This window comes from Leopardus geoffroyi, chromosome A3 (assembly GCF_018350155.1).
Source record: "Leopardus geoffroyi isolate Oge1 chromosome A3, O.geoffroyi_Oge1_pat1.0, whole genome shotgun sequence".
NCBI lineage: Eukaryota > Metazoa > Chordata > Mammalia > Carnivora > Felidae > Leopardus > Leopardus geoffroyi.
Genome location: NC_059336.1, coordinates 68,616,912 through 68,761,090, shown reverse-complemented (window position 1 = coordinate 68,761,090; position 144,179 = coordinate 68,616,912). Strand labels below are relative to the sequence as shown.

The 144,179-nt window shown below is 36.5% G+C and overlaps 2 long non-coding RNA genes across 3 annotated transcripts; both read right to left on the bottom strand.

Moving 5' to 3' along the window:
• Window positions 1-60,225: 60,225 nt before the first annotated feature.
• LOC123580770 lies at window positions 60,226-76,223 on the bottom strand. Its single transcript, XR_006703448.1, has 4 exons — window positions 75,888-76,223; window positions 75,297-75,461; window positions 74,511-74,709; window positions 60,226-61,665 (listed from the first exon to the last, which is right to left on the bottom strand). It is a non-coding gene; the product is annotated as an uncharacterized LOC123580770 (long non-coding RNA).
• Window positions 76,224-87,760: 11,537 nt separating this feature from the next.
• On the bottom strand, window positions 87,761-116,343 carry LOC123579693. 2 transcript variants are annotated; one of them, XR_006702899.1, is made up of 4 exons: window positions 116,290-116,343; window positions 91,161-91,259; window positions 88,216-88,314; window positions 87,761-87,830 (listed from the first exon to the last, which is right to left on the bottom strand). It is a non-coding gene; the product is annotated as an uncharacterized LOC123579693 (long non-coding RNA). The 2 variants fall into 2 exon arrangements; XR_006702898.1 differs by lacking the exon at window positions 116,290-116,343 and adding an exon at window positions 93,190-93,336.
• Window positions 116,344-144,179: the final 27,836 nt, after the last annotated feature.

Below are 144,179 nucleotides of genomic sequence, written 5' to 3'. Positions count from 1 at the left end.
TATGCATATAATCATTGATTGAAGTAATAATTAAACTTTTTATCCTCACAAAAATATTAAAATTATTGTCTCCTCTTAAAACCAATGTTGTGTGTTTCATTCTTTGTTAAATACTGTTACAATTAATGAACAGATATTAAAGCTTTAGCCAGAGTATTTTAGCAAGATGGATGTATATAAGATGATTAGAGGTAGGAAAATAGAAGATTAAGGTAAATATAGAGTCATGATTTAAAATAGACCTATATTAGAGTATTCGTTGAGGGAATAAAGAGAAGGAAATAATATATGAGATGTAATAGGAAGCTGATAGGTATTACTTATAATTTAAATTGGTTGGCAAATTTAAAGTGTTAAAGTAAGGTTAAATTTTGAGTCTTGGTGTCTGGAAAAAATGGTAGTACAATCAATACAAATGGAACTATCTGGAGGAAGCACTGGTTTGTGAGAATAGATATTATTTTAGTTTGGGAGTTATTAAACTAAGGATCTGGTAGATAGGAGTAGAGCTCCTGGTTAATGTTGATATGGGTGTTGGTTGTTAAGTGATGATAGATACTAATCATAGCAGTAGGTGACATCCCTGAGGGGGAGAGTATGTTGAAAAGAAATAGCAGATGACTGAAGAGAGAACCTTGACTGGAGGTCTCTATCTATTGTGTGGAAGGAAGAACAAAAGGCAGTAATAGCAACAGAGAAGCAATGATCAGTCATGCAAGGGAAGAATCAATATAGTGTGCTATTATGCACACTGAGGAAGAATATCATCTAAAAATGGAGTAGTGGCTAAAAATTAAACACCTTATGTTTTGTGAGCATTTGAGAATGTACAGAATGCTTTTGAACAAAGTGGGCATCAGGATGGGAAGGAAAGGTATCTGGTCGTAATGTAAAGACTTGATCAAACACTGAATGTAGGACAGTTGGTAACAGGTAAAGATACTGATAAAGATATCTGAGAGCAAATGGCCTGATAAAAGGGCTATGTTTTAGCCATAGAAGAATGGATATGGGATAGGATGCAGCTGGGGAGGACATCCAGTAATGGGGATGTAATCAGGGTGGGATGCTATCTTGGTGTAGGAATAGCATTATAGATTCAGTAACCAATTTTAGTGTACAAGATTGAGCTTTGGTCAAAGGAACAAGGCTGAATTACAGTTCTTAAAATTAAAAAATAAGGGCAAGATTATCAGCAAGTTTGACTTAATACTTACCCTTGGGATCCTGAACCAGGACTTTCTTTCCTCCCACTAAAGAGATTTCCCCAGAAGTTGGAACAGGATTTAAAAGATAGGTAAGAATCACATGACTTTACATAGGGAATAAGATTCTGCATAAGCTGGAGGCACAATCTTAAGATTCATTATTTTGTTTTATTCTCATAACAGCTTCAAGGTATATAGTTAGTGTCAGAACCAGAAATAAAAACTACATTTTAAAATTCTTTTTGCAGTGCTCACATGAGCAGAGTGAGGTCAAGGAAAATGAAAGAGACAATTCATTAATGGTGGTAATTCCTGTTGATGGTTTCAGGGGGAAAAGATTCATGGGAGTCCAACAGGAAACACCACAGAAGTTCAGAGAGGTGAGGGTGTGAGGGTACCCTAGTAGGGGTGAGTAAATATGCCAATACATTAATTAATAGGAATTTCCAAAATTGTCTTGAAACTTATATAAAATGATGTTTTTGTTTTTGGTAATTCTAGTACTTTTGATTTAAAGCTTCAAATAGCACGGATAGAATAACTTCTGGAAGAAACACTAACTGAAATAGGTCCTCCCTTTCTAGACACTAGATGAACTTGGTTGGCCAATCCAAGGTATTTTTCTGTGAGGTAGAAAGTAATTTGCTGTTACAATGTTTTGTTACTACTGTTAGTACATGTTTAATTAATGAAGTGTCCACAAGATAATCTGTCAAAAGCTAACCTATGTTTCTCCAGACTTTGTTGTTTAGTGAGAGTTCTTTTCTATCCAGGAGGTGTTGACCTCCCAACCAGATCTGTGCCCTAGTGTTTTGTCTTTTGTTTGCCTTGATTTAGTGACAGAAAAGGAAGGAAATAGGCTGCCACTGAATCTTGTGTCAGGAGGTATAATATATTAGCACATGTTACATGTTTGGACTGTTCTCTGAAGAAAAGACCATGTAATGAAAAGGTCCTAATGTCCTCCAAGATCCACTTTGTCCTTGGTGAGCTCAGATCCATCTGTAGAATCCAGGTTAAATCCCCTGTTCCTACAGCACCAGCATTCCTAACCTGATCCTTTGACAAGAAGTGTGATCTCAAATTACTTGTGCTAACTGGTTAGTTTTCTCACCTATTCTAGTTTCCACCTGTCTCCACCTGTGTCATGGGACTGCTAAAAACGTTAGTGGCAAAAGAAGCTGATATAAAAATTAGAATTCCCCATTTTGACTATGAGAACAAACTGCTTTTGAGTTCTCCCTTCACTAGGATATTAGTTGTGCCTGGGTACAAGGAGTCAGTCAAAGACACAGGGAGACAAGAAGATTTTATAGAGTGCCAAAGCCATGCTGAATTTATTTCTTTTAATTGTGTTCCATATTCCCCTTTTATGAGTATACCCTTATAAAATGGTACATAATATTTAATGAATATAGGCCTATAAGATCTTCTGGATTTAAATTCTAAGTATGCCTATGAATGGAGTTCAATAAAATTATTTTATTGGTTCAAAGGAATGCACCCACAGATGCTTTCCCACTTCTTTACAGTTTAATTTAAAAAAAAAATAATCTGCTATGGGAACAGAGTAATTAATGTTGTCTGTCTCACAAGCCAAGTCTATTCACCAAATTTACAGCTAAAAACGCAACTCCAATCAATTCTTACTGTGTCTTAACATCATGTTTTTCATCCCTATCTCATTCTTTTGTTAATTAAATAAGATTTGTTATTTTCTGGCTCACAATTCAAAGAGCTCACAGAACTTGCCTAGTTCAGAATTCAAGGGCTCAGTACTATTTTTATATTGAGAAAGAATCAATTTAGTTTAGAAGAGATTAGGTGCAGAATAACAGTCTAATCAGAGACCTGAGGGCTGTGAAATATTGTTACATTCCTGTTTCAAGTTATTCCTCTTGTCTTTTTTTTTCCCACTGCATTAAACTGTGATCAGAGTAGAGAATGCCTTTTATAAATGGTTTAAATGTCAGGAGATGATCACTAAGAAATGCAAAGGTTGATAAACAGCATTTGTGCAGACGGGTTAAGTACCAGGTAAAAGTCCATTAATGCTTTTTAATAATACATACTCAATTATAACTCACCTGGGCCAGACCATCCAGTCATCAAATGACAACTGCAACTTGTGTACTTGCTCCTTTAATAGACAGCACATATGCCCTCTGCAACTGCTTTGTTCAAACAATGCCCTGTGGTCATGTGTCAAAGCTTGCTTTTTTTTTTTTTTTTTTTTTAATTTTTTTTTTTCAACGTTTATTTATTTTTGGGACAGAGAGAGACAGAGCATGAACGGGGGAGGGGCAGAGAGAGAGGGAGACACAGAATCTGAAACAGGCTCCAGGCTCTGAGCCATCAGCCCAGAGCCTGACGCGGGGCTCGAACTCACGGACCGCGAGATCGTGACCTGGCTGAAGTCGGACGCCTAACCAACTGCGCCACCCAGGCGCCCCCTTTTTTTTTTTTTTTTTTTTTTTTGATTTTATTTATTTATTTATTTATTTATTTATTTATTTATTTTTAATTTTTTTTTTCAAAGCTTGTTTTTAAGTACCCTTACTCCTTTTCATTCATTTAGGGGTCCACACTGTCTGACATTGTCTGACCTCCAGGTTCTTCTTCCAGAAGCTCTTGCCTGAATTAAAATTGACAATTCACGTACTGAAGCCCATGTTCAGTGCTGTGAATCAAGATTCCATTTTTCAAAAGAGTATCTACTAAGGAAAGAGAAGTAAAATAGAAATAAATGCCTTGAAACCAGAAGATGCAGTCCTTTGGATATTTTATGGGGAAAAAAATTTCCTGTATCATGCACATTTAGCTAAAAGCATTTTGCCTAAATGCCTGAAAGTATCTTGGGTGAAATAAGTATAAAAATCTTCTTAGAAACACTAGTAATACAAAACTATCAATAAAATGAATTCTACTCTAGCTGGTTGGTTCGTTGGATCAGTTGAGCACATACCTCAGTGTGGTACATAGAGGTAGAGCCATCTTGCTTCATCTGAGCAGAGGTATTTTTAGCAAAGAGAACTGGTACATGAGCCTAGAGGTGGAGTCAACCTTGCATAGCCTGGTGAGTGGAGTCAGATTTTCACACCAACTCTTGTGTAATGATGAGTTGCATTATAGGCACCTCTAAGTGAGATTAACGAAGAGGAGAAATTTGACAGTTGGTAAATTTCTTCATCCATTTCTTTGAATCACTGCAGGCTTACTACATGGTCTAATATTCTCCTTTGTCCTGCTTTTGATGAAGGAACCATAAAAAGTACTCCTTTCTGTAGCCAAATAATAGTAGGGAATGGAAACATAGTATCTTCTTCCATCTCAGACCTTGCAAAGAAGACTCTGTCCCATCCCTGTTGTTATTACTGAAAATGAACCTAGGTATTTCTTCCTGTCTCATCTGTTCCTCTATTCCTCGTTAGTTCGTTCATTCCTGCATTTACTTAGTGCCTGATATATTTGCTCTTTTCCTCTGTGTTATTCCTTTTCCTTGAACCCAAAGATAGATTTATACTGAATGAAGATTGTATTCACCTTTTGCTTCAAGTGATTCAACTCTCTTGCTCCAAGACCTAACCCCTCTTTAAAACTGTTTAGCTGGAAACTACAGCCAAGATACTCCAGCCTTCTTTTAGTGTAGAGGTTGGCAGACTATAGCCTTTGGGCTAAAAGCTGGGCCATAGTCTGTTATTGTTTTTTTTTTTTTTTAATTTTTTTATGTTTATTTATTTTTTGACAGAGACAGAGTGCAAGCATGAGCTGGGGAGGGGCAGAGAGAGAGGGAGACACAGAATCCGAAGCGGGCTCCAGGCTCCAAGCTGTCAGCACAGAGCCTGACACGGGGCTCGAACTCACGAACTGTGAGATCATGACCTGGGCCAAAGTCAGACGCTTAACCGACTGAGCCACCTAGGAGCCCCCATAGTCTGTTATTGTAATAAAAATTCGTTGGAACACAGTCATGCCTGTCCATTTATATATTGTCAGTGGCTAAGTTTTTATCTGTTTTGGCAGAGTTGAGAAGTTGTAACCGAGACCATGTGGCCTGGAAAACTTCTTTACAAAAAAGGGATGCCAATCCTTACTCTACAGGGTTTGGACAAGAAGATGGAGGGATGATGTTTTCATTGCCTCCATCCAGAAAATTGTGTCATGACTCCTCTTGTATAGAGGAAGCCATTCCCAGGCCAGAAATGAGTTCCATTTTTCCTTAAAATAATTATTAGATAATGCAGATAGTTCTAGGTCATGATTGCATTCCCTTTGTGTTATACTTACATATTTTGTTATTCTAACTAAATTATTTTTGCTTAATCACTGAAGAGGTATTCATCATGGTAATAAGAGGAACCAGAAAAATTTTTGTACTCAACTGGCTTATGGCAAATGAAACACAAAGGCAATTGTTTTGTCAGGAAATTTCACAGAAAAATGCATATTTCTGCTTCCTATTAAAAGTTTGAGTAGAAGACAGCCTGGGCCTGCATTCCCACTCAACAACAGTGGATTGGGGATGGATAGATATTGCCCCCATGAGCTGGGCCCGCACCCTGTAGCATGCCCTGGTCATCCTCATTCCACATATGCATAGGCACTTATCTGATCCATGTAATTGCTCCTGTGGACACCTAAGTGTGGGGCCCGATCTCTTCTGGTTTTCAGCACTTGTTGAACATGTACAAAGCCACACTTGCCAGGGCTATTGTTCTAAATGGATAGCTTAGAGCACTGCTCGACCTTATATCTCTTCGACTTTATGAAAACCACATTTGGATTATAAGCTTGGTGAGTTGCTTCTCATCAAACCAAGGCACTTGAGAAGAAGATGTTTAATAAAGCCAGAACTCTGAAATACTAGACTTGGCTATAAAAGTCCTTTGTTCTAATGAGTCAAAGAAGAAATAGGAGCCATTAAAGCCTGACTAGCAAAGATGTGTTGTTGTTTTTATGTTTATTTATTTATTTTGAGAGGGAGAGGAGAGAGGAGGGTCAGAGAGAAGAGAGAGAGAATCCCAACTGGTCTCTGCACTGCCAGCATGGAGCCTGAATTGGGGCTCCATCCCATGAACTGTGAGATCATGAGCTGGGCCAAAATCAAGAATTGGACACTCAATCAGCTGGACCACCCAGGTGCCCCAACATGTGTTTTATTTGCAGGACAGGGTAGTAAATGGGAAACTATGCACGTGAGTATAAGTTTTAGAAGCCTAGAAAGAGTAAGAAAGCAGATGTTCTGCCTGAGGCACCCTAAAATAAAGTACTTTCAGTGTTCCTCTGAGTAACAGAGAGATTATCCAGGGAACTGATGGAGTTTTGCAATCCCTGTTCCATAGGGAATAGCTCTGTGGTCTCCAAAGGGAGCCCTGACCCATTTTGCTTGGTGGCATTTTATTGCTTTTTCCAATCTCATCAGCTCATCCATGTGGTTCTTATTTCCCATCCATTGGCTTGTCTTAGGCAGAAGAATATGTATGGGGTGGGGGTAAGGGTATGAGTGAACTCTTGTACCTGCTTGAGGGAGATAGAGCTTGCATACTGTCAAACGAAGTCAAGAAGATCAGAGTCAAGAAGAACTATGGGAGCATCAGGAGAAAGGAAAACAAGAGGGAATGTTGCCTAACTCATTCTCAATGATGATGTTATTTCACTTATGGGCAATATGGCCAAATCTAGCTCTCACCCTTCCCCCCGTTTCTTTGTCTGTCTGTCTCTCTCTCTCTCTCTCTCTCTCTCTCTCTCTCTCACACACACACACACACACACACACACACACTTAGAGCAGAACAGAACTAAATGTCAGCTAGACAAGAAAAAAGAAGACTCAGCCCTCAGTGATAAGCAGACATTTAATATTCTCTGCTTGAAATCAGAAGAGAGGAAAAAGAATGTTCAGGGTGCATATTTTTATCAACATTTTTTCAGTTTTTTTTCAGGTTAAAGATTTCCTTTGTTCATTATAAGATGCTAATACATCTTACTGTGTCAGGATGTAGATTCCTCATCTAATATGGAGGAAACCATTCCACAATTTTCAAAGGGTAGGAATTTGTCTTTTTTAAAAATAATACTTATTTGTCTGCCAGTACTTAACATGTACATTCCTAGTATCTGTATACAAAACTGAGTTTTTCAAGACCTCTTGTGTGATTTTATAATTACAGTGTGCAACCATACATATTTCATGCTGCACAAGTATTTAAGAATAAATGAAATGCTATGTGTAATGAAATCTGTGTTATGAAATGTTATGAATAAAATAATTAGATCTAGATGAGACCTACATGAAAAGTTGTTCATATTCATTTCATTTCTGAATCTCTCTTCAAAAATATCTCACAAGACCTAAAGCACAGAGAAGCAAAATGAGGGAAGTGTAATGGTTCTGGGGTCATGCCCTTGATTATTCCATTATTTAAAATAGACATACAGAGGGAAACCTAGCAGGTGACACTTCTGTAAGGAAGAGAACCAAGGGATTGTGGTATTATGGAAGACAAGAAGAGTTAAGTTTCCTTTGGTGCTGTGATAATAGGTAAGAAGATAGATTTGGCAGGATGGAGATTGCTGTTGGCCTTGGTAAGAACAGTGTCAGAGAACTAGTGGGGAAATGCATACTATTGAGTATTTAGGTATACTGTTAAGTATATCGGAGGCATTTTTTTGTGACATTTTGTTGGGAAGGAGAACAAGAACATAGGACACAGGTAAAGGAAAATATAGGATTAATAACTTTCCTTTTAATATGAGAAATATAAAACTACTTTTGTATACTAAAAGGAATAAACCACTAGAGATAAATAAGTAAAATAGACTGAGGGTGATAATTGAATAAATTCTTGTGAAGGCAGGTGGGGGTGAAATCCAAGAGAAATGAGAAAATGTTGGCCTTTAATGAAGGACATGAAAACTGTTGTAATTGGAGGGAAGTCAGAAAGAATGGTTATCAATACAAGGAAGTTGATAGATTTGATGGTGATCTGATCACTTGTATTTTTTTTTTCAGTGATTTAAGAAGCAAGAGATCTTTCTTGGGAGTTTGACACAGATGTAAAACAATTGTTTCAGAGTAGGAGCCCTCTAGGATTGTTGCATCAATTTGAAATTAATGATCATGAATATAAAGTTAGACCCATTAGCAATTTTACCTTGAATGTGGGCTGTAGGCATCAACTAGGTTGATAATCAATTTGATCAGACTTAGGAATTTATTTTTTAAGACTATATTCTTCAATTAATCTTTTCATATAAAGTTGTTTGTTGCCCGAAAATCCAGTTTCATGAAGAGTCAAAACCATAATGCTCACAGGGAAGTGAAAAACAAGAATAAGCCCAGATGCAAGTTGGTGTGATTAGGTTCACAGAGGGCCTTGCTTTTGAACATTTAAGAAGGCTCTATCACTTAGGAGGAGTTGGGTTTTTATCACAGACTTCTGTGTATTCCATCACCATGTGTATCTACTCTAGTCCTACAGGGAAGAGACTCTTAGCAGGAAGACTTACTTTTAGAGTTATATTATTCTGCTCTGGCTGCCAAAACAAAATGCCATAGACTGGAATAGAAATGTATTTTCTAACAGTACCGGAGACTACGATGACCAAGATCAGGGTCTGCCAAGGTTATGTTTCTGTTGAAAACTTTCTCTCTGGCTGCAGAAGGCTGCTTTCCCACAGGGTAGTCCCATGGCCTTTCCTGTGAGTGTACACAGGATCAGGGTGCCACCCTCGTGACCTCATTTAATTTTAATTACTTATCTCCAGATAGTCATTGTAGGTGAGAGATTCAACACCTGCATTTTGCTGGCACACAATTCAGTCCATAGCAAGGTTTTTGCAGTGTCTTAGAATAGCAGAGTGGATGAATGCTTTGGTGACCATGGTCCATTCATCGCTGGGTCCTTCATAGAACTGAGCCTGCAATAGAAGCTCATCATACTGGCGTTATTGAGTGAGAAGGAATAGTTTAGTGTACACAAGGTCTACGTGCCCTGTAGGTAGTTTGCTTGCTTTTCCACCTCATGGAGTGTATATCACTGTGCGTGTGTTTCGTTAGATTTGATTCACTGTGGTTTTGTTTTGAGTTTTGCATCTATGCCCATGAGGGCTATTGATCTTCATTTTGTTTGGTTTTGGTAATAAGGTAGTCTGTCTCATAAAATAAATTGGGCAGTGTTCCCTCCTCTTCAGTTCTGGAAGAGTTTGTGTAGTGTCAGTATTATTTTTTTCCTTAAATGTTTGTTAGAAGCCATCCATGAAGGCATATCATCTTGGAATTATCTTGAGGGAAAGCTTAAACCATAAATTCAGTTTAGATCATTGGCAGATCTTGGGCTGTTCACCTTCTCTATTTTTTCTTGAATGAGCTTTGGGAGTGCATCTTGAAAGGAATTTGTTCATTTCATCTAAATTATTGGACTTGGACTAATTGTCATAAAACTGTGCATAGAGTTTCCTTATCTTAATAATGTTTAATAGTTTATATATTTAATATTTATATTAAATTTTATTATATTTAATTTATATTCTATTTTTATTTTCAGTATTTAATTTAATAATATTTAATATGCTCATATTTTATTAGAATCAATAGTTATTTCCCTTTCTCAGTCCTAATAATGGGAATTCGTGTTTTTTCTTTCTTTTTTTTTTTTTCCTGGTCAGTATGGGATTGCCAATTAAATGCTCTTCCTAAAGAATGAAGATTTGGTTCTGTTCATTGTCTCTCCTATTTTTCTGTTTTCTGTTTTATTTATTTCTCCTCTAATATTACTTATTTTCTTATTTTTCTAACTTTGGATACATTTTATACTTTTGTCTTTTTCTTCAGGTAGAAACAAAAAGCATCTTAATTGCCATTACGTTTTTCCAATTTCTCAGGCCAAAAGTTTAAGTCCTCTTTGGCACTCCTTTTGTTGTCACACCTTTTATCCAACACACCTTGGAATTCTGTTGTCTACATTTGTAACCTAATCCAGTACTTCTCACCCATCTCTAGTGCAATACTCCTGTTCTACTTTATTGTTATGACTTGTCTGAATTATTACTGTAGTGTCTAATTATCTCCCTGCTTTTATCCTTGCCCCTCTATATTCTCAATGCATAGCCAGAGTGATCCTTTAAAAACTATTCAGATCAGGTCACACTTCTGTTCAGAATCGTCCAATACCTTCTCATCTTCCTCAAGCCAAAGTTCTTTTTATGACCTATAAAGCTGTAGATGATGTGGCTCTCTATTAACTCTCTGGCCTGATGACTTACAGTACTCCTGTCTCTTAATCTGACAGGCTAACCTTCTCACTATTCTTCAAGCACAGCAGGCATGTTCCCTCTGCATATGTCCTTTGCACTAACAATTTCCTCTGACTAAAAAAATCTTTCCTCAGATAAGCATGTGGCAATACTAATTCATCTCTTCCAAATCTTGGCTCAATTGATCATTTTCAGTTACATTTTAAGTTTTAAACATATATTTCCCTCCCTTGGAATTCTTGTCCATGGAACTCAGGCCTAACCATGCCTGGTTCTGTTTTGTAACATGTAACTTACTGTCTTCTCCATGCTACATTTCCTTTATACATTGTTTTTTTTTTGTTTGTTTGTTTTTTTCTTACTTCCCCTCTAGAATGTCAGCCCCATGTGGGTAGATGGTCTTTTCTGTTTTGTCTGATGTATTTCTAGTGCCTGAAATAAGTTAAAATCAAGAAAATACTTGTGAAATAAATTAATGACAAGTTTTAAATGTCTGCTGTGAATAAAGCCATTCATCTTTTATTTGGATTTTCAGGTCACTATAATCATCAAATGTATAAGTAAGTATGTGTATTTCTGGTTATTGCCTTGATCTATATTGTAGGCACTCTCACTCAGATCAGCCTCTGATCTCTTTGTCATGTTATGTGTGCCCCTCTCCTAGCTTCAGTGGGCTTCGCTTACCCTACTCCTACCTGGGACTCTTCTCTGAACAGTCCTTGAGCTCCTGAAGCTGCTTTGCCCATGTGGAGCCAACAGCTGGAAGTGCCCTTAGCTAATGCAGGTATAGTGCTATGACATCCTAGCTCACTGCCTCTGGTGAGAACAAATTTTGAGGTATAATTTGTACTACAAAGTTTCCCTGTGTCATCAGGCTGATATGACCATAGCGGGACTTTGTCTGTGTTTGTACTCTTGCTTGGATTCTTTTTCTTTCCTATTCTTCTTCCTGCATTTACATCCTAGTTTCTCCTGGGGCACTTTTTTTTCTTTTCTTTTCTTTTTTAATGTTTATTTATTTTTCAAAGAGAAAGAGACAGAGTGTGGGGTAGGGGAGGGGCAAAGAGAGAGGGAGACACAGAATCTGAAGCAGGCTCTAGGCTCTGAGCTGTCAGCACAGAGCCCAACGTGGGGCTTGAACTCACAAATAGCGAGATCATGACCTGATCAACCAAAGTTGGACACTCAATCGACTGAGCCACCCAGACACTCTATCTCCTGAGGCACTTTCATAAAAAGTCACTTATACGTAAATTCTTATTTCAGAGGCTGCTTCTGGAGCTTGACTTAAGATAGTTTATCTAGGAGCCTCACCCTAGATAGTCTATCTATCTAGGTTATATTTCTAGAAGATTAATTGGTGGGAAAGGTGGAATTTTATTTCAAAAGTTCTTGACCCAACACTAACTTCTAATGAAGCCTCAGCCTCAAGGAAAGGAAGTAAAAGGGATTATATGATGTCTTTTTTAGTTGGTTGACAAAAGCATAATGAATGTGATCCCCAGCAGTTTCACGTATCTCAGAATTGTAACATTTTCTGACTTCTGAATCCAAAGAGTTTTTCTGTAAATGTTTCTCTGTTTTCTCATTCAACAAATACTGTTTTAACAATCACACACATGCACACACACACACACACACACACACACACACACATTTTCTGGTTTCTTTTTATGGGGATCTTTATAGTTTCGCCATGGAAATTAAATGTATACGTATGAGTACACTTAGGCAAATGATAATGGGTGTATCCTTACTATAGTCTAGCCCTATTAGAGGAGGAAAATCCATATTATTTGGAACATGGTTCTTGTCCCCTCAGGTACCTGGAGGGGAGCCTAGACAAAGGATGAATAGAGTAGAAATATTTATTATTGGGCTAAGTGGCTGACCAGGAAGAGAAGTATAAAATATATTTTTAAAAAATCATGACTTCCCCTTTTTGGATCCTGGAGGGGAAACGGGTATTATTATTGCTTTTCTCTGAATATTCCCTGAATGTTCGGTATTTAATTCTTTGAGCAACTATGTAGTTGCAATTATCCCTATGCAGGTAAGTGAGATCATGGGGTGGAAGAAGAGCTCTTGTGCTACCTTTCTCTTAAAAAAGGGGCTTACAACATTTTTTTATAGCTGACTTCTTCACATACACCATGTGAGAATACAGCTGTATCTGTTAAATGGAGCAAAAAAGAACACCTTAGCTGCATTAATGAGAATGTTTCCTTTAAAAAAAAGGTTGCAGAATTACTCTTCTACTTACTTTCTAAAACCAAATCTATTTAATGTTCACTAAATATTAAGGGTAATTATTTGTCTACAATTAAAGTAAGAAGCTTTCTCTTTTTTTATATTTTAGATATCTCTGTTTGTTCTTCAATGAGAACCACAGCCTTGAAAGCTCAGAATACATGGAATATCTCTGTGTAATCTTCTTTGATTAGAACTGTTCAATCAATATAATAAGGCAATTGAGAAATACTTAAAACCACCAAAGTATTCAGCCATATATTTAAAATTCTAACTATTAATTCAACTTATTAATTCCCATTAAAAGATAGTCCTTTAAATTTACTCAAGGCCGTAATATATTAAGCAACAGTCTAATGGGGTTCTTCTGTAATGATTCAACAATGCATGTTTGGTTCTCTTCCTTTCTCTCTCTCCCTCTCCCACTTGCCCCATTCATTAATTATGTTCTTGGGAGGGTAAATTAATCTCAGTGCCTCAGTTTCCTCATCTCTACAATGGGGAAAATAATAGTATGATTGCTGTGAGGATTTTCTCTAATCCAGAATTTACACCGATCAAACTCTCCAACTGCAAACTCCAAATTGCTTATGAGTCGGATTATCTCTACAAAAACCTTAAAAGCTAATGGTCTAGAGAGGCCAAGAGAGACTAAGAAAGGAAAAAAGAGAGTAGCACTTCACATATCCCCCAGAAACTCTTAAAGAAACCTCTAACATTTTTGTGAACTCTTATAATGTCTCCCTCATGTTCCAAAGTCTTCAGTGGCTCCCCATTTCCCACGGAGTAGAAACTTGTGGCTTGATACTTAAGTATTTTATTAATATAGGCTCCATTCATTTTTCAGCCCTGTTTACCATCACATCCTTGTGCTTCATTCCAATGGATTACTTACTGTATTCTGAAATTTCCTAATGTTACATGCATTTCCTGTTTTAGTTTTAACCTGTTAAAATCATTTGTATTTGAAAACTCATCCCATATTCTCTCTTCACAGAGGCACAAAGACTTTTTTCAAGCATTTACACACACCCACACTCATTCCCCATCTTATTCTTCTCAGCAAACACAGATGAATTTGTTATGCCCTCTTCATCACTGTACTTCATATCAATCTTGTGCCTGTATCATTGTGACTATTTGTGCCTATATCTTTGTGCTAAATTGTGACTATATCTTTGCAATACAGTCATTTATATTCTTCTCTCCCCTTTATTAAGTGTAAAATTGTTTGAAACAGAGATGATGCTCACTCATCTCTGTTTCTTTGGAAATGCCTACTGCAGTGCCTTGTAATAAGTAAGACCATGATACGTATTAGGCAATTAGAATTAAATCGAGCCATTCTTCTCCTCACTGAGCAATTCAGAATCCAACATTGCTCACACCCACCATTCCTCAATAATCTACCAATTGTGCAAAGTGAAAACTTGGTCTATAGCCTCCCCCTCCTTATTAGCTCATGTACTCAGCATCAGGAGCCTATCTGTAGTATAAATTGCCAGAAGGGGAAAAAGGCTTTGATTACAGTTGTTGCTTTTTCTCTTTGTTGGCTTCCACAGGGTTTGTCTCGTTACTGAGGCATTCTCCCAGTAGTCACATACCCAGCTAATGTTTACACTTATAATTATTCATGTCATTAGCAAATTTATTTCACCTCTCATTAGAATACACTAAAACTAAAACGTTCATACTAAAATAGAACAACAAAACCAATAAGGCATCACATACAATCTACTCAGATAATCTGATAAGAGCAGAGGGGATTTAACTTCAAAGGGAGAAAGACAAGTGAAGTTAAGACAATTCTGCCAGGTTATCATGTTGCCTTTAGTAATTTGTTTGAAGAGAATGAGTGCTGGTTCTAAAGTTGACGCTATAGAAAATGAAGTGAGGATTAATCATAGGAGGGTGTCATGGTGCTAGAGAAAGTAGAAACCAAGAGGTAATTGACATTTTTCTCAAAAGGGCCTCAGATTAACTATGCCCACAGGGAGTTTGGGGAATTGTAACCAGGACCTAATAGTAATAGTGACATTACTTTGAAAAGAAGATTTCATCATCCTTGCTATTTGGAACTCAGGAGTTGAATGCTTCCAGACCCTGTAGAAACTATGGCCCTTCAAGGGAGAAATAACTCAATTATTTTTTGAGATGCTTATGAAATCTTTCAGCAATACAGAGGGACTTTAGTCATTCATCCATTCTAAAAATATCTAATGAGAATCTACTATATGGCCTACGTGTCTTCTAGGGACTGAGGGACAAAACATTAAACAAAATAGATAAGACTCCTTGCTTGTAAGGACTTCTTTCTAATGGTAGGAGACAGATATGAAAATAATATAAGTAAAATATACAATACGTTAGATAAGGATGGACACTGTGCAGAAAAAAAAAAGATTTCACACACATATTCAAACAGAATATGGTAGCTAAGCAGATATCCGAAGAAGGTAAGGGGAAACAGCATTTGCATCACTAGGATAAAAGAATTGCATGCAGAAAAAGTATAAAGGAACTCAGCAGTGAGCATGATTGGTTTGAACAAGGAAAAGCAAGGAAGCCATTCTGACTGGAACAGAATGAGTGAGAGAAGAGTAGTAGGAATTGAGGCCAAAAGTTAAGGGAGACCCAGATCTTAGAAGGTCTTATAGGTTACTGTTGGGACATTGACCTTGGTCTGATTGGTAGAAAAATAAAGTTTTGAGCAGAGGAGTGACATGTATTTATATTTTAACACATATCACTGTGTGCTTTGTTGAAAATAGCAGGAGAGCCAAAACATAAGAGACTGTTGAAAACTGAGAACAAACTGAGGGTTGATGGGGGGTGGGAGGGAGGGGAGGGTGGGTGATGGGTATTGAGGAGGGCACCTTTTGGGATGAGCACTGGGTGTTGTATGGAAAGCAATTTGACAATAAATTTCATATATTAAAAAAAAAAGAAAATAGTAGGAGGGCAAGGTTAGGTTATTACAACAATCTAGGCAAGAGAGGTCATTGCTTGCACCAGCTTTGTACTAATGGAAGCGGTGAGAGTTTTTGGAATCTGGATTTGTGAATGGATCCAACAGGTTAATGTGAAAAAGGATTCAACAATGGTTAGAAATTCTTACTTTGAACAATTAGCGTGTTGGTAAATGGAATTTTCATAAATGAGATGAGGAACAGATGGACAGATGACAGTAAAACAGGTTTGAGGGGAAAGAATTGCATAAGGTAGGAGTGCTTCGGGTTTGTGCAGGGAACTACAAATAGTTTAACTGACATAAAGCATGGTGAGCATGAGTGGAAACCATAGGACATACAGTTGGACAGGTAGCATGGGATTACATTCCATAGGCAGTGGGGCCACATTGGCGCTGGGCAAAGTCCTTAGGAGTCCTTTACAGTTTGCTAAAAGCAGGTCTTATTTTCTTCAGTATAAAACCTTGACATGTGAGTTGTCCATTCACATCTCCAAGGTCGCACTTCAAGTTCAAACAGAATCTTCCTGTCCACTTTAAAGGACACATTCTGTTAAAAGACCCCAGGGACTCAGCCAGCTTTGCCTTAGTGCCCTTTGGATGACTCTTCCCTGAAGCCTGGAAAGGAGGAAAGGAAGGGGGCTTCCCAGCTCTCCTGCTAATTCTTTTTGTTGCTATCAGAGGAAAGAAGAGGTATCCCACATTTCAGTGTTGATCACTATAGAGAAACAGCTAAGAGGCAAAACCAAAATAACGTAAAACTCATAAAGTCAAGCTAAAGAAATCTTAGAAAAGTCTTCTAGGACTGGTGTCTACTCTTTAGAATTGATTGCCTTCTTAGATAACCAGAAGTGAATTACTGAGATAATGTACTTTATTTGATATTCCCCAGTTTCACATTGACTTGTGATGCTCAGCTATAACTATATGATATGGTACCATTTTTATTATCAGTGAAAATAATGACTCAATGTAATAGGGTGTTTTCTGAAATAACAGGGATGTGTGACAAGACCCAGAAGCCAGTGCCACATACCACCTGGTTAATTGGAGAAGAAGGGTTTCAGTGTCAGAAGCCCCTAGAGGATGGAGACAGGTTGCTCAGGTAATGTGGATGGGGTACAGATTCACTCCCTTCATTATTTTAGGCCATTGAACACTGGCCAGACTCAAAGCATTCCTTAATAACTACTCTGACAGCTAGTTGAAGTTTAACCACAAGTGAGTAGAAATTTGTAATTTTGAAAAACTCATTCAAGTAGGTAGAATAAAGTGTGCTGCTTTCAAAAGCAATTCAGTGTACTAAAACTTAAAGTCAAGGCAATGAAACATAATAGTCTCAGAACTGAAGTACCACTATTGTTGGGGGGGAAAAACTGTTTACTTTTACTTTTCATTCTGTGTCTGTCTCTGCTATTGATTTAATGTATGACCTTAGTCCAGGCAATTCACCTCCCTCTGTCTCATTATCTTTTGAACTAGAATAATAGCATCAATTTTCCTTTTAAGGCATGATAGGAGGAATAGGTGCTTATTATAAAGAAGACTCAGTTACTGAAGCACTGCTTACATGAATATTTTCATGAATAATTTTAAGAAACATTCTGAGTTACAAGCATTTGGATATGGCCTTGAAGGAACGTCTTGTCTATAGTTGAATAGGTAAATCTGGCTAAACCACATCATGTAGGATTTTTTGTTGATTCCCTTTTGCTGTTGTCACTGTGGCGAATAATCATGTGGTGAATAGTCACTCTCACTGAGTGAAAGAGTACAGGGCCAAATCTCAAGAAGGGATCTACGTTTCACCCAGAAAATCATTCCTTTTTAAAACCCTTAGTTATGAAGAGATACAATATGATCTGCAAATTTTTCTCAAAGTACTGTCTGCATTTGTGCCCATTACCATGTGATGCCTTTCAGGAAATAACAGCTAAATGAAAAAGCAGAAACAAAAGTTTAATGAGTATTTACCATGAGCCAGTGTTTTACTTGTATTAAATCCTCACAGAAATTGTACTATTTTTTTTCCCATTGTATAGTTGAGGGAACAAGCACCGATAGATTAAGTGATCTACCCAAGGTCACAGAGCAGGTAAATGACAGCGAGGAGCTAAAATGAGAGAGATTGGTAACGATGAGGTGGGGAGAGAGAGACAGGAGAGGGAGAGAGGGACAAGAAAAGAGTATAAAGCTGCTTAGCACATAGATGTTTAATAATGCTTGTCCGTTTCCCTCCTACCACCCGCATTCCTTTCTACATGCATATTAATTTATTTGGTAATTATTACTTATTTCATCTATTTATTTGTGGTCACATGTTCTGAGTTTGACCATGTGACCAGAATTGTGCTGATCACTTTACAGACTTTGTTTCATTGGCTCTTCACCATAGTTGTCTAAAGAGGATCTTACATTTGCCTCTACTTTCTGGATGGAGAAATAGGCTGAGCATGCGAAGTAAATTGTTCAAGGTTATAACGCTAGAAAGTTGTGTTAGTATTTCATATTTACCGAGCACCATTGGTATGTTTATTTCTTTCGTAGAGGACTGTTAAATTTGTTGTGTTGGACTAAGAACACAAAGATTGCATTGGGGCGCCTGGTAGCTCAGCTGGTTAGGCATCCGACTTTGGCTCAGGTAATGATCTCATGGTTTGTGAATTCGAGCCCTGCGTTGGGCTATGTGCTGACAGCTCAGAGCCTGGAGCCTGCTTCGGATTCTGTGTCTCTGTCTCTCTCTGCCCCTCCCCCACTCATGCTCTGTCTCTGTCTCAGAAATAAATAAACATTAAAAAAATTTAAAGAACACAAAGATTGCAAATTCCTTGTGAGACAGAATCATGTCATGTATACCCACAGCATTCCCTGTGTGCCTAGGTTAGCTGCATAAAAAATTCTTGCTGACTGAGCTTAGAGTGAACATTTTCCCTATTACATAACTGAGGACAACAATTTAAAAAATTTTTTTAAATAATTTCCTTAACATCTAGAAGATTAATATCCTGGATTATTCAAACCACGATCCATCTGAAAGTGAAAAGTTGTTCTATTTACATAGGGACACTAGGCTGAGCTAGGGCTGCTGTGGGCTAATCCAGATGTATCATTACTCAATGGATACCACACAACCAATACGTAGAGGAGTTTTCAGAACCTAAACATTTTACACAGGAAGAAATTGTGGGAAAATGTTATTTCAACACCTTATCATTCCTTTCTCGATAGCTCAAAGTCTTTCACTTTTTCTCTTGGCAGATACAGAAATTGGAAGTATTAAGCTCTTCCTAGGAACTTCTCAAATCTTTATAACTTAACATTTAGTAACAACTGATATACTAGCCAAATAATTTCTACAGGTTTAAAGAGTGGATGAAAATCTGCAGCCTGTCCAAGGTTTCTAAAACATCAAGCATTTGGTAAATGTATATTGCCTTTATGTAAGCCATTTTTAAATTTTTTTTTTTTTTCAACCTTTATTTATTTTTGGGACAGAGAGAGACAGAGCATGAACGGGGGAGGGGCAGAGAGAGAGGGAGACACAGAATCGGAAACAGGCTCCAGGCTCTGAGCCATCAGCCCAGAGCCTGACGCGGGGCTCGAACTCACGGACCGTGAGATCGTGACCTGGCTGAAGTCGGACGCTTAACCGACCGCGCCACCCAGGCGCCCCATATGTAAGCCATTTTAATTAATTAGCCTTCATTTTTATATTCTGGACACACACAGCCAATTAGCTATATATCTATATCTAGATATCTATATCCCTTTATCTGTATCTATATCTATCCAGATATGTATCCATATATCTATATGTATCTATATATATCTATGTTTATATGTGTGTGTGCATGTGTGTGTGTGTGTGTAGTACAAATGGAATGACTACAAATCAAAGCTGAAATCATTTGTAAACTGTAATACTAAGGTCGTCTTTATACTGAATAATAGGCAAAACAAAGGTCACCAGCATACACAAGATCAGTGTTCACTTGGAAAAAATAAAAAAGCAAGAGATTGTGCAAAATTTCCCTGAGCATCAGTTATGCCAAAATGATTTTATAGCATGTAGAAAACTGATCTAATTGTAGCTTAACAGCAACTAATGACTGGTAAGGGCTCCGTTTGATAACAAATGTTCCTGGCATTCTTGCTTTAGAAACTACTGTAGGCATAGCTTATTAAGGAATTAGTCCCTGACTAGGTGAGGACTAAAAGCTCAGGCATTGCATAATGAAACAGTTATTTTCATGTAGCTGCAGGAAAATCCAGTAAATCTAAAAATTTGGGAGGTGATGTGTGGAGGCAGGCAAATGGAACATCTAGTACGGTTAAGCTACATAATTTGAGATGAATGGTGTCCACTGGGAACCTAAAAAGACTACAAAGCTCAGAACTGGGTGTATAATTGGCATGAGCAAGAGTAATCCTCTGTTTGTACTTTGTGTTTGATAGCTGAGTTGCATTTAGGGAAAGATTTATAAAGTCCTCCTGTGACTGTTCAACTAGAATCTGTGGACTGAATGTCTCTTACAGATGTCATACCACTGGCCATACAAGTGCGTATACACACACACACACACCTTGTGAGCCTTAGTAATGCCTCTCTGTCAATAATAGATCCTAGCAATAATTCCGGAGGTAGAAAGGCAAATATTTCAATGTGGGTACTTTATTTATGGCCAATTTTAATGTTACCCATGTCTTCCTGGCTTGATAGACTACATGGGTTAATATAGAGAGGCTTAGGAGGCTTAATGGCCATGTAATAGAAAAATAGTTTTCCATCTTTTAAATTCTGCTTCTACAAAATAGTGGCATTTTCTTCATGAAAAGTTGTAAGGAAATGAACTAAAAATAAGATACCCCTTCTGAAGAACTGGCCAGTGAATGTGACTCTTCAAGAGAGTTCTCCAAAAGCATTTGATATCACACAACTGCTCCATAGGACATGTCCTGATTCAAATGTTTTAACACCTGAGGTGAAACGTGCCTTCTGCATTCACAGTCAGGTCCAGGTGCTTTCATTCTGAGCCTACAGAAAAATTCTTTCCAAAAATACCATTTGAAAAGAATATTGCTACCTATACCATGAAAACACAAAAGTTTCTTTATTAAATAGCTACATGGGAGACTTAACTCATCCATGATCTTTTTTTTTTCTTGAGCTCTGACTGAACTAGATATAGCCACTGGGCCATAGGATGAGAAAATGAGCTTAGGTGGTTCATGGTTGGTATTTTGAAAAGTTCCATCCCTTAATCTCCAACCCCATACCCTCCTCAACAAAAATAACAACAGCAACAAGAGCTCTACGTGTTATGTAAATTGCTTCCTTGATTTCACCAGAAGATGGTCAAATCCATGGGTTTTATTATTCACTGAATATGTAGCACATGCAGTACTAGATCAGACTAAGTACTAGATAGGCAGACTAAGACAGTGATGAAGGGATGAACAGTTCAGAGGTACCAAAAAAATAACAAAAACATTTTTTTTCCAAAATACTGATATTTTGGATTTTGAAAGAAATGATCACAGGAAAATTCAAACTTTTGTTTGATTTTCTTATATTTATTTTACAACTGCACGTTTTTTTAAGTATCAGATTTTGTCCCATAATCCTGTCAGGGTTTAGGGACTCTTAATTTCTTCATATGATCCTATTACACACCACAGTAGACTTTGTAGGTCCTTCTTTGCATTTAGATGTGAATATCAAATCTAAGCTCAACATTCTATGCTTCAATCTATTGCCTCACAAGTCCCTGTCTCCCCGTTCTGTTATCTCCCCCTCCTTGATTGGCTCCATAGATCATATCATGCTTCCTTTATGGGCTTTATCACACTACATCTGCTTAAGTGAATGTGATTTTTCTCTGTAAGATATCCTTTTAATATCCTATTTAAAAATTCCAAAAAGTCATTCCCTATGAAAAAACTCTAACTGGATTGATCAGATAAAGCACAACTTTGCTGTATCCAGCTTGGCCATGAGAAGGTCAGAGCTATATTTGGTTGATGAACAACCAAATAAAGTATAACAGTATCAGTAGCAAGTATAGTATGTGCATCAACAGTTTGCTACGGGAGCCCAGAGAAAGGAGCATTTATCAGCAAGGACATTGTATGAACAGAAACTGACTCTGGCTTTGCTGTAGGGGGAAACACGTCAGAAGAGAGTGAGACAAGGTAAAGGCTGGAGAACAAAGCTTGAAAACTGGGCCGGACACAGACATGCAAAGACCATGCCACAGAAGAAAATCTGGTCTGTTGGGAATTGCTACCCTGATAGTCAATCTGGTCTGCATCCCTCAGTCAAAATCCAAAGTGCTGGGAACCTAGGGAACTGGGAGCTTAAACAGTCTTTAATCATATACTAGTCCTTGGTCTACGGGGGTGGGGACAAGGAGAACTTGGCCTGCTAACTTCAAGTTTTAAGAGTGAGAGGTGACAGAAGCAGGCCTTTGGGATCCCTCTCCCCAAAATACTATGCATGATGGTGAATTATCCTAAAAGGAGAACAATATGCTAGTAGAAAGGTTAGGATTTTGGATGTTGATCAAAAAATTAACTGACGTCTATCTTCTCAGTTAGAGAATAATAGAAGTAGAGAATACAAGAAGTATTATTTAAACTGCCAAGTCAGGGTTTGCAAATGGAAGGAAATGAAGAACATTTTAAGTGGAAAATGTAATATATGCAGAGACATAGAAAGCCCAGTGCTTTCAGTAACAGGAATATATTTGCTATGGTGAGATTGTAGTCTGCATGTGAAAGAGATGAAGGAGGTGAAGCTGGAGAAATAAGAAAAAGATCACAGAAATAAAAATTTAAATGTATTGTTTTGTGATGTGGGGTCTACAAAGCATTTTAAACAAGGGCTTGTCAAGGTCAGATTGATGTTCTAGAAAGACCATTTGGGCCTCAGTGAAGAGAGTGAGCTTCTGTGATTGTCTCAGATTTAATCTTGTTTCTTTAGACTGTGGTTACAGATGTTAAAAGTGGCAACTTATGTCTGTTTTACAGTTTATATTCTCTGAATTCTTTGTTTCATTTAGATACTCACCTTTCTGATGTGCTAACTCTTGATATTAACATTCAAAAGAACTTACTTAGCGTCAGATAGCTTATTTTGAGTATTTGTTTTCTATTGCTGCTGTATACATTACCACACACTTCCTAGTTTAAAACCACGCAGATTTATTACCTCCTAGTTCTATAGGTTACAGATCTGAACCAGGACGGATCTTACTGGGCTAAAATCAAAGTGTAGGCTGAGCTGTGTTCCTTCTAGATGCTCTGGGAGAAAATCATTTTCTTGCCTTTACTAGTGTTTCGGGGCTCCTCACATTGAATCCTTCATGTTCCCCCTTGTCCATCTTCAAATCCAACTATAGCTGGTTGAGTACTCCCACTCTGCTTCTGTCATTGCATTTCTTCCACACTTTCCCACGTCCAAGGATTCTTTTGATTCCATTGGGTCTACTGGATAATCTAGGATAACCATCCTATTTTAATATGCCCTGATGTGCAACCTTAATTCCCTCCTTTGCTATGCAAAATAACATATTCACAGGCTCTGGGGACTAGGATGTGGATAGCCTCGCAGGGCCAAAAGGATATTTTGCTGAATATCCTCACGAGCAGAATCCTAGGATTTCCATGATGCAATCACGGGACCAAATCTGCCTCCCTCATTTTTGAGCATTCAGGCTGTGTTAGGTCCATGATGCTGGATATAAGTTCTTTAGCTCCCAGGTCTGTTTCTCTCCTTCTGCATCACAATCAATCATAATTCTGCTGGTCTAGGTCTCTTGAGGAGGTGCAGGATACTGCCATAAAGTCTTTTCATAATTACAAATGATATACCAATTATTCTAATTAAAAGGAAGGCCCTTCCTGTAAGTATTCTTATTTTATTCTTACACCAAAGCTCTGAATGGCTTTTATTTTTGCTATGTTGCCGTTTCTCAGGTGAGAAAACTAATGTTCACAGAAGCTAAGGATAGAATTAAGAGTTGGGGCCAAAACTGAATCTGCCTTGCAGGTGCTGGATCTGCCTCGCTTCCCCCCATAGCAGCATCTCTTGGGCATGTGGCTGCTGGGCTCATGTATTAACATGGTTCCTCCATAGAATCCCTGCCATTCATAAAAGATCCTTGTGATTTCCTACCCACATGTTCCAACACCATGTGAATTTCTCCTGCCATTAGTAATTCTCTCTCTACTGCCAGAGCCCCCAGTAGCCTGTCTCACCAGTATTGTCAGTGTCTGCCTTTGCAGGTAAGTGGATTTGTTCTGGCTCCAGCCATGGTCTTTTCCTCTTCAGATGGGAGGAAGGGAGGAAAGGGAGAATGGAGGGGAAGCAGGTCCTCTTAGAGATATGGAAAGCTTTAGTGCTCTCCTCTCAATGATACCTGCTGTTCTGCTTTCGTTAGAAATCACCACCAGCCTGGCAATATCAACCTGCAATCTACAGTCACAATCAGATCACACTCTTATTTCCTGGGATTCTGAGAGGGACTGAGGCTTCAGAAAGTTATAAATATCACACTTTACAAACTGAACTCGATGCCCATGGAGAAACCCCCTGCAATTAGCAACAGGACCTTCTGCTGATTAGATACAAGGCTTTCAAAGAGTTCAGAACATGTGTTGTCAGGGGTGTATCACATATCCCCTAAGCTTCCTTAAATTGTTCCAGCAGCACAAAAGACATTAGATACAAGTTGGGTCCTTCTTAATGACCCCACTTTAACATTATATTTGTAAAGTATTTAAAAAGTTTCACACTCCTTTGACTGACATGATTTTGTTCCATTCTCACAGCATTCTGAGCAGTAGCCAGGCAATTGAAGGTGTCCTTTTACATAGATGAAGATGTTGAGGCCCCCCCTTACATAAGCTGGTGAGTGGCAGAGCCAATAATAGAATCCAAGGTCCAGGTTTTAATTCAAATCTTACTTTCCTGTACCATATTGTTCCCAACATTAGCTCCTCTCCCCACCCCCCACCTTTGTCTCCCTCTCTCTCTCTCTCCCTCTCCCTTTTGATGGCCTTCCCAACTCACTGGAAGGGGCTTAAAGGAACTGAACTGTCAGTCAACTCCGCATCACAGAGCTGTCTTTTAAAAATAAAGCTTTCAGTGACAACATAGTTATCCAAAGTATATTTGCATTAGCCTGGTCCATTATTCTCAATAAAAATTCTTCCTTTTCCAATTACTGGCATAATCAATAAATATGTATTGTCTGCCAACTTTGTAATGGCACTGTGCTAAGTGCTAAAAGGGATTGCTAAAGGGAAAAGGTAAGGTTACTGTTGTCACAAGGCTTCTTTTGAGTGGGGAGAAAAATTGGAATGTTAGAGAACTATTAAATGTTTGAATAAACACTTGCTGATTATAAGTGCAATGGAGGCTCAAAGAATGGAATGAATAGAAATGGGGCTTTAACTGAGCTTAAAGAGTTTAAAGAAAAAGGAGGAAAACTGGCTTTGTTTTAGTTTGTTTCATTTTTGTTTTAAGATAGGTAACACCTTTAAGATCTGAAAGAGATCAAGTCAGTACAGCCATCATGAGGCTCTGGAAGTTTTCTGATTTTTAAAATCTTAACCTTACATCCACCTTCTCACCTTCAGATGGATGACAAAGCTTCAACTTACCCCCTCGCAAAACTTTGCCGCTGGAGTCTTGCCAGTAGTGAGTCCGCCAACTGCTCAGTTTTCAATGTGAGTCTAAATGATCATGCTGCCCCTGTACCAATGCTTCTGGGTCCTCATATAGACACATTCTAGTAGGGAATAAGACAGGTTTTATATAAGACAATGGTCTACTACTTTCCAAAAGAAAATAAACATGTATATTAAGTAAAAGCTTTGTTATACACAACCTATCTAAAAAGTCTTGGTGCAATAATATTATGGGAGGCTCCTAAAATGTTTGTAATCTATGTTTTTTCTTCCAGACCCCTGGGAAGATTGTCACTCATTGTTGCCTTCTTAAAATGAATAGGGTTGTTCTGGCCAATGGGTTTTAGGAAGAAGTGACATGAGTGTCATGTGTCACTTATAGATCAGAGCATTTCATTCTGACACAGACCCTCAGATACTCCTCTTCACCATGCCCTGACAACTTGCAAAATCCATCTTAATTTCGGGAATGGGGGATACATGGAGCCAAGCTTCTTTTCTAGGTGTGGTTAATGGATAGTGTGACTCAGAAATTCACCTTTGCTGCTTATACCCCTAAAATGTTGGAGTTAATTTGTTTGTGGCATAACATAGCCAATTCTGAATACCTGACTTTAACATTTTTTTGGAAGAAGAGGTGAGATAAATTCAGTCTACTTCAAGTTGGTGTCTGATTCTTACCTGCCCGTCTTTATTTTCCTTAAGAGTCCTTGACTTGTATGTTCGTTCTAGTGTTAACTTCAAGAGTAAAATAGCCAGTTATTTTATTAGCAAAGATGAGTTTATTCCAGAATAGCAATTCAGGACAAGCAAACTAGGGAAGAACTGTAGGCAAGTTCACAAGACAGATGGAAGGTAAGCTTTTAGTAGGTTCTAGGGGAAGATTGCGGAGGGTAGTTTGGAACCAAAGTTCACTGAAGAAGAACAAGATTTTAAGGTTGTGGCTCTTCCTTACTGACTGCAAAAGGTGGTTAGTGCATTGTTGCTGGGCAGGGAGGGATCTTTGTTCTCCCTGCTGCTTTCGCAGGCTGCCGAGAGTGGTACACTTTGGAGAGCGCCCCCTTCAGGGCTCCCGGGCTCCATTTTAAATGAGGTTTCTTTTACTCCTTTTCAAAGGAGGCATAATGGGTACAGGAGTGTTTCTCAGCCCCTATTCAGTTGGCAGTGGCGAAGAGAATTATCATATCAAAGAATTTGGACCTAGCCATAGGAAGCTGGACTGTGAAGCATAGGGTCAAGATACACCTTTGTGGACCACCTGAACAATTGTATATTGTTCCATGTTTCTGCATCAAATGGGCTCATCTCTCCTTCTGCCTGCTTATAGGAAGTACTGGATACCAAATACCCTAAGGAGGAAGTTGGCCAAAACAGAAATCCACCTTTTCTAAATGGGCTAATATGTGTAGTCTGAAGAATGGAAAACTTTAAAGTTCTTATGTTCTTTTTCCTTCCTACTTCCTCACAGTGCACTTGCTTTCACTCTCCCTTAAAGTTCTCGCTGCTCCTGCTTGTTAGATACCATCTTCATTATTAGAGTACACTTTGTTGCCATAGCAATGCGTTCCGACTCTCACATTTTATTGCACTTAGAGTTGCTACAGGCAAAAGATAGTGGGGAGGGGAGAGCATGATTTTATTTTCTTTCAAGTAGCCAGGCTTTCTCCTGATCTGAGAAACTGTTAACTCCCCCTAAGAGGGAACAGTCTTTTAGCCAGGAATAGCACGGGTGGGGCATTGCACAGAAAGACAGATGGTTGCTCTCTAGGCTGAGACTTGCCCAGGTCACAATGCTGGGCCCAGGTAGGATTACATCATTCTCAAATTAACTCCTTCCTTTGAGGCTTAGGCATTTATACTGAGAGAAGAAAAAAAAAAAAAAAAAAGCAAGTAGGCCCTCCATCAGTGATAAAGATCAAAGAAGCAGCAGAAGTTGCTAGGTTGTACAAAAGTGCCTTTATAAGTCACAAAGTACAGGATTTCAGGATGAACATGAACTCCAAAGTTGTAGTAATGATAACAATACTATCTTACATGTGCACAGTGCCTTTGACTTTTTAACATATTTTTACATGCATTGCCTAATTTTTCTGTTATTAAATGGCACCCCCTTAATGAAGACTTCTCCATGTTTTCAATAATAAAATTTATTGTCAAATTGGCTAACATACAGTGTGTACAGTGTGCTCTTGGTTTTGGGGGTAGATTCCCATGGTTCATCGCTTACATACAACACCCAGTGCTCATCCCAATAAGTGTCCTCCATTTTTCATACTTACGTCTTGATTCATCCATTTTGTCAGTTTTCAACAAATACTGCTATACCTCTTACTGAATTATCATTTGTATTGTACAGACAGCATCTTAAACTATCTACTTGTGCTATTTTATCTTAAACTATCTGATTCTGCTACTGTTTTACTTTATATACACCGGTCGTAGCCCACCAGACTGGTCTGGCTATTAGAGAATATATTCTTAGACAGCTCTTGTGTCCCATAGGGGGCCACTCTAATGTGAGGCATTCTGTGAACTTTGCAAACTGTTCAAGATTCAGTTCTTCATCCAATATTGTAACTACAGATTAGACACTTAAAACTTTGAAATCATCTATGTGTCACCAGCCAACGACTTTGGTTATTTGTATATTAAAAAGTACAATTAAATTTTCCTCTCTTAGCATATTAAACATAATCAAACTTTATAAATACTTCTTAAATATTTTTGCAGGATAAAAATCTGCCACTTTCAACTGTAATTTTTAAATGCTCAATATGTATAGACAAGCTGCTGTATTTTATATAAATGAATGTATTCATAGAACAAACTTTAAATTTCAGAAAACAACACAGATTGTAGGAGTTTAAATTCCTGTTCATATTCCAGTAGAAATGAGTAATGTGTCCATTTTGGGAATCGTGGCAAATGATTGAGGAGGAGTGCATTTCTACACTTGCTTGAAATTGCTATTTTGTGGAGAAGCATTTGTGGTCTGGTGACTCAAGACTGAGAGATAGGTAGCTACCCATTCTCTATTCCGAATTCAGCTTCCATTGCTCCCTCTGTCCTGTATGCATGCTGAGATCTTGTCTAGGTAACACTGCCCTCTACTGGGTGGAACCAGAACTCCTCCTCAGTCCTTTAATCCAGTCCCAAGGTGTTGTGGAATTTTGACTCTGAAATTTGAGGGATTATTTTACAGATGAGGAAGCTGAAAGCCAGAAAGTATAATGGTCAGGGCTGTGACTCTTGACAATTTATATCAGAGACCAGTAAAAAACAAAACTCTGCTTTCCAGACTCTTACATGGCTAATAGTACTCCAAAAGTACAGAGTAGAACTGAGACTCTGAACACAGCACACAACTAAAACTATAAATGTATTACTTGTCCCTATAGGAATATTTGTTAAGTAACCAAATGTCTATTGCTGCATGAATTACCTGTGCTATTTAAATCTAGGTCAGGTGAATTATTCAGGATTTATCATAGACCTTTGCATTATTCTTAAAACTGTTAGAGAACACTGCTGCTTTTTTTTTTTTTTCTGTCTTTTTAAAATATTTCCCCATTTGCTGTTTCTACATGAGTGTATCTTCAAATGGAAATTTGTCCTAGGGGGCTATGGAGCTTTTATTAATGGGCACATTTTAAGAGCAGAATTTTTCCACCCAGAAGATCTTAATTGGTGACCTTCTTCTTTCTCACCCATTTTCATGAGGTATTAAGTGTTTAGCTCTACTTGTGTAGAGTTGGCCAATGAAGAGTTGGAGGAGGCAGCCATCACATAAGAAGAGGGGATTTGAGGGACCAAAGTACCACATGACCCAAGTTACAGTAACTCTTACCTTTTGTTAATTCAAGTCTATCAACTTCCCCTTTCTAGCATACAGTTAAGAATCTAGAAGTACAGGGGCGCCTGGGTGGCGCAGTCGGTTAAGCGTCCGACTTCAGCCAGGTCACGATCTCGCGGTCCGTGAGTTCGAGCCCCGCGTCAGGCTCTGGGCTGATGGCTCAGAGCCTGGAGCTTGTTTCCGATTCTGTGTCTCCCTCTCTCTCTGCCCCTCCCCTGTTCATGCTCTGTCTCTCTCTGTCCCAAAATAAACAAACGTTGAAAAAAAAAAAAAAAAAGAATCTAGAAGTACATAACCAAGGAAGAAAAACTTTGTTACCTAGAGCTCAATTTCATCAGTGGCACTCATGCCGTTACTTAATGTCTATATTCTCCTATTTCACACAAATCGCTTAAAATTGGTCCAATGGTATGAAGACAGCAAATGAAGGAGTAGGGGCAGGTGTGTGGCGGGATGAGCTGTTAGAGACATGCACACACATGTAGTCCCGAGTAATAGCTCGTGGCATGACAGAAAAGAGACAAAGGAATAGACATAACTAAATGTATTATAATATCCAGATCACTAGCAACCCTTGGCAAGAGAACAAAATTCACACTCACACCCCTCAGGAGAATCTAAATAGCTAATTTTATAATAATGACATAGGCTGGTTAAATAGTGTTTCATTTAATCCAACTTATAGGGAAGAACAGCTCCATATTCTCTGTTTATTTAGATTTCTATTCAAGAATAGTTACACTTAATAGGAATTGCATGAATTCATCCTCAGCCATTCAGGAAATTCAAATGTCCAGAAGAGCCATGAAATTAAGAGAACTTGATGATTTTTTTTCTCCTGGCTCTTTGGAATTCCCACATTAAAAAATGAAATTGTTTTGTTCAGGTCATTCAACAAAAACATAGAGAGTGCTTAAGCTATGTACCAAGGAGTATTCTAGTCACTAAACATGCTATAGGTATCAAACAGACATAACTTTTGGTGCTCAGGACCAATTGAGGAAGGAAATACAATAAGATAAGTAAATAAATATATACAGAGTCTGAAATGGTAAAAAAAAAAAAAATTAAGGAAATATAAGAAAAGGTAAGCACCAGTGAGTCTGGAGAGAAATTGAAATTTTAAATAAGCCAATGAGGAAAGTTTTCCCTGAGAAGTGCTTTAGGGAAGAAAACTTAAAGGAGTTTAAGGAACAAGCCATGCAGATGTCTGGGGGCAGACTCTCATTATACCATATATCCTGATATAGTGCAGTCCCTCCATTATCACATTTAAACTCTATACTCTGACCATTATCTCTTTTATTTTCAGTTCTCTTCTCCTTCTCCCTGACTCCAATAGTCCTTGGACCTGATGTTGATCTTAGCTCCTTCTCACTCTCTCATTCTCCTCAGGGCCTCACTTTCCTAGTCAAATATTATTACCATTCCCTAACACTTATCCTAAATTCTCTTGCCCCTTCTTGCTTCTCTGTACTCATTTAGCAAAACCTTAGCCATGTAGATTTCCAAATTATCTTCTACTTTGTGCCTATAGCCTATCTCTAAATTATAACCTCTAACCTCATCTGAGCTCTCAAAACTACCCAGAAATCATACCACAGCATTCTAGTCCATTTCTTCCTCCAAAATCCTAAATAAATATTCTACGCTTTTTCCTTTCTTATTTGAACTCCAACTCATTCTCAGTGCTATGACCATACTTCCTATTTCACTAAGAAAAAGGATTCATTTAGAAGAAAAGTTCGGTAAGCCCCACCACCATACCTATCCAGCTGCTAGCATCACTGCTATATTCTGTCCCATTATGGTGGATGAAATGTCTGTGCAGCCAATGCCAACTATTTTGGGTTCCCCATGTTACCCTATTTGCCTATCCAAAGGCATTCCAGAGTCTCATCCTGTATTATCATTTTTTTCTTCTCTACTGAGTCCTTCTCTTCAGTCTATGAACAAACCTGCTTGTCAGGTGTCTTCTTAGCTACCAACTCATTTATTTGCTCCTTTACATGAAAACTCTTCAAAATAGTTGCCTATACTTTGTGTGTCTAATTTCTCTGCCTCTCATTCTTCTCTTGAAATGACTCCAGTCAGGCTTTGCTCTCAGTAGCCTCTTATACCACTTTCTCAAACTCACCAACAACCTCTGCTTTGCTAAATCCAGTGACTAGTTTTCAGTCTTCTTCTAGATTGACTCATCTGTACTATCTGATTTTCAGTATCTATTTGCCTTTTCATCATCTGTCAATGCTTCTGTTTATTACCTATCACCTGGTAGGTCCTAAAGGGATTTAGGTGGAAATGCACTGGAGACTGGAACCCTAAATCTATGGGGCACTATAATAAAAATCACATTGGTATAGCTCTTTACATTTTCAAAATATTCTATATACTATCTACTTTAATATTTACAGTAATCCCCAAAGACTTTTTTTTCCAGATGAGAAATATTAAGAAGGAAGAAGTGACAATGATAGGATTACATAGGTTTATGTAGCTTCTCAGAGGCAGAAGCAATCCTGTGTTGAGCATTGGATAGTAGGGGTTGAGTGAAAATGAGTGGTGAGGAGTGCTGAAGACAGAATCTTGCCACAGAAAGGGGAGGATTAAAAAAAAAAAAAAGAATGGAAGAGACTAAGTTTATCCTATTTGTCATTTTATGCCAGACTATTTTAAAATATAAGACATGGAATTAGAAAAGTTTAAAGTAATGCAGAAGAAATCTTAAGCCTGATTTTAAGGATAAAATTAAAAGTCATTGGGCTCTGCCTTCACTGCTAATGATAAATCACCAACAATGCTCTGAATTACAATTTTTGCTCTCCTCTTGCAAATACCCATTGATTTAAAAAAAAAAAAAAAAGTTCAAAGACTGTGATGGGCTGAATGTTTGTGTCCCCTCCAAATTCACAAATAAAAGAGATTCCAAGGAGCTCTGGGTACCATCTCCACTATGTGAGGATTCAAAGAGAAAATAGCCATCTTCTCAGGGGAGGGCCTTCACCAGCACCTGCTCATGCTGGCACCCTGATCTCAGACTTACAGCCTTCAGACAGCTAAGGAATAAACTTCTGTTGTGTATAAGCCATTTAGTCTGTGGTACTTTGTTATAGGGGCCTGACTGGCTGAAACAAGGACATTTCAATTTAGTGTTTATCTTAGTCCATTTAGGCTTCAATAAGAAAAATACCAAAGAGGGGCGCCTGGGTGGCTCAGTTGGTTAAGTGCCCCACTTCGGCTCAGGTCGTGATCTTGCGGTCCGTGGGTTCAAGCCCCATGTCAGGCTCTGTGCTGACAGCTCGGAGCCTGGAGCTTGCTTGGGATTCTGTGTCTCCCACTCTCTCACCCTTCCCAGCTCATGCTCTGTCTGTCTCTCAAAAAAAAAAAATAATAATAAAAATAAAATAAAATAATAATAATAATAAATCTTTAAAATTTTAAAAAAGAAAAAGAAAAATACCAAAGACTGAGTTGAGTGGCCTAAACAATGGAAATTTATTTCTTGTAATTCAGGAAGATGGGAAATCCATGATCAAGACATTAGCATATTCATTCTCTGGTGAGAACTTGCTTCCTGGTTCATAGATGGCAGTCTTCTGGGTCCTCACAGGGCCCAAGAGGAAGGGATTGCTCTGAGGTCTCTTTTACAAAGGCACTAATGCCATTCACAAGGGCTCCACCCTCATGACCCAATCACCTCACAAAATCTCCACCTCCAAATACACTAGGGATTAAGTTTCAACACACGAATTTGGGAGGAACACAAATAAGCTGTCCATAGTATTGCCCAATATTTTTCAATCTGAGTCTCTTATATTGCAAAAGGATCTGAAACTCTCTAGAGTTCTGAAAGAATGACCTGAGAAGGTTGCTGCCACCAGTATGTGTCTTCAGACACAAACAAGTCTAGGCATACTTAAGAGACTAAAAAATGTTGCTTGTTAACCACCCCCAGGCCTACCCTCCCCTATCTCTCCCCTCTGTCTGTCTGTCTGTCTGTCTCTCATGCCCAAGTAACCAGTGTCTTTTGTATGGAAACAGTTGCTTGGCTTCAGCTGGTAACACATTCCACTGAGCATCCTCCACGCAGATTAAACCTTTGTCTGTCTTTGATCTAAAGCTGATAGAGGAGAACACTTAGATGAACTAAATAATAAAGAGATCCCATTACTGTCATTTACTTCCACACATAGAAGGATAAAAAGGCCATCCTCGCATGAAATTGTAATGCTGATTACCTTTCTCTGCTCACTTTAAATCCAATCACTTAGCACAATCCATCAGCATTCAAATACACGGAAGATTGCAGTTTCCTAAATTGAGACAACACAATTCAGTGCCTTGATACTGCTTTGCTATCCATTATGGTAGCCATAATCTCCAGTATTAGAGGAGGGATGGTATATTAACCTAAATACTGCTCAAGGGACTGGGCTGCTTTTCACAAAGTTTTTTTTTTTTTTTTTTTTTTTTTTTTTTATAATTTATTTTCCTTTATTTTATACATTCTGTAAGTGTAGAAAGAGAATCATTGATGTGGGTGCTGTACCCACTCTGACTTTTGCCTCTTGCTCACCATTTAAAATTTTACTTTTTCAGTTCCTTCCAAGATGTTTGATTTTGATACATCCTCAGTGTTTTAAGTAATTTACTTTTCTGAATCTGATAAGTCTCATTATATATAAAAGGATGATAATAACACCCACCTCAGTGGAGTATTATGAGAACTAAGTAAGATAATATGAGTCACTTTAACTTATCTAACTTGTCTTCTTTTTCATTCACCTGGGGTTACCCCAGAAGTGTCCATGTATGAATCAAGGATAGGTTTCAGGTACAAATGCATATTTCCTTATGTTTTCCCCACACACATCCATTTTCCCCCCACAGAGATCATTATAATGGAAAAAAAAATACTAAAAGAAGACATATCACCTACAGTCCCACCACTCATAATAAATATTTATTCATTCATTCAACAAGTATTTATTAAACATTTCTTATTTGCCTAGTGTTGATCTACGTTTGTGTGCACTGAATAAAACATACAAAAATACTTGCCCTCAAAGAACTTCCATATACCTTTCAATTTTTTTTGTTTTGTTTTCACTCCTTTCCATTTCTCCTTTCTATGTAGACATATAATATATAGTTGCATGAACACTAATCAGAATTCTAATTATTTTATTTAATATTAAATTTTAAAAGTTTCCATGTTGCTAAACTGTATAATTATAATACCAACATCATACTTCTTGGAGTTGATATACAATAATTGAATTGCCCAGTCCCCAACAGTCCCAGCACCCACCTCCAGCTATGATGAATATCCATGTATATTTTCCTTCTTCTACTGATTTCCTTTATATAACTACATCAGGGTGGAATCAATGGGTTAAAGTATAAGAACATTATTATATCACTCAGGTAAAGGTAAGAAAATAGTCCACTCATCACTCTCTGGTGGATTCTTGCTGCATAGTTCAATGGTAGTATGTAATTTAGTACTCAAATGTGTAAAACATACATAGCATGCAATAGAACTTCCAACTACATTAAGAGAGGAAGGAGTATAGAAACAAATTCTATCTATATTAAAAAAAAAAAAAAAAAAGACAATGAAGGTGAGCTTTCCAAAGTAGAGAATGTGTGGCCCAGTGTGGAAATAGATAATCAGAATAGGTAGAGTGGGTTGAGGTTACGCAAAGGCCACAGATGTGGAGTGGATAAATTTGAACATAAGTTAATAAATAATAGAAAGTCCTTGTCATTCCTGCAACAGAAGAATGGCACAAAGAAAGCAGTGTTATATAACGTGTAAAAGCTATTATCGTGCTCTAGGGAAGCTGAGGAACCTGGATACTGCACTGCATTTTACTGAGCTTTTACATTTGTTATTAAACCCAAAATCTTACTCTCACTGTTCCTCAGGGCATGAGGGAAACACACACACACACACACACACACACACACACACACACACACACACACAAAACAAAAACCTAAAACACAATGGGATCAAGCCCAATGTGCTGATGGAAAATATCCTAAATGGGACATGCTCAGTCAGCACAGCTTTCTACTAGACCCTCAGATGATGAAGAAGCAGAATTAATAATCCCCAGTAAGGGATGGCAGCTCTTTATGATGGAAAAGTTCTTCCAGCTCCTGGACTATCCAAATGCACCTCTCCATTCCAGGTAATTAGGCTAATAGTTATTAAATGAGGCAGCGTTAATAATCCTCTGTTATTTCAGCCCAAGGGCCAGAAAGTATAGTTAAGAGTATGTTGCTTTTTGTGTACTTTTTCCTTCTCTTTAAATCAAAGGTTATTAAAATGGACAAACTGAGCAGTAGGCTGAAGAGTACACACAGCTTCTTTTGGAGGATTTAGGTGTGGTAGTGATTAGACAGCATTCAGCATATTTGTCTCCAGTTGGTAGAGTGGAGAGACACATTCAAATTAGATGAACATGTTTTGAGGCCAGGACTTATTCACTTGATACTTGTTTATCCCCAGCTAACTGTGGTACAGTGCCTGGATTGGTACCTGACACACAGTATGTGCCCAACCAAACTTTGGCTAGTAAATGAAGGATCCATACCTAATAGTTGTTCATTAAATATTTGATAATTGCCTCTTTGTTTGGTTTACACGTATTTGGTCTCTGAATCTTTGTGACTGGAAGTTGGTAGGGAAAAAAAAATTTTTTCCCTACAGTGAGGGAAGCTTTGGAGAGGAGGAGAAGAAATAAGTATGAATTTCACCATAGGGAAATGTGCCCTAGGGGCCATCATTATCTTAGTCTATTGGAAAGCCTCCTATCAGTTGTAAGAATAGTTTTCAAAGCCCTAATCTGAAATAAAGAGATAAATTAAGATGCTATTGTTTTGTACAATGTTCCCTTTTCAAAGCCAAGCATAGTCACTAGTAGATAAGATACTTCCAAGCATATTTGATAAATGAATGATTGAATAAATGGAATATGGGCCCTTCCTTCAGGGATTTCACAGTGAGGATATGAAATAGAATTCCACTAGAGAGTTGTACAAACTTAGAAATATTTTATAGTCTATTACTCCATTAGCAGTCAACTCTTATAAATATTCCATCAAGTGATGAATCCACCTACTGAGCCATTTTCCAGAACAGACACTTCAGTGTCCATAAAGATATCTTGAAGGGGCGCCTGGGTGGCGCAGTCGGTTAAGCGTCCGACTTCAGCCAGGTCACCATCTCACGGTCCGTGAGTTCGAGCCCCGCATCGGGCTCTGGGCTGATGGCTCAGAGCCTGGAGCCTGTTTCCGATTCTGTGTCTCCCTCTCTCTCTGCCCCTCCCCCATTCATGCTCTGTCTCTCTCTGTCCCAAAAATAAATAAACGTTGAAAAAAAAAAAAAAGATATCTTGAAAAACTCTGTGATTAATTCCTAACTGTATCTAACACTATGTAGGTATTGACAGAGTGGGAGAGAAATTTTAAAAGACACACACACACACACACACACACACACACACACACAAGGTCAAATAGGAACTTTTCATTCTCAGATGGTCTCCCTGAAATACATGACCACAGCTTAAGAGTTAGCATCACATGTGTGAAAGATAGGTCTAGTTACAGCTTTAAAAGCTCTTGTTATGCAAAATTATCTGCAAGTATAGCTCACTACTAAGATATCCTGGTACCTAAACCAGATGGTGTAAGATTTGCTATCTCAAATATGCAGCACACATGTCTACTGACTTTTGTTAAGTGAATAACTGGGAATGTTAGGTAACAGTGCAAACAACATAAACACTCTTGAAGTCATAGAAAATTCTATGAAAATAAATAGCCTTCTAAAGATTTAAAATGTTTAAAACCCCTTAAGAAATGGAACACATGCAAAAATAAATATAAGAAATGTTAAACTGGCCTTGGATTAGCATGCTATAATGCAGTGGTAGCTGTAGTAAATGAATCCCTTGGTATCTGAATAATTAAGAGCCAGGGTAGGATTTATAATCTAGGACAACTAATACACAGAGCTGTAAATGCTGGTCTCACAATAGGGATTCAGCACAACTATATTGATGTCTTCCTATAGAGGCTTATATTCTTTTCTGCTTTATTTTAGGACAGGAGAGTACATAGATAGGTGAATCAGAGATCTGTCTATATTTATAGTTCTATTTGATACCAGAGCTTACATTAGAACAGTATCAAACATAGAAAAAGTTAATTTGCATTTTGCATTCTTCATTTTCAGTGCTTTAAAAACATTTCTACAAGGTATCATTCCATGTTAATTTCATCTTTCCTCACCAATTAGTTCCTGAATTAACTCATTAAAAAAACAAAACAAAACAACAACAACAAAAAAAACATTTACTGAGTTCCCACTAAGTGCAAAATGCCCCGGCAGGCTTTGAACATGTAAAATGACTGTGATGTAACCCCTGCCCTGTTGGAGTTCAGAGTCTTTTGGAAAATCATTTAGTTATTTGTAGTGACGCAGGAAATAGTAGTATGTTTAGGTAAGGGCAAATCCTTTGGTGTGATTGCTGTGGACACAAAGTATGAAGGAAATGTAGGAAATTAAGCTGGAAGAGTTATTAGACAATTTCCTGTTAATGGAAGATCAGTGGAGAGAATAATTTGAGTTTTGAATTGGAGTGCAAGAAATAAGAAATGATCAGGTTATATTTTAAAATAATGACCTTGAAAGCCATGGAGAGGATGGATTAGAAGAGGGAAAGACTGAAGACAGACAATTGGGGAAATTTTTGCAACTTTCCAAGGATACTGAGTTGTGAACTGTGGCGGCAGAAATGGGAATAGAGGAAATATTTGAGAAGCATTTCTGAGACAGAATTGACAACAATCTTACCAAAGAAGTATGGAATTAGTCAATCAGATGCATATGGATTATGACTAAAGATAGAAGAGTTGATGAGATTCTAAACAGAAACATAAAGTGAGAAGAAGAAAAAAAGGCTAAGGCTGAACTTACATAAAGCCCAGTATTTAAGAGACCAAGAAGAAGAAAAAGAAGCCACTGAAGAATCTAGAAAGGAGCCATAAGTGTTACTATGCTTTATTATAGGTAAACACAGAGTACAATAAATTAAGAATTATTACTTAAAACTGGAAGAGATCTTCCAAAGCATGTAGGCTAATCTTGTTACTTTAATGGTGAGAAAAACAACATGCCCATTTATACTTGCCTTATTGCACAGTTGAGACTTGAATCCAGTGTTTTGGCTCCACAGCCAATTTTGTTATATATCTTTCTTAATACTTAAAGATTAACATTGACTTGCAATCAGATCTTTTATCTCTTGAGTCTTATTTATATTTTCTGGAAATCAAATTCTAATTAAATATTGGGTTTTCTTGATATACACAATCCAGCCTTGATGTGGCATTTAGGAAATCTGAGTTCAAGGCAAGTGACACCAGACATGTTTTTGAGTATCTCTGCAACCTAGTTCCCTAGCTGTAAAATGAATGATCGATCTACATGACTTTTTTTTGTAACATTTAGTTATTTTGAGAGCCAGAGAGAGCGAGTGAGTGCTCGCAAATGGGGGAGGGGCAGAGAGAGGGAGACACAGAATCTGGGCTCCAGGCTCTGAGCTGTCAGCACAGAGCCTGATATGGGTCTCGAACTCATGGACCTCGAGATCATGACCTGAGCCAAAATTGGATGCTTAACTGACTGAGCCACCCAGGTGCCCTAAACATGAGTTTTACCATTCATTTTTATCTCTGGGATCTTAGCTATCCAGTAGTATATTGATTAGCAACCATCACTGTATGTGTCCCAATATGTGTGGGGACAGTAGTTCTCTGGCAAATGAAAAGCCACTCCAAGACTCTTAAAACTCTGGAGAACCATGATGTGGATGTTCAATTAGATTTTTACACTATAGCTGGGGAGTGGTCTGTGGCTTTTGCTGGTGGCAGTCCTTTCTTCTTATATGAGGCTGACAGTAGACATAGGTTATTTTGCTACGTCTGCTATTTTCCTATTTTTATGTCTTTTGGGAAAATAGCTGACCAAATTAAGCTTTCAGCATATTTAAAAAAATTGGTGATAAAGCTCAGAGCTGCAACACTGCCCCAATTTCTTATTCATGACTTGTTATTTTAAAAAAGCTTGCATCTTGCAGTGATATTACACAATGCTTATCCTCCTTGAAAGAGAGAGAATTTGATTCACCTCTGTCTGACAGACTGATATGTCAAAGAAGACAGAAAATTTCCTTTGTCCACATTCTCAATCCATCTAGGCCATCTCTAAAAGTCCCTTCCTGCCCATGACACACTAGAGAAAGCAGGTTAAAAAAATTGAGACGGGTGTTATGGTGAAAAGGGCTTTTAATGATGTTTTGACATTTTCTGGGATTAATGTTTTGGTAGAACAAACTGAGAGAATACTCAGGAAAGGATACAGGAAGCTTTAGAGATTTGTATATGAACTGCCAGTAACGGTTTTCTATTAATAAAATTATGTATAATAGGAAATAATGCATTTAAAAATATAACACATTTTTACAGGATTGTAATCTCCAGTTTTTAAAGTCCTAAATTTAACATATAAACCTGGACCTAGGGAGTATCTGTTCCATTAAAAATGGTTGAAATAGACTAAATAAATGTACACTGATATTTAAAAAAATATATTAGAATTGGATTATCAAATGCAAACGTAGAGTTTCTTTCCCTGAGGTATTTAAAAAACAGAATGAGGACTCATCTTTCCAGAATTATTTGGATACCCTCTTGCTTAAAGGACAGCAGAACTGTTTGACCTCCAGCAATTTATCCTAATATTTGAAGTTTATGATTGCATATTACTGTATTGTTATCTCATTTAAAAGATGGCCTAAATGTCCCTTAAAAACACATGCCTTGTATATAAAGGTTTTTGTTTGAGGCCTTGGAGCAAAGGCTGAAATACAGAGTCTTCAGAAATATGAAAGAGGGCGGTGTTGCTGAAGCGTGAGGGCACAGTGGTATCATTAGGGAGAGCTAATGCCCTAGCAGTTTGCTCTCCTTATGCCCAATTTGATAAATGGTAATGAGCATCTGCTAATCTCCAGTGTAATGGGAACCATTTGTAGTGATTACAACCTGAAAGAACTTAGGGTGTGTGTGTTTGTGTGGGAGGGGGCTTTCTACCATGCATCATGCACATGCATACAGACATGCACAAATATATACCCTGAATCTCAAATAATACATTCATCTATTGCAAGGTCAAATTAATTACAGCTAAATTTACTAGAGAATTCTAATGATGCAGTGACTTCCTGTCTGAGAAGGCCTTATTATTTTTTTCCTCCTACATTAGCACTTTTCTAGCCAATTCTAGATGTAGCCCTTGGCAGGTGGTGCCCTTTGCAAGCTGACGTTGTCTGGCTCAGGACCGGACTGTCCAGGTGTTGTAGTTCCATGCTTGGCTGCTAGCAAGCAGTACTAGTGGGTGTAGCCTAAACTACATGCATTATTGACCAAAGTGGTTCCCTGGTATCCCAACCTTCCCTTCTCTTGTTACATTATCTGAAGGAAGACCATGACTTAATATCTCCAAATAGTTTCAGTAATGGTGGACGGCACTTTACATGGGCCAGCTGCCTTGAGAGAGAGGTGATTATTTTGGCTAGAATTAAGTAGCTACAGGTGTCAACACCTGCTGCATAGTTAAAGGCTGCCTACATGACTACTGTTTACTCTCATCTTGAAACAAGTCATTTGGTGCTGAGTCAATGGAAATGAGGTCTTTGTCCTTAATTTGCCTACCGTAATAGGCAAGCAAAATACAAGCCCAGCAGAATGAACACCCAACTACTTTGGCTTGTCCATTCCAAGAAGAAGTGTGCATAAAATTTTGAGGTTAAAATCTCCAAAAATTCATATTTTAAAAAACAAAATACAATTTAAAATTTCAAAGGTGAAACAATACTAGCATTTTAAAATTTGGTGTTCTGAAATAGAGCCATGGCCTTTCATTTTCCATTGCTTCTACAGCTGTTTTATTTTTACTTGGGATCAAATTGATATGAGAGCTTCAAACAGCAATTATTTTGCTATGGGATGCCTTGCACCTCACTGAGTATTTGTTGAATGAATGAAATCTATTTTTCACTCACCAGTTTACTGAACCTTATTGCAAAACCCACGTCTTTCTGGTTCTCATTTTCCAGAGCCCAGTTCATGTATCCCATCTTAGAATTCTTCCCCAGTAACATTGCTTGCTGTACATTCCCACAGCACCTTCCTGTTTCCTCAATTTCCTCTATTACTCCTCAACCTGAGGCTCACAGACTGTTAGCATCAATATCAGCAGGGATGATTAGAAATGCAAAGTCTTGGTACCATTCCTAACGTGTTGGATCAGAATCTCTATTTTTTAACTCCTCAGAATTTTATATTTGCATTAAATTTTGAGAAATTCTGATATAACACATCTTGGTTCCACAATGAAATTGAGTGTATGTATGTATGTATGTATGTATGTATGTATGGCTTCCCAAGGGAATAAAAACACCTTGAGATCAAGTTGTTTTTTTTTGAGAGAGAGAGAGAGTGCACATGCATGAGCATGAGTGGGGGAGGGGCAGGTTGGGGAGAGAGAGAGAGAGAGAGCAAGCAGGGGAGAGAATCCCAAGCAGGCTCCATGCTGCCAGTGTAGAGCCCCATGCAGGACTCTGTCCTAAAAATCATGAGATCATGACCTGAGCTGAAATCAAGAGTCAGACACCTAACCAACTGATCCACCCAGGTGCCCGAGGTCTTCTTTTATTTGGAGCTACTAGTCTACCTTCTCCTCACACCTCCACTCTTATAACACCTTCCTGCAGGGTCTTTCCTGCCCCACTCTATGGACCAGATCTTGCTCATATTCATCAAGTTTTCCTTTTCCACCTTTGTCCCTCACAGTTTAAAAGCACTGGTGTTTGTTTTGTTTCTGAAATCAAGTCTCCACTTCCTTCCACAGTTTCGTCACTGGTTATTTACATTTTACCCTGGGCCTGATTCTCTCCTGAAAACATGCCTAGTTCTCCACTTCTCCTGAAAAGCAGGCACTGCTTTATGCTTTGATTACAAACTGCCAGAGGGCAGGAGCCAGTCTCTTCACGATGTGAATATAGCACATAATCATGTACTCAAAGACCCTTGATCAATGATTTTTCGCCAGCTATGCCTTCAATTAGATGCAGCTGCTTTCGAAGCTGTGTTAACTCTTTTAGGCCTCTAGCATTTAGTAAATAATTGTTCCAATGCATGAAATTTGTCCTACCAACTTGAAAGAATGAATACCTCTCCCATGGAAATCTAATTTATCCAGGTAATGTGTAACTCACCCAACAGATTTAGCTCCTTGTGTTGCTGTTGAATTTAGACTCATTTTGGCAGAAGTAGAAATCCCCAGCTCTGTACAAACTGGTGTTTGAATCTCTTTGGTGGCATGCTTTTTCATTATTTTGGAAAAGACTTTCTTTGCAACCCTCCTGGCCCTCTCTTTACCTCATTTACAAATGGAAATTGTAAAATGACTAGGAATAGAAGAAGCAGTGTAAGCAGGAACATATTATACTTTTATTGATTTCTGTCTGCCTATTTCAGAGAACCTGCGGGCAATCCATACTGGATTAAGTGGCCTTGTGTAAATATTGAGAACATGGTCCTCTCTGTTTCAGTAAAAAAGACCTGATTGTGCCTCTAGTGTTCACTGTTGGTGGAACAGGGGTGGAGGAGAGACTTGATTAATATGTATACTTTACAGAAAGAGAGTGAGAGGGAGGGAGAGAACACACATGATAACGAGAAATACAAGCAGTTCCATGAGAAATGCACAGGCTTTTGTGATTACCTAGGTGTGAATCCTGGGTCTGTTACCTACTAGCTGTGGGAATGAGGCATTTTCAAAAATCCCCTGCATTAAAAAAAATGATACCTATGAGAACCTCAAATCTCTCATCCATGAAATGGAAACCATATTCCTAACTCTGTTCATAGCCACCGTACACTTGTGCAGGCTTCATATTGCATGAGATACCTGCTGAGGGGTGGGTGTGGACTAAAATCTATCCCTACCACTCAACAAGACATGCACCCAGGCAGAGGACTATCTCTGTCTGGAGGAACAGTTTTTTTTTTTTTTTCTAATGGTCACAAAGGTACTTTATTATAGGTTAGCTCATAAGATGACCCTGTTCCTACCATTTCTTAGGAGAGTTCAAAATGATGGTAGGTAGGGGTGCCTGGGTGGCTCAGTTGGTTAAGCATCTGATTCTTGATTTCGGCTAAGTTCATGATCTCACAGTTTGTAAGTCTGAGCCCCACATCGTGCTCTGTGCTGACAGTGTGGAGCCTGATTGGGATTCTCTCTCTCCTTCTCTCTCTCTGTCCCTCCCCCACTTGCAGGCTTGCAGGCGCTCTTTCTCTCTCTCTCTCAATAAGTAAATAAACATTATTTATTTATTTTTAAATGTTTTTATTTATTTTTGAGACAGAGAGAGACAGAGTATGAGCAGGGGAGGGGCAGCGACAGAGGGAGACACAGAATCTGAAGCAGGCTCCAGGCTCTGAGCTGTCAGCACAGAGCCCGACACGGGGCCCGAACTCACAGACTGTGAGATCATGACCTGAGCTAAAGTCAGATGCTTAACTAACTGAGCCACCCAGGCGCCCCAAATAAACATTTAAAAAAAAAACAGATGGTATGTAGAACTACGAAAGAGTTCTTGGCATTCATGAAATGTTTCGCCAATTTTCCAGTCCTTATTTTGCCTCTCTCAGAATACAGATTTCATTTTCCTTATCCGACTTTCTCCCTTAGGCTAGAAGCCAGGCTCCCCTACTCTTCCTGGACCCATGTCTTCCCAGCTGTACCCCTAGGGAGGTGATCTCTCCCCTCACTTGCAAGGTAAAAAAAAATTTCTGCAAAGACATCTGGTAGAACTGTCCAGAGTACAGGTCCATAATGGCAAAGCATTTTCCTCATCAGTCCTCATCATAACCAGGTGAGGAGCAGGGAGATATACAGAGCTCAAAGAGGGGCAATTGTCTTTTTTCCCCCAGAAGATAAGTAGTATGAGCTGGAGATAAAAGAAATATTTCTGCCACAATTCTTACAAATATTGAGCACTTCCTATATGCTTAGACTCCTGGTAATCCCAATGATATATACACAGCAGAGGTAAAATTTGTTTGAAAAGATGAAACACACAACGAATGGAAAACCATTACATCCAGATGACTCAGCAAATGCAGAATAAAAATTACAGGAGTAGTTAGCATTGTCTTTGATGGAGATCATTTCTTTCTGGGTCACATTTTCCTTATTTGAAACATGAGGGGTCTGCATCAAGCCATTGTTAGGTTTCTTTGGATTCTAATGTGTATGACTCATCCACCATTCATTCCAGTTATCCATCCATCCCTCCATCACTGGGTTAGATGCTTGAGACACTTGGATCCTAAGTCAGCAAGTGTTTTTGAGAGCCTACAAATACAAGGCATTATTTTAGCCATAGTAGTATATGTAAAAAAAGGAAAAAACAGTTCTTTTCCTCAAATTGTTTCCAGTCTAGTTGGAGTATGTTGTATATATACAGAAAGAATTGTGTAACAGACATAATTACATAATAGAGGACATTGCAATAGAGGCAAGAATAGTTCATGAACGGCTAGGATGTCTGGTGAGGATTTGGACTTCAGAGTGAACATGATGATGCATCAGAAATGGCTGGAGATGGCTCCATTGAAGAGAAGAGGTTTTACCTCCTCTGGAGACTGAGAGGGAACAGCACCAACTGGGCAGAGAGGACAAGTATACATCCTCTAAGCTGGAGAAAAGGCCTAAGTTCTCAGCCTCTCTAATACTAACTTTGGATTGTTTTGGTTTATAGTTTTTTTTCCCCTCTGTTTTACTGTTTTGTTGAATGTATATCGTGTAAAATGAAAAATGCTGACATATACTGTAAGTATATGTCAGAAACAGAAGTTACCTGAAAACATTTGAGGTAACTACTAATTGCGTTCATCTGCTAATTAGCACTTTCTTTGTCACTGATGATAACACCAGACTGGATTTCCCACAGGGAAATGGAAATAAAACAAAACAAAAAAATCAAGAAAGCAGAATACCAGTTGCTAGGGGGATATTAGAAACAAAGATACATGGAACATCTGGGTATCATGCTAACATTTGAAGAGGCTGGCCAATGAGCAATTCAGTACACCTATGTCCAAAATAGTAAGAGCCACTACCTTTAAAGCAGTGCTGATTCTAATTGACTACAGATCCATATGGATCTAATAGCTCGTTAGAGATAATTGGCATCTGAATGAAGGTGGTACAGTGAGTAGAGGAATGGGCTGTGTAAGGAATGTGATTACTTTGGAGGATCTAGTCATGAGCATGGAGGAAAGCCAAGTTTACTTTTTTTAAGCATTTATTTAAATTCTAGTTAGTTAACATATAGTGTAATATTGGTTTCAGGAGTAGATTTTAGTGATTCATCACTTTCATGTAACACCCAGTGCTCATCATAACAAGTGCTCCCCTTAATATCCATAAACCATTAGCCCATCCCTCCCCCAACTCACTCCCCTCCAGCAACCCTCAGTTTGTTCTATTTAAGAGTCTCTTGTGGTTTGCCTCCCTCTTTCTTTTTTCCTTTTCTCCTATGTTCATCTGGTAGGAGGAAAGCCAAGTTTTTAAACCAACACTCTAAACAGGACTGTGTTAAAATGGAAAACACCTGTTTAAAAGTTATCAGACACAGTAAGGTGTTCGTTACTCAAAGACCTACATGATTCGCTTTGGAACTGAATGTCACAAACTGACATAGTTCCATAAAATGCACTAAAATGATCACACCAAGGAGAGGTTGGTAAATTCAGATGGGGCTAAATTTGCTCTTTATCCTTCCAATGTCACCTAATCAACAAGAAGGGATCCTTCCAATGTCACATAATCAATAATCAACATGCAAACAAAATGTCTGGCTTTTTGCTTTTGTAGGAAGGGTGGTCATGTACAACAGATGTTTAGGGATCTTGCTTTGTTATTTATCACCATGTGTTTTTTTCTTGTTCCTTGTTTAGTATTTCAGTCATCTGATTTCTTTCATTGCATTTATTCTATTATTTTCTCTACAGCAAAAGGCACATAGTTTATTTTTTGTCATGATTATCAAGTAGACCATTAAGCAGTTGTATGCATTTGTGTTACAGAGACAGAAAAAAGTTGTTCCATGCCCTCATGGTCTCACATTCCAGTAGGTCAGAAAATCATTGTAGGCCTGTGCAGTCTTTCCTGTAAGAAGATATTACAGAGTAGTTATTGGAAAAGGAAGAGAGAGAAAGGGAAGAAGGAAGAAAGGAACCAATCAGCCAAACTGGATAAATCTTAGCATCAGGATTAAAGAATAAGAACTTAATAATGAGAATTAAGGACATGAGGGCAGAGCCCCCATAGAATCTACGAGGAACACACCAATTCAGAGTACACATATAGGTGATGATAGGGCATTATGCGCAACCTATAAATTGCAGATCTTGAGTGCCACTCTGAGGACCTAAATAAGTGTTAGCAGCAAACGCTGTTCCTTCATAACTAAAACGTCTCTGATTCTGGGACGCCTGCATAGCCTAGTAGGTTAAGCATCCAGCTTTGGCTCAGGTCAGGATCTTGTGGTTCATGAATACAAGCGCCACGTCAGGCTCTGTGCTGACAGCTTAGAGTCTGGAGCCTGGTTCAGATTCTTTATCTCCCACTCTTTGTGCCCCTCCCCTGCTCACGCTCTGTCTCTCTCACTCAGGAATAAATAAACATTAAAAATTTTAAAAAAGGGGCGCCTGGGTGGCTCAGTCAGTTAAGCGTCTGACTTCGGCTCAGGTAATGATCTCACGGTTCGTGGGTTTGAGCCCCGCATCAGGCTCTGTGCTGGCAGCTTAGAGTCCGGAGCCTGTTTCAGATTCTGTGTCTCCCTCTCTCTCTGCCCCTCCCCCGCTCATGCTCTGTCTCCCTCTGTCTCAAAAATAAAATAAAAACATTAAAAAATTTTTTTTAATTTTAAAAAGTAAAATATCTCTGCTTCTAAGTGTAGCTGGTGTCATACATCCAATCTAATCATTTATTTCAATAACTTGTCAGAGCAGCTTCCAAACCATAGGATTGCTTGAGATTCCTTTCTCAGACTCTAGAATTAGTCTGCTTTTATTCAAGAACTGGCTTAGTACCTGAAGCTTATTTTTGGCAAGGCTGTTCTTGACATTGCCAGATTGACATCCTGTAGTCTTAGCTCTGTCACGAGAAGCACACAGTATCATGTATGATCCCTGCGCTGGCCTTGCCATATATCACCACCTGCCCACATGGTGCCTTGAGAAATAGTCCTCCTCATCTCACCAAGGGAAGAATGCATGTAATGCTGAGCAGTTGAAAATATTTATTTTTATTGAATCATTATATAGTATTAAAAGGTAAACAAAACCAATAAATAAATATAGACTGGAAATTACATTTTTAAGCTTTACATCCAAGCTGATTTCTTTTTCTCTCTCCAGCCATATTCACCTACTTCCTTGTACAAACCTTTAACTTCAGCCAAATTGTCATAGCTGTTTTTATAGTTCCCTGTCTCATACTGTGTTCGTGCCTCATTATTCACCTGGTGTTATTTCCCCACTTCCTCTACCCCCAGTGTACATTCCGACAGCCCTTCTTGACCTGGCAAGTCTCACCTTTGCTAAAAGCCTGCACTTTACCCTTCTTTGTGGCCTAGAGAACATCTTGTATGCATAGTTTGTCAGTTTAGACATGCATTGCTGTCCTCTGTACTTGCCATTGTTATTTGAAACTATTGCTTCATTTTTTTTTTTTTTTGCTGTAACACACATTTTTGGATTTTATATTGCTTCCCTGATATGCTTAAAACATTTTTTGAAGGCATATATCTTATTGTAGATTTCTATATCCTCCAGGATGACCCCAAGCTTGGGTCATCGGTCAAAACATCAATAAATGATGTTTATGGTATGTTTGTTTTTTTATTATTTAAAATTTTATCTCATGGTATACTTGGCTAAAGAAGTTCTGGTAAGGTGAAACTTTGAAAATTATAGAATGATGATGACCAATAATTGCCATGGTTTCTACAATGTTGGAAGAAGATATATTATTTTCAGGATTCTAGGAAAGACCACTTTTTTCTAAGTAATTCCTGCACATCACATGCATTACATATTTTCTAAATCATATTTACATGTTATATGTACTATGCAATTTCAATTCCAGACAGGTAGAGTCAATGTTTTTTCTCCTATTGAATTCGACTATAAAACCTGAGTAGAATTCATGGCTCAGCTATTTGAAAACTCTGAATAGTAAAGAGCAAGAGGTGAATCAGAGAAGGATAGCATAATTTGATGCACCCTTGAACCAGGAGTGAGTTTACCATTTTTTTCCTTGCAGATTGCCCCCAATCTGAAATCAATGCATTTTGAAAGGTGGAAGTGAGCATCATAGTACAGATATGAGAGATGCAGGAAAAGCTTGGATGCAGGAGCGTGAAAGGGAATCCTAACACTCAGAGTGGAGGAAATCCCTTGACTTTCTCCCCTTCTGTTCACTCACATTCCAGTCACCAGAAAATTCCATGGTGCAGATATCAGTGGCAGTGACAGTAGTCAGCAATGGAAGGCTACAAGAACCAGAGCTCTAACAGTAGGAAACATTATTTACTTTTAGTGGAGCTGTGGCACCTAGAGGTTGGGGTCAAACCAACCTCTCTCTTGGACTCTCTTGGACTGCCTACTAATTTGCCCCGGATGTTGTATAATCCTAAAAGAAGGTGGTTTCTTTTATGCTATTTTGAAAATTGAACAGCAAGCTATAGGATAAATCATCATTTGCTGGGAGATAAAGTTTAGGAGTAAAATCACAGTATTATTTAATGGTTTGTCCATAAAAAGCACTATAAGCATAATGGCTCTTGTGCACATGAAATCTCTAATATTCATGTAAATTATCTAAAATAGAGTTTTAAAAACTCCATCAGCATTTTGAATATTATCAAACATTTTCCCCAGCGCAGTATAATTTTTTTAAAAAATGTGTGGCATCTAAGTCCACAAAATAGAAATCATTATACTTTCTTTTGCCAGAAAAAATAATTAAGATTTATATTCTTGATTGAATAACGCAACTATATATGAACGCTTCTCTGATTACAAGTGAATACTATAGTTAATGGACCCTCTGCATTTGAGTGTGCATATAGGAGTATGTGAGTGGATTTGAGTGTGTATGTAAATAAATATAGGTACACATATGGCTGTAGATCAAATAAATAATATTTTCAGCAGAGGCAAAACAATTAGGTGACTCACAAATGCTGGTCCTGTTTACACTCGTGTCTTGAAGGATTAGGATTTGTTAGCTCATAAAAACCTCTGAGTTTATTACAAGTATCAATTAAATGCTGCCTAGGGCTGAATCCATGATGTGAAATATAATGCAATGTGAAATTGAATCATACCTATGAAATGTGAAAAATAAAATTTGTTTGATTACTAATACACTTATAAAAGTAGGCATGCTGAATTATAATAAGGTTTGAGTTTGGTAAAAATAGGAACAGACCAAATTTAACAGGCATTAATTGTATGTGAGTGTGTACAGATATATATTATATATGCATATAACATGTTCATTTATAATAGCATATCTAAGTAATGTATTCTGTAATAAATGTAAAATAAAATTGTCTGACAATCACCTCTATTTTTGAGGAATTCAAGTACTTCACAAGGGTAGAATTGAGAAGATAGACTTTGATATGGACATATCTGCAATACATGCTCATAACTTGCTTGATTTTATTTCACAAGCTTTTTTCACAAAGAATATTACAAAGCTCTGATACACCTTCAAAAATGTATGAAATCCATCACAGAAATTCTTCAATTTATAGTACTATAATGTGGGAAAAAATGGTTGTGACAGCTTTGGTTCACTCTTGATATATATAAATCTCCCAGACAAATATTGAAGTGTCGTAGCTGAAAATCTAAAAGTGGTGACATCCTTAAATAATAAATTTATTTACTGAGTCTTGAATAGTCCCTGGTAGAAATAATTTGGTAACTGGGCACTCATCAAGCCTTCAATATATGTAACTATTTTTTTTTTCTTTTGGTCAGTAACAGAACCCCTAAGAATTAATCATAGGCACTAAGTAGAGTTGTAATGTGCATTTGCAAGCAGAAGTTGAGAATGAAGTTGAACCAAGCAAGAGATTTTACAGACCTAAATAGAAGTCCTTTTGTTATACCCTTGAAAAACCGATTTCTTTGACATTCTGAAATGAGTGACAATTTTAAATAGTATCCTGAGATGATCCAGGTGTACATCTCCTGGGGAACAGTTTGATCAAGTGGCTCCATCCGTACACGAGACCACTTCTCAGGAAGATCATCTCCCACACTTGTGGGAGATGCAGGAGAAGCTTGGATGGAGGACACAAATCTGTGTCTGGAAAAAGCAGCCAAACTAGATGGTAGATGTAAAGAACAAAAGGGAGACTTCCCTGCAAACAAAAACATTTCTCTAGACCTATCAAAGTTTTTAGAATTATATATCAAAAGTAGAATATTTCAAGTATCCCCAAGTCCCACCATAATATACATAAAAATAGCCTAAGAAATGTTCGTACCACAAACCACCATCAGTGGAAATTTTAGAGGAATTTCTGCATCACTAGGGGTACTCTTGCCATTTTTTGGACAGCCTTATTGTGATATACCTTAAATACGATAAACTTCATGTTTTAAACTATGAGATTTGATATGTTTTGAAAAACCATAGCTACAATCAAAATAGCAGATCCCTTGCTTCCCAAAGTTTCTAATGCCTCTGCAATACCTCTGTCCTATTTGTCCTTATCACCTCTTTCCCAGACAACAATTCTGCTTTCTGTTACTACAGATCAGTTTGCATTGTGTAAAGTTTTATATGATTAGAGTAATAAATTAGGTGATCTTTTGTGTCTGGCTTCTTATGCTCATATAATTATTTTGACAGATTCATCTGTGTTTGTCTATCAGTATTTTGTGCCTTTTTATTGCTTGACATTATTCCACTGTATAGATATACCAGTTTGGCCATACACAAGTTATTGGTCATTTGGTTTGTTTCCAGGTTTGGCTATTACAAATAATCAGAAATTAACATTGTTTTCAAGGCTTTATGTGGTTATATGATTTCTTTCAGGTAAATAGAAGGAGTAGAGGGGCACCTGGGTGGCTCAGTAGATTAAGCATCTAACTTCAGTTTAAGTCATAATCTCATGGTTTATGAGTTTGAGGCCCACATCGGGCTCTGCGCTAACAGCTCAGAAACTTGAGCCTGCTTTGGATTCTTTGTGTCTCTCTCTCTATCTGCCCCTCTCTCGCTCACTCTCTCTCTCTCAAAAATAAATAAATGTTTAAAAAAATAGAAAAGTATATTCATTAAAAATAGCAAGGATTAGAATAGCTTTTTAATACATTAAGTGCACACTTTACTTTTTAAGAAACTGCCAAACTGTTTTCCAAAATAGTTGTACCATTTCGGTTTTTCCATACTCTCACCAACACTTGGTATGATCAGTCTATTTAGCTTTTAACCATTCAGCAGGCATGTAATGGTATAGCATTGTGGCTTTAATTTATATTTCTCTATGACATACGATGTTGAGAATCTTTTTCTGTGCTTGCTAGCCATCTGTGCATCTTCTTTGGTGAGCAATCTGTTCAAATAGTTTGCCCATTTTTTAATTGGGTTGTTTGTTTTTTTATTATTGGTTTTGGTATTTTTTTTATATTCTGCATTCAAGTCCTTTATCAGCTATGTTTTTCAAATGTTATTTAATCCGTGCATGTGAAATCTATTTGGCTGATGGTCCCTAATACAATCTGAGCAGCTGAAAAAATTTTACTAAAGGTTGATCTCTCTTGCAAGTACTAAAGGATAAAAAGAATTTTAAACCTATTAGTATCGAGTGAATTAGTCTTATTTCTAAGTCTTACATTAAAGCATTTTTCTGTAGTGTAGTGTTGAAGGGCAGTTTCTGCAGCTACTCTGCTTGAACTCAGATTCACTCAACTACATCTTAGCTGTGTGATCTTGGGTAAGTTTTTTAACGTCTCTATGCCTGCTTTTGTGAAATGTGGTGTTTTTAGTAGCTGCCTCACAGTGTTGTTGTAGGGGTTCAGTGTATTTATGCGCTTACAGCATGCAGTGACTGCTGTTCAACATATACTCACTATTGCTTAATAAATCCATTATTATTTTTTTTTCAACGTTTATTTATTTTGGGGACAGAGAGAGACAGACCATGAACGGGGGAGGGGCAGCGAGAGAGGGAGACACAGAATCGGAAACAGGCTCCAGGCTCTGAGCCATCAGCCCAGAGCCTGACGCGGGGCTCGAACTCACGGACCGTGAGATCGTGACCTGGCTGAAGTCGGACGCTTAACCGACTGCGCCACCCAGGCGCCCCTAAATCCATTATTATTATTCACCGACTCATGCTCCCTAAATCCTATGTAAGACCTCATTTAGCTTTGCCACCCTCCCAGACTGATTTCTTTCCCTAAGAAGAGTGTACTTCAGAGACTACAGGCTGTCAGGAGAAGTAAATATATGTTCTTAAGATTGGAGTTTCAAAGAAATTGTATGAATTAAGAAGAAAGCTCTGGCCAGATAGTGTCAAGAGAACCTGCTGATCAGGATCAGGGTATTTGGGCGTGGGGCAAGGAAGAGTAGCACATTTTTATATTTTGCCTTCTATCAAGGCAGTTTATTTAAATTCATCAATTTGCTTCCCCAGCTGGATCCTGACACTAAATTTAGTTTAACTTGAGGATCCCTGAAATGATACTATATCATTCAGAGTTGGGAAAAAGTACATAAGTAGAGGCCTTAAACTTTTGTGGTAATACAATTAAAATGGAAACTCTCCCAAAACATCTGCTGATTGGTCCTTTTTCTCAAAAGAAAATTCCAAACTGGCAAGTGGGTAATTTGTGGAAGGAATACATTCAGGAACTTCACTTCCGGGGAAAAGAGTGATTCACTTTGGTTTGAGCCCAAATACAAATAATTTTGAAATACTTTCCCTTAACCTAAACAAACAAAAACAAAACAAACAAAAACAAAAACCAAAAGCAAAAAATAAAAATAAAAAACAGAGAGAGAGAGTGTGTGACAGTGTGAGAATGGGATAAGGGATTTGAGGTGAGCTAGGCTGGGAGCCATATGGAAGGATATGAGAAGACATGAGTCTGACATTTGGGGAAACAGCAGGAAACATTTTTTAATAGTCAAGTGAGCTTTGTATCAGCATCAGGAAATACTTAAAAATACATCTTTTCTATAGACTATGAGTTGTGTGAGGGCTGAATACCATGGTCATTTTATTCACCATTTCATTTCCAGTGCCTAGCACAGTGTTTATTATGTAACAAACACTCAGTAAAGATACAAAATATGTATTTTCAAATGCTCAACCTTATCCCTTTCTCTACACAGTGCAAAATTCAGCTAAGTTTTCCTTCTCTTCCTAAATCTTGACAGATAACGTATGATTTGGGAATAGTTTCATTTGCCCCGAAACACTACAACATCATTTCCTCTCTTGGACTAATGTTGTCATGGCTAAAGCTTCTACAGTGCTTTAAGGATCCACTTGCGTGTATATCTATATGTATAGATATATACCACAAGGGCTCTTAACCAATTATTTAGAGGATACCTAATGAGCTTACTCTAGACCAGGATGAGAATATTTAAACTTTGAAAATATTCAAACCTTTCTTTCCCCCTTTGATTTTACTTCTTTTATTTTGTAACACCAGTTACCTAGAGCAATAGAATTTGACATTTAGACATGATGCCTATTTGGGAAGAGCTGAGGTTGGTAGTGAGCTCATCCTATCCAGGCCGGAACAGGTGTTCTGGACCCACACCTTCTGGATTACTGTACCTATTTTTATGACCACAGACTCAGGTGGTCTCAGCTTATATATGTGAGCACTGTTGATGATCTAAAAGCTTTGAAATACCTCATGGATTATTGTTAAAGTCAGAACTATAGTAACAGAGGGAAGAAAGGACGAGAACTAACATATGTCTAGTACTTGCTATTGCAAAGCACCGTGTTAGGTACTGTAAACAGATTTTAAAAAGATTGACCCACCCAACAGCTCCCTGACTTCTTTTTTCTTTTTTTTTTTTTAATAACTACCATTTCATGTATAAATAAATTGAGGCTTAGAGAAGCCTAGGAGCACATGGCAAATCAACTGGTAGATCCAGAATTCATATCCAGGTCTTTGCAATTCTTTTGACTCCATGACACTGTCATTATTTTTTAGATGACATCTAATAAATGCCAGGAGAGAGTACAAGGCACCCATAACTGTCAGTTATAGATATGTCTCTTAACTCTTATTTTTAAATCGATTAGCTTTTTAAAAATAATTCAAGTGTCATTTTTAAGGTGCGGTAGAGAACACAGTTTGAAAAATTGTGCCATGTTTTATCAACATAAGTGTTCATTACATAACTTATAATTTTTTAAACTTGGAATTTATTACAATAATTTTGTTTAAAATTTGATATATTTATACTAAATTCTGCACGATGCTATAATTGAGGAGCTCTGGGGCACATTTTGACATATATTATCTGCATACAAGTGCTCTGGATATAGATGGGTAGGTAGACAGTCGTGCATATTAAATTTAAATGATGTGTTAATCCCTTGATGTATACATTTAATGTAACTTTATATGTCATCTGCATCTGCAAAGTCTCCCTGATTCCATTTGCGCATTTAAAGTTGATAGATGGTAGGTTTAAAAGAAAAAAAGCCAGAAGTAATATTTCAAAGCAAATTTACCAATAGAACAATTACATGATTGTGGGGAAAAAATAATTGCATTTTGTATAGTGTAGCAAACAAAAGTGCAATCGTCATAAACATAAAAGTGAGCTGTCTTCTGATCTTCATCTCAGTTGTGAGAAGAAAATTTAATTTTCTTCAGAATGTTGTTTGGATAATTTTTCTCATAGTTATGAACTAACATTTTAAAGTATAAAACTATATGGGACTGGTATGGACTACATTGTGTCCCCTCACACCCCATCCCAACCATACATTGAAATCCTAATCCCAGGGGCGCCTGGGTGGCTCAGTCGGTTGGGCGTCCGACTTCAGCTCAGGTCATGATCTCGCGGTCCGTGAGTTCGAGCCCCGCGTCGGGCTCTGGGCTGATGGCTCAGAGCCTGGAGCCTGTTTCGGATTCTGTGTCTCCCTCTCTCTCTGACCCTCCCCCATTCATGCTCTGTCTCTCTCTGTCTCAAAAATAAATAAACGTTAAAAAAAATTTAAAAAACAAAAGAAATCCTAATCCCAAAGAACTTGGAGACAAGGCCTAAAAGGAACTAATTAAGGTTAAATGATATAAAGGTGGGGGCACTGATCCAATAGAATTACTATTCTGATAAGAAACAACAAAAGAGCTCTCCAGAAAGGGAACAAGTTCTCACCAGAATCTGACTATGCCGGTATCCTGGTCTCAAGACTTCCAACTTTCAGAACTAAGAAGAAATATATTTCTGTTGTTTAAGGAACCAGTCTATGGTATTTTGTTCTGACAGCCTGAGCAGAATGAAACAAGGACTGTAAAAACATATCCTCTACCTCCAATAATTCTTTATACAAACTGCAGCCCAGTTTGGTTTCAGCTGGAGAAGAAATTAGAGACAATAGAGAGATGAATAAATTGATATATAAGTAGATCGATGGAAGAGTCAGTAGATGTATATTTCATTAAAAGCTCAGAGAAGAGCTTTAGTGACTTCAAAAATTTTTGAACGTCGTGCTATCAAATGTGGATCTATCCCAAGTTATTGACCGAGATACAAGCTCAGAAGTTACGCTTAAGCATTTGATGGAAGGTGTACCAATAGTTCACATTCTCCAGAGAGGCCCTAATGACCAATGGAAATACTATTTTCAAGAATGTAATGACCTGCCCGATTGGCAGAGGCCTTGAAATACAACCTCAGACCTTTTAAAAGGGTTATTAACTGCCAGTAGGGTCTAACCTGAAAGTCATTATTGTTTTTAGAATCTGTAGACATATGGAAAAGTAAAGTAAAAAAGTAATTACCTGCTTTTGTGCTACAGAGTGAAAGGGTAAAAAGCCACACAAAATAACAGATGTGGCTGTGCAGGACTGACAGTGATGCAGAACGTAGGTCAAATAAGTAGCAGATAAGAGTTTCTTTAATGAACTTTTCAGCTAGCTATAAAAAATATTAATGTTATATCAACATTATGCTGGGTTCTAATGATGAAATTATGTATATTGGGAAAGGAGGGAAATTAGTAAACACTAGTCTTGTGTCTCAACTTATTTACCATAAGTCTATATTGAATGATTCACTGGAAAGATTCTTGAATGTTGTAGAAGAGGCTAGCATCCCCAAGGATGGGAGAAGTTTTTACAACTTTAAGTTTGTTGATATATTCATGTAATTATCAAATATTGGTGACTGCATTTTGTGTGTAATATATGACAGTATAAGAGTATTCTTTTCTATTTAGGCAGTCAGTTCTGAGAACAACCTATAAACAGCTTCCCCCAAAGTCTCCCCTTTATTATCATCCATCATGCTTAGCTATTTTAATTTGACACTGGCTGCATCTTGCTGCATCTTGCAATTCCACATTGACATTGCTAATTTCTAGAATGTAACCACAATGTTTGACATGATGCAGTCAGGCAGTAATCAAAAGCATATTTTCTGAGCTTTCTCATAAAACCTCAGTGAATATGAGGGTCTCCTTTTTAACTTACACGTGGTTGTTTTTTAAATATATTTTTAATCTATTATTGAGGTATAGTTGACATACAATGGTATATTACTTTCAAGTGTACAGCATAGTGATTCAACAATTCTATAGTGACATTGGAGTCACAATCTGTTACCATACAATGTTATTAAAATATTGATGATTGTATTCCCTCTGCTGTTTTCATCTCTGTGATTTATTTACTTTATAATTAGAACATTGTGCTTCTTAATCCCCTTCACCTGTTTTGCAACCAACCCCCAGAACTACCAGTTTATTCTGCCCATTTACGAGTCTGTTTTTATTTCTTTGTTCACTTTCATTTTTAGATTTCAAATGTAAGTGAAATTGTATGGTATTTGTCTTTCTCAGTCTTATTTTCCTTAGCATAGTACCTTTTATGTCCATTCATATTGTCACAAATGGCAACACTATTTTTTTATGTCTGAGTAGCATTCCATTGTGTGTGTGTGTGTATGTGTGTGTATGTGTGTAAATACACACACACAACAAACTTTTTTACCCATTCATCTATCAGTGGATACTTGGATTGCTTCCATATCTTGGCTACAATGCTACAATAAACATAGGGATATATATATCTTTTTGAATTAGTGTTTTCATTTTCTTTGGGTAAATGCTCAGCAGTGTGATTGCTGGATCATATGATTTTTCTATTTTTAATTTTCTGAGCAATCTCCATACTGTCTCTACAGTGGTTGTACCAGTTTACATTCCCACCAAGTGCATGAGGGTTCACCTTTCTCCATGTCCTTGGCAATGCTGTTATTTCTTGTCTTTTTGATATTATCCATTCTAACTGTTGTGATGTGATATCTCATTGTGGTTTTGATTTGCATTTTCTTGATGATTAGTGATGTTGAAGATTTTTTCATGTATCTATTGGCCACCTGTATGTCTTCTTTGGAAAAATGTCTATTCAGATCCTCTGCTCATTGTTTAATTGGACTATTTATTTGGTATTAGATTGTATAGGTTCTTTATATAATTTGGATATAAACTCCTTATTGGATATTATCATTTGCAAATAGTCCCTTCCATTCAGTGAATTGCCTTGACATGTTATTTTGGTAAAGTTCAAACAGTTTACTTTTACTTTTGTTTACCTTGCCTGAGGAACCATATCCATAAATACGTTAAGGCTGATGTCTCTAGAGATTACAACCTATGCCTTTTTTAAAATTTTAAACCATTTTATGGTTTCTGATCTCACATTTAGGTCTTTAATTCATTTTTATAATGTTTGTTTATTTTGAGAGAGAGAACACAAGAGGGAAAGGGGCAGAGAGAGAGGGAGAGAATCCCAAGCAGTTTCTACCCTGTCAGCATGGAGCCCAGTATGTGGCTTAATCCCACTAACTGTGAGATCATGACCTAAGCCGAAATCAAGAGTTAGACGCTCAACTGACTGAGCCACCAGGTACTCCTCTAATTCATTTTGAGTTTATTTTCATGTATGATATAAAGAAGTATCCTAGTTTCATTCTTTTGCATGTTGGTGTCCAGTTTTCCCAGCACCATGCATTTAAGGGACTGTTCACCATAGTATATTCTTGTCTGCTTTGTCATAGATTAATTGTCCGTATAATCGTGGATTTATTTCTGGGCTCTCTATCCTGTTCCGTTATCTATGTGTTTATTTTTGTGCCTCTACCATGTTGTTTTCATTATCACAGACTTGTAGTTTATCTTGAAATTTGGGATTGTAATACCACTGGCTTTGTTCTTCTTTCTCAAGATTGCTTTGGCTATTCTAGGTCTTTTGTGGTTCCACACAAATTTTAGGATTATTTATTCTAGTTTTGTAAAAAAAAAAAAATGCTATTGGTATTTTATTGGGATTGTACTGAACTTGTAGATTGCTTTGGGTAGTATGGACATTATAAGAATATTAGGTCTGAAGGGTGCCTGGGTGGCTCAGTTGGTTAAGTGTCCGACTTCGGCTCAGGTCATGATCTCATGGTTCATGAGTTCAAGCCCTGTGTCGGGCTCTGTGCTGATAGCTTAGAGCCTGGAGCCTGCTTCAGATTCTGTGTCTCCCTCTCTCTCTGTTCCTCCCCCACTCACATTCTTCCTCTCTCTCTCTCTCAAAAATAAAGATTAAAAAAATTAAAAGGAATATTAAGTCTTCCAGACCATGAGCATGGTATATCTTTTTGTGTCATTTTCAATTCCTTTCATCAGGAAGGAATCATCTTATAGTTTTCAAAGTACACATCTTTCACCTCCTTGGTGAAATTCATTCCTAGGTATTTTATTCTTTTTGATGCATTTGTAAATGAGACGGTTGTCTTAATTTATATTTGTTACTTCATTATTAGTGTATATAAATGTGACTGATTTTTGTATTTAAATTTTGTATTCTGTAGCTTTACTGAATTCACTTATTCTAATAGTTTTTTGTGAAGCCTTTAGGTTTTAGTCCATCAAAGGTGAAAAAAGTGAAATCTCTTTCATTAACATGAGAGAGTATCTTAAAAAAACACTCAAGTTAGAAAAATATGACAACACTTTCATTCATCAGCAAATAGTTATTAAGAACCTATGAGTTGCCAGCAACTGGACTTTCCATACTCAGTTCAAGAACTGAGTAAAAATTGTACACCTGATCCACTACAGACACTGTAAGTATTATCTAAAATAAGCCTCAATATTTTACTATCGCTCCTTCTCTCATTCTCTTTGTCTCTCAATAGAAAAGGCAGAATGATAAAGTAATCAGAAGAAAGAGATCATTAGGTAATTTCTGGTTTATAGTAGAAAGAACAATGGCTTAGGGACCATATTTCTGTCACTTACCAGGTACAGGATCTCTGACAAGTCACTTAACTCATCTGATGATAACAAAATAATACCCTGCTTAATAATTCACAGGTTGCCTTGAGACTCTTATTTGATAACATATGTGAATGTTTTTTGAAAGCTATCAAATGCTTAGTAAATGTTAGATATTACCTCATTTGGAAAATATTAAAATAAATATCAAAATTGTATAAATGTGTTTGTATATTTGTTGTATATGATTATAAATAAGTATGTATAGCATATTGTTGGCTTTTAACCTTCCTGGCAGCTTCCCAGGTATAATCTGAAACTGGCCCCTGTACTCCAGAGGGCAGGGAGAGACCAAAGAAAGTCATATCACTATATTTGTAGGTGGAAATTTTTATAATAGCAAAGGGAATTTACATACTGAGTATTGAGCAGCACCAAGATGAATGGATCCCTGCACCTGTCCACCAGGTCTTAAGTTTATAAAGAGGCCCTAACTGGGCTCAGTCATGTATACCACAGAAGTATTTTCAACACCACACCACCATCTCAAGGCTCTGTTTTTGGAGCAGCATCTGGGAGCAGGAAAGGCAAATGGAACCACATTCCAAGGACAGGGGAGGGAGGGAGGAGACTCCAAATGCCCAAGTCCAATTTACTGGTCAATTTGTGGTCACATCTTTTTGATGATGTTTCCCAACACATGTATACATATAATGGAAACATAACTCTTCCAAATTTCTCTTTTCAAAGCAATTTTAACATTATTAAATCCCTACCAATTTGATGTTTTTCATAAAGATAGGGAGCGTGATGTAATGTAAATGTAATGAATCACATTTCTTTTTAAGTAAAGGTAAAATTCTTCTACATTATTATAGTAATATTATAAAGTATCCCATATGTTAGGTGTTATCAGTAATAATGTTCCCTGAATCTTATTTCTCTAAATTAATAGAGTACAATAAATGTGTTTTTTTATTAAGAAAGTCACAGTGTGAGTAGAGAAAATGGGTGTATGTGGAGAGTGTTCACTGTATTAAAGAATGTGTTCTGAAGGCCATTATTTCTGCATAAGTTCAGAAAAAGAATCATTCAGCATGTATGGCAATAACTGGAGAAATCTTCATGAAGAATGTGTAGGAGTTAGGATTGGTTGCATAAAAGTATGAGGACAGAGTAGTTTAAGGAAAATGATAAAACTTTGAAAGTATATCCTACCTCAGGGCCTCTGGGCATGTTGTTTCCTTGGAAAATTTCTCTCCTAGACACTTGCATGCTTTTCTTTCTCATTATATTTATATTTTGATACTTTAAGAGGTCTCCTCAGATAACCCTATCTAAATTAGTACTTCCCTTAGCATTAATCACCATACGATGTTGTAAACCTGTTTGTTTATGTATATAATATCTGTTTCTCAACCAACACAAGAACTGTATGAAGGCATAAAGTTGGTCTGCTTCCTTCACTGTGATGAAAGGAAAGCTTGGGGATGGGAGTAGGCAGGTAGAAATGTGGAATTGGAAATGAAGCCAGGTCCAGGATGTAAGTAAAGAAGGGGAAAGGGTTGAAACCATGGAAGGTCAGTGTTCTGAAAGAAGTAGTTGTTGAAGCCATTCCAATTCTCTGAAACGTCATTTGTTCCATGAGGATTTGAAGAGTTCATTGATGGTAAATAGTAGTAAAAGTTCTTGGAGTCACCAATCTGAATATCTATTTCAGTCATCAGTGCTCTAGATAAAGCAGGAAGAGGAAAATGAGTTTAGTATGTATTTAGTCCAAGATACAGCAGGTTGTGGTGATAAAACAAATAAATAGCATATGTTCATTTTCATATGATTTACCTTTTTTTCTCAAAAGTATACTGAAAAAAACATCTAAGTGTTGAGTTTGTGGTTATTGAGTTAAGGTTGTACTATAATTAAGATGAGGAGAGATCTTTTTAGGATTAAATTCTGAATATTCCCTGGATCCTACAGAAGGAAAATAGGCTGGACTCTGGGCATTAAGCATAATAGCCTAGAACTTTGGAATAATCAGAGAAAATTTAAAAGAATTAAGTTGTTGGCAGAGTACACTTAATAATCTCCTTTTTAAATGCTCAAAACAGCTGGACTCAGCCCTCCCCATTGCGACTGTCCCCTGCCACTCTTCTGCGAGGTTCTGCCACTTTGTCCAGATGTCATTTTTAAGCATTTAATCAAATACATACTCCCAAAACCAAGGTACTTGGACCATATGGTTGATGGTTTATCCAGAACTAATAATTTATTTACTTGTTTTTTTTAAAAATGTATATAGTGGAGGCAGCTGTTATATCACTAGACTAAAAAGGATAGACAGATGGTAAAAGCCAGATGAAATACAAAGGTTAAGATATTCATAACCATGATTCCTCATGAGACTGAACACAAATCCAGGCAGAATCTCCCAATAGATCGTCTGAAGTTGGAGACTTACCACCATCCCTTCTAAAATTACATTGGTCAGGTTATATCTATTTCTTCCTATTTGTGAATCTTCCACTCCAGTCAGACTGGTGGTCTTATCACTTGCTGTCTGTTGATCTTTCCTTGTACCTCCCCGCCTTTGTGTTTTTGTTCTTGCCAGTATCTTTGTTTCTAACTCCATCCTTTGGTATCTTCACTGATCCAAATCTGACCATATTCCAACACCAAGTTCAGGTGAATCCTGAATCCTTCTCTGACCACCCTGACCCATTATCAATCTTTCCCTTTTGCAGATATTATAGTGCTCATTGTCTGTACATGTCATTCAGTAATGGTATCATTTCTCTTATTCAGTTAACTTTTTTTATCCCCAGGTTTTCTCTTTGCAAAAAAAAAATTGCATTCTTTTGTGTTCTGTCTTTTGTATCTTCTGGTACCCACTATATGCTTAGTTCTTCATCTTATGCACACCTGGTATTCAATAAATATTTGTGATTGATGGAAAAAACAGTTAGTATTATTTATTTCTAATGAAAACAAACTCATGTTTAAGGGAATATAATGATTTCTTCTTAAACAAAGCACCATAATGTGAATACCATTAACAGTGGCCCTAGGGGCTGCAGTTTTGTACTGTATTATTTTTCTGTTTAAAAATTAATAATCTTGTACCATAGCTGCTGCCTTTTAAAATTTATTGGCATTGATTGGGATCTACTCTGGACTGTGATAGATAGCTTTGATTTGGGGCTTGGAGCTATAGTAGCAGTTGAGAATAGAAACAAAGCACAGTTTTTGTCAATAGGTCAAAGGACTGAGAATATAATACATTAATATTATCATTTTCATCTTCAGAAAAAAAGAAGACATTAACAAAGGCCATAAGGGATTTCAGAAACTGGTATGCATTCATTTAAACAAAGAAGGCATGTTTTTGAGGCATAGACTTGTGCTGTAAGAATTAAGAATCAGTGCTTCTGAATGTATGTTCCTACATATGTTTAGTATACTTAAGTGTATTTATTTTACTTAATATCATATGCAGGAAAATTTGTCAGACATCCATTTACCTGCCTTCCTTTGCAGTTCCATTCACCCTAGTTCTATTTTTTTTTTTACAAGCTCTCAGGGCCCCCTGAGACCTGCCCCTCCCACTCCCCATAATGGAGTTTCTTTTCTCTGTTCCTAACTTCATACCAGAGCAGCTGCTCTTTCCAACAGTTGCCAGTTTGATCTCTTCCAACAGGCGGCTACCTCAGCCAACAGTGATATTCACAGACTATATGTGCCACATCTCCCAAGAACTTTTGTATTTATTTTCTATAATCCAGAGGCTACTTGATGAGCTATTTTTGAATTGTGGAGTAGGGTGATGAGAGAATTTTTGGAGGTTCCCAGAGTTTTCCTTTAGGCCACCATCTATACTTATTGGAAATAAAGATATATCTGATCTTAAATTAAGGATAAAATTATTTTTAACATATTTCTACTTGACTAATGATAAGCAAATGCTGGATTCATCACTGTATTTATCATTACATTCAACATTTTCAAAAGACTCAAGCTCTAATGCTCTAATAATGTCATTTTTAAACAAGAGTGCCTGAATTACTGACCCAAATGACACTAGATTTTCTGTTACATTAACTCACTGCATGCAAATGCATTAAAATTCTCTCAAAATTAAAATTAACTTTTAAAAATTAAAATTCCCCCTGTACCAGTGCCTTTTTGAAAAAGCTCAGTATCTTTCTAGCCCTGTTAATTTAGAGGCTATGAGAATTCCCTGTCTCTAGAACCCAGTCTATCTCTTTACTACATACCTAAAAATCTTCTGGTAATAGTTTTTAATTTACATTTTAAAATGCATATTTTCTGTGACATTGCCAGCTCTATGCTGAACTGCCATGAACAACGAGTTGACTGATTCCATTTCTTCTTCTCTACCCCTATTACTTTTCCATTTATCCCACTTGTTGAGGAAGAAATAGGAAATAAGTAATTGTCAGAATAGTTCACATGCCAGAAACATCAGACAGAGGGTAAGGCATTTGGGAGGACTTGGTGGGATGCAAATGTTGTAGAACTTGGACCTTGAGATATTTATTTCCATGCTTTATAATCTTTAGAAAAGGGTCATAACTTCCCAGTGGGTTTCTCAGAAAATTTCTACCAGAGGATGGAAATCTATTGGAAACCCTTTCTGTTAACAGGTTTCTTTGCTTCTGGCATGGTCATCACCCCAGCAAAACTTACAGATCCCTTCTCAGTGGCTCTCTAGCCTCATTGTCTATGGAGTGAAATAGTCATTCAGTCAGCAAGCTAAAAAACCAGGAACGTTTTTGGTAAGATTGGCAGTACACACCACTGTTGATCTTTTTTCTGTATTGAGATAATTTCCTCTGTATCACTCTACAGCAATCATTGAAAACATGATCTTTTGCTTCTTAATAAGCAGTATAGCTTTTTGTCCCTAGAAAATAATTTATCTTATTGAAGTACAAAGAATTCAGACTTGTGACTACTCAATTTTTTGTTTGTTAGAACAATTAATGGTATAATATCATCATACAAACATGGATGGAACATAAGTGATAAAAGTTAACAGCTCAGAGCCTGGAGCTTGCTTTGGGTTCTGGGTCTCCTAACTACTGAACCATTTCTTTAAAAACGGAAATAAGTCTCTATTGAGCAAACATTCATCCATAGTTGTCACTGCATATAGTGTAGCATAGATTTCATGTTCTTTTCAAGACTACCGAAAATAAACCTTTACCTTTAAAAAATACTTCAAATACTAAATTTAATATTTATGTTCAATCATATAGACCTGAGGCAAATAATCTTAGATAATGGATTATTTTGAAAACAAAAAATAAAAAAAACCCATATGAACAGTAATAAACTCTTTGCATAGATTTAAAAATAAATTATCTGTGATACAGAATTAAGTTCTATGTAGATAGACTAAAACCTATATAATGGTCATGAGTCAGAATCATCTCAATTTTCTAGGGTGATTTTGACTGAAAGCCAGAAGAGCGAATTCAATCCAGACTGAGAGAGAACCAGTGGAAATGGTAGAGAGAGCAGTCTGGACTTGATATAAAATATTATCATTGATTCCTGATAGGCCAGATTTTTTTCTTTACATTTAAATCACTGTATTTTCTCCATGGCACGAATATTAAATTGTTAGTTAAAATATGTGAAACTCAATGGCAACAGCAGATCTCGAGAATTAAATATCAAAGGGGTGATGGTCAACATTTCTACTTTAAGAGGAATGAGCTGAGTAATATGTTGTCCTCTGTGAAGTCACTGATTCTTGCACCACATTGTAACATGCCTTTTAAAATATTTACTTGGAAGTGTAATATATGCAGTCACAGAAAAGGGATAAAACATATACTCACAGAAGAAGATCAAAAGAAAAGTGAAGTTTTCCATTTTTGACTTCCATTCTTCCTCATTCTGCACTTTTAACTATTGCTTTTAATTATTTTATTAGTGCTTCTTGATTCTGTGTATTGATTCTCATCCCTAATATATGATGAATTGAGCACATTTACCCTACCACCCTCTCTCTACACTTCTTTCTCCAACTTATCTTTTAATTTTTCTCATGTTTACATTTATAATGTTCAATAATATTCTTAATCCTGTATTTTCAGGTCCACTCCCTTTATTATCAGTTGGATTCCCACATTGTAAGATAAGAAAAACAAACACATCCACATTTCTATATCTCTCCTTTCCTATCTCCTGACTTTATTAGCTGTGTCATCTTATATTATCAAGTTTTATAACATTTATATTTCCTTTTGTAAATATATCAAGGTCTTCTGTTTGGTTTTAGTTTTATTCTAGACTTTAAATACCACTTATTAGACTATATGACATGATTGTGTAAGAATTACTAATTATACAACCAAATGGTATGACTGGATCTGTGAAGAAAGGAAATATCTTAGGTCACTAAATCTGTACCACATGAAGAATGTTCCAAGCATCAAGATCCAATGGATTCTGTAACTCAATGCTCCAAACTCCTGGAAATAACTGTTAAATACCACAGTTTGCTTCATGCGAAGACCATGATTTCACCATGTTGCCACTTTTGCCAAGTTTTTAATTGCCTTTTTCCCTATTTTGGTAAAAGATACTAACATCTTGCACTTTCTGGTGATAAGAATCAGTTTTATTCTTGAGGACACTCCTTATTCTAATGTAAACCAATGATTTCTGGTTTTTCTGAACAACGATGATCCTGTGGGCCATTGAAACTCTTGGTTACTTCTACTGTTTGTTAAACCCTCTACCTTTGCTTGATTTTTCTTTCATTTTGCTACAGTAGCTTCTTAATTTTTCTTTTTGTTTTTAAGAAACAGGTACATAGGAAATAAACTTTCCTAGCTTTTAGAGACTTGAAAATATCTTCTTTTGTCTTAAATTTATTGATATTTGGGTTGGGCACAATTTGTTGATAGTTGTGATCATCGTAACACTATCTAGGCATAGGTCTTTTTTTTGTCTACACGTTCAATTTGTGACTAAGGGGAAAGTCTCTCAGGCAAGATTTGATTCTAAAGCTGGATGTACCCCTAATTGTAGGCATTTGTGTAAGTTAAAGATTGAATCACACTTCCTTTTACTCAGTCATAAAGTAAGCATGTTTAACCCTTAAGGTAAAGTGAAGACTCGACAATCAAATATACTGTACAGTTGTTGCAAAGATTAAAACAACACATTTGAAGAATGCAGTAAATACTGGATACTATTTCATTTTGTTCAGCGCTAAGCAGATCCTTTTAAAGTGAACATTTTCTGTGCCTTTCCTAAGCTTTTTCTATTTTGTTTTGTTTTTCTTTGATAATTTTTTCCCATTTGTTTCCATAGCTTTTCATTCCTGGACCTCCTATTAAATAGATACAGTTGTTTCAGGATTCATTCTCCATACCTTTTTTTTTTTTTTCTTTCCTGGCTGTGTGTTTTTCTTGTTTATCTTGGAATATTTCCTTTATCTTTGCTAGAATACTTGTTTTGCTTGTTTGTTTTGTCCCTAAGTATATTTTTCATTTTCAAGAACTTTTTCCTATTGCTTGATTAGATATAAGATGGCAGCTTGTTCTTATTTACTTGGATACAACTTGCTTCAAATTTCTCTGTGGATGCTAATCAGAATTTTTTAAATGAAAATTATTTTCCATGAATTCAATGTTTTTATCCCTGTGGTTAGTTGCTCCACTTGTTCATCTTGGCTCTTTGTCCTATTTGTTTTGTTGGTTTAATTTTTTTTTTTTTATCAAGTGTCAGGTTTCATTGGTTGTCTGTTAATGTTTAGGATAAAGAACCATGTTGATTGACATAGGTAAATAGCTCTGGTTATCTCTCATTTGGTTTGTCCATTCCTCCTACATTCCTTTCTTCTAAATCAGTGAACTTACTATGGGCTCCATGTAAGAAGCTAGGTCTACTGAGGAACAGGTTTCTCCTTGGGGGCTATAAGTGGAAGTGTAGAGAGAGGCATACTAATATAGTAAAAAGTCTATTTTGGAAATGGAGCATTAGCATATTTCCCACTTGATCCCTCTGCTTTTCCTTTTTCTCCCTCGTCCTGCCACATTTCTGTTTAGAGTTGATTCCAACTATGCTTTGCTTTTCTCTTAGGATCATCAACCATCCCTGGGCTTTTGCCTTCCCTAGAAGTTAGCTATTTTTAACTTTATACCAAACATCCTACTGACCTCCACATTGCAGATAATGGTTATGGGACCACTACGACTGTTTTAATTCTAGTGCCATCTGAAATCTTGATTCATAATAGAAAGAGCCTATTAGCGATGTTACTTGGTCTTCTTTCTGCTGGCTTCAGAACAAAATGAAAAGTTGTGGCACAGATCAGATACAGATCAATGTTTTCAATGCTTTATGGTGTTTATCCTTTAAACAACCCAGAGAAAAACTGCATACTATCTTTCTGTACATTTATTTTCCCCACACCCCATATTTCAATGGCTCTGGACCACTATCTGCTGTATAGAGCTTTTTGTTAGGATTCTTACTGGCCTCTTGAAACAAGGAGTGACTCCAAATTGTTTTCTCTTCTTTTTGCAATTGCACATTCAGTTGCCACAATGAAGATCAGTGGAGTCTAGGAATTTGCCACTGTAACTTGTCATCCTTCCTGTCCATGTTGCCCCAGTTTCCAGGATTGGGCTTTTGCTTTGAGTTACCTTGGCCCTGAAACACATTCATGTCTGTTTATCAGCTCCCTGTGGGTAAACCTCTTGAATGAAAGCCGCTGCCCGTCTAGTTTCTAGCCAACACCTTCCTCTAACCATTGCCATCGCTGTCCCTTGTCAGTATCCTTTTGGGATCCTATACCCTTCCATTGCCACAACCACATATCAACTTGGATTTGGTGCCTGGACAGCATGGAAGGAATGCTATTGTTGGATTACTACGGAGGTCTTCTCCAATTCAGCCCTCCATTTCGGCGACCATTTTGCTGTTCCCCATGCCCTGGAATCTGATACATAAATATTTCCATCAGATCCCACTGTTTATCCAGGACTATTTTTCATTGTACATATATATTTAGAAAAAATATTCACTGGTAAGGAAATGAGCATTTTCCCCAGGGTATGGGCTCAGGAATCCCAAGAAAGTGACACTCAGTGCTGACCATCATATGGATTCCTGGAAGAAAAGCTTAATTCTGATCTGTACATTTCTAAAAAGAGAACTACATTGTAGACAGCAGATCTCTAGCCAGCCAGTCTCATTGAAGAAAACAGTTGCTATGGGAAAATCAAAGTGGCCTTAATAGTCATCTAATCCAAACTTCTAATTTTATAAGCTAAGAGGTGCTAAGTATCTGACTTAAGGATCTTAGCTTCTTAGTGACACAGCCAGAAATAAAAACCAAATCTTCTGATTCATAACAATATAATTGTGTCTATAAATGTACATTATGGGTATATTATTAACATTTCTAACAAAAGTTATAAGCATGAAGGTACTTAATGTTCTTTGATCTCTTACTATAGACCAGACCCTAGACTATTATCTATCTAGTGTCTCATTCTGTCCTTAGAATAATTCCAAGAAATAGGTAGTATTATCATTCCCATTTTACAGATAAGGACACTGGCAGTTTGTGCATTACAATAACTGTAAGTAGCTACCAAGATTAAAACCTTAGTAAGAGATGGTCATAACTCAGTATGAGAGCCTAATTTCTACTATCATAAAGGGGGATGGGAGGACTAAAAGGCAACAGTTAAACAGGTTTAAAATTCATATTCTCATTTATGTCTGTCATTACTACTCACTGGGCTGTCATGCCAGGAGCCAAAAATGAGGCTGAAATTGCCTTTGGCGATCATATCCTTACCTGGTTTTATTTGGGTTAGATGAAAAGAAAAAAGACCTAGCTTACTGCTTACCATTTCTAAGTGTTCACACTCTTATTCACATTCCTGTTTATTTTAACTTGAGTTCCCAAGGCGTCCTTCCCAGGCTCCCCTCCCAAGACTCTTAGGTCAGAAGGTTGATGATGAAGGTGCAAGATGCATGACTGGGGATGAACACTGTTATAACCTAGAGTCTGGGGGCTAATGAACGCCACCTTTCATCCTCAGGGGGTTGGGGAAGAGATAGCTAAATTCAGTTATTGCAAAGAAATCAACAGATTGTCCAGACCACCTCCATCTCCTTCCACGATTAACCTTCTCTTCATTTGGATGCTTTTTATCTGGCTTGACTATGTTTTTTCTTTAAATTGGCAGTCTGTGAGCATTTTGTGGGGAGAAGAGACAGGAGAGGGAATATGACTTGAAATATGGTTGTGGGTGTTTTTTAACAAGTTCTCTAAAAACCTTAAAAAAGACCTTTTAAAAAAATCTCTGTGAATTACCTTCTTTTGCTTCAAAAACATAGAATGTTCACTGTTCCACACTAGTTCATGATATACACCCTTTAGGGTAGAAAAGAATGATCTCATTTTAGGCACCCAACCAAAACAGAATAATTTATTTCTTTTAAAAGAAACATCTACTACTAAAGTTAAATGTATGAGAATACATGGAGCATATAGGTTATTAATACTAGGATAGCAATTATTAGTTTTATTTTAATTAAAATTTTATCTCTGGCAATAGGTTTAGTTGAAAATCCATCATAATTTCCAAATGACATCTTTAAGTTTTTCAAATGTAATTTTTTAAGCTGTCCTTTACTTTTTTCTTCCAAGAATGCTGGGAAATTGTCCTTTTGAAAGTCAGTTCCAAAACATTTTCAAGTTGTAAACCATGAGGAAAACAGCAAGAACCTTTAAGTGGAGATCAAAGTATGGTGAAGAACCTCTGTTTTGGGTTTGGATTCTAAAATATCTTTATGGGATTCTAAACATGGTAAAGATCACCTGTCACAGATCCACATTCATTTATTCGAATGAAGCAATCATACCTATAGCTGCACCATTTAGAGACATGTTTAATGCCCTCTTTGCACTCAGATGAAAGGTATTGAGGTTCCTAATGCCTGCATCCACAATATGGTGGGCTCATTTCTGCTAAATAGAAGATATGCTTTTACAAAGTCAACATATGGCTTCCCCATGGTAGAGATCTGCCTAAACATTGAAGAGAGCATATGGCAGAAGAATTTTGTAGATACAGTGGTAGAGTCAAGAATGAGAAGATGATTTTGGGCTCACTGCCCTTCCATTTTTCTATTATAAAAGGAAGTCAAATTATTTGGTTTTACACATGCACACACTAACTGAAAAATAGAAACCGTGTATCTATTGAGTTGCAGAGTGACATGCTTATTTCTCCTGGAAATGTAAGAGAGAAATATGAAGTATATGTGGCTCCTGATAAAACATGACATTTTTGAAACTCTCTTCTAGTACATTATACAAATGAGTACAATAAACTCTCTTTGGGGGGTACCTTTTCAGTTCAAGAGCTATCTGCTTTTCTCCAGTAACTGAACTCTGAGCCATGGTTTGGTTCTTCACCAACCATGATTACATTTAAGTTGTGATTCTGAATCCCCTAGCCATAGCTGATTACCCAAGCTGTGACAATCTAATTCTATTTTCCAGAAATTGAGAATTGGGATTGAGCAAGAACAGGTCCTTCATTTCCCAGTGTCACTGGCACTGAGTATGGAAACTTAGGATGCATGGGATAGTCTAGATCTTTGTAAGAACAAAGGAGAGGCAGACACAGAGAGGCTTCTAGTTGTCCTGGGCCTGCATAAGACCCAACTCTAGTTGGCCTTTATACTCCATCATATGCTATTTTATTTTTAGAGTCCTTTTTTTCTTTTTGCTTAATCTAGCCTTTTGTCTGAATGGGAGACTTTTAATTAATATGCGTAGTGTAATGAGATCCTATAAAGGCATTAGTTAAAATACCAAGATGGAGGGGGCAGGAAGGTAAATTTGGAAGCCTTCATGGACTGTCTTTTCCTTTTTTCCCTAGCTTATTGTATACTGCTTTCTAATTGTATCTAAATCCCTTTCCTGAAACAGTTTCATGATAGAAAAATGCCTTCTTAAATTTATTTTTGTTCCTCTTTCGAGCCCACCCAGCACAGTCCTAGAATTCCTAGAAGGACAACTTGTGTCTTTTATTTTATTTTATTTTATTTTATTTTATTTTATTTTATTTTATTTTATTTATTTTACTTTATTTTAACTTTTTATTTTAATTCCAGTTAACATACAGTGTTACATTAGTTTCAGGTGTGCAATATAGTAATTAAATAATTCTGCATTATTATTGATTTCAAAAATACTTTTCAAAATAATTTCCCATAATTCTGAGCGAGATGATTTCCATTTAGCTCTCCTCCATTTCCTCCATTGCCTTCCCTCAACCCCCAGGTACAGAGTTAAGGAACTGCAAACAACACTTCACAGAAGGCATATTTCCCATGAAGAAGGAACACTTGCCCTCATATGGAATATGTCATTGGAATTTATTGCTGAATGGTTGGCCATTCTGGAGAAAGTCCCTTGAAATCATATGATTTAGTAATCACTCTTGATAAATCTTTTTTTTAAAAAACAAGAGAATCTATTTTAAGGCTTGCCGTGCAAATCTCTGAAATGTGACAATTGAAGGATCTGCAGTTTTTTTCTGTATTGCAGACAGTCCCTTAATGCCTGACTTCTTTGTAAAAATGAATGTTCCTACTCTTTCTTTTTCTGAAAGAAGGAATTATCCCACAGTTTAAACAGAGAAGTTGCAGCACGGGTTCATCCTCTTGGTGGGAGAGAGACCCCATATAAAATTCAGAAAATTCAGCAAGAGCAGCAGAACAAACGGGATGTTGTATGAGTGACAATGATCTCAGTTTCTTTCTAATATGAAAAGACAGCTGGGTTGAGGCACTTGGACCACCCACTGCTGGAAGAAAAATGCTTGAATCCTCAAAACCTTTGATTTGCTAGTTTGTGGAGGTGAGAATGTAGGGCTCACAGCATGTGCTGGAGAAGTAAGTTAAATTTCATCTACTCATGCCTTCCCACCCTTCGCCTACAGAAGATTTCTAATTGAAGTCTCTGCTAAGGAAATGTCAGCCTAATATCTACTTGAAACTTTATTTGGAAGTTTTTGTGGGGTTATTAGGCCTTTATTCATCCCTTTGAAAATGAGATACATTTTAGAGTTTTTGTTGGTCGTATTTTCTGTTTGTTTTGTTCTTTTCTGTTTGCTCGGTATCTATGACAGTAGTGGATTACAGTGGTGCTCTTTCCTAAAATGTATGGCTTCAGAAACAGTGAAAATGCTATGATGTGGTTACAGAGTAACTTCATACTATACTTCCTTAGCCATTTGTTCACTCTATGCTCACTCCAGTGAATGGTGCAAAATACCTCATCTTTAAAATAAAGGATTATACTTTTATTTTTTTTATTTTGTTTAAAAAAATGTTTAATGTTTATTTATTTTTGAGAGAGAGACACACACACAGAGTGGGAACAGGGGAGGGGCAGCGAGGGAGGTAACACAGAATCTGAAGCAGGCCCCAGGCTCTGGGCTGTCAGCACAGAGCCTGATGTGGGGCTTGAACTCACGAATTATGAGATCATGACCTGAGCCAAAGTCAGACGCTTAACCGACTGAGCCACCCAGGTGTCCCAAGGGTTATACTTTTAAATAAGTAATTACATGTCTTTGTTTTACAAGTCTATACCTCAGAAAAATATTTTGCCACAAAATATATTGGCTACTAAAGGCTCAGGGAAACATATGTGTAATCAGAGTGTGAAACTCAAGACTACACTTTAGGTTTTGCCTTCAACCCTAACTTTTTCTAACTGCAAGTTACTCCTGAGCATTTCATAAGAACACCATTTGGACACTTAACACCATTCTTGTCAGCCCCTTCAATTATTGCTTCTGGGCAGCTTCTTTAGCTTTGCAGCAATTTACTCTACACAAAACCAGCACCTGATACTTCTTTTAAGGTGAAAACACAGACTGTTTACACAGGAAGAGGACAGTAGGAGGAGGACAACTTCACACAGGTGGAGGATTCATTTTTACATACAAGTAATAAAGCCAGGAGCAGGAAAGTAGCTGGTATCCCCCAGAGAGCAAGGCCTCAAACCGTCATTAATGGTTAGACATGGCCTAATCCATTTCCTTCACATAAATAATACATTGAACATGAGCCACCCTGTGGTACTTGTATTAGAATGAATGTTTCCTGAGAAATAATGCCGTAAAAATGAAAGATAGATTAGTAGTGTGTGGATGTATGTATTCTCCTCTGTGAGGAAACCTTGGCTTTGTCCTTTCTCTTCACCAGTGCTATCTTTGCATTTCTTAGTCTGGGCTTGAATATTCACTGTAACTTCCTTGCTAGTCAGGTAGCTCCAGCATCCCATACCATTACCAGTGTGGACTGCTACATATTCGATCATGTCTATCTCCCTTGATTATAACCACAGACTTTTTCTTTCTCTAGCACTTTCATAAAACCAGGGTGAAGTTCTACAGATCGAAAGAGTTCAAAACTTGTTCTGGTCTGTCCCCAAAATGCAAAATCCTTGACTTCTCTCCCCAAACAGGTAATAGCAAGATATCCAAAGTCCACTTTACCTTCTTCTAAGGATATTCTTTTCCCTCCTGCTTGAAGCCTGGGGGTTCTTATACACACATCAAGTGATGGAGGAAAGCACCATGGGATCAGTCCAATGTCATTACATGTTATGTGGTGAATGAACGACAGAGGCTTAATACAAACTAATGTAGAGGAGGAAAAATAATTTTGTTTCTTCTGAGTTCTTAGATGAGACTTCTATAATAAAAGACAGATGAGCAAGAAAAAAACAGGTTATTAACATGTATACCTCCCGGGGAAACTGAGTAATTTCCTGAGGTGGCTTAGAATTCAGGCTTAAATGCAATTTCAACAGGGGAAGGGTAGGGGGTTTTTAGGACTCTTTGGGGAGAGTAAATGATTCTTAGGAAAAAATAAATAGGCTCTTAGAAGAATAGATGGGAGGTATGACAGTTCATGACAAAGTTTGCCTCGGTGTTGACTCCCCTCCTGTGGTAAGAGTCAGTCCTCCCTGGTTAACAAAATCTCTCTGGGAAGAAGTTTAGGACAGTTGAGTTTGTTTTGGAAGATCTATCTTTAGGCAGATAGGAGGAGTTCAGAGAAAGCCTCTTCCTGTATTAGCTGTTTTTAAAGTGACTACAACTGAAAATAATCAGTATGCTGAAGGAGCATATTTGGGGATGGCATATTCTGCTACCCTTCACTAGCTTGACAATTTGTGTCCAAGCAAAGAAATGGACTGAATCCCATTTTGCATAGCAGTTACCTATACTAAAATACTGTGATCATCTATAATAACAAATATTATGGAGAAGGATACTTACTCTCCAGTAATTTGCTTCATGGATAGTTGCCAGCCAACCTAGCTGGAGACATTTGATTTAAACTCATTTGGTCTTCTTGGTCTCAGGGAGATGACGTGGCAGAGATAATCAGTTATTGTAGACAAGTGCTCCTGCACCAAAATAGCTCAGGAATGGTGAGTCTTTCTGGTAGAACAGGAAGGGAAACAAGTTTTTTTTGCAAAATTTTGGAGTATTTAAAAGCGAGACACTCCCCCAGTAGGTAAGGCTGCCCTTATAATTTCGGTCCAAAATTCAGTAGTGGAGCCAAGTTCTTTCTCTCCTGAGGTATCACCAGTGAAGGAGTCAAGCTCCTTTGTAACAGTAATGGGGGGAACAATAACTTTCCAACAATGGGGTCAATTATAGACCCTCAAGAAAGTACTATAGATCTACAAATGTATTTATTTGTCATGTACATTAACTCTATCAACCTAACAGATGCTGTAAGAACTGAGTACATTGTCTACCACATCACAGAAGAACAATCACCAACCCCAGTGATAAACCCCTTTCAGAGTAAAACCACCCTTTTCTCCCAGAAGTACTATGACTGTTTTCCCATTTGTTTACCCTTTGAAGCTTGGCAAATGTCAGTGGTTCTAAGATGACATCTAATCCCCATTTATTCTTTAGCAAAAATGGCTATATCTGTTTCAAAAGAAGAGAGTAAAAACAAACCAAAGCAATAAAAACACAATAACAACACAAATACAGCACAAAATAACTTTTAAGAGCTTGCCTCAACCTACATCTTGACCTTTAACTTATCAACCCTACAGTTGAATTCTACTCTTCAATAATGGCATTATCTGTAATTCCACAAAAGGTTCTATTATTGTCAGAACTGCTCCTTTGCTAACTAGAATGCCCTCTGTAATTTCAGTATCTGGTGATTTAGCTCTTATTTTTCAGAAGCCTTGTTCAAATCCCAGCCTTCACTGAGGACTAGGCAGATCTGCATATGCTTTTTAGTTCCTTCTGCACTGCCTCTAACAATGCATTATTGTTGTGCTGCACCTAATTAGCTACATGACTGTAACTTCTATGTGATAAGAACTTTTCAGGGCAAGGAATGTGTCTAATTCATTTTTTTATGTCTTTTATCAAGACATGCCTTGAACACAGTGGATCTTTACAAAGAAATATTCATTTAGTCAAATACCTCTCATTGATTCAAATGGCGGACATGGGGTGGGGATACATTCAGGATAATTGATATTCTAATTAACCTAGTAATCTATATACCATAAAATTGATTATAATGTTTGTCCAATTGCATGTAATTATCTACATACAGGAATAAAAATATTTGAAACATAGCTTTACATTTTATTTATTTTTAAAGTTTTTATTTATTTTTGAGAGAAAGAGAAAGAGAGAGTGCATATGAGTGGGGGAGGGGCAGAAGGAGAGGAGAGAGAGAGAATCCCAGGTAGGTTCCACACTGCCAGCACAGAGCCCAATGCAGGGCTTTAACTCACAAACCTCAAGACCACGACCTGAGCTGAAACCAAGAATCAGAAGCTCAACTACTGAGCCACCCAGGTGTCCCACCTTTACATTTTATTAATATCAAGCATGTACTCCAGGATTCTGTGGGCCTTAGGTGAATACTTCCAGGCCATGTCTGGGGATAAAAAAAAAATGTACCATGGTTATTTATACCAAATGCAGGGAGGATAAAGTCTGCTAAGAGCATTATCTCCATTATCTCCCTCATTTCTAGCTACTCAGCTGCTGATTCCTTATATTCTCTGTATCGTTGGGAAACCATGTGTTCCAAACTTACCACTTTTTCTTGGGAAGGAAAGCATAACACACCCAGCTCCACCCTCCTTGCTCTCAATGCATTTTCTCTCCTTTGGAGAAGAGAAGTAAATTATCTCATAAGTGAGTTTGGCAGAAGGAAGTGGGATTGTGTGGCACAGTCCCTGACAAATTATCTCTGAGGCTGCTTTCTGGTCTCTGAGATGCAGCAAGTGGACTAACCCTGAAAAGGTATCATGCTGTGGTCCCATGGATCCAGAAGTTGGTTGGGTCAGTCTGCCTAATTAATGAAAAAAGCCTCAGTAAGGCCCTTTGGCTACACCTAGATATCTGGTCTTCCATTCCAGGTCTAGTCCATAATAAAGGTTTTTTTGTATTAATTGTTTGTTTTTAAGTCTCTGTCTCCCCCTTGCATCATCTTCATTTGGGTTTGAATTCTGGAAAGAGGGAAAAGATGCAATTCATAGACCTTTCTTCATGAAACTGAAACCGTTATTCTGTAGAGCTCATAGTAAAGTAGTTTCTTTGGCTTCTCTACTTTTTTTCAGCCTCTTCTCTAAACCCATGTCTTAAGAGAATGGACTCTGTGTCTTTCTCTCAATTTAACCTGGCTTATTGGCCTTAAGACAAACTTTGTCATCTGGATTCCCCCTCCTACAAGGGATACGTGATCATTTGCAAATGTAACACTGAAAAATTTACTTGTATATTCTCTATAAAACCAAGTCTGCCTGAAGCCTCTGGTTAGCTGCTCCAACATTAATCTTCTGCTTCTACAAAAAAATAATAATAAACATCTGTCAAAATTCTCAGAAATATTCTGAATACTTGCATATGTTTAATTGAAGGAAGCAGGAGATTCATTTCATTATGTGACAAAGGGTAAGGGGATTATTAATGAATGATTATGAAAAAACAAGGGCATAAATATTCTGAGCACCTTATAGAGAGGGCAGTTATTATTCATCTTTGTGTCCACATTTCTTGGCCAAATAAAACAGTCATTGGTGAGTCTCGTAAGCATATTCCAGTCATGCAAAACCATTTCCTAAGGTTACAGTCAGACTTTTGAATACATTTTCATAGAGTGAGTAGCCTAACCTAAATAATGTTAGCCTCCCACCCATGGCCATGGGGTGCCTTAAATAACCCCATAGCCTGTTTATCTTTTATGGAAAAGACCTTGTGTTTCACCAAATCAACTAATACATTCATCTCAATCTCATATAACTTGTTTCCTTATATCTACATGATGGTTTCTGGATTGCTAGCTTCTTAAATGTGTTTTTCAATGCAGGTTCTCCTGTCTTGTTTGCTCATGGAGACACCATGATCAGAAAGGTGGTTTTACCAGAGTATAGTTACTGCCATTTCCCAAACAGTGAAAACTCCACTGAAGGTTTGGTGGTGGATAGAAACTGTGCACTTCCTTGGGGAAAAGTAAAGCCCTTGCATTCTTGGCTTCTTTTAGGACTTACACATGTGTCTTTTCTCAGTTGCCTTGGTGATTTATTTGCTCATCTATCATCACACGTGGTCTTTACTCTTCACCTGTTTCTTCTCCCTCCATTACTTATTGAGTCATTTTACTTGTGATAATATAAACATAAAATGGGCCTCAGAGATCATTGATGACCATCTGATGAGGGGGATGAAAAACTTTGCTTTGGAGAACCTTGGCTTAACCTTCAATCGGTTAAGCATCTGACTCTTGATTTCGGCTCAGGTCATGATCTCACAGTTGTTAGATCAAGCCCCGTGTCAGGCTCTGTGCTGGGTATGGAACCTGCTTAAAATTCTCTCTCTCCCTCTGTCCCTCCCTCTTCTCAAAAAAAAAAAAAAAAAAAAAACAACTTGTAAGAAATTTCACTTCAGTGAGAACATTTATGTGAGTACAGTGAGGCAGCAGAGTGACTTTTGATCACACCACATTACTTCATAAGCTTTACGGTGATTACTTTTCATTTGCTTTAGGGATGAGATGTCTGTATACAGTGAAAGAAAATATAAGCATTCAGGGCAATCATTCCAGGTCATCTTTGGAGTTTATTCTTAGGGTTTCACATCAGTATAACTTAACACATTCCATGTTTTTTATATTTGTGAATACAGCCCTCCACATTACAGCTAGTATTCTCTCCCAGGAGCAAATTCTAAAATAGCATCTCACTCTTTATTCACAGTCACTGCCCAGTGCCCTTCAGCTTCTGAGGTAAAACTTGGCAATTACACCCAGCATATTTCTCTCCTACATTCTTCTGGGAAGCCTTCTTCAGTTGGTCATTGGCTTTCTCTCTTCTTTGCTTAGCTTAATGTGAAGAATCATTTATTATTCAGATTTGCAAACTGTAATCTCGCCCTGCATTCATCATCTGCACTGCCTGTATTTCATAGTAATGTCACATGAACTCTATTTAGCATATTTACCTAGTTTTTAAGTTTTTAAATTTTGGGGGCTTTTAGTAGCAGTGGAATTGTTCTCTGACAAAGTATGATGGTTTAGGAGTTCTCAGTCCAGATGCTGTTTTCTTCCAGGCCAAGGATTTGGAATATGTTCTTGAGGACGGATGGAGAAATGTTTTAGTAAAGTTGCCTGTGAATGTCCTTGACTAGTCTCTTGCTGCCGTAATCAATTTGAACTATCTTTATATATAATTCATTTGCTCCTCCATCATACAGGGCATTCAACACTGCTACTACTTCCACCTGTGTGAAGGTCATTTCTTTGGCCCAGAAAACACCCCTTCCTTAATAGTATTGTTTGTCAGCATATATCAATTTTCTTGAAATTGACTCATGTGTTGAGAAGTAGGCTGGATTCTTGCTTTGTTCTTGCCTATACCTGACAAGTCAATCTCAGGCAGAGTCTTTCTCTTTTGAGGTGAACAAAACATGGAGCACACAGAAAAAAAAATGAAGTGTAACATAGTGTACCTCACCAGGATCAGTATGTTGGGGTTGTAGTTGGAGCCTCTAACTAGCAGTATGACCTTAATTAACCATTTCACCTCTCTTCTGGGTTCAGCATTCTCCTGTGTAAAATAAGGATATTGGACTGGGTAGTTCAAATGCTTATTCTAGTAGTCTAAGTTTCTAAGCTGTTGTGGCAAAGAACATTAATTGTTATAAATCAAAGCTACCTTTGTAGAATAGTAAAATTCTTTTATATGCTGACTGCTTTTCTATAATACAGATATTATCTTATGGCCCAAATTTTCTCTGATGTATATAAAACACAATGTTGTCTCTGACCCTCCAACAAAACCAAGCTATAACATATTTCAGTCTGTCACCTCACCACTCTGCAAACCTCTTGTTACATGAAAAATCTTTACATTATTTTCTTATAACCATGTGTAGGACTATATCAGAGTATCTACTCTAGGAAAGGGGGAATTCTTAATGCAAGTTATTCTTTCAAGCAATTAGATTATTTCAGATACTAGCTTTTACAAAAGTTCTGTAGGTGAGAGTCCAATTTTTTAAGTGGTAGTTTTATAAAGTTTTACAATATGTTACCATATTAAACTCTCCAAAAACATGAGTTTCACTAAGGAAATTTCTAGTATGCATGGCATTATATCTAAGGACATTTTCAGAAATCTTCAAATTTTCTATAAGATGTAATAAGGTATAAAATTCAGTTGGGGATAATTAGAAGAGGAAGAGACTATAAGGTCAGAATAGAAAAAGAAGAGAATGAGTAGGAAGTTCCAACCCCTTTGCCTCCCTAAAAAACTGCCTCAGAGACCTTGAGAACAATAAAAGAAGATGAGAAGAATACATCAGGATCTTTGACTTTTACTCTTCCTTCTTTATAAAAGAAGATTATATGCCACGGGGCACCTGGGTGGCTCAGTCAGTTAAGCATCTGACTTCAGCTCAGGTCATGATCTCACGGTTCGTGAGTTCGACCCCCACGTCAGGCTCTGTGCTGACAGCTCAAAGCCCAGAGCCTGCTTCGGATTCTGTGTCTCCCTCTCTCTGCCTCTCCCCCACTCATGCTCTGTGTCTCTCTCTGTCTCAAAAATAAATAAAAATTAAAAAATTATATGTCTTGAAGCACGATGGGACACAGAAAGCAAAGCCATAAAGGCAACAATTCGTTAACATCTGGATAGAGAGGGAGACTTGGAAAAATGTCCCTCAGTACGTATGACATATATAGCAAACTACGACAAGTCTGCATGTTCACAGTTCAAACTGGAAGAGACAGAGCACCCAAAAATTTCTGGTGGGCAGTGTAAGGAAATGGAAAACAATCAGAGTGGCCACTATCTCTTTGCATTTCAGTGACTCTGACTTTACTTTTCCTCTGAGACTTTAAGTTCCAGGTAAGAATGGAGACCTTTGTTATTAAAGTGGCAATACATGTATGTTTTTCTTTTGATTTTTCTGTTTTGTTTGTTGGGGCATTTGGGGGGAGGAGTGTGTCTCATTTGAGCCATTAGGAAATCCCAAGAAATGGGATGATTTTTTTTTCTTTTCTTAAATGAGGGACCCTACAACAGCAGAGGTTAAATGATTTGTGACTTGTTGCAAAGTGAAGTGGCAAAGATGGGGCCAACATCAAAGTTTCCAGCTTCTTAAACATTTATCAGATATCTATGTTCTTCCCAACAACATTCCAAATAATAAAAGTTTTCCACGTCCAGTTCAGAATAACCAAAATAATGGTGTCCCTTGGTTTTTCTGTGTAACCTGTTTACAGTGTCTTTTAAAATCATCTGCCAGCTGTGTCATGGTAAAACCTACACTATTCTTGGCTTGAAGTTGTGAATCATAGCTATTAAGTCCTTATGAGCTTTCGGGCAAGTCATTTAAGTGCTTTGAATTCTAGTTTGTTAAACTGTAAAATGTCAATCAAAATATCATCATTCAAGATTAATGAGGATTAAATTAAATAATGAGTTTGGGAACACTATATAAGCTATAGATTGTCACTAACAATTTAATGTGTATGCTTAAGTAATTTTTCAGAAAACTTCAATGGCTTCCTGTTACTTGTGGAATAACACCTGTAATCTTATAAGTCCTCTTTGACATTTATTTTCAATCTTTTTTCTGCTTATAATAATAGCCAAGATATATTGAATAATTACTTTGTACCAGGGATATGGTGGATGTTTATCATCTCAGGGAAACCTCATATCAAGACTATAATAAAGGCAATGTTATTATCCCAATTTTTTAGCTATTTATTACTTGGAAAGCTGAAGAAACTTGCCCAATTTCACAAAGAGTAGAAGGAAGTGTGGAGCAAGGAGTCAAATTGTGGCTGTGTGATTCTAGAGTAAACTTAACCATCATGTACTTTTGCTTCCAAATAAAGCATATTTCTTGAACATTACTCTAACATAAATCACACTCAGTTCTGCAACAACTACCTTACTATACTATGAAAAGTTTTGATAGAGAAATTCACATAAATGCTGAACAATCACAACACAAAATTATCTGAATTTTTTTTATTTCCTTTGCTAGTTGGTTGACCTAGTTAGTTCAGATCTCAGCCCCAAATGCTGCTTCATTAATGAATTTATCTTGGTGTGCCTGCCACATCTCCCTTTTCTTCTGTCCTTCACTAATTCAAGCTCTTTTATTACGCTTGGAGTTCATGCTAATGTCCCCTTTGAGCATTTATCATAGCTATAGTTAAAAATGAATTGGACTATTAGTCTTATCATTTCTGTACTTCTTATTAGAAAGTGCCATGAGGGCAGAGGTCATTGTCTATTGATATATCTTGCACAGTAACATTTTCTTTTATAAAATGTCTATTTTTGAGAGAGAGAAAAAGGAGGGGGGAGAGAGAGCAGGGGAGGGCCAGAGGGGGTAGTGGACAGAGGATCTGAAGCAGGCTCTGTGCTGAGAAGCGAGGCTGAAACTCATGAACCACGAGATCATGACCTGGGTAAAAGTCCGATGCTTAACCAACTGAGCCACCCAGGTGCCGCAAATTGCACAGTAAATTATTAATAAAAACCTATTGAGTGAATGGTTAATGAATGAATGAATCTCATCTTCCTTTGTTTTATCACTTTAATTTATATACTGTTTCATTGTTTGAAAATCCATTTTCTTTGTTTTTTTTTTTCCCCTATGAATTGTTCTGCTTGTATAATGAATTTTCAAACTTCCCGGCCAATCCTAATTGACTAAAAATATTTATAGGAATTTCCCATAGCTATATCTGTGCCAATGACAACTAAATTGACAATTTCTTCCTCTTTAAATATTAGATTTCTGAAGTAGAAATACAAGTAGATTAAGTCAGCTAAGAAAACAAGAAACAGAATCTTTTTATGTTTTGCACATTGCTGTTAAACTGCATTTTGAATGTGGCTTTGAAATTTGCATAATCATTCATGAATCTCCTTTCATTTGAATGTCTTAGTAATGACAACTTAAGATATATTGTTTACTGCTTATTCAAAATAAATTTCAATTATCAAAGTAGATCTTTATGTGTGCACCTGTTTCCATATTTGCTATGGACTCAATTAGTAATATGATCATGTATGCTGATGCTGTTTTCAAACTGTGACTTGAAATATACCATGGTAACTTCTGCAATATTAGAGAACAGTGTTTTTTTTTAATCCTGTTAAATCATCTAGGCTGGAATTTTAAAACTTGAAATATCCAGCATATGCCACACTAAATTTACCAATGTTTATGCTGTAGATAGCTCAATATATCAAAGCTTCAAAACATTGTAGAAATATGCTTGGCTGCTGCTAATTCTATCCAGAGGTGAACTCTAATTCCTGGGGAAATCTATGTCTTCCTATGAGCTCAATTACAGAATTTTGTCTTCATCGTGCTGTAACATAGAAAATATTTTAAATTCTATTTTGTAGGGAATATATTGGATTTTATTCATCATTTAATTCTACCATCTTAGTGATGCCCCTAATAGGGTAAACTGTCCATTTTAGAGTATTAGAAAGTTATAAACTCAGAAAAACCTGTTCTACTTCTACCCCTTACCATTTGGGTAAAACTAAGTGTATATAAAACTCTTTAAATCCTTCTCATTCTGTAAAATGTATAGTAGTAGTTCATGCCTTATAGAATTTTTGTGAAGATTCAATGATAAAATGTCTGGAAGAGTTTAGCACAGATCCTAGCATATAGTAAATGCTCAATAAATATTAATCATCATTTTTATTACCATTATTATCGTAGTGTTCATGTGTAAGTAATTTTGTCATTTACATGGCATGTGCTAGGTGTTCTTTGCATATGTATGAGTCTACTTTTCTCTAGACAACATGGATTTGGTACCTGGTTGGCAACATTGTTCTTTCTACCATTCTTATTGCCTTAAATACAGTAAACAGTCATTTAATGGAAAGCTGATTTGTTGGTATATGTCTGCATTACAGTGAATTCACTTGCCTTCCAGAAGTGTCATTTGAGCACCTTTTTCTACGTGACACTGGGAAACAAAGGGGACTAACGCAATATTACAGGTGGCTTTTAAATTCAAAATGTATCCAAAAACCTAGTAATTTTAAAGCTATGGGTAATTCCAAACTCTAGAGAAATAGAGAAACAAAAATAGCTCTGAATAATAACATTCTTAAAGCATTTGTGCCAAATGAGGTATTTGCAAGTTAATTGTCTAATCTAATGTAGTCACAGTTGAATAACTTTGGAAGTAATTGGGGAAACAAAGCATTGATAAATGTGTGTGTGTGCATGTGTGTGTGTGTGTGCACGTGCATGCGCACATGTATGGTTCCTTGAATAATAGCATCTAACATGGGCAATTTTATTATAATTTTAAAATAGAATTAAAAACCAACACATTGTTGAACACAATTTTCAAGATGGAAATAATTATCTTTATATATATCTATGGTATTTTAAATAGTTGATCTAGAAAATCCTGTCCAAGTCAAATTTATAGTACTGGAGATATCCTAAAATTCAGCATACTTCTCATATTTATTTTATTTTTTAAATAGGCACTGATAAGAGGAGGAAAGAGTCAATTTATTAGTTTTAGTAAAAGGCGAAAGATTTATGCGATTTGAGGAGAAACCAGAGCATCAATTTATTAGTTTTAGAATAAAAACTTATTGGGTTTTGTTCCTATTGGTTCCTCATTAGTTCAATAGACTCCCAGATTTTCTTTTTGAAGAAAAGTGCCCTACAAATGGAGAAGTTTGCACAATGCAAACCTAACAGATGAAAGTGGCAAGGATGAGGCTGATAAGGTAGGCTGCCATCAAATCATGATGGACTTTGAATAACACTGTAAGGCTGGGTTCGAGTAGGGTAGTAACATGATCAAATCTATATTTAGAAATCACTTTTAAGGACTTGGATGATGGACTAGAGTAGGGGAGAAATCAGAGGTGAGCAAAATAATTTGGAAGTCCCAACAGGAAAAAAAAAAAACAAAGGAAGTCCCAATAGGGATGGAAGTAAGGGTATGGAAGTTCCAACGGGGAAAGGAATTAAATTAAGGATTTACAGGGCCTTATCAATAGTTATCTTTCTAAGAGGAGGAAAAAAAAGGAGTTGAACCTTGTGTATTTCAATCATGCAGGATGTTTACATATTTTTAACTATAGCTTTGCACAGTGTCAGCATAACAAGGCCCCCCCCCCCCAATTAAGGTACCTCAACAAACAAGGAAGATAAAGAATTTCATAAAATTAGTATAATACCAGAACAAAGAGTAGGGAGGGGGAGTGGAGAGATAGAAGCATACCTATATATATTACATGTATTATATCTGTATTACATATGTATCTTACATATGTATTACATGTATTAGTCATTTGTATACATATATATTATAAATGAATAGAGAACATTGAAAAGTTTTCCAGCCTCAAGTCATTTGAAAGGCAGCAAGAGAGTAATTTAAATACAAGCAGGCTAGATTCAGGAAAGAGGAAGTGATGATTTTGATTTAGCTCATCAGTAGCAAAATATTTTATAATTAATTATTATTAGTTACAAATAGAGCAGAGGAGCATAGAAGTAGGTCTTCTAAATAGTGGGTGAATGCTTGTGGGAGAGACAAGGATAGATAATGAATAAAGCATAAAATTGGTCTCAGAGAGCCTTCTTTAATAATAATTATAATTGTAATTATTTTAACATACCATAAATTTGAAAAAGTTTACAGCATTGATTGATGGATCCACTGAATCAACTGGGAAATTCTTCTCTTTCTGGTTTAACTGGTGCTTGTGAAAACATATATCTTTGCTCAAGCATTAATAAAAGAGCTGGAAAAGAATTTGAACTCTCTTTTCTTTGATGTATGAAGAAGGAAGGTTTAATTTGGGAAAAGAATGGAGAAGCCTTTTATGCTTTTTGTTAAGAGTAGCCAAATGCTGGAAAAGTATGATAGCAAGGAAATGGAAGGTGTGTTGCTAACTGCTCAAAAAAAGAGAATTAATGCCTTAATACCATCCGATCTGTACCAGGATGATTGGCTATAAAATGAGTTTTCATTTCATTTAAATAGAATTGAATTAATCAAAATATTAATTGATCACATTTAATTTATCACAATTATCACCACAAATAGCCTCTTAAAGTTATTAGGTAACATCTGTAGGACATCTAGAGGACACATCTGGGCTCACCAGCATCAGGAATAATGTCTTGGTGTCTTTCCTCTTTTGCAGCATTTCACACTGACATGCTCAGTAAGCTTCAGTGATTTGAACTCACCATGTGCATGTACCTTAAATGTGATAAGCTGTGTAGTGCACACATACAACCTAAGGGCAAGAAATGGGATGCCAAAGGTTAGACTGTGTAGGGGTGGGGGGAAACACACCAACTAAAAACAAGATAAGAAAAATAATTTTTCCTGTACAGTATAGAAAAATTTTTGGCATGTACAATGCAGTGAAAATTGAGTTCAACTGGTTTGAGAAAGTGTTCAAAAATTCAGTCCAAGTTCCACTAGTGGCTCAAAATATGACCTTGTACATGCCTTGTAACTCAGTTTTTTATCTTCCTAAAGAGTACAAATGTTCTTGGAAGTAGAAAATAAGCCAAATAAAATCATGAGGTATTAAGATGCATTTGGAAGTTCTTTGGAGGTCAAGAGTTTTGAAATTCTACATGTAATACAAAATCCAAGAAGAAAAAATGAATTTTCTTCTGCTGTAGTATAGTAATCTAAGTATTCATCTCTCAGCTAAATACCCAGATTATCTCTCTATAGCTATCTAAAGTTCATTTATATGAACACTTTCTCACTTTCCTGATAAAATTCATTTTTATCAACCTTCATGCAGTTTGAATTTCTGTATCCTCTGCAGTGTCAGCACCAGAGAAATATTATTTCCAACTAGTCAAAGACTGAGGAAAGCCAAAAGGTTAGTGGTAGATGGGGGAAGGGCTTTGCTGTAGAATTTGATATCTTAAAGGCAAGCCGTTTCATTTCCAGAGAGCTTGAGTATAATGTGATTTATCATATCAGTACCATGTAGAGCAAAGATTTTACTAAATTCAGGGAGATAAGGGAGAAAACAAAACTACAATAACCACTGAAATATAGCCTCAAATAATATTGGTGAACTATTAATGCCAGGGAAAGAAATGCAGTGGACAGATCAATTTCTATAAGGAGTAATCTTGGTTTTGGGTTTTTTTTGTTTTGTTTTGTTTGTGTGGTGTCTGTTTTTTTTTTCTTTGACATTGTATCTGTTTCACATCAAAAGGGAGAAGGGCTCCTCTTCATCACCAGCTTCCAGTGCTGTTCTAAATTTAAACAAAAAGATGCTAAATCTTTTTGTGCAAGAAAGAATGGTAAACATTTTAGTTACATAAACACAGAAATCATAATTACTGCCATTAGCATTATACTAGTCACTGAATAAATTCATTTCTGATAATATAGGCCCAAGTAAAAGTTTGTATATCTCTTACATAGTAATCCAAAAAATAAATGGCCTAGGGCTTATATGGTGGTTTCATTGTAGCAAAGACCAAGACCCTTTATTTAGGTCATTATATATCTGCCAATATTACATAACTTCTCTTCAGCTCTTGCTAAGCCATTTACATTCAGCCAACCAGAAGCAAAAGGTAATGGAAAAGGGAAAGGGGCAGGCATGATGCTTCTTTTAAAAGAAGTTCTGATTACCTCAACTTGTAATCCATTGGCGAGGACACAGGCACATTTGATGCAGGGGAGACTGGAAATTGTCTTTATAGCTGTGCGGCCATAGGCCTCACTCAAGTTCTATAGAAGAAGGGTAGAATGGGTATGTGATGATCTGCTCTCAATCTTGTCTCTCCCCTAAACACACACACACACACACACACACACACACACACACACGCACACACACACACCAACAGCAACAACAAAACCCCCACAAAAAACCAAGTTGCCCACCACTTGTCTCTCCCCTATAGGTTCAATTCCTTTCTTCCTACACATCAAACCACAACACAAGGAGCCACATCAAGACCTGATGGAGAGGGCCAAATATTACCTACCCAGAGATGGACTCTGACCTGGATGCAACTTTGGAAATGTTTCCCTTTTAGGGGGAGTGAATATCCCAAAGAAGACCATTCTTCTTGATGTGGCTCATCATGCTTAGGATATTAAAACATAGAGGAAATGTCTTTTTCTCTCCTCTATGCCAATATAAAATGGTGAAACAAGAATTTAAAACTGATTAAAACTGTTTTTTTTTTTTTGAAAGAAAGCATGGGAAATTCATAGCAGTTACTGAATGATCACAACCATCAAATCTCACTGGGCAAAAGTGGAGAAAAATCTTGTCTTGTACTGAATTAAGTTCCTTGGATAACCCAAGTAGCTCATTATAATGCCCTCTGGATATTTGTGATTATGGTCCTTGGTTTAGTCCTTTATGACACTTTCCTTGTCCTTATCCTTCATAATGAAAATATTGAAAAGTATTTTTTTAGAAGCTAGTTTAGTCCACATCATGATTGCAGGTTCAAGATAGGGTTCTGCTTTAAGGTTAGGAAAATAATAAGCTTCTGTAGGTGGTTTGTTTCTTTGGAAATACAATTTTTAGTAGGCTTCTAGTCAATTCTGTCTGCAGGTAATCGTAAGTAAAAATGTCATAAAAAGATATTTTTTATACTTAAACATACTGGTCTTTAATTTACTGGCTTTTTTTCCTCTCAAACTTGAATGGACTCAGCGCTCCACATCTGAATCTCAGTTTTGCCCCTGAGCTCGTTTTCATTGTCTGGCTGAAAACTCTTGGTAGGAACTGTTTGGCAAAACGTGAGGCTACAGTCTTATCTGCTACAAACTCTACCTTTTCAGAGGAACCTGTTCTAACTAGCCTACGTTGTACTGTCACTGGTAGAACTTTAAAAAAATCAACAAAAAGAAACTAACAGACCTATATTCTGAGGTTTTCACATCAATTCTATAGTTATAAGCTCTATAACTTGCAGGTCTATAATTTTTCAAGTCTGCTTTTCAAAGTATCTTAAGCAGCAGTGTAATGAAACATTTGTCTGTATAACAAAGGTTTGCTACCGTGCAGCTTGCCTCCCCTTGCTGATTTCCAACAATCACAAAAAGACAGCCACACATTTTGGATTGCTTGGTATTTTTTTTTCTTTTAGCATTGCTCTTCTGGGTACCATCTGTGTTACACAAATTTGTAAATGTTAGCAATAGAATAGTTAAAAATAGAGGTATTTATATATTTCCCAATAACTGTTCAGACATCCAAAATAAATACAGAGAAAGTAGAAGAAAGGAAATAATAAAAACAATAAGAGACATATATTAAATACATAAGTCAAAATTGTTTCTTATAAATGACTTATAATAATGACAAACCTCTGGTAAAATTGAATTAAAACACAGAAGACAAGACCAAAAATCAGAAGTTAATATTTAGACAACAGATGTTGCACATATGAAGCAGTAATAAGAGCATGTTATGAAAAATGTCATTCCAGTAAATTTCAAACTCAAATGCAATGGACCAAATTCTTATAAAAATTAACATCACTGATAGTAATTCAAAAAATAGAAAACTTCATAGACCTATAGATATTAGAAAAAATGAATTAGTCAAAAATATTTGTGCACAGAAAAGTTAAGCCAGAGGTAAATTCCCCAGAGTTCTGTCAAAATATTTAAAGAAAAAAAATCTATGCAATCTCTCCTGGAAGAAAAAAGGAAACTACTCTATTCATATAATGAGGCTGGTATTACCTTGGTACCAAACCTAAGAAGAACATTTTGTGAACAACAACAACAAAAAAAATGACATACCAATTTTACTTGTGAACATAGAAGAAAATAGTTCTAAGATATGAGAAGTCTAATAATGTATGACCAAGTTGAGTTTATTCTAGTAATGAAAACTGGTTTAACACTAGAAAATTAACAAATGTAATCCTGCATGATTCATATAAACAAAAAATATAACTCTGGTGGAAAGAGAACAGTTTTGTTCTATAGTTTTGCTTTCATAGCCTCTCATCCAATTTTCAAACCTGAGCCAATTTGTATACCTGGAATGTTGTGCCCAAAGAGGCAGCCTGATCTTGTTTCCATAGGTATAGCCAGTAATTTTCTTTCTATTCTTCTGCTAATTATTCATCTGCAATTATTCATCACACTGACTATATCCCAGAAAGAGGGAAACAGACTTTTCCAGGATAGATGGTAATTTCGAACTGAGATAAACCTTGGAAAAGTGAAATATTTTCTGGCCTACCCACAGAGAGGACATTTATGGAAGTGAGATAAGCAAAATTTTGGCCTAAAACCATTATACAGTGGACCCAGTGAGTGTGCAAAAGCACCTAAGGGTCATTTCCTCAATTTCTGGATGCATCCAAAACATACTCATCCATGAGGAGGATCCTTACATTATCTCACTCACCCAAAGAATAAAGTCTACTATCCTAGAAGGGGCAAGTAAAATACTCTGGAAGTAATACATCTCTCTTTTTCTTTAAACTGAGATCCATGTTCTTTTATTTACATATTACAAAATAATACATGAACAGATACATGATTATTTTTGCATATTTAAAAAAACATCATTATATAGAGAGTAAAAATAAAAATACCTTTCACTGTAGTCTTGATTCCCCCCTCATATCACACCATGCAGCTCCCCACAGGTAACCAGTGACAATATTCAGCAGAACTGGGAACTGTGAGATCCACTTGAAAAAAATTGTGGTAAAAAACACGTAACATGAATTCTCTTCTCAACAAAATTTTAAGTGCACATTATAGCATTGCTAACTGTATGCACATTGTTACAAAGCAAAACTCCAGAACATTTTTTTTAAGTAGGCTCCACACTCACGGGGCTTGAGATCAAGACCCTGAGATCAAGACCTGAGCCAAGATCAAGAGTCAGATGCTTAAGCAACTAAGACATCCAGGCACCCCTACCCCCTAGAACTTTTTCATTTTGCATGACTAACACTCTATATCCACTGAAGAACGATTCTGTTTCCCCTCCACCTCAGTCCCTGGCAACCACCATTCTACTTTCTGCTCCTATGAGTTTGATTATTTTAGATATTTGTATAAGTACAATTATGCATAGTATGTCCTCCTGTGACTGACTTCACTTAGTATAATGTCCTCATGGTTTCCCCATGTTGTAGCTTATGACAGGATTTCCTTCTTTTACAAGACACAATAATAACCCATTGTGTGTGTGTGTGTGTGTGTGTGTGTGTGTGTGTGTGTGTGTGTGTGTAATCTGTTTATTCTTTTATTTTGATGGACATTTAGGTGTTTCCACCCCTTTGCTATTGTGAATAACGCTGCAATTAATATGGGAGTGCAAATATCTCTTCAAGATCTTGACTTCAGTTTGTTTGGACAAATGCCAACAAATGCAATTGCTGGATCATATAGTACCTCTGTTTTGAATTATTGGAGGAATTTCCAGACTATTTTCCATAGTGGCTACACCATTTTAAATTCCTACCAACAGTACTCAAGAGTTCTGATTTCTCCACATCCTTGCTAATGTTTGTTATTTTCTGTTTTTTTAATAATATCTCATTGAGATAATATCTCTTTGTAGTTTCGATTTGCACTTCCCTGATGATTAGTGATATTCAGCATCTTTTCATATAGCTGTTGTTCTTTTTTGTTTGTTTTCTTTAGAGAAATGTCTATTCAAGTCCTTTGCCTATTTTTAAGTAAAGAAAACTATTATTTTGCTATTGACTTGTGGGAGTTCCTTAGATATTTTGAATATTAACCCATTATCAGATATATGTATTGTGGATATTTTCTCCCATTCCACAGGTTGCCATTCACTCTTTTGATTATTTCCTTTGCTGTACAAAAGCTTTTTTGGTTCTATGTAGTCCCACTTGTCTATTTGTATTTTTGTTACCTGTGCTTTTGGTGTCCTATTGAAGAAATCTTGCCAAACCAATATTATGAAGCTTTTTTTCTATGTTTTATTGTAGTAGTTTTATAGTTTCAGGTCTTATGTTAACTCTTTAATTTATATTGAGTTGAATTTTATGTATGTGGTAAGATTAGGCCCCAATTTTGTGCTCTTGCATGTAGATACTTAATTTTTCCAGCACCAATTATTGAAGATACTATTCTTTCCCCAGTGTTCTGTCCTGTTAAACAGCATTTGACTATATATGAGTGGGGTTGTTTTGGGGATCACTATTCTTTTCCATCAGTTTATGTGTCCATTTTATATCAGTACAATATTGTTTTGATTATTGTAACTCTGTAATATGTTTTCCAGTCAAGAAGCATGAGGCTTCCAGCTTTTTTTCTTTTTCAGTATTGTTTTGGATATTCAAGGTGTTTTGTGTTTCTATATGAACTTTAGGATCATTTTTTCTATTTCTTCAAAAATGCCATTGGGATTTGATAGAGCTTACATTGAACCTATACATCAGTCTGAGTACTATGGATATTTTTAGCAATATTTAGTCTTCGAATCCATGAACACAGGATGTATTACTATTTATTTGTGTCTTCTTCAATTTGAGCAACATTTTATAGTTTTCAGTGTATAAGTCTCTCATCTCCTTCATAAGTTCACTCCTAGGTATTTTATTATTTTTGATGCTATTGTAATGGGATTACTTTGTCAATTACCTTTTTAGACTATGCCTTGTTGGTGTTTTCAAGTTTGTTGATTTAGGAACATTTGAGCAGCATCAATTCTCAGTGGCTCCCAGGCATCTAGAGTATGTAGGGTCCCCTTAGTGCTCTGAAACAGTCATGACAGAAACCAGTCCCTTGGCAAGCTCCCTGTAAAGATAGAATGTTGGACTCATGTTTCAAGCCCTTCATTTCCCAGGAAGAAGCAGGAGTTTTCTTCTTTTCATTCTACGCTAAGATTATGGCTAGTAAATGAGTCCTAATCCAAACCATCAACTTTATTCTTAGTAGCCCCCAACATGACTTTCTGTCCGTCAGTGCTTAGATTCAGGCAATACAGAAGCCAGTACTTTGGGTAGCCCCCTCCCTGCCTCCACACAGGTCAAAATATTGGGTACATGTTTTAGTCTTCTCTTTCCATCTCCAGGGTAGAACCAGGTACTGGGAATTTTCTTGCAGATCACCATGCTTTGATGTCTCTGGTTTCATGCTCACCTGGGTTACAGGAGCTTCTTAACATGTTTTCTCCATTTCTCCAGGGAATTAGTCCATGTATTGTTAAGTCTGTATTTCTGTGGGTGGAAGGAGGGTCTGGGCTTTCTTCATCAGCATCTTGCTGACATCATCCTCTGGAAGTAATCCATCACAATTATCTCTTTTTACATCAGAACTATTTATATCCCAGGAAGAATTTTCATCAAAAACGATGCAGATGGCAGTGATTCCTCAAACAGCTTCATTGAATATGCCCATTTGACCAGTATAGAAGAGTCACAATAGGTTATCATAAACTTAATTTAAAAGTGTCACCAATTGAAGCTGCCTTTCTCATCTGTCAAATGCACATATCCTCTATACCAATTAGGAAAAAAAAAAACCTACCTGAAACAGTCTTTTAACTGTCATAAACAGCAATTTGTCTTTATTTATTTTTTTACCTCAGAACTATGCCAACTCTCCCACTCTATGTGATGGTCAATTTCAACAGGATCTTTGTTAATATCCAGAAGGACATTTTTCTCACCACCATATTGGTGATATGCTGATTAGATTTGGTGGCAGTGGGTAGTAAACACCTTCAATGCTTTTGTAAGACACGTATATGACAGAGTGACATCTAAAAGTTAGGAAAACTCAGAATCTGCTACTTTACTAACATTTCTATTTATCCAGTGGTATAGGGGAAGAGTCAGCAAGCATTTTCTGTGAAGAAATAGATAGTAAATATTTTAATTCTTTTTAATGTTTATTTCTGAGAGAGCAAAACAGAGCATGAGCCGAAGAGGGAGGGAGGAAGGGAGAGAGAGAGAGACAGAGAGAAACAGAGAGAGAGAATCTGAAGCAGGCTCCAGGATCTGAGCTGTCAGCACGGAGCCTGAAGCAGGGCTCCAACTCATGAGCCGTGAGGTCATAACCTGAGCTGAAGTCCGCGCTTAACCGACTGACCCAACCAGGTGCCCCTAGATAGTAAATATTTTAGGCTTTGTGGTCCATATCGTCTGTATCACAACTACTCAGCTCTGCTAGTGTATTATACATGCAGCCATAGACAACAGTTAAATGAATAAGTGAACCACTGTTTTAATAAAACCTTACTTATAAAAATAGGTGTCAGACCAGATTTGGACTTATTTTTCTGACTCCTAGTCTACAGCATATCATGATAATGCAGCAAGGTAAAGCTTCTCATTATACCTTGTACTTATCTTTTTCTTATTTTTCTTTGGGATAATTGATCTCTCAAAGACTGAGGTGACCCACAACAGGTACATTTCTTAAGTTTTCTTTCACTATTGAAAGATTAAATTTTTCCTTATTCATTTAAGTTTCTCTAATAAAGAAATTTCTTTGTAATATACATAATACAGAGTTTTAAGTCTCCTTTGGTGCTTTTGGCTTTCCTGCATTATTTTCTTAATTCTGAAAACATCTTAATATAAGATTTTGTGTATTATTTACTAGACTGAATTTTTTCCTAAATTTCATTAAGAATGCAAAGCATATATAAAATTGTCTTTGGTTTCTTGTAGATCATGTTCTCCAGTATGCTTATCCTATACAACTTCCTTCATTTTTTTATTATAAAATTTTTTACATTTTCCATGTTGCTGTTTTCCTTTTTCTCTTTATTCCTTATGAAGAACAAAAATATATGTATGCAGTGTTTATTTGAAATTTCAGGGTGAATGTATTCTGTCTCATTTTTTTAATTCTTTTTTTAACGTTTATTTATTTTTGAGAAGAGAGAGACAGAGCATGAGTGGGGAAGGAGAGAGAAAGAGGGAGACACAGAATCTGAAACAGGCTGCAGGCTCTGAGATGTCAGCACAGAGCCCGACGCGGGGCTCAAACTCATGGACCATGAGATCATAACCTGAGCTGAAATCGGATGCTTAACTGACTGAGCCACCCACGCGCCCTTATTCTGTCTCATTTTTATAGCTAGTCCTACCTAAGTATATCATTTACCCCTTTTCAGATCCTAAATTTAAGGACAAGTTCATGTGCACAGGGTCTTCTCACAAGGGCGTTGTACAGAAAGCATTTACCTAGTGGAGCTTTGCTGAGATGTGATGAGATGTTCACTTGTTTCCATTCCCTGTTTCTCAGAGTATCATAAGGGAAATTTATTCCTGGATAGTTTGAAATAGTCTGAATTTCTTACTTTTCAAAAGTAGCTTATAAACCCTGTAAGTTTTACAATACAGTTCTCCATATACTCTTTATGAATCGACCACAAAATCCCAGCAGGCAATAGTCAGATGCCACTTGTAGAAGGTGATGATTTCAGAATAGATATAAAAAGTAAGATCTTGAGGAGACAGAGATGGGGCCGGCAGGTGAGCTCTGGTTGTGTCAGAAGGCAGCTTGTGTGAAATCCTGGATTATTGTTAGATTTTCTTTTCATCCTCACAGGCTCCAAGGCTCTGATGCAGTAATTAACCATATTTATGTGTGGAAACCATCTATTATGTTCCTTCATTGTGGCAGTGTTTCTATTTCATAATCATGAGTCTCTTAAGGAGCCCTTTCCAATTTAGTTTATCTGCAATGTAATTAGAGGGTCATTTCTATATGAACAATGTTGTACATATAGTAATACTCAGGAAATGATAACTGCTTGTTATTGGCATATGATTTTTGACATTCTTAGTTGACAACACTATTTGAATTTTCCAATTATTTTCTGGATGTTTTTGATCTTTCCATGGCACATCCCCCAACTTAGATGCGTGAGTCCCAAATTTATACATATGAAGCAGATTAATTTCAGCTTCCTGGTCTCCCCCTTTAGAATGCCTGATTTAGTAGAAATCAGATGGAACCTAGGAACCAGTATTTACAGCAAGTCTACAAAATGATCCTGACATGGGAAGATGGGGGAAAACTTTGTTAATTTCATAGTATTTTGAAGATTTTGAGTGTTTCAGATCAGACAGAAAAACATCTGCCTTATTGAATATAGTTTCCAGGTTGCTTCCAGATCTTGGGTTGTCATGTAGAACAGCTTGAGTATAGACTGGTATGAGAACCTCCTACCTTGCAGCCAAAAAGTGAGTTCTGCCAGTCATTTTAGCTGCAGGCTGGGCTGTCAAAAGATTAGAAGTGGTAATTATTATCCCCTGGTCTGAAACGGTCTTTATCTGCAGCTGAGTAGCTCTTAGGAAGAGGTAGAATTGTCACCCTTTCTTTGAAAATAACAAAAAGGAAATGTTGCCTATTTGATTTTTAATGCTGAACTTCCCTGGATCCTTAGAATCAAAGAGCAGGTGTATTAGCACTGGGTGGTATTTTCCTTCACAAAGTGTGGTTTGAGATACAAAGAAAGGGGAGATAATGATAAGCAGTGATCCCTGAGTGAAATCTCATTCTTTTGCCATATGCTGGTACAGTATTCTGCTCTAGTATATTAGGTCAAGTCCCTTTTTATATTTATTAATATTTTCATTTCATAGCTAGTCAGGGTATCAAGTTTTACATATTTGTTACTTCCTGTGTTAAATGGCATTGTATTCATTTTTCTGCTAAACTACTTTATATGGGGTGAGATTCAGAGTTAATACTCTGGAAATTAGTATAATTCCTGGGTTAAGTAATATTCAATAAATATTGCTTAGATTCTAAACAGAGCATCTGTCTACTATTTTCCAGAATTTTAGAGCATCAAGACTACTTCCTGGGGATTCTATTTATTAAAATGGGCCTTGCAAGATAAATTTGTCTCTGAAGGATGAGAGTAAGTCTCATATTTTCAAGTCTCATCCCACAGTCTTGTGTATTGCTTTGGAAACAAATGCTTAACTAGGAATGGTTACCTAATTCCTAATTATACTACTTCACATAGTCACTGTAACTTGATACACTATTAACTTAGCAAACTGTCATAGCTCTTATCACGTGTACCTCATTCTACCTTGTATCACTGTTATTTGTAACTCCAGCTTTTTCTTCCCTACTAAACATTGAGGTCATGTATTGATATTTTTACATTTTTCCTGCATTTGTGCAGTCTTTTGGCTATGGCAGATGCTCGAGATCTATTAAATGATTTGACTGTGTTTATTTCTGTATTGATCTTATTGTTATAATTATAATTAGTATTTTAAAGATGTTTCCATTATCATCATTATAAATTCTCTCTAAAAGGAAGATTGAGGAATGCCTTGGTGGCTCAGTTGGTTGGGTGTTTGACTTTGGCTGAGGTCATGATCTCACGGTTTGTGGGGCTAGCCCCGTGTCAGGCTCTGCCCTAAGGGCTCAGAGGCTGGAGCCTGCTTCGGATTCTGTGTGTGTCTCTCTCTCTGCCCCTCCCCCACTCATGCTCTGTCTCCCTGTCTTTCAAGAATGAATGAACGCTAAAAAAATAAATAAAAGGAAGATTGACTAATATTTTGATTAACCAGAATTCATTTTATAGTGAGAATGATATTTAATTACAAATAATTATCTAAAGAACTAAGTCCTTGTAACTAGATTTCCAGTTATAGCCAAAATATACCTGACATATATGAGAATATTTATGAGAAGAAGTGAGTTCATATTATTTCAGTTTATTGGTAAATAAAATTCTAATTGATGAAATAATCAAGAATTGGAAGGTTGTAATATATTTCTTAAATCTGTTTCACAGTTTACATTTCACATGGCATATCTATTCAGTATGCCATTGTTCATATGAAAATAACACTATGAAGTTTATTATCTATTTATATGGGGGTTATAAAACAGATAAGTATATCATCATGCGTAAACATTTATTAGCAGCCTGATATACACACAACAATGCACAATGCATTGATACAAGGAGGTATCCATCTACCACCTAGGGTCTTGTAGCAATGATCAAGAAAAGAATGATCTCAAAATAGCATGTGCATGTCAAGGCTGCCTTTGTTTAGCCTGGTAGATCTCATTTTGGGCTTTTTCTTAGTGCCTTTCAGGCCTTCCCTAGGTAAGCCAGCTTGCTGTCATTGCTCTTTGTATGCACAGTCGTTCTGCCCTGTTTGTAATTGTGCTGTGGCAGGCACTTAATAAAGCATCCTTCCTGCTGCCTTTGAGCCTGTCAGCCAGCAGTTGTTTAGGTATTCTGTTATCATCCATCTCCCCATCTGCCCTACCCAGAAGAGTTATGCTTCAGTAAGTATTGCTTCAAAGTGGATAGACTGGCTGTCCTCTAGGATTTCATTGTTGGTGATCCTGCCTCACCATTTAATTAAATAGAACTTCCCAATGAAGCTTCTCTGGAAGCCATTTGTAGAGTCCTGAGCCACATGTAGAGTCCTGAGCCATTCTGTACACTGTGACACATATGTAGACTTTCAGTTTCATTCAGAGTTCAGGATGAACTAAGCTAGCCACTTCTCTTCCAGCTGAAGACACCATGATCTATCTGGTTCCTTTGCTTGAAGAATTCTTATACATTTATCAAATAAGAGTTGGTGTCAGACACAGTCTGTATGTTTGGGATGTTCATTAAATATAATTAAACTCTGTGTCCCAAGGACCACATCATCTTGTAACTAGGGTAAAATGTGTTAAATGCTATAATAGAGGTTTATGAAATATGTTTTGGAAGTACAGAGGAAGAAGGAACTCTGACTAACACATAGAGTAGGAGGAGTGAAGCAAAGATGAAACTAGCATTTAGGAGTCAGACATTGTAAACTGTGTTGGCAAAAGGCCCACTCATACCAAAAGTATAAAGGCAACTCTAAGAAAGGATATATGTACCCAGTGAAAGTTCAGTATAGAAGCATGTGTTAGCTCTCCCAGACCATGATTTATCTCAATCTATCCATAACCAAAGACCCCAATCTTATAAATTTACCTATGAATAAAAATGTGCAAAGAGTATAAGTGATTTCCCTAGTGCACACAATTAGTTAGTAACATCTTTAGGTCTAAAATACAGATTTCCTGACTAAAATGTGGTTATAAAAAAAGAGGGGGATAGCTTAAGGTTAGAATGATTTGAACTGTAATAAACCCCTCTGTCAGTCTCTCTAGGAAGGCATTTTTTGGATACATAATACATAGGAACTGGGATTTGGAATTAAGTGATTTCTCACATACCAACACTGGGAACTCTAAGGTATGGCTAGGTGTCTAGATTATAGTGAGTTGAGAAAAGTAATGACATTAATTCCTTTTTAGTCATAAACACCATTATACATATCAGATAAAAGCCAATCTCAAAATTTGAATAATGCTTACTATTTTTTTATACAAACCAATAAATGGTTAAAATATTATGTCACTGGGGAATAGTTTTAGCCTTTACTTATTTAACTTTTCTGTGATCTCTGACACTGTTGGCTACACATCTTCCATTTTCAAAACTGCTATTTATATTTACATTTTGGATCCTAATGTACTATGTCCTGGTTTTCTCTGTTTTTGCCTTCTCACCACACTCTGTTCTCTTTCCTTAAATCTTGGTGTTCATCAGGTCTACATCCTTAGCTCTCCTTCCCTTTTTTGTTTTTTCCTCTCCACTGTTGGGTAGGGGGTGGTCTTACCTAAATGCATAGCTTCTCAATGAGTTATTTTTAATTGGACCACGTGACTAAACCTAGAAAGTATCCAACTGCTTTTTCTGCTTGAATGCCCAGATGGATCTTAATCCAAACATTTTTTTTAACTTCCAGTGTAGTTAACATACAGTGTTAAATTAGTTTCAGGTTTATAATATAGTGATTCAACAGTTCTATATATCACTCAGTGTTCATCAAGATAAATGTACACTTAATCCAAACATGTTTAAAGCCTGATGTTATCTTTTTCCTCAGACCTGTTCCTCCTCCTTTGTTCCCTCTCTTTGGAAATAAGAACACCAATTGACCCCATTGTCCACATCTGAAACCTGACAGTCATCTTGGACACCTCCCATTTGCTCACCCCCTAGTGACCACATGCTCTAAATTTTACCTTTTCCCTACTTTCTACACCCTTTACCATTTTTTTTTTACTCATGCTTTTAGTGTCTTGACTGAATAATTGTAGCTGCCATATAACTTGTCTTCTCTATGCCTACTCCTCTCCTCTCCACCTCCCCCCGCCCAACTCAGGATCTGCAGAGACCTTTATAATACATAAATGTGATTACAGTTCTTTAGTTTTCTCTGGTTTCTGCAAGCTTCAAATTCAAATACCTAATCTTAGTCACAGGGCTTTCAGAGTTTACCTCTGCACTAATCTCCTTGCACCATCTCATATGCATCCTGATCCCATGTATATCAACTGCTTTAAGATCTGCAAACATATTGAGCTACCTCTGGCCACCACTCCTTCCCTTGGAGCCCCTTCCCAGCTGTTTTTCTTTTCTCCTGTGATGCCATTCACCTCCTTCCTCAGCTAGTACCTTCTATTTATCCTTCAAATCCTGGCTTAAGCACCATCTTCTTGAAAAAACCTTCCTTGATTTAGGATTTCTGCCCCTCTTCTCCAGTGGCATCTGGTGCTTAACTCCCTCCATGTAATTCATTATCAAACTATAAGCTCCCTGAGGTCAGGAATTTATCTTACTTGATTTTGTATGCTGAGCTCACAAGATAGAACCTAGCATATAGACAAATGAAGATCTCATTTACAAGAGCATGGTGAAAGAAGCAGAAAAAGAATTATAAAAATGGATCTTTTTAAAGACGCCTCTCAGACAGCCGGGTAGAAATACAAATGTGAGATTGACACTAAGTGGAAAAAGCTGGCAGGTAATACAGGTTGGAACCCTTGTTGATTACAGAGAGGGGGTGTGTGAAGAGAGGTAATGCAGAAATCTAGCCCTGCAGATATACTGTGACTCCATAATTAGTCCCTTGAGCGATATTTATTTTAATTTAAATGAGCAGGAATTTCTGTTTATAGCTGCTCAGTAACATTTTTAGTGTCTTCTGTATACAGACCCTTTGCTTTTCCCCAGGACACAAAGATGAGTAAGAAGGATGCTTACAGCTAGTGGAAAGCAAGACACTTGTACAGTGCAGGGCAAAGGGGGTTGGGTGGCTGTTAGGATAGTGGTATATCAAGTGACATAGAAACAGAACACTGAGACAGTGCTTGTTTTCAGGGGAATGAAGATGATTGGAAAAGTATTATTAAGGAAAACCTCATAGAGGAGAGGACACCTCCAATGACTACTGAAATATAATGAAAGATTTACCATTTAAAGAAGGGGAAAAAACGAACCACAAGAGGGAAGCCACTAAAGCATATAGCTGTAGGGTGTGTATAGAAAATAACTACTTCAGTAATATTAGAGCATAACTTCTTCTAATGGGAAAGTATACAGCTTCCTTTGCACAGCTTCTAGAAGGTTAGCTGTGGCCATGCACTGGACAGTTGGTGTGCCATGATGAGAAGTTTGAACTTAACATATAATAATCAGGTAACTATGAGAGAGTTTTACTGAGGGAAGTGGCAAAGTCATATTTGCAACTTAGAATGGACCACTCTGGGTAGAATGAAATGGATATACTAGAGATGGGGAAGAAGCAGAAGAATATTGCAGAGAAAGACCCATTAAAAGACGAGACTATACGAATAAAATGAGTGGAAAGGCCACATCCCAAAAACATTTAGTAAGTAAAACCAGAAAAAATCAGCAACTGGAATTTCTAATTTGTATTTATTTAAACATCACATCTTTGGCTAACAGATTTCCTTATTGCTTGGAGAAATTTTAATTTTGTAAAATTAAACAGCAAAAGGATGCTAAACATTCACTAGTAAGCATGAGTGCTGTTCTGCTCTTGAATAAAATTTAGACCCCAAGAAAAATACACTGTGTGAGTCATTATGAAGTGTTCACATCACATTGCAGCCATACAGTGAGTTCATTCAGAACTGACACTCCTTGGGGAGCCTGAATGGCTCATTTGGGTAAGTACCCAACTTCAACTCAGGTCATGATCTTACAGTTTGTGAGTTCGAGGCCCGCATCAGGCTCTGTGCTGACAGCTCAGAGCCTGGAGCCTGCTTCAGATTCTGTATCTCCCTCTCTCTCTCTGTCCCCCCATTCTCACTCTGTCTCTCTCTCTCAAAAATAAATAAACATTAAAAAAATTAAAGAAAAAAAAGTTGATACTCCTCTGGGCCCTTGATTAGATGTACCTGACATGGTTTATTTCTTACATGAGGAAATGTGCTTTCCGTTAAAGGTTCCTGGTAAGTAGTGCAGGAAGGCATTCTGATACCATGTCAAGTACAATGTACATTTTGCTAATTCTGTCTGGAGATTTTAAGTCCAGACTGATTTAATGAGAAATGCAAATTACTAAAGTTGAATACATAATATATTAAATGTATTTTTCATTATTGACCAAACAGGGAAACAGTAGCAAAGTTTTTTTTATGTCTGAGAACATTTTAAATATATTTAATCAAAAGATAAGAAATTTTTATAATTATATTTTCTTTTCATGCCTATATGTTCTTTCTATGTACAATTTGTAATAAAGTTAAGAATATTTTTAGGTATACAAAGATAGCACAGAGAGTTCCAATGTATCCATCATCCAGTTTCCCTAATGTTTATTTTTATATTTTATATTTGTAAAAAGTAAGAAATTAACATTGGCATGTTGCTATTGACTACAGACTTTACTAAACTAAACTCACTAGTTTTTCCACAAATGTCTGTTTTCTGTTCTTGGGTACAATTCAAGATACCACTGTATTTAATCATCATGCCTTCCCTACTCTGTGACAGTTGCTCAGTCATTCTCAGTTTGCATGATCTCGAGCATTTGAGGAGTATTGTTCAGGTATTCTATACAATATTCTTCAGCTTGGGTTTGTCCGTTTTTCTCATGATCACTTTGGGGTTATGGGTTTGGGAGAAATAAAGACCATAGAAGTGAAGTGGAATTGTGGTATCCTATCAGGGAATTTGTGATAGCAACATGACCTCTCACTGATGATGTTAACCATAATCACTTTTAAGGTAGTATCTGCCATGATTTTCCACTGTAAAGTGATTATTCTTCCTTTCCATACTCTGTTCTTTGGAAGAAGTTGCTAAGTATAGCTCACATCCAACGTAAGGAACATTATGCCTCACCTCCTGGAGTAGGAGATATCTGTGTACACTATTTGGAATTCTTCTCTAAGGAGGATTTGTCTCTCTGCCCCCATTTATTTATTTATTCAAACATTTATGTCCATATGGACTCATGGATATCTATCTTATACTCGGGTTTTAATCTAATATCGTCTTATTTTGTTCATCAAATTGTTTCATGTTTGGCCGTTGGGAATTCTTTCAGTGGGCTCCTGTTCCCTTTAGCATGCCCAAATCATTTTGCTTTTTTAACACTTTCATTACTGTATGACCCTACAGGGTGTTCCAAGCTCAGCTTGTATAATCTCTTCCCCTGCCCTAGAATTAGTCATTTCTCCAAGGAGTTCTGGTTCCTTGTGTTGGAGAATGATATTTAACAATCAAGATCTTGATGACCCTGCTTTTTGAAAACAGTTTTTCATTGCTTATCTTGTATTCTAAGAACAAACCAGAAAGGTCATCCTCCTATCATCCTTGTCCAAAGAGAAGTTATGACTTAGAGAATTTTTAAAGTATATGAACTTCCATTCTCCACTATTGGGAGTTGACTCATAACTGACTCACTGACCTGGTGATGCTGGTGTTGGCATTGTTTTGTACTTACACAGTTTGGTTATGAAAAGTAATTCAGGGATTACTTTATGTATCATTAACTCCCTTCGTTTTATAGAGGAACCAAATGTAGCCCTGAGTATGAAGCATATGCCCAAAGACACACAGCAAAGGAAACTAGTTCTTTACCTTTAGTGAATCAAATATTTTCCGTGTTTACATTCAGTGTGTGTTTACTCATACCTTTTAAATCAGCGAGACTCAACCCTGGCTCCTTCTTGGGCATATTTAAAAATCCCTATGCCCAGATCCCACTATTGGAAATTCTGATTTTAAAATATTCTGGAGTAGTACCTAGCAACTAGGTTTTTCTTAAAGCCTTACAGCCAGGGTTGAAAATTATTGCTTTAAATGAGCAAACTTAATCCTGCCAGGGCTCAGATATAGCAGACTATGTTTTCTTTACTGTGACGTTTCTGAGTGATGTTGGATTTATATTGTACAACTTGACACCTCAAGTCCATCAATTTAATTTGACAAACTTGTGTATCATTTACTTTGTGCTTAGCACAGGGATGGATTCCCTGGGGAGGAAAAGATTAAGAATATGAATCAGTTATAGTCTCTTCCATCTAAGAGCTTAAATTAACAGGGGTACTGATATGGATACAAATAAGTAGGATAAGAAGAGAGACAGGTGAATGCTAAAAGAAGCATGAAGCTCCAGGGAGGGAAATGGGGGTTCAAAGGAATAAGGAATGTTGATGTAAGTGGATAAAGGAAGGGGCCCCTTCCTTCTGAGACTTTATTATCCTCTATGGATAGCCTTTACCAAAACTGTAGCTATCCATGGAAGCCAGAAGTCTTACTATTTTGTATGGAAAGTCTATTAGTATCATGCATTAGTTAACATGGTTACTGCCCTGGTCTTGATTAAGCTCCCTCAAGCAGGATGCTAAGCATACCATGTTAACAATGAATCCAGCTCCAAGAAAACGTATGTTATTTTTAGGCATCTTGACTGAAAATTGCTTTGTCCCATCACCGGGCAATGCTTTTATTACTGTTTTTACTGCTGGCAAATTAGATTGCATGTTGTAGAAATTATGCATAACTGCACAGTTTTTAATATTTGCTACTGTAATCATTTCTGTAATTATGATATGGAAGCTAGTGCTGCAAGCTGTTCCTGTAGATGGCTATTTCACTGAGCTCTAATGATATCTACTGAAAATTCTCTCTGCAAAGGCCCTGCTAGCAAGTGCCTCCCTGGTGATGTGAGGCAGATAAGCTTTATCAGTTGCTGTTAATGAGCTTGATTTATGATGTTGGTGGTTTAATCTGACAAGTTATTTTGGGTTTTAGACATTTACATTCCAGCCTTTGGTATTTCCTTCCCCGTCCCTTAGGGGAGAGAAAGAAACCTGTTAGAATCTAAAACCAACGGGGTAATATTATTCACATACCACATTTTCTTGTAAAAACTCTCTCCTAGGTGCAATGTCAAGTTGTGTAATACATATTAAGAACAAGACACATGAAACTGTTAATTGAATAAAGACAAATTATTAATTGTGGAATGGCTTTATGTTTGCTCTGGGAGTTGCCTAAAATACCACAATTAATAGGTCCATTACCAATTTTCACAAAGTGAGGTGATGCCTCAGCAGCTGTTGCTTCCCTGGTTGAGCTTGTGGTTTATCATTAGGTTATTCTGCCTGATTCATACTGTTGCCAGAAAATGCATATGTACACAGAGTGTACATCCCAAGGGAGACGAAAACCCTAAACTGGCCTTACACATAAATAAGGAGGGCAGTAGCCCATGGTTGTGTGATTTGTGGGGTCTGCAGGAGCATTTGCTCTCCCCCAAACCCATCCTCCCAACACCAGCCCAAATACCATGATGTCTGGAGTTCTGCCACATGAGCTTTGGAAATAGTTTTGCTCTCTTTATGCTCCTGCTAAAAAATTTTAGCAGTAGGGGAGACTAACAGATGAAGTTTTCACAGGCTTATGTAATATTGCCCTCAATGAATTATGTCAACTTGGCCAAAATGGAATGGACTGCCTCCAGCTGTAGTGAATTCTTCTACATTGAGGTGTCAAAACAAGAGTCTAGAGGATGTTGGCAAGCATTCAGGAATTGAATTGGTATGAGTCCACTAAATACTATACACTTTTCTTCCAACTCTGAGTTTCTATCATTGCATCAGTCAATGAAACTCTCTGAACCTTTGCCTTACCTATAAAATAGACTACTAGGATTTCTTCATTCTCTTCAAGCTTAATTCAAGTCTTACAGTATGAGAGAATAGGGTAGGCAAATATGTAGAAGATGTGATAAGAGGAAAAGAGAAAAAAGGATTTTCAAGAATTGGCTTTACTACCTTTATAAAGGAGATGTTGGTTTCATTTTTCTTTGATGGGTAATAATTCACCTAGAGTCATTAGAGCGTGGATGCCTATGGAATCCTCTGAACTCAATGGATACTTTCCCTGTCATCTGTTAGGTAATATTGGAGAGTGGCATGCTTTATGTCTTTGCCAACATCTGAAAGTCTTTTAAATAAGAAGGAGATAGCATCAGCACAGGGGAGTCACCTCTTAACAAGTCCAACTGAAGTTGGACAAACTTTTCAAACTCTTATCCACCCTTCTTGCTACCTTTTTTCCCCCTAATTCCTCTTTTATCATAATCTGAATAGTGACCGACAACTCAGTTTCTGATCTTTTTTGCTATCTTCTCCACTTAATTTCCTGTTTCCAATTCCTCCTTTATACCTTTCTCTGCATTTCTTTGTACACAGCTCTCTGGTTAAGGGAGTAGATTATGACACTAAAATGAAAGCACACAGCATTTTTTCCCCTTGCCAATGATCAAGCCTGAGATTCAACTGAAAAGAGTTAAGGAAATACATTTTTTCAATGGGATGCCATTTCCACAATTCTTCCCCTAGAACACCTTGCTTTCTTTTTATCTTTCTCTACAAACTCTTCTTTTTCATTCAGCTTTGTAAAATGCTGATGAGGGCATTGACCCAACTAAAAGCAGAGATAATTGGAGAAATTCATTTGAGCGTTCACCTTCTAATTTTCATTTGTGAGTACCCTGTTTATTAAGAAGAGCAGCATTCTTCTGACCCTCTTGATTTTGTATCATTGGTAATGTTCCCCCTTGTGTAACTATACTAAAACTAAAAAATGTTTTATGAGTTAGATCACTAACAATGACATCATTGGAACACTGTCACCTAGGTAATAGAATAATTACCATAGCAACAGAGCCTTTATCTTTTAGTAGCTATAAAAATTTGACAGATGGGAGAGATTGATTGAAGATTTAAAGCAGGACATAAATGTAACATTTCTTAGTGGCCAAAGTCATAGTCATGTCTTAAAAATTAATATCTTTTAATAAAGATAAATTGAATGTGAGGTATATATATCTCTATTTACTTCCAAAGTTAATTTCACTTTTGAGTAAAAAGAACATTTTATTCTTAGAAAAATTGAGATTAGATTATCAAATACAGGCACACTAATAGAATGTTTAAAAATTATGAAATTTTAAGACAATAGTAGCAAAACTATAGAATGATTGTTCTTACTAAATTGAGTAAACATCTGTACTTCCTGTAACTATAATCTCCATCTTATGAAAAATTCTGTTAAAATATATTTTTGACTTTACAAGTTTCAGTTGACTTAAATCCTCGGTGTGTGTGTGTGTCTGCACATCTGTGCATTTGTGTGTGTGTCTGTGTTTTCCTTTCCTTCATAGTTAAACAACGTGAACTTGATGTGCATTTTTTAGGCAATGCATCGCAACCTAGACGATTTGATTTTGTTACCTAAATAAAGAGGAGGTAGGTCAAAAGGCCATTTAGATATTTCTTATTTCTCCACCAAAAACTAAAACCAAATGTGGGTAGTCAACTTAGTTTCTCATTCTTAATTCACTCATCTCTGAGAAAATTATTAGTTAGGGGTGCCTGGGTGGCTCAGTTGGTTAAGCCTCCACCTTTGGCTCAGGTCATGATCTTGGGGTTCCTGGGTTCGTGCCCTGCATGGGGCTCTGTGCCAACAGCTTGGAGCCTGTAGCCTGCTTGGGATTTTGTGTCTCCCTCTCTCTCTATGCCTCTCCCCTGCTTACACTTTGTCTCTCTCTGTCTCTCAAAAAGAAACATTAAAAAACTTATATAAAATTATTATTTAGTAGGAGAAGTGGGCCCAGTTAATTATCTTATTGAACTTGTTGAAGGTGCCAAAAGTACCAGCAATTTCATTGCCAAAGAAGTATAGGGCATTAGGGGAGAGATTTGAATGAAAAGAGAATGCTTATTTAGTAATGTGTTTCTTGGCCTTTCCAGAAACTGAGGAGTAAGTTCACTAATAAAATCATTTATGCTTTAAAAATAATTATTTTTGCTAAGAAACATATATGTATATTTTAATATATTTACTTATCAATGAAAGCCTTGGGAAAATAAGCATTAGTATATATTAATCTAACAATACTTATAGACAGCACTAATACTTTTAGGATTTTTCTTTTTTGGCTCCTACCTTACTCACTGAAATTTTTATAATAACTTGAAGATTGATTATTAATATTTTTCATGATGTAAACACAAGACAAGAAGAGAACATAAGTCTAATCTACCATGTCTAATCTACAACAGGCAGAATCTACCATGTATCTTTGTTTCTGCCCTTAGAACAGAAAGAAGATCCCATTCAACTCCACTATAATAAATTGCTTTGTGGGATAAGGTGGTGTGTGTGTGTGGGGGGGGGTGTATTTGTCAGAGATTTTTCTCGAGTTCTCTTGTAGTCTTTACAAACTGAATTATAACTTTTCCATTTGCTCAGGCAAGGAAATTAAGGTTCATTTCATTCATCGGGTACAGAGTTCTCCCATAAGAAGTCATGAGCAGATTGTAAAATTAGTCAGACCTCAAGAGGTTACTCGGGAAATTAAAGTCTTTTACTTCAAGCTGACCTTGATGCAAGGCTATGAAAAGGATAAAACATGGGCTTTAAAGTAATAGAAACATATTGTAATATTTGGACCACAACTTACTATCTGTAAGACCCTGTTCCTTATGCCCATAGTTTCTAGTTAGAAAAATTAGAGAATTAGAGTAATACCTACTTTTAGAGAGAGAGAGAGTGAGCATGCACATGTATGTGGGGGAGGGGCAAAGGGAGGGGTGATGAGAGGGAAAGAGAGAGAATCTTAAGCAGGCTCCACGCTCAGTATGGAGTCCAATGAGAGGATTGATTCCATGACCCTGGATCATAACCTAAGCCAAAATCAAGAGTCAGATGTTCAACTGAGTGAGCCACCCAGGTGCCCCTAAAATAATACCTACTTAGTAGGATTGTTTGATGATATAATCATTTATAGTGGATGTAAAGTACGTAGTAGAGTGGGTCATAGTGGATATTCACTAAATATTGACTCCCTTCACTTTGTTTTTATAATTTCACAATATGATGGTTCTAGTTGTGATTAATATTAGAACTGGAGTGAGTTGAAGAAGGAAATGATCAATTTAAACCCAGTCTGAAATACACATGCCCAGGGCAGAGGGAAGCAATGGATGGCTAATGAGCTGATACATAGTGGCAGAGCCCCTGAGTAAGATATGCAAATGAAATTCCCCCTAAGCTTATTTCATAGATCAATAGGCAATATTGGAATTAGTTTCCTCTTTGTTTCAAGAACCTTTCCTTAGAGAAATTATGGAAGATAAAATAAAATTTTCCTGATTGAAGTTGTGGCTATGCCTTTGGCAGAGCTATTGCAAGTCAAGGAAGAGAAAGTACAGGTCCTAAGAACCAGGGTCCCTGATGCAGAGGATTGGGGAGAGGAATTCTCCAGATGCAGGGAAAGAGAAGACCCACCCAGGATACCACTTGTGCATCAGACCTAAAAAGCAACCAGACAAGAAGGAACACAAGGTTGGAAGACTCTAGAGATATGATCCAAAAGAAAAGAGAGAGAGAGAGAGAAGTAGCAGAATATGGAGATAACTTGATGTTTGGCCATATTAACAAGAGTTTCATAAGTTTTACCTCTCCAAAATTGATACAATTTTTTGAGAAGACCAGAAAAGTGATATGAGTAAATGGTACTGGGGAATTTGCATAGATTAACTATAAATGTTGAAAATTGATGACTAAAGAAGTATCGATATAAGTTTATTATTTATTTTGTTTCAAAGAAATAGCTCTCTGGTTCTTGAAAAAGACATTTTTGGGTTGCAGAGAATTTACAGCTCAAAGGGGTAGGGAGAGAATTTACAGTTGTACCTTTCTAAAGCAATTGCTTTAGAAAAAGGAAGGACAGGGGCCAATACTGAAGAATAAACCTGTCTAAAGTGTAGTCACACTGAGGCTGACTCAGGCACTGAGAATAGAAAGAAGGAGAATTTAATTTTATATGAGGCTAATATGACATTGAAACCAAAACAGAAAAGAACTTACTGAAAAGGAAAATTTAGGCCAATATCACTCATGAATATTGAAGCAAAACTCCTAAACAAAATATTAGCTACTGTATCTAGGAATACATTTTAAAATTATGTTGGTTTTATCCTGGGAATGAAGAGTTGAATTTAGCTTTAAGGATCTTTTAATGTAATTTACCATATAAACAGATTAAAAGAGAAAATACACATGATCATCTCAATATTTGCTAAAAAAAAGCATTCTATAGAATTTAACACCAATTCATGAGTAGAAAAGAAAAAATTAAAGAAGCTACCAAGAGAAATTTTCTTTTCCTAGTAAAGTATATTTAAAAACCCTACAGCAAATCATAATAATCTAAACATTAGAAGCATATCTATCATTGTTAGCACCAAATATAAAAGAATTATCACAATAAGTATAAATAAAGATGCTCATGATTTTTATGGAGAAAATCATAAAACTTTATTGAAAGACATTAAAGATGACCTACATAAAAAAGAAATATCATGTCCATTAATAGTTTCAATATCATAGAAGTAGCAATTCTCATTAAAGTAATCTATATGTTCAATAAAAATCCAAAGAAATCCTGACAGGGATTTTAATGAAATTGAACAAGCTGATTCTAGAATTAATATGAAAAAAATTCAAGAATAACAAGACATTCCTGAAGAAGAACAGAGTAGGAGGACTTGCTTTTTAATAAATCTTATTATAAACCCATTTTAATGAAGAGGGGGGTCATTGATAGAAGAGTAGATTAATAAACAAATAGAATAGAAAGCCCAATAACATAAGTCTCACATATATGAAAAATTGACCTATGAAATAAATGGTATCACAGTTAATTGGTGAAAGGATTTTGAAAATTGTTGTAGAATAATATAAGACATACAGGTAAAATAGAATTTGTTCATATAATAACAAGAATCAGTTTAAAGTGATTGTATAACCTAAATGTGAATGTTAGAATATAACTTAAGGAAATACCTTTGTGAGAAGAATTTCTTCACCAAGACACAGAAAAGATAAAACATAATTAAAAAGTGGTGAGTGTAAGTAGATTAATTATTTTAGTCGGCCCAAATACACCATTTAACAAGTTAAAAGAAAAAAAAGGTAACCAGTTAGAAGAAGCTATTTGCAAAACCTAATTATCACATGACTGGAATACAAAATATATGAAGTGCTCCTCCAAATAAATGAGAAAAGGACTAAAAAAATTGAAAGATGGTGAAATATATATTTATACTTCCTTATAAAGTTAAACATATGCTTGTCATATTACCATATAATTCCTTGGTATTTACTCAAAACTGAAAATGTAAGATCACATTCCAAAAACCTGCAAGTAGATGTTCTTAGAAGCTTTATTTGAAATAGTCCCAAAGCAGAAACAGCATGAATGCCCTCCAATGGGTGAATGGATAAACAAAATGTGGCATATCCATCCCATGGAATACTACTCAACAATTAAGAGGAAAGAACGGTTGATATATGCAACTACTTAGATGGATCTCATTGGCATTAAATGAATGAAAGAAAAATCAAATTTCAAAAGGTTACATACTATGTAATTCAATTTATGTAACATTTTCAAAATGGCAACATTACAGTGATGGAGAAAATATCAATGGTTTCCAGGGGTCAGGGTTGTTGGAAGGATACTAGAACTGCAAAAGAATAGCCCAAGGGAGTTTCTTGAAGCTGATCAGACAGTTCTGGATCTGTATTGCGGTAGTGCTTAAACAAATCTATATTTCATAGAATCCTTCACCCTCGCACACATACACATAAATGCGTGGGAAAACAAGTAAAATCTGAAGAAGGGGTGCAGTATATTTAGTATGCCATTACCAGTATTATGATTTTGATAATTGTATTATGGTTATGGAATATGTTATCCTTGAAGGAAGCTGAGTGAAGGCTCTAGCGCACGAACTCTCTATATTATATTTTGAGCTTCTGTGTGAATCTGAAATTCTTTCTAAATAAAAAGATAAAGAAAAGAGAACGTAGAAGCCAGCTTGAAATATCTCCTACTGGACAAATCTGGGATTATTCAAACACCAGAATAAATAATGACAGTAAAAGAATATGTCTTCCGAGAAACAGTAATACAGAATTAAAAGTGCAATAGTTTATTAGGGGAAGTACCTAGGAAGGATAAAGAAGAGACAGAGCAGAGGTAGGCAGGGAGAACCCCACATGCAGTGAAAAACTGACTCCTGTGAAGGGGAGATGGAAGGGAGGTGGATGGAAAGTCTCATACTGCAGTGAAGCTCTGAGAAAGTCTTGTCCAGGCTCATGTCCAGCCCAGAAGAAGACTGCATAGTTACGAGAATTTAGTACTGGGCATAAACACCCCAACTATAGTACCTATGCCCAGCACTGACCAGGAGCAGCCCTATGGAAGCAAGGCTTTGGCAGAACATACAGTGAGCAGGTCTTCAGGGGCAGCAACTGGAAGCTGTCAGACACCCACATCCTCAGAACAGATTCTTGTTAAAGATCTGAATGGTACATTTCTGTGGTCACACAAAATAGAACTTACCTAACTAAAATGAGTCCATGAATCCAAACTGAAAAAATTTTATAGGGGCACCTGGGTGGCTCAGTCAGTTAAGCATGCAACTCTTGATTTTGGCTGAGGTCATGATCTCACAGCTCATGTGTTCGAGTTCCGCATCAGGATCTGTGCTGACAGCACAGAGCCTGCTTGGGACTCTCTATCTCTCCCTCTTTCTCTGCCTCTCCCCTGTTTTATGTGCTTGCTCACACTTTCTCTCTCTCTCTCTCTCTCTCTCTCTCTCTCTCTCTCTCAAAATAAATAAATAAACATTAAAAAAAGAGAATTGATTCTTTAAAAAAATTATACATAGATAAATGAAAAAACTCTTTTTTAAATAAAATGCCAATTGATAAATAGAGAAGAAATGCACCACTTGGCCACCATCATAGTAAATACTGATGATTCAAATAGCAAAAACTGACGATTCAGGCAACAATCATCAATGGATGCTAAAATTAATAACTAGAGGTTTGAGGAGGAAAGAGCATATTTATATAGTACTGTTGGTGGGAATGTAAGTTGGTACAGCCACTATGGAAAATGGTATGGTGGTTCCTCAAGATAATTAAAACAGAATTACTGTACGATCCATCAATCCCACTTCTGGGTATATATTCAAAGGAAATGAAAACAAATTCTTCAAGGGATAACTGAACTCCCATATGTAAATGGAATATTATTGAGCTATGAGAAAGGACATCCTGCTGTGACAATATGGATGGATCCTAAAGTTATTATGTTAAGTGAAATAAGTCACACAGAGAAAGGCAAATATGCATAATGTCACTTATATGTGGAATCTAAAAAAGCAAAACTCAGAGGAACAGAGACAAGTAGGTACCAGGAGCTGTCAGATGAGGGGGTAAAAGAACACATAGGTCAAAGAGTATGCATTTCAAAAAAAAAAAAAAATTAAGGGGAACCTGGGTGGCTCAGTCGGTTGAGCAGCCAACTTCAGCTCAGGTCATGATCTCACAGCTCGTGACTTTGAGCCCTGCATTGGGCTCTATGCGGACAGCTTGGAGCCTGGATCCTGCTTCAGATCTGTTTGGGTTTCTTTTTAATATGAAATTTATTGTCAAATTGGTTTCCATACAACACCCAGTGTTCATTCCCACGGGTGCCCTCCTCAGTACCCCTCACCCACCCTCCCCTCCCTCCCATCCCCCATCAACCTGCAGTTTGTTCTCAGTTTTTAAGAGTCTCTTATGTTTTGGCTCCCTCCCTCTCTAACCTTTTTTTTTTCCTTCCCCTCCCCCATGGTCTTCTGTTAAGTTTCTCAGGATCCACGTAAGAGTGAAAACATATGGTATCTGTCTTTCTCTCTATGACTTATTTCACTTAGCATTAACACTCTCCAGTTCCATCCACATTGCTACGAAAGGCCATATTTCATTCTTTCTCATTGCCACATAGTATTCCATTGTGTATATAAACCACAATTTCTTTATCCATTCGTCATTTGATGGACATTAGGCTCTTTCCATTATTTGGCTATTGTTGAAAGTGCTGCTATAAACATTGGGGTACAAGTGCCCGTGTGCATCACCTGCTTCAGATCCGTGTCTACCTCTCTCTCTGCCCCTAACCCACTCGCATTCTGTCTCTGTCTCAAAAGTAAATAAACATTAAAAAAAAAAAGTATGCATTTACAGTTATGATGAGTAAGTTCTGGGGATCTAATGTACAGCATGGTGATTACAGTTAGTAATACTGTATTATATACTTGAAAGTTGCTAAGTGGATTTTAAATGTTCTCACTGCAAAAAAAGAAATGGTAATTATGTCACATGATGCAGGTGTTAGCTAATAACATGGTGGTAATTATTTTGCAATAAATAAGTAAATCAACTCACTGGAAACCTTAACTTACACAATGTTATATGTCAATTATATCTCTGTAGTGCTAGAAGAAAAGAAAAAAATTTTGTGTATTGGGTGATATTTTTTATAATGTACAAAATAATGATAGTACACTTTTATTTAACATGATCATGATGGGGCGCCTGGGTGGCTCAACTGGTTAAACGTCAACTCTTGATTTTGGCCCAGGTCATGATCTCACAGTTCATGGGTTTGAGCCTTGTGTGGGGCTCTGCACTAACAGCACGGAGCCTGTTTGGGTTTCTCTCTCTCCCTCTCTCTCTCTGTCTCTGCCCCCACTGCTCGCACTCTCTCTTTTCTCAAAATAGATAAATAAACTTTAAAAAAAATGATCATAATGGGTGAACTGCAGGTATTCTACCACTCAGCAATACACATACATTTAAAAAATTATAGAGTTTTATTGCATATCAAGACAGTTCTCTCTTCTGCGCAGATGGTAGTCTATTTAAATAATAATTTGGACTCCTTATTGTCAGTTTCCCAGTACATGTTGAACAAATTAAAATGACTAATAAGAAAAAGGGCAGTTTGGACATCTAATATTAGAGCTATTTTAAGGTTAATTACTTTGCATGTATTAAAAAATTTGAAATGGATAAGTACAGGCTATCTCATAATAGAGGCATACAGTTTAATGCAACACAGAAGTAACAAAAGAAAAAAAGTTCGGCAACTAGATAATGAATTTCATATCCTCAAAATCTTTTCATTTCCATATTGGAGATTCCCTCATCCCTATGCATTTCTTTTTTAGAATAACGTATCTAGCAAGCCGATGTTTTCTTTTCCAGTTACTTTCACAATTATAATCACATTTCATGCTCACTAAAGTGCTGTTAGTGTCGTAAGGCAAATTTAAGATTTATGATGAAATGAGAGAACTAGAATGTTGTAGTGGAAAGGAACTTGTGGCACTATTACTTACTCAACTATTTTTTTAGGTTATTTTTATGCAATTATCACAATGAATAAAATGGTTGTAGGCAATATATCAGAAATGAAACCTTGAAATTAACTTAATCAAGCAGCTATTTTACATTACTTGAGCTCCTTGGAATCAGGTGCAGTGAACTTAAACAGAACGGCTCCTAGGAAGGAGAAAATAAAGTTTGAATGATGATACTGACCAATTCTCTATAGCTCTAAGTGCCTAGATGTAGAGGTTTATTGTCATGTGCTCCCTGCCTAACTATTAGGACAGAAATAAATTACTGCATTTTTTTTTCCAGAAAGCATGATTGACCCTTCACCAGTAAGAAGTAATCCTCTTCTTTGAACTCCCATTGCCCCCTTCTCTGTACTTTTCTTAGAAAATCTATCACTCTCTGATACAATTAGGATCTGATTTTATGTTAGACTTTAAGGTTTTGATGGCAAGTACAGTATCTTTGTCTAGTACCTAACACAAGGTCTTGTGAAAAAAGGCAGATAAAAACAATTACTGGGTAAAACTCTTTACAGGCCATGATAAACTGGCCCCCAAATTATCTCTCAGGCCATTCTGCCATACAGGCTGTATGAATGGAGGAGGACACTCCTAGCCTTCGTCTCCAGTGTTTGTTCCCAGAGGGAAGCACTTGAGTAGTCCACTGCCAGGTCTATGGAAATATCTCATGGATATTCATATACCCTGCCAGGGACTGAAAATAAATCCAGACAACAAAACTGGAGATAATAATAGGGTGATGCTTGTTGTGAGACATATCATATCCCAAGTAGAAGAAAAGGTGGGGATGGGAAGAGGCTAATAAAGGGATAATTTCAGTGCGTTAACAAATAAGTGAAAAAAATCCTCCCAGGTTCTATGATAATAAGGACTGTGAGCTCACCCATGAGACTTCAGAATAGAGGCCTGGGAGTTCAACGGTCTACTAGACAGATTTCACTCTTTCATGGCCTTTTTAAGGAAAAGACAAAAAACTGTGAGTATAATTCCTTGGAATAGTGCATAATTTATTGAGGGGTATAACAGTGAGATCTCAAGGAAGAAGTAGGGTGGACAGCAGGCATATTTCCTTTGGAAGAGTACAGGATGGCACAATGTGTTATTTATAAAATGTGTTGTCACATGAACAGATACCACATATGAAGAAAAATGGCATATAGTCATGATAACTCATTCTCTAAAAATGTAAATTGTAGAATTGCCATTGGGAACTTCTGGTTGCAAAATAAGCACTTGTGTTATTTCCTGTTAGTCTTCAATGTTCCACTAAAGGTCAGACATTCTTCATGTACATTAAAGGCATAACAGAAATGAGGGCCACTATTTCCTTACATAAACACTTTTTTTTTCCTAGTGGACTGATCTACTCATGCATGTGTACACGTGTCTCTTTTAGCTACTACTGTCTTTGGCCACACTATTCCCCACAACTGGAATGTTCTCTTCTTCCTTGCCTTTAGTTAAACGCATAGTCATTTTCCATAATTGCCAATGTCTTAATTTTTGCAGATATATATTTTTTATCTTTAAACATTTTTTACTTGAATACATTCTTTATGTCATGCTTTGGTATTTATCAGTGAAATGTATTCTAAGTTGTAATTCATTGTATTGTATTCCATTGTATTGTAATTTCATTGTCATTTTATAAGGATCTCAAGTATTTTGAAGGAAATGGATTAGGCCTTCTACTCATATGTACCTCAAGTTTACAACCCCCTTAACTGTCCCGCTAAAGAATTGAAAAACAGGTTATTTCCAACATTTCTTTGCTGAGAGTATTCTCATGAGACCTGGTTGTCAGAAAGTCACTGCCTAACCATAATTTTTCACGTACATAGTACTCAGCCAGTATCTGATGGCTGCTTAATAGGGAAATTATAGACCTTTGGATGTGGTGATGTTAGGGGCCAGTTACTGCTTTCAACAGTTGACAGTAGATTCGCCAGGCACATAGGTAAGTGGGTAGCACAGTGTCTGCTTCTCTCCAGCATTGTCTGAGTGTTCACAGCATGCACACACTTAAAACCTTGAGAAAAAGCAAAAATGATAGTATGCTCTTAAGATACTCTTATCTAAATGGGAAATGTAGTTATTTTACACATATGTATTTTTTCACGTAGAAAAAAAGCTGCTGAGGAAAACCTAAGGAAGTTCCAAAAAAATTTGGTGAATAGGTCTTTAGGGTTAGTGTAGGTTTTACTGAATCTTGGTTATTATCTAAGTAATCTATTTTCTGTATTAAGTTGAATTCCCACTGTGTGCCAGGTATTGAACTAAATATAAATGAATGCAATTAAAGTTTGGAGGTAAGCTGGCAAAATTAAATGATGTTTGTATAATATGTAAACAACGTGGATATTTGGCAAGTTTAACTTCTGTCTAAGTCTCTGTTTCCTTGTAAAACGGAAATATGCCAGTAATCGGCTCATATGATTAATTTGAGCATGCAACAAACTAATCTAAATACTGTTTTTAATAATGTGTGTGGTGTTTATAAGTACTTAATAACACATTTACTTTTATTATTACTATTGTTCTTACCATTGACTTATACTTTGTTACTATTATTGTGATTATCATTAACTTGGACTTTCTATAGATATATGAAATCCTCTAAATACCAAATACTAGTGGGGCCATATTACGAAAATGAAGTGATGAAATGAGTTGATTATTGGCCTTTCAGCAGTTTTAGCTACAGTCTTAGAATCTATGTTAGGTATGCACAAATTCAATTACATTAGCTATAACAGATATTGTTCTGGCTATGTGGAAATAAATAAAAACTAAACAAATGAGAAAAGCCAAAGTTGTTAATTCAGAGTTTGCTATAGCAAAGGAGTCAGCCACCATCACTTATGTTTTGGCAGAGACTCAAAGGCAGGCAGAGAGACGGCAAAGTTTTATGGTGATAAAATAGGAAGGCTTCATGTATGCCTTGATTGGAGGTTGTTGCAATTGGGGATGCTGTGAGTCTACTAACTACAAACAGGGCATTCTATGTGATTGGTTATGTACATGCTTGGCTTTCTCTGGATGGTTTTCAGCTTGCAGTTGGAATAAATATTTGGAAAGCTGTCAAATCATAGCCTTTTGGGGTTGATTGTTGCAGGGGTTATTATTTGGCTTCCTGGATTGCTACTCAAGATAGTACTGTGACTTCCTATAGATCTCCTTTATAGCAAGCTAGCTTCCTAGTCTGGTTATTGTAGATAATAGGTTGGCTTCCTGGACAGCTTGCTACAAGTTGTGGGTCAGAGTTCTATTTTTATATATGGTCTCATTGTCTATTTGCAGATTTCGTCTCTCAGTTAGAAGCATAGTGTCCAGAGCTAGAGTACAAACCTTACTAATATATGACCTTGGGTAAACTGGTAAACCTCTGTGCCTCAGTTCTCTAACTGGCCAAATGGAATTAGAAGAGTTGTTAATATATGAGGTTATTTTAGTAATTAAATGAGATAACCCCTTAAAACTGCCTAGCACCATGTTAGATTTTATTCCATTATATAGTTGATAGAAGAACATCTACTGGATGTGATTCATAGAATATTACATTCCTTCAACTGTCTCTTAAATTTCAATAATATCATTTTGCATCAATACAAGCTCTACTTTCACTTAAGGTACAGTATTATCTCAAGTAAATTCCCAGTAAAGAGAAAATATGTTTCCTTGGAAGCTATGTAGATTGTCAATTCACTATTTTCCCCTGGGACCTAGCAGTGCACTCTAATGCATGGAGCACATTTCAGTACCCCTGCCATACTGGCAATACAAGTTCTTTTGCTAAAGAAATACTTGTGGACATGATGTGTGCAGAGGCCTTAAATGTATTTGCACAATTTTGACTTCATATCTTGTGGTCCTCTGATTGTCATGAGAAGTGCATGTCCCTGAAAGCTACCATCCCAGAGTAAGTTAGGTGAAGCAGATCTAAACCCTCCCAGAATGCAGAGCCAAGTCCAGTCTACCCTGAAGCAAAACACCTCAGCTGATCCTCAGATTTGTAAGAAAAATGAATGCTCACTATTATAAGCCAATGAGTTCAGGGAGTAGTTTGTTATATAGCATTACTGGAACAGTAACAGCCTAACAAGAATAAGAGGTTAAATCTTTCACAATTTTATCATTACTGGATAAAATGAGCCCTCTATCTCTTTAATGAAGGGGAGTCTTAAGGAATTGAGACAGAAAACAGTAATGTTTTGATAAGGCACAAGTGATTGGAAAAGTTGGGGCTCATGAGGCACTGCCAGAATGAACTATTGCTAGTAGAAGCTAGTAGAGTAGGGAGTAGTTTGAGGGCATTAGGTGCACATAGGGAGGAGTCACACTGAGGGAGGGTTTGAGCAGAGAATACAGGGGAGCGAGTGAGTGTATATTTTATTTACTTCATTGTTCTGAATAGGTAAAATGAAAGAGTTAATTTATCTCCCCAAAATGAGTATTTCCTAACAGCAGGAAGAAACCTATACTGAGGGGAAAAAATGAGTAATAGTCAGAAAAACATAAACTTTCAAAAAAATTCTCCAATAATTTAATGGAAGAAAGTCAAGCAATTGATTCCTGCTGGTCATCAGTGTTTCACGTTTGTGTACGCAAAAGCATAGTCTTTAGAAATAGTGTACATATTTGAACTACTTTTGTAGTTCCAGCATCAGAATACATTTTAATTCCATGCAACTCCTGATGAGTTTGTTTAGAATAACAACTCTTATAGGAGATTCTGTCAGCTTTGTGCGTCTAACTCCTTCTTATATTTCTGTGTCACATGTAGGTAAAGCTTCTGAGTGAAACATCAGAATTTATGCAGGCAGAAACAGTATTTTCTTGGCAATGCACGACCACTGCCATATGCTCCAAACCAGGCAAGGTGTGCAGAATTACTCATAATTATCTTTATTCATCAAATTCTCTGGATTTCAGGTGGTGGTCACATTTACCCAGTGGGTGGGCCTGGCTGTACTCCCACCAATCCGAATGCAGTATATTTCTCTTCATCATTTTTATTTGGCAAAGCATTGGGCTCAATGAGTTCACTGTCAGCACACTGCAGGGCTTAACCTAAAATTTGCATAGTTCTCCTACTTCAGACAAAGGAACATTAATAAAAGTGAGAAAATGAAAAGGTATATGCAATAAGGATTAGTCATAATTACAATAAAGTGAATTCATTTGTCAGAAAGAAATCAAATGCTTTCTGTAATAATGGATGGAAACAGAAATACCATCACCAAAAGTGTACCAAAAAATCTTCCATGCCTATATTAACCTCCCCTTAGCTTACCATTTCTTTTCATATATCTTCAGTGATTCTTTGGAAAAGAAATGATAAACAAATCTATTTTATAGTCCTAATGACAGATAACAGCTGGATTGAATGTTCTTAGGTGAAACATTGGGGCAGAACAGACTTTCCTAGCTTATTTTCAGTTAGTTCAAGAGGTGGCTGCCCACACTTACTGTCATCCCTGTGTACTATCCATAAGCATAATCTTTTATGATTTTCTTATAAGCCATTGGCAAGAGTACATAAAATCTGAACCTCAGATTTAGGTATTTTAAGCAAGGCCACCTGATAGTATTGAGCAAACTTTCTCCCATCACCTCCATCACTGTATATATATATATATATATATATATATATATATATATATATATATACATACAGACACACACACACACACACACACACACGGATCAGGTAAGCCAGAAGTACAGGTGCATATATTCTATAGTCAGGGATACACTGGTCATCGGTTCCTGTCACTACTACCTTGCATGATTAACCTGTAATTGATACTCTTCTTCTGTATATTCTATACTTTCAAAAGACTAATCTTGGTAGTGGGATTCTATGCTAGTTTTATTTTCTTTTTCATTGTTTTTTTTTTTCTCTGTTACCTGGTTTATTTTTACAAGGATATATTTACAAATAAACAAAACAATAAATCTATTTCTATATTTATAACACTTTTTAAAGACTTAACAGTAAAAAAGATGTGATAATGGCCTATAAATCCTACACACAAATAATATCTGATGATATTTACTTATTTATTTTTATTTTTTCCAAGTTTTTATTTAAATTCCCATTAGTTAGGGGTAATATTAATTTCAGGTGTAGAATTTTGTTATTCATCACTTACATATAACACCCAGTACTCATCATAAGTGCAGTCCTTAATCCCTATCCCCTCATCCACCTCCCTTCTGTCTGGTGACATATTTTTAAATCAAACTAGTTATATAAAAGTCTAAACAACAGGAGCACCTGGGTGGCTTAGTCAGTTAAGCGTCTGAGTTCGGCTCAGATCATGATCTTGTGGTTTGTGAGTTTGAGCCCCGCATCGGGTTCTGTGCTGACAGCTCAGAGCCTGAACCCTGCTTCAGATTCTGTCTCCCCCTCTCTCTGCCTCTCCCATGCTAATGATCTTTCTCTGTCTCTCAATAATAAACAGTAAAAAATTTTTAAATCAAAAGTTTAAGCAACAGAAATACACAAATAACATGTAAAAATGTTGTACCATCACCTGTCTCCAAAGGTAACCCCTGGTGTCACAACTTCTCATATATTAAAGCCAGCAAATAATTTTATGTATATTCCATTATATATGTCTATGTTTGTGTATGGATTGTTTTTTCACTTCATTGTATCTTAGAAATCTTTAAATACATTTGCATAGGGAGGTAATGGGTATTCTTTAAATGCACACTTTGTTATTGTATGGTATATCCCTATTGATGGTCATTTAGGTTGTTTCTAATTTTTACCCATTATGGACATTTAGGTAGTCCTGGTTTTTTATATCTATAAACTGTACTAACATAAACATTATGTTTATTTGTTTTGGGATCACTTGTCAACCATATTGCACAGTCACCTTACTAGCTATGGAGACCTGAGTTAAATATATATCTATTAAAATGTTTGATAGATATTGCCAAGATACTTCTAAACTGGTTACAGCAATTTATATTGCCTTCAATAGTGCACACATATCTGTGTCCTGCCTAATACTGGCCTTATAAAATTTTTATATTTTTGATAACTTTAAAGACAGAAACTTTCCCAATTTGTTTTGAATTTGTTTAAAATAGTAGTTGGGCATATTTTCATGTTTATTAGCATTCTGTATTTATTTTCAGTGAACTCCATGGCCATTTGTTTTCATTTATGATGTGTGTCTTTTTTTTTTTCTTATTGATTTCTAAAGGTAATTTTCATTTTGGGGGAAAATGATAAGGTGGAAAGGAAGAAGGAAGGAAAGAAGGAAGGGAAGGGAAGGGAAAGGAAAGGAAGGGAAGGGAAGGGAAGGGAAGGGAAGGGAAGGAAGGAAGGAAGGAAGGAAGGAAGGAAGGAAGGAAGGAAGGAAGGAAGGAAAAAATTAACTCACCAAGAATATACTTTTCAAACACAGTATCTTACCACAATCTAACAGGTAAAGTCACTCCAGTTTAGACACAGGTTTTCAGTACATGCTATGTGGAAAACACAGTGTTAGGTGTTACAGGGTAGGTAGGAAGAAAAGTCAGGGAACTATAGAAATCGCCAAGAAGATGGGAATTTGTTTCTTGTCTTAAAAGGGCTGGGCCTCAGGAACAATACACCTGAGAATTTTATGTGTCTTTTGAGTAATTTGTTTTATCTCTATAGAAAAGTAACAATGACTTTCTCTTTATGCTAGACTGTATTCTTGTTCAAATTATTCACTGCCTCTCACTGGGATACTTCCACTTCTTATTGTCAGCAGGCTTGACCCTGTGACCTATGCAGACCCACCCTGAAATGTTTAGGACAGTTCTAGAAACCTTGGTTTCAGAAGAAAGATATGGTGGAATATAGCCACAGCTGATCCATGATAAGGTATTGAGGTTTAGGGGGCAGCATACTTTAACCTAACCTAAGAGTTAAGCTCAGGTTATATGGAACAATGAATACATTTGCTTCTTCTTTGGGGAGATTCTGAGAGATAACATTTTATAGGCATGGTAATATCCAATTTTTAGAGCCTTTAAAGTTGGTTTAAATAATTTTAAATAATTTGTAATTTATGCTGTACACAATGGAAAGTCTGAGGATTTAGAAAGACAGCGTATCTTCCATTTGGAGCTAGTTTGAAGAGTTGATTAGAGATGATAGTGTGAATGGTTGAGAGAATGTTTATCACAATATTACAAATGGAACATGAGAAGGTTGATTTAGGGTGGTGCCAGCTAGAAAGAAGCAAAATCAGGTGGAAAAATGAAAACAGAATACTATTCATTCTTACTTGGTTTTATGCATTGGATAGAAGTTTTAGCTTAATAAAAATTCTGAAATTTCCCAAACTGGATCTTTCAGACACACTGTCTACCATCTGGGGCATTTCTTTGAAAACCTCTGGATAGTGATTAAGTATTATGGTTTCCAAGTAAACATCTAGCATCATATATATGCAACCTTAGAGTAGAATTACAATCAATTTCAAAAGACAATTAAATTAACAATTCCCAGACAACAATTTCTTAGGTTTATGAAATTAAATAACTATAAATCTCATATTTTTTTACTTTAACCCAGATGTGGTATTATGAATGTATACATAATAATAAGCAATAATCATGTGCTTTGAGAAAGTTTCTTCCTTGGATTCGTTTTTTTTTTTTTTTCTTAAGATTACAAGTCATGGTTTTTGTTGTTGTTTTTGGTTTCTTGGTGTGTGTGTGTGTGTGTGTGTGCGCACGCGCGCGCGCGTGCGCTTTATTTTGTGAGGAATTTGATTCACTGCTTTGAGTTGGGTACAAAGTTATATCCTGATTGTGATTCCTAACTTATTTCCTCTCTTCCTGCTTGCTTGCTCGCTTGCTTCCTTCCACAGTTAGGAATGTGCCATGTACTACACCATGTGCCATGTACTACACCAGGTGTCAAAGATACAGCAGCGAACAGAACAAAGTCTCTGCCTTCTTGGAGAGTCCACTGTTGTGGGAAAGAAAAACAATATATATACTGTCATGTAGCATGATGACAGATAGGAAGTCCAAAAAAGAAAAATAAAGGTAAAGAGTAGGAGTGAAGTAGCATTTTAGTTGGGGTATTGAGGGAACTCCTCTCTGTATGTCATTTCAATAGAGACTTGAATGAGGTAAGGAAGTGAGCCAAGCAAATTTATGAGGGCAAATGGTTCAGACAAAAGTAACAGCAATACAAAGGTCCGGAGGTCAGAGTATGCTTCACATGTTGGTAGAATCAAGGAAACCAGTGTAGTTTGCACGAGAGTGATTGAGAGATTGGAGGAGGTACAGTCGGAAACAAGGTTTAAGATCATAACACATAAAGCTTATTTTGTTGAGATCATAAAGCTTGTAGGACATGGCAAGGGCCTGGATTTTCTAAGCATGGTGAGAAACTGGTAAAAGGTTCTGAGCAGGAGTAATAATACCTGCCTTGTTTTAAAATGCTAGGTGTGTGGCAGTAAAGCCAGGTGTCTCTGTATGAATTCATAAACCTACATTTGTCAGGTTACTTAACTGCTGGATCTGTTTCTTCATGTGTAGAATGGGGTTAATTATAATTCTTTAGGGATGTAAAGATCTTACAAAAGACAATTTGTGTAAAGCTCCTAACATAATGCATTATACATAGCGAATGCTCAATAAATATTCTTTATAGTTTTTGTTATTACTATTGTTGCATCATCATCATTATTAAGGGAGCGTACTAAAAGCCTCAAAAGGGAAAAAAGACAATTTTGTAAGAGGATGCAGTAATTTAAAGAATGTGAAGGTTGAGAAACTGTTGGACTATATGATAGGAAGTATCTCTAATTGTTGAAATAATAATTTCAAAAAAGGGTGAAGGCATTGGTCAAATTAAAAATTTGCTTTTCTGCATCTGATTTTACTCTTACTACATTTGCTTATCTTTAAAAAACATTTCAGTAGTGCAAAAACTAAATGGAACATGTGATCTTTGACATAACTTTCATAACACATTTAGTAGTATTGTCTAATTGGCTGCAGAAGTGTTAAAAACAGGAATATGTGTGAAGTAATTAACCAAAAATATGTGATTACTTGCCCCCACATGGTCCTGAAGTTAGTGTACTGAATGCTATTTTAGTTAGACATGTTTCTCTCACTTTATTTGTTAAACTTTTGATCAAAATAAATTTGATATATAGTCAATGTCAGTGAATTATGAAAATGGAATTTTCTTTATAGCCACAGTTGATAAAGACAGTTTTATTTACTGCTTTTTGAATTCAGATTCTAACATTTATTTTATGTTTAAAACTATAGATCAGCCAAGAGTAATAAATTTAGAGAATGCATACTATCATCACTGAATAATATAATGGGTTGAGAGCCTTACCTCATTTTCCTATGAAGGCCAATTAGAAAAAAATGGAATTCCTTTTTAGCTATAATGTACATTATTATGATACTGTCAGGAGCCAAGTTGGGCTGTTAGGTTGTCCATAAAAGTTTTATACAAAATTAAAATGTAAGTAGTTTCAAGTAGTATCATAATGTTTTTAACTATTTGGCTTTGATGACTTGAATTCAGGGTGTGAGGTGTGCAGGAGGGTGGGAAGAGGAGGCAGCCTAGAAGGGCAGATTGATATGAAAGCCCATTAGTTACAATTAGCTTGTAATAGGCTAAAAGAGGTTGCATACCAAGAGTCACCTGGCCAGCCCAACACACAGCCATTTTAGATGACCATTTGAAATGTCAGAGGAACATGATCTCAGCCAGAGAAGACTCTTACTGACTTCCAGGGGCACCAGTTCCCAATGGAAGCCACATGGAGAAATGAACAGTGTTGAACACCCAGACAGAGTATGTCACCGTGTTGATCGAAGAAGATGTCTTTCATTACTGTGTTACTATAATTATTTTTTAATATTTACATTACCAAGCATACCAAGGGAGAGTCATATTTATTATTTCCTTTACTTTTTGAGATTTACACATTAGGGAAATAGAAAGTTTAAGTCTAACTACAAACACATGCACGCGCACGCGCGCGCGCACACACACACACACACACACACCTAGACTAAGTCATTGTATGAATATGCATGCTTTTGCCAAGGATGCTCTTCAAGTGGAACGTAGGTGAAAGAACTCACAGTAGTAGTAGGGTTCAATACTCATTCCAAATCTGAAATAAATCTGTTGAAATCAGCTTAAATTTTAAGGGAAAGTACAAAAGACAATGAATTGAAAGGTAATATTTGCTACACTAATAAGATATATACAGAATTATATATATGTATATACACACACACATATATTTTACGTTTTTGTGGGAGAAAGAAAATCTTATGTTTATATATATTTTTAAAAACCAAATATAATTTTTAATTCTCCCAGGTTGATTGAGGTGTTTTTTTAAGTTCCAGTATAGTTAACATACAATGTTATATTATTTTCAAGTGCACAATATACTGATTCAGTGCTTACATACATTACTCAGTGCTCCTCGTGATAAATGTACTCTTAATCTCCTTCACCTATTTCACCCATCTCCCATCCACCTCCCCTCTGGTAACCATCAGTTTGTTCTCTATAGTTAAGAGTCTGTTTTGTGGTTTGTCTTTTTTTTTTTTCCCTTGTTCATTTCTTTTGTTTCTTAAAGTCCATAAACAAGAGAAATCACATGGTATCTGTCTTTCTCTAACAGATTCATTTCGCTTAGCATTATTCTCTGTGGCTCCTTCCATGTTGTTGCAAATGGTAAGATTTCATTCTTTTTTATGGCTGAGTAATATTCCATTGTATATTCTTCACCACTTCTTCTTTATCCATTCATCTATTGATGGTCACCTGGGCTGCTTTCATAATGTAGCTATTGTAAATAATATTTCAATAAACATACAGTACTTATATCTTTTTTAGTTAGTGTTTTTGTATTCTTTAGGTACATACCTAATAATGGAATTAGTGGATCATATGGTAATTCTACTTTTACTTTTTTGAAGAACATCTACACTGTTTTCCACAGTGGCTATACCAGTTTACAGCAATACACAAAAGTTGCTTTTTGTCCACATCTTCTCCAACACTTGTTTCTTGTGTTTTTCATTTTAGCCATTCTGACAGGTGTGAGGTGCTACTTCATTTTAGTCTTGGTTTGCATTTCCCTCATGATGAGTAATATTGAACATCTTTTCATGTGTCAGTTGGTTTTCTGGAGGACTTAGAAGAAATGTCTGTTCATGTCTTCTGCCCATTTTTTAATTGGATTATTTCCTTTTTTGGTGGTGAGTTGTATAAATGCTTCATATATTTTGGATATTAACTCTTTATTGGCTGTGTCATTTACTATTACAGTAGGCTGTCTTTTAGTTTTGTGGATTGTTTTCTTTGCTATGAAAAGCTTTTTATTTTGATGTAGTCCCAATAGTTTATTTATGCTTTTGTTTCCCTTTCTTCAGGAAACATATCTAGAAAAATATTGCTATACCCATGTCAGAGAAATTGACTCTTTGTGCTCTCTTCAGAGGTTTTTATTATTTCAGGCCTCACATTTAAGTCCTTAATCCATTTTATTTTTGTGTACTGTGTAAGAATGTGGTCCATTTTCTTCTTCTTCTTCTTCTTCTTCTTCTTCTTCTTCTTCTTCTCCTTCTCCTTCTTCTCCTTCCCCTCCTCCTCCTCCTTCTTCATCTTCTTCTTCTTCTTTTTTTTTTTTTGTCATGTAGCTGTCCAGTTTTCCCAGCACCATTTGTTGAAGAGACTGCCTTTCTCCCATTGCATACTCTGTCCTCCTTTGTCAAAGATTAACTCACCATATAAATTATGGGTTTATTTCTGGGCTCTCTATTCTGTTCCATTAATGTATGTGTTTTAATACCAGTGCCATACTGTTTTGATTACTAAAACTTTGTAGCATATCTTGAAATCTGGGATTGTGGTGTCTTCTGATTTGTTCTTCTTTGGTTATTTTGAGTCTTATGTGGTTCTATACCAATTTTAGGATTATTTTAGTTTTATGGAAAAATGCTGTTGGTATTTTAATAGGCATTGCATTAAATCTGTGGACTGTTTTGGGTAGGATGAACATTTTAACAATATTTGTTCTTCCACTCATGATTATGATATGTCTTTCCATTTGTGTCATATTCAGTTTATTTCATCAATGTTTTATGGGTTTTTTTTTAATTTTTTTTTAACGTTTATTTGTCTTTGAGACAGAGAGACAGAGCATGAACAGGGGAGGGGCAGAGAGAGAGGGAGACACAGAATCGGAAACAGGCTCCAGGCTCTGAGCTGTCAGCACAGAGCCTGACGCGGGGCTCAAACTCACAGACCGTGAGATCATGACCTGAGCCGAAGTCAGACACTTAACCGACCAAGTCACCCAGGTGCCCCAATTATGGTTTTTAGAGTATAGGTCTTTCACCTCTTTGGTTAAATTTATTCCTAAGTGTTTTATTATTTTTGGTGCAATTGTAAATGGGATTCTTTTCTTAATATCTCTTTCCACTATTTCATTATTAATGTACAGAAATGCAATGATTTCTGTATATTGATTTTGTATCCTGTGAACTTACTGAATTCACTGAATTCATATATCAGTTCTAGTATTTTCTTAGATTCGTGAGTATTTTCTGTATATAGTCTCATGTCATTTGCAAATAGTAAGTTTTTCTTCTTCCTTACCAATTTACATGATTTTTTATTCTTTTTTCTTGTCTGATTGCTGTGGCTAGGAATTTCGGTACTATGTTGAATAAAAGTGGTGAGAGTGGACATCCTTGTCTTCTTCTTGACCTTAGGGAGAAAACTCAGTTTTTCCCATTGAGTATGATGTTCACTTTGGGTTTTTCATCTTTGGTCTTCATTATGTTGAGGTATGTTCCCTCTAAACCTTTTTTGTTTGTTGAGGGTTTTTTATCACAAATGGACATTGCACTGCGTAAAATGCTTTTTCTGCATCTATTGAAATGATTCTATGGTTTTTATCCTTTCTCTTATTGATGTGATCACATTGATTGATCTGTGAATATTGAACCACCTTTGCATTCCAGCAGTAAATTCCATTTGGTCATGGTGAATGATTTTTTAATGTATTAATGGATTCAGTTTTCTAATATTTTGTTAAGAATTTTTGCATCTGTGTACCTCAGAGATAGTGACCTGTATGTAGTTCTCTTTTTCTGTAGTATCTTTACCTGATTTTGTTATCAGGGTAATACTAGCCTCATAGAATGAATTTGGAAGCATTCCTTCCTCTTCTATTTATTGGAATAGTTTGAGAATAGGCGTTAACTCTTCTTTAAATGTTTCATAGAGTTCACTTCTGAAGCTATTGGTCCTAGACTTTCTGTTGGGAATTTTTTGCTTGTTGATTCAATTTCCTTGCCAGGATTTGGTCTGTTCAAATTTTCTATTTCTTCCTGATTTGGTTTTGGGAAGTTATGTGTTTCTAGCAATTTATCCATTTCTTCTTATAATCCTTTGTATTTCTGTTGCTGTCGCTTGTTATTTTTCCTCTTTTATTATTGATTTTGTTTGAGTCCTTTCTCTCTCTCTCTCTCTCTTTCTGCGGGGGAGGGAGTGAGTCTGGATAAAGGTTTATCAATTTTGTTGGTCTATTTAAAGAATGAGTTCCCAGTTTCACTGGTCATTTCTGTTGTGTTTGTTTTGTTTTGTTTTTTGTTGTTGTTTCTACTTTGTTTCTGCTCTAATCTTTGTTATTTCATTCCTTTCACTGTTTTTTTTTTTTTTCTTCTTCTTTTTCCAACTCCTTTAGGTGTAAGGTCAGATGTTTTATTTGAGATTTTTCTTATTCCTTAAGGCAGGCCTGTATTGCTACAAATTTCCATCTTAGAACCACTTTTCCTGGATCCCAAAGATTTTGGACTGTTGTGTTTTAATTTTCATTTATTTCTATGTATTTTTTTATTTTCTCTTTGATTTCTTTGTTGACCATTCATTGCTTAATACCATGTTATTTAACCTCCATGTATTTGTGTTATTTTCTTGTGATTGATTTCTAGTTTCATAGTGTGTTAGAAATGATGCACAATATGACTTCAATCTTTTTGAATTTGTTGATACTTATTTTGTGGCCTAATATGTGATTTATTCTGGAGACTCTTCTGTGTGCACTTGAAAAAAAATGTGTATTGTACTGTTTTGGGATGGAATGTTCTGAATATATCTGATGGATCCTTCTGGTCCAATGTGTCATTTAAAGCTACTGTTACCTTATTGATTTCTGTTTTGATGATGTATCTATTGAGATAAGTGTCCCTTACTATTTTTGTTATTACTATTGATTACTTCCTTTATGTTTGTTAATAGATGCTTTATGTATTTGTGAGCTCTTATACTGGGTGCCTAGTTAAAATTGTTAGATTTTCTTGCTGGATTGTTACCTTTATGATTATATAGTGTCCTTCTTTGTCTCTTGTTACAGTCTTTGTTTTAAAGTCTATTTTGTCTGATAAAAGTATTGCCACCTCAGTTTTCTTTTCACTTTCCATTTTTGTGATAAATGCTTTTCTATCCTTTTGCTTTCAATCTACATGTGTCTTTAGGTCTGAAATGACTTTCTTGTAGGCAGCATATAAATGGGTCTTGCTTTTTTATTCATTTGGTCACCTTGTGTCTTTTAATTGTGGAATTTAGTCCATTTACAATCAAATTAATTATTGATAGGTATGTTCCTATTGCCATTTTGTTACTTGTTTATAGTTGCTTCTGTAGTTCTCTGTTCCTCTATTCTCTTGCTCTCTTGTCCCACAATTTGCTAATTTTGTTTAATGATATCCTTGAATTCCTTCCTCCTTATTTTTTGTATATCTGTTACTGGTTTTTTATTTGTGGTTACTATTAGGTTTCTATATAACATCTTGTAAATGTAGCAGTCTATATTAAGTTGGTGATTGCTTAAGTTTGAACCCACTCTTTGCTCCTTCCTCTCCCTGCCCCCATGTTTTAGGTAGATGATGTCATAATTTACATCCTTTTATTCTGTGAATCTTTTTGACTGATTTTTATAGACATACTTAATATTACTGTTTTTAGGCTTCCTCCAATTTTTACTTCATCTTATGTTATTTCTTTCCACTCAAAGATCCCCTTTGACATTTCCTGTAGGGCTGGTTTTGTGATCATGAATTCCTTTAATTTTTGTTTGCCTGAGAAACTCTTTATCTCTCCTTCTATTGTGAATAATAGCTTTACTGGATAGGGTATTTGTGTCTGCAGGTTTTTTTTTTCTTTCAGCACTTTGAATATATCATGCCACTCCCTTTTGGTGGCAAAGTTTCTGCTGAAAAATGAGCTGATAGCCTTAGGGGAATCTGTATGTAACTGTTGTCTTATATCCCACTGATTTATTTTTTTTCTTTATCACTACTTTCTGCTATTTTAATTGCTATGTGTCTTGGTGTGGATCTCCTTGGCTTGATTTTCTTGGGGGCTCTCTGTGCCTCCTGGATCTAGATTACTGTTTCTAGGAGGTTTCTAGCTGTTGTTTCTTCAGACAAATTTTCTGTCCCTTTTTCTCTCTCTTCTCCTTCTGGGATCCATATAATACCAATGTTTTTACACTTGGTGTTGTTGTTGAGTTCCCTAAGTCTATTTTCATTTACTATTACTTTTTTCTGTTGTTAAGCTTGACTGATTTCCATTACTTTGTCCTCTAGATCACTAATACATTCTTCTGCTTCCTCTACTATAGTCTACTATTTTTTCCATTTAGTGTATTTTTAATTTTAATTATTGTGTCTTCATCTCTAATTCTTTTTAATATTTTCTATCTCTTTGTTAAGGGTCTCACTCATGTCCTTCACTCTTTTTTTCAGGTCTGGGTATATCTTTATAATCACTACTTTGAATTCTCTATCAGGTATATTACTTACCTCTGTTTTTACTTAGGTCTCTTGCTGTGATTTTGTTCTGTTCTTTAATTTGGGACATATTCCTCTGTCTCCTTAATTTTGTCTAACCCTCTGGGCATGTTTCTATGTGTTAGGAAAGTCAGCTATGTCTCCTGGTATTGAAAATAGTGGCCTTTTGAAGAAGAGGTCCTGTGGTGCCCTGAAATTAAATGTCCCATATTCACCAGAACCTAGTTCTTCAAGGGTATATCCTATGTATGTTGCACATGCTCTACTGTTATGGCTGAGCCATGTTTGCCTTCATTCCAGTTGTCTGCAATGGTTCCTTTTTCCTGTTGTGGCCAGGGTTTAGTCTCTGTGTTGTTAGTGGGCCAGTCTGGGGTCATGTTGGGCTTGAAGTGAATCAGACCAGGCATTTGCCAGAGATGTGGTAGCAACAAACCATTGAACACTTGCCCTGTGTTGTCCTGAGAAGCTTTGGTGGTTGAGCCCTGCAGTCATACCCTATGTCTGCCACCACCACACTGCTGGGGCTTCAGTAGGACTGGTACATGTGGTTATCTAACACTCTCCCTGGGGCAAGAGTCACTTGGCAGTGGTGCTGGTTCCTATTGCACCTGCTTGTGCCCTGCCTGGTTATGGTACCACTTTGGATAGGCTCTACCCAAGAGTATATTGAAAGGGTTAGGTCCCCAGGAGAACCTGGGGAGATGCTGGCAGTGTTAGCAAGGTTTGTACAGGTCTGTTGTTGGAGGGGACCTAGAGCCAAAGTCTGGCTGGGGGGGGGGGGGGCATGTCCACAGGAAAACACAGGGGCAGGGCATGGTATTAACAATTTAGGTAGCAAATGTTGGAGCTGTGCTGGCTCCCACAGGTGTCCATGTATCTAGGCTCAGGGGCAGGGAAGAGAAATGGCCCTGCCAGCTCTTTCATTCTTGGAGAAGTCTCCCAAGGATCCCTGCCCCTCCAGCACAAGATCTAGATTAGTAAACAAACCTTCCTGTATAGCCCAGGTATTTTTCAAACTGCTACTTTTATGGTGTATGTCAGTGAGACTGTGGTACTCTCTCTTTAAGGGCAGAGACTCATTTTCCTGACTTTCTCTGGCTCTTCCAGAGCCAGGTCTGCTAATTTTTAAAGTTATAGGTGTCGTAGACTCTAAGTCTAAAGTTCTTTCTTGTCTAGCAAGAAAGCGGATGCACAATTAAAATGCGCGAGATGGCTAATGTCGGGGAAAAGACAAGAGTTCCAAATAAGTGTCCTTGCCCCATTTTTATTACCATCAGAAGGCTTACAAACATGGTGGTGGACGTGCACAAAGAGACGATAAATCTGTGAACATTAACTCATGGACATGAGGGAAAGGGTGTCTTGAAGATATTTGGGGTTAGGGGTTTGGGTTAATAAAAAACAAAATCCTGGAGCCAGGCAGCAGGTTGGGAGTGGCGGGGGGGGGGGGGGGGAATGTTATTTACGGTAGACATGAGACCACCACATCTGTTTATCTTAGCTAGCCTAAGTGATGAGACAGATAGGACACATGACCTCAGGGTTAACAGGGCACCTTTCTTTTGTTAATCATCTCCACTCTGGGCAGCTTCACCCACAGCACAGTGGTCTTATAGCCCTATTTACCTGTTTACCTAACTTGGTCCTTCCTTCCATAAAAGCAGTATTCTGCTATAGTACTGAATTGGGGGGTGCTTCCACCCTGAATAGCTAATCTTGTTTATTTCATATCCCTATGTTCTATATTGGGGCCTTTGCCCCACCCTCTCTATACTGGGCCTTCTGCCCCATCTTCTCTATACTTATTTGCCTAATCTTATTTACCCAAACTTGGGTGTGGGCATCCTATGGCTTTGTAATTTTTTATGCCTTGTTAACCCATTGGTGTAAACCCAGGGAATTTCTAAGCTTATTCCCCACATATAGGTATTAAGCCACACTGATTGTTGGGTCCTTCTGGTTTTTAAAGCCAAATGTTATGGAGATTTATCTTCCGGTGCAGGTCTGTTTCTTTCCTCTCTCGCCACTATGAAGTTCCTACCTCCTACAGATAGTCCTGCTGGTCCATCTAGCTCCTGACCAAGTCTCTGCCCTTCCTACCCACTTTGATGTGGCCTCTGCTTTACAATTTGCTGTGGAGAGTCTGTTCTACCAGTCTTTGGATGGTTTTCTGAGTTATTTACACTGGTGTGGGCATTATCCAGTTATATCTGTGGGAAGAGATAGTGTCCTCCTCCATCATCTTCCCCAAAAGTCTGGAATTAGTGAGGTATCAATAACATTGTAAGGTATTTAAAGTGTATATCAAGATATTTGATATTTGTATACACTGTGAAAGGATTCCTCTCATCAAGAAACTTCTATTTTCATAACAGAAGTGGCTTCCTTCAGGAATGTTGTTGAAGAATATTGATGAGGCCTTTGAGATGTTTGATAAGTAGGCAAAATGAATAGGCATTGAAGCCTGGGGTGGAGGGGAAGGAAGGGAGTCATTCCATTTTCAGGGGAGGCCGTTTTCCTCTTTTCTGAGGAAATTTTTAAATTGAATTCCCCAGAAATCAAAGAACCATACATGTATCGTTTCAAGGTACCATGAATATCCTTGCACTCTTTATTCACCATTAAAAGATTTGTTGCTAATGGAAGTCTACAGATGAAAACTAGAAATAGAACTTTTTCTTATTTTCATGAGAGTATGAAAATTGTTCCTCTCTGTCAGGATGTAGTGATGTTCCAGAAACTTACATTGAAGAGAACTGTGAATTGTCAGACTGAAGAAACCGTTTTACAATAAGCAAGAGCAGCATCTAGCAAGTTTTTTAAAATCTTTTTAATAACTAGTCTTTATTGCGGCACCTGGATGGCTCAGTCAGTTAACCGTCTGACTCCTGATTTTGGCTGACGTCATGATCTCACAGTTGTGTGGGATTGAACCTTGCATCAGGCTCTGTGCTGACAGTGTGGAGCCTGCTTGGGATTCTCTTTTTTCCTCTCTCTCTCTCTCTCTGCCTCACCCCCTCGCTCACTCTCTGTGTATTTCTCAAGATAAAATATTTAAAAAAGTAAGTAGTCTTTATTGAGTCCACTTGGCACTGTATAGAGGCACTGGAAGCTCAGTGTAAGGAGTATTGGTTATCATAGCTGGACACCCTTAAATATTCTTTGAGAATCCTTTCTGAGCAATGATAAGATAAATTTCTTTGTTACTTTGTTGAATAAAACTTGCTAGTTTTGCATTTGAGGCTTGCCATTGAATTGCAGGTACATTTGTGAGATAATTTACAATGATCGATTTCACAAGATTGACATCCAACAACAAATATATTAAACCTGTAAATGCCTTTGCATGCAGCAAAACATATTATCTCATAGTTAACATTAGGTTCATTTGGAAATTCGCTCACTATTTTATCACCAATATATGGTTTATCTTAGACCACAGGCTTTTTATATTAAAGCACTAAAACTTTTACTGACAATTCTGTGTAAAATGTTGAAAGCAAGCCTATATAGTCATAGCAAAGATAAAATAATAACAACAAAATTCATTTGATCCTAAGTGTCTTAATTTTATTACATGTTAATTTGCTTCTCCATCTTCTCCCTCAACTGAATTCCTCTAAGCCATTAACTTATCTTTTACATTAATGTTCTTCTCAGTTGTTGATGCCAACCAACCCAATGAGTTTTGTTGTTTTTTTTTTTTTAATGTATAGCTATTCTTTCTATATTAAGGCTGCTAAATATACCTGCTAAATCCTTTCATTCAAAGGAATACATGTTTGGGGTGCCTGGGTGGCTCAGTCAGTTAAGCGTCTGACTTCAGCTCAGGTCATGATCTCCGAGTCCATGGGTTCGAGCCCTGTGTCAGGCTGTGTGCTGACAGCTCAGAGGCTGGAGCCTGCTTTGGATTCTGTGTGTCCCTCTCTTTCTGCCCCTCCCCTGCTCATGCTCTGTCTCTCTCTGTCTCAAAAATAAATAAAAACATTTTAAAAATTTAAAAAAAAACAAAGGAATACATGTTCAACTACTGTACTCTTTGTGGATTGAATGTTAAGAATATTTGAGTTAAGTAGAAAACATTAGTTATCAATATGATTTTATAGTTAACTTATTGAGACTTAGGCCAAGTAATCCATTGCTTGAATGCCTTCTGTGAATAGGACTAGAATTTGAGAAATTTATACTCAGTGTGAATTTGTCATCTTTAAAAGGTTACAATCAATAATATGAAATGGATAAAAGATTAAATATAATAAAAATACACCTTATGAGATCCTTACTTAAAAATGTTTTTCATACTGTAAAAAATACCTAATTTCTTGCTTCTTGGTTTTCTACCTTTTTCCTAACTATGCTTCCATGTTAAAAATCCCATACTGGTATTTTGAAGAAATTGATAGTGTTATCATATCAGTTAATATTTTTGTATGTCAGCTTTAATTGGTTAGAAAACCAACTTCTGGAACATTGCCTTCTGAGATTTAATAACTATTTTCAGTGCTGGGACAACTCTTATGTCCTAAGCTTTTTATGTGAGTATAGAAATGTACAGTCTTAAGTTGCCCACAGTTGCAAAATTGAGCAAATGTCCAATTAATTATTAGTGGAGGTGGAAACAACTTAAGAAAATCTATTTTATGCAAAGATAAACTTATCTTAAATGTGTGAGAAAGGTTAGACATTTATAGTATGATAGGATTTTTAACTTTGTAAAATTTATACACCCTAGAATTTCATTAAAATATGATGGTTTCTTAAATGTGCTCGAAGGTTATACAACACGCAAAAATTTCAAAAACAATGAAGTACAATACCTACTCATTCATTTTTATAAACACATCTATAAACATAAGATTTTCAAAATAGGGAGTTTAGTACTTAGGTGGTTGATCAGGAAGTATCAAAAGTACGAAACACCTCCACCCCAGCCATCATGTGATTATTTGGGCAGTGGCATACTTTTCTGAGTATCTAAGTTCCATATTTTATTACACAAAGTATGTATTCTGGATATACAAACCAATACACTTATGTAATGTTTGGAATTTAATAGAAAAAAATTGTAAAAAGCCATTTGACTTTAACATGGTTTCATTTTCTTCAATAATGTATTACTATGTACCTAACTCATGTGTGTTTTGCCTTTTTGTTCTTTTTGGTCAACGAATTTAGGTTGTTAGGTATCATTATCTGTGATCACATTATTTCACAAATTCACAATTCTTTTCTAATCATTTGATGCTGTCTTTTCTTTCAAAGTAAAATCCACTTGGCACTTGCCTTGTGGCTCTGGCCACACTGACCTTTTCCTATAACTTCATAAATTCCTATTTGGAGCTTCACTTTATGCATTTCTTTATTCACACATTTTTTCCTCCTGGGAATACACTCACCAGGTCTCTTTAAGTTGTCCATCTATTCTTCATTAGTCCAGACTCAGTTTGTACATCTTAAATGCTCAGATCTCTATGCTCCCCATCAAATTACTAGTTTCTCTGGTGTAGACACCACAAAATACTTATCTATGTATTTCCTAGGCTGATAACAGTCCCTGAGACAGTGTAGACACCCAATAAGTGTTTTTATTAAGTTGTTATAGCTTTAAATTCATGATTCTTTTCTTGAAGGTAATATTGGGATAACATTCAGTTTTTCTATGTTGGTACATTAATTACTAACCAGAAAGGCAGAAAGTTTTTCAAAAATAAAACTTAAAATTTTTTTTTACCTCTATCATGTGATTCTTTGGGTAGTCCATTTTTTTGCATATTTATTTGTCCATATTAGTATTTAATGTATAAGATGAACCAATTTGCTTGAAATTCTGACAGTCTCTGCCTTGTGAGAAATTTTGAACACAGACTTCCATTTATATGCTTACTAAATGAGATCTACATTTTTGCTTTCACTTCACCTGGAACAAAGAACGGTACAGTAACTGAGCCCAAAATATGAGCATCACTATTTTCCAGATCTTTCATTAATTTATCTAACCATACCCAATCAATGGCAACATTTTAAAAATGAATTAGTTGCATTGATTTTTAATGTTTTTGCAACTTAAATTGCTGTGAAATCTTAAAAACAAACACAAAGACAGATTAGTACAACTAATTCCTATGTATCCATCACTCAGATTCAACAGTTATCAAGATTTTCCCATATTTGCTTCATTTGTCTTTTTTCTTTCATTCTTTGCTAGAGTATTTAAAAGTACAGACTTCATGACATTTCTCCCATAAATTCTTCAGTATGCATCTATGAGGACATTTTCTTTCATAATCACAATGCCATTGTTGAACATAAAAAAAGTCTTAATTTCTTAATATTAATGTGTAATTCATGCTTATATTTCTATAATTGTTTTTTTTAAATAGGAAATTTTGTTGGTTCCAAACAAGATGAAAATAGTGTTCATGCGTCATAATCAAAAGCTGGTTCCTGCCTCTTCCCTTCCCCCACTAGCCATGTTACTGTCTCTTCACAGAAGCTGAATCAGTTTGCCTATTTGAGTGTCTGCTATTTAGATTTGTCCATTAACTTCATTGTGGTTTAATTTGTTTCTGTTCTTTAAATTTCCTACACATAGCAGTTAATGATAGAATCAAGATTAGATCCGCTTCCTTTTTTTTTTTTTTTTGTCAATAATGTTTCAAAACTGATGTTATGAATTCATGTTGTCTCCTATAAAGAGAAAAGTAATATCTGTTGTCCCCACTTTGCGTAATGCTAAGATTGATCAGTGGATTCAGGTGGTAGTACACTGATCCCAATATTATGAGGTTCACTATCAGTTTTTCATATTTTTTCATCTGTTGATAATGATCATTTGAATTAGTTATTTCATGAGTAGTTGAAAACTAGTATTTTCTAATTTTTCTTTCAATTCTTTCCACATTACCCTACCACCACCCCCCACCCCAACATACAGAGTCCCTCATTGGCTTGGGCTTTTTGGTTCCTAAGAAATACAGTTGGTAATGAAAAGGCAGAATAAGTATTTAAACTTTTACTTTTGTCAATTTTCTGATAAAGGGGCTGATCACCTACTTGCTTCCAGCTGTGTCCTTGGTGGTTTTGTTTTCAATGTTGTCTTCCCTGCCCCCTGAAGTAACATTAGGAACACATAATTCTTATATATTTAATCTGTTACAATTAATTGCATTCATCATTCTTTTTATGTGCAAATTGTCTCAAACTTGGCCAAGACATTCCCTCTATGTTTGTTCCTGCATGCCTTTGACAGAATCCATTTTTCTTTGATAGTTTTCTTGTTTTCTGTTACAATTAGATATTTCAAGCTCACCTTGTGCATTTTTCAACCAGATGTGGAAACATTCCAAGAATTATTCCAAGGATCTCTGGCTTCTCGTGGTAATTAAAGACCACGATCTGGGCACTATATGTGCTCATGGCTATTGCAATAGCTAGCTGTCCTAAGTATTCTTGAGAAATAAAAAATATCAAGAGTTCATACTTAATATTTCCAATTCAAATTTAATATTGTCGTACTTTTGTTCAACATTTGGGTTTTACAATTGTATCACTTTTCTTCTAAGCTGAATTTTGTTTCTCAACAACAAAAATTATTTGCATTAATCTATATGTATATAAAGAAGTTTCAAAATTATAATATCAATATTGCTACTCTGCATTAGACTACTGACTAAAGTCCAAGATTTCTTTGTAGTTCTATTTGTCCTTTAAACATTTTCCACTAAGTCTATACAGTCAAAATAATGTATTCTAAAATTATTATTTTTTAATTCTTATCCCTGTGTGGTTTATTACAATTAAGATCTTCGGTTTGGTTTTTAATTTTTAGATCCTAAATTCCTAAATTTTAGTATTTTAGGTGTTTTAAAACACTTAGGAATGCAAAACTATGTAACAAGTTTGTTGTTGTTGTTCAATCTTACTTTTTTACTTATTCCTTCTACTATGTTTCCTCCTATTCTCTATAGGTTAACATCCATACTAACTTTTGGTTCATACTCTTAGTGCTCATTTTTGTAAAAATATGCTTATATGTATTTATATATAACTTCTTTCTTTCACCAAAGGTAGCATATTTCATATGCTATTCTATGCTTTGCTCTTTTCAATTAACAGTATATAATGGAGATCACCTTGTGCATGGAGATCTTCATTTCTGTATATTTCATTCCTGTTGCATAGTGTTTCACTGTGTTAATGTACATTAATTTGTTCATTGTCCATTTCATGCACATTTGAGTTGTTTCCGATCTTCCACTCTTATGAATAATAGCAAAAGGAAATACTTGAGCATAAGTCTTTTCATAGATTTTCCAGCATATTTTGGTATAAATACTTAGATGTGGGATTGCTAAATCAAAATGTAAAGGCAGAAATGATTGTTTTAATTATCACCAAACTCCCCTCAATAGAAGCTGAGGTTCTGTACTCTCAAGAACAATGTTTTGAGAGTATAATGCACACTGCATGATATAAAATGACTTGAGTGTCATGAAGGGACTTACTTATGGTTCTTTTTGTGGAACTTTTTATTATAGTGTAGTAGTATTAAAATTATACCATTTTCAGATGGTCCTGGCTTTCTGATTTCTTGCTTGTTTGGATTCACAGATTTTAATTCTGAAGCAATTTTCCAGAGACATGGTTTAAGTGGCATTTGGTTATTTAAAAAGTTGATGTGCAAGCATTAGTCTTATTTATTTAGTGATCGGTTCAAGTTTCTCTTTATTTTTCAGCTCCCATTCAGATGACTACCTGAGCAGAAGCTCTTCTTATTACTTTAAAAGTTTTATTACGGGTTATACGTGATAGATGGTTTTGTCCTCTCTGTTGTTTCTAAGGCATTCAACATAAATTGATATTGAATTCCTATTCTGTGAAACAAAACTGTTTTTCTATAATTCTGCTAAGAAGCAAAGATTTTATGAATGATCCTAAAGGAAAAATATTAATTTCCCTCCTTCCTTCCTTTTAATTCTGACTTTCAATTTTTCCAACATCTCTCACTGCAAAAAATACATTGAGTCTGACATAAGTAGGAGATAGATTTTTAGGGGGATGCATTTCTTGATAAGTTTGGAAGGGAAAATACTTTTATAGAAAACAAGTGGGAGACACCCTAATCAGTTGAACTTGATCTTACTCTGCATCAGGGGACTTTCTTTTTGCCTTGTTTTCAAATATCTCTTTCCCTTGTACCTGTTACAAAGACGGGAGGTAGGAAGCAATTAATGATTTTACTTCTCACATTGTAAAACTGTTATCTTGTGGCAAGCATGTTTCTTGAGGAGAAAAAAGAAAATCACTGTTTATTTTCAGAGGTAAAGAAATAAAAAGCCTTAAGTCTGTTTAGTGAACAACAACTTTATTACTGATAGGCAATAGACCTGAACAGCAAGGAACACACAGGAAGATGTTGATAAACAAAATTTCCAGAATACAGGATGAGTTTTGACCTCATCTGTATTCAAAGACAAAATAAATGAGTTTACCGTGTATTTCAAAATTATCTCTTTCATAAGTTTTTCATTAAGGATTAATCCTAGAAAGAAGAGACTGATAATTAAAGCATGAAAAATAATAATATGTATCTCTCCACTAATTAAATAAACACAGTATGTGAGAAGACTAAAGCTCATTTAATTCTTATCCACATGTGGTTTTATTTTGTATAATATTTCTTTAAAATGAATTGACTATGTGCCCCTTTGAAGAGCCACTGAGAGCAGAGTATATGTTTCATTAATTGCAGTATAAATCTGGACAGTATCAAGAAAAAGAGCTATCACTGATTAATGTCAAATAGGAAATTATTTAATAATAAGATATCATATGTGAAAAGGCAATTTTATATAGCATGAAAACTACTTGAATGTTAGAAGAAATTACTTTAAAAAAATGTATTGGTAACTTATAAGGATGTATCCTTTTTGAGCCCAATTTGGTTGTTTTACATTTTGCCTATAACCTCTGTTTATGTATTCCTTGTACATATTAATATTTTTGAAAATTTATTAATAATGTATTTCACCACTTAAATTGATGAAGTCATTAAACATGCCTCCAGAAACACTAAAAGCTTCAAGCAGTTATGGAACATCTGCCATTTCTCTTTTTGATCATTGAAAAATTGCACATGTATCAAAACTGACTTCACCAAAAGCAACTTTCTAAGGTGTTGGGTGTTACCCATTCCCCCCACCCCAATGCTATTCATCAGTTGACCTTGGCATCAGCACTTGACAGGTAAAGAAATATCCATTGGTAGTGTATTAGGTTAAAGACCCTTGCAATACAAAGAGACCTGACCCAGAACTAAGCTATTTAGTAGTTTTCACCACCTCTTGAATAATCAGTACCCCTCTGGTTGAAAACTTGCTCTTTAGGATGAGGTTTGAGAAAAGTCTAAGTCCTAAATACATCCTGTGCTTTATTCACAAAGGGAAATCCTTTTAACTCAGTTTCTGTAAATATTTGTCAGTTTCCAAGACTGCCATCCCTAAACCGAGTTTTACAAACAAGACAGCCAAGGTATGTCTCTAATATGTGAGGATTATCAGATGCCTGAAAAATTATATACATATTCTCCTCTGTTTCTCCTAGAGCTTCAAAAACTCCATTTTTAATATAATCTTTAATCCATTAGGAATTTATTGTAAAGTACGAGGTGAGATGAGATTTTTGCACCTATTTTGTGTTACCTAGTCTCAAACCAGTTTTGAATAATTCATTCTTTTCTGTTTAAAAACTGTCACTCTTAATTTATTTCTACAAGTATTTTTAGGTCTCTTTCAAGATACACAAGTTTGATGCATTAATGAGTTTGTATATTCTAACATTATTTATATGCAGTATTTTTATTATAGAATATATACTTTAAGAATTTTAGTCAGTACCCTGTTGTTGTTTTGTAAAATTTCCCAACCAAACCTCTACATTTATTCTGTTTCATGAATTTTGGATAGCTTAGTCATTTTACTCTATTGATCAACCATGATTGGATATTTACTAGCTTTGCAAAAATAAGTTCTTGAGTTTTCATTTATTTTCCCTATTCATTTGAACTATTGATTAAAATTTGGAGTTCTTTTGTAGGTTTGAATGAAGTTGTCTACAAAATAATCTGA